This window comes from Gymnoscopelus microlampas, assembly GCF_963454915.1.
Source record: "Gymnoscopelus microlampas genome assembly, chromosome: 18".
Taxonomy (NCBI): Eukaryota; Metazoa; Chordata; class Actinopteri; order Myctophiformes; family Myctophidae; genus Gymnoscopelus; species Gymnoscopelus microlampas.
Window position 1 is genome coordinate 5,778,268 of NC_139955.1, and position 125,829 is coordinate 5,904,096.

Below are 125,829 nucleotides of genomic sequence, written 5' to 3' on the forward strand. Positions count from 1 at the left end.
CTCCAGTGAAGGTGTGTGAGGTAAGGAGTGGACGACATGCAGAGCTCTGCCTGGGCATGTTCCTGTGAGCAGAGCCGCTGAACAACCTGTGGTGACATCACCTCTCTCACAGCTCAGGAATGCAGCGAGGGGTTCCCAGTAGTGGAAAGTAACTAAGTACTGTACATTTACTCAAGTGCTGTATTTAACTTATTAAGACCTGGGGCTTATACAAATGCCTTCTAAATCAGTGGTTGTCAAACTTTTTCGTGCCAAGGACCCCCAAAATGTATGTACTTAACTTACGTTAACCAAGTATATTTATACTTCCGAAAGCGCTGTAGATCCGCTATTTTTGGAAAAGGTTTGAAAACTTTTGCATACATTTTTGTTTTTTTTCTTTGGTACTATAAGTATATTTTGATGCCAATATTTTGTACTTTTTACTCAATACAGGCTTTTTAACTTGTTACAGAGTATTTTATTATTGTGGTTTTGCTACTTTTACTTGAGTAACACATTGGAGTACTTCTTCCACCAGTGCTGTGATCAGCCACATCACACACATAGATCTTTATTGGTTTGCTCAGTGCTAATTAAACATACGTAGCGCTGTTTATCCTGTAAATAGACGCTCCCACCGGTAACCATGTTGTTTACTGAGCCACTGTGCCCACACACGCACACGCACACGCACACGCACACGCACACGCACACGCACACGCACACACACACACACACACACAGGTTTGTAAAACTATACTTATGAGGACATCAACATTTTAGGTGATTTATGAATGCTATATTTACAATTTTATTTTGTTATTTTTGACCCTTTAACTAAAGCCAAAAATAGCTGATCTACAAGATCACAACACATCGCAGCACTTCACACTCGCAATCAAATGAATAGTGCCACACACTGTCTAACCCCCCCCCCCCCCACACACACACACACGTACAGTGCCACAAAGATAACAGCTATCTATCAACTGCACACACTTAATTTATAGCTGAGCTCCCTATTCCTGTCTGCTGAGCCACTGTTTGAAAACAGCGTCTGTTCAAAGATTTAAAAAAAAACCACACTACATCAGGTCTGACTCACAGTCACTAAAGTGTTAATTTATTTAACTCTGAGAGACATTTGTGGACCCCTTTGTACACTCATCAGAGTTACATTTTAGTGTGTGTGTGTGTGTGTGTGTGTGTGTGTGTGTGTGTGCGTGCGTGTGTGTGTGCGTGCGTGTGTGTGTGTTTGTTTTGGCACGCAAACACAAATTGGTTTGCTCACAGACCTGGCTTTAGGGTTAGGCTACTTTCCCTCCTTTCTTTTATTTGACTACAATGTGTAGAATTTGCATAAATAGTACATGGATGGATATGGGGGCCTTCGGCGTAGGAACTGCTTGGAGGATGCAGTTCTTTCAAGATGCAGTTCTTCCTATAGGAAGGGACCAAATTGTGACTTTCATCACCAAATAAATTCATTCATTCATGCCCGAAGGGGGTGCTTTTTTTCTTTCTAGTCCGGGGAAGTGGTGGTGTGGTATTGGCTGCAGGATAATGTGAGCAGACAGAGTAGAGCATTGTGTGGGTGAGTGTAGGGGAGCCATGCATGCGTATGGGTACAGTGAGTGTACATACGCAGCATTCCCCCAGACCCCTACTCCGTATTTAGAAGCCCCCCCCCCCGCTGCCAACCGTCCCTGCCACCACCCCCCCCCCCGCCAAACACGTACCCCACCCTCACCCACCACCACCACCACCGTGTGGATGATCATCCGACTCATGACCTCATCCTCCAGGAGGCTCGTGCATTCGCATGGTGCAGAGGGCAAGGGGTGTAAATTTAACATGATGTCATTAACCTACTACACACACACACACACACGCGCGCACACACATTTATCATTGCCCAGACCTGACCTCACATTTTGCCCCCCTCTGTGTTAAGCCGCATACAGTCATTCTGTAGCGATCCCGGGCCGTTGCAGGGCAATCATAAAGCGACTGCACGCTGACAATTCAATGGGTGATGACATCTTTTTTCAGCACTTATGAGAATAAACCACCTCGCCCATGGGGTCATTGTTTACCAGCAGGGAGGATGGGAGCGTGTGTGTGTGTGTGTGTGTGTGTGTGTGTGTGTGTGTGTGTGTGTGTGTGTGTGTGTGTGTGTGTGTGTGTGTGTGTGTGTGTGTGTGTGTGTGTGTGTGTGTGTGTGTGTGTGTGTGTGCACTTTTATTACTATACTTTAGAGGGCTGAATGTCCCCACGAGTGTAGGATTTGAGAAATAGACATATTGTGAGCCCAATTTTCCTGGTGCTCACAAGAGCAGTGGTTGTTTTATGGCTCAGAAAGTTTTGTGGCGTTAGGCTTACAATTAGAAAAGGTTTCATGTTGGGGTTAGGTATAGACATTAGGCATTCAGATGTGAGGTTTAGGGGTTAGGGTTGGAATCGTGAACTTGTAGATCGGCTATTTTCGGCTTCAGTTAAAAATGGGCTAAAAATTGCAAAACAAACTGTAAAAACGGTATTCATAAAATCGGCATCCTAAACTTTTTATGTCCTCACAAGTATAGCAATACAAACGTATGTGTGTGTGTGTGTGTGTGTGTGTGTGTGTGTGTGTGTGTGTGTGTGTGTGTGTGTGTGTGTGTGTGTGTGTGTGTGTGTGTGTTATTAATACTCCCGAGGCGGCCAGTTGGGGGGATTTGAGAGGCTTCTTTGGTTTCAGTGCTTTCTGAGCTCACAGTACAAATGTCCCTACATGGCACGTCGGTGCTCCAGTCCCAACGTGCTAACGACTGTGTCCCATCACTGGAAATGTCACTCCATCATGACATGTCGACCCCCCAACCCCCCACCCACTCCATCTGCAATGCAAGGCTGCTGTCTATATAGCATGCTGCTTGCTGCTCAGCCTCTGAAGGTGCAGGCTGTGTGTGTATAATAACATTGTATGTATATGCACACAAACTACACAAACATATCTATGCATAGCGCTCGGGTGGCGCAATGGTAAAGTGCCTGCCCACCAGCGCAGAGGTTGTGGGTTCGAATCCACCGTGGTGTGTCCGGCTTTGTCGAGCATCTAAGCGAACACAATTGGCCCGCGTTCGGGGGAGGGATGGTGATGATAGGCTCTATGCACAGCAGCCATATCATCACTTCCTTCCCAGGTGTTACCAATGATACTAATGAAGGCTCTGTTCCATTTAGTCTAGCACAGTGGTTTCCACGACCCCCATAACTCTGAGAGTGTACAAATGGAACCAAATGGACCCTTACGGGTCCAAAACAGAGTGTTTCCAGTGAGTCAACATGCACAACACCAGCACCCTGACTCTGTTTGACCAGAATGGAACAGAGCCTTCATTAGTATCATTGGTAACACCTGTGAATGTCTTCATAATATGGCTGCTGTGAATAGAGCCTATTGTCACTGCACGTAATCATTACGGGCTGCATGCGGCGGCACCTGTCAATTGGGGAGAAAAAGGGGGTAAAAAGCACAAAAAAAAGAGAGAAAAACGTGAATATGCATGCAAAAGTGCTTCTCTCTCAAACATTTTTATGTAAAGGGACTTCTTGCCAGGGACCCCATGCAAGATTTAAGAAAATGTTTCAAAAATATTCTATTTTTGGGGGATTTTTCTACAAGCTCACACACTTGTAGATCTGCTAAGATAGAGGTAAAAGGGGTTAAACTGATTGATGCTATATTGATCCATTTTGTTGGGGAGCTCCTGGAAGCCCCTCAAGGCCCCCTGGGGTTCCCCAGACCCCTCTATAAGAACCACTGCCTTATCACGTTCTATATGGACTCCTACAGTCATGTTTCATGTTTGTAATCTCCACATTCACTAAAATGACTATATATACACCATATAAACTATACTTGCAGTAGAGAATATGTTTGTCCACGGCACCAAAACCACGAATGCTTTACCGTTTGGCAGTGCCAGCCAGGCAGAAAGACCAGTCGCAACAATGACTCCGCATGTCTCTCTCTCTCTCTCTCTCATTCTCGGACCTTGTATGTACAGTATGTATGTCTGTCCCTCCGTCCCTCTGGCTGTGTGTGTGTGTGTGTGTGTGTGTGTGTGTGTGTGTGTGTGTGTGTGTGTGTGTGTGTGTGTGTGTGTGTGTGTGTGTGTGTGTCTGTCCCTCTGTGTGTGTGTGTGTGTGTGTCTGTCTGTCTGTCTGTCTGTCTGTCTGTCTGTCTGTCTGTCTGTCTGTCTGTCTGTCCGTCCATCTATTTGCAGTGCCGCTCAGCCTCTCCGGTGTCTGTCTGAGAGGTGATGTGAGTGATGTCACCAAGGTGCAGTGTGCCAGCGCCATCGAGGAGGAGGAGGCAGCGAGGACAGAGATGTCACGAGATGTCACGGTCCCAAGATGCATCGTCTTTCTTCCCCTGCCGCTCTTGTCTGTCACCGGACACGCCACAGTCTGGCCGTAAACAAGTCACACAAGTGCACACACGCACACGCACACGCACGCGCGCACGCGCGCACACACACACACACACACACACACACACACACACACACACACACACACACACACACACACACACACACACACACACACACACACACACACACACACACACACACACACACACACACACACACACATATATATGCATGCTCTAAGTAGTATGCATATTGACATGCACACACCTAACACGTGCATGTATGTGTGCATACGTGAAGGCATGCAAACATACTGTATTAGGGCTGCAACTATCGATTATCTTCTTACCGAGAATAACCGAGAAGTGCATTTTTATGATTTTATGAATATGATTAACCATTTAAGCCCTATTTTATAATGTGTTGCATATTGATGTCAGAATAGTGGAAAGTTACAACAGATCTATAAGCTCACGCACAAGCTTGTAGATCTGCTATTTCTACTATTTTTCGAGGATTTCTTAATTTCTTTTCAAAATAAAAAAAACACCCCCAAAATTGGTACCTGTATTAAATGATTGATTATCGAATTCCTTTAAATAATCCATTAAATCGATTAGTTCCATTACCCTTTACACCCCTAAAAGACATGTGTGCAGTCGGGCTGGGTGTGACGATGAGACAGATGTGTGACACTCCACTGTGCCGTAGGTCATTGGTCATTGGGTCAGGGGTCCTTCGAGGGGTTCAAGGGGTTCCTCAGCATTTTAACCGCTTTATCCATGTATATGTCGAATATTCAAAAAATAGCAGATCTACAAGATCTACAAGATCTACAAGCTCGTTCATCTGCTATTGGGGGTCCTTTGCGCAAGAAAGTTTGAGGACCAGTGCCGTAGGTCCAGCGGTTGGCAGAAGGGTGACCCGTGTGACGTCGTGGTCGCGGTTCGAGGCAGTGAAGCCATTTAAATAAGCTGCGTGGGCCACGGGGATTTGGACCCTGATGACTGATGGCCCACACTTTCCCTTCCTCACTTCTGTGCAGTGTTTCTGCGCTGCGATGATGGATGCCCAGCCCTTCTGTAAATATAGACCTGCCCCGGCTAGTTAGCATGGCTGGAATGACCCGGGCGAGCGCTCATGAGTTATATATACCTCCCAAAATAAATACTTCCAGATTCAACTCTTCAACTGTTGTTTAGACAGGGCCTTAGAGGAAATCTCGATGAGGAGGAGGATGAAACAAAAAATAGTTTTTAGAGAGCCATTTGTTGTTTGTTTGATGCAAGAGCCCTTGGCTAAGAATTTACAGAATTTGAGTGTTGCGAAATCCTACGGTGGGTGAGCCATTCTTGTAAGAGATGGAGAGGGAAAGGCTGTGGGCAGTAGGGGAAGAAGTACTCTGATTTCTTGTACTTAAGTAAAAGTAGCAATACCACGATATAAAAAATACTCTGTAAACGGCCTGTATTCACATAGTAAGTATTAGCATAAAAATAAATGTACTTGTAGTAGTACCAAAGTAAAAGTAGTCAAATGTTTCAAAATGTGTCGAACCTTTTCGGAAATCGCAGATCTAGAAGCTCACAAGAGCGTGTCGAAACAGACAAAGTACAACATAGGGCTTAATAATTGTAGTGGAGCGGCGGAAAAAGACCAACGTTTGCCTCTGAGATCACGATGTAGTGGGGCAAAAGTATAAATCATCGAAGATCTACAATTTTGACGCATTTGTGTGACACTGTAGTATGAAACGAAAAAAAAACACAAAAAGTTAGAATATGGTTTTCTGCCCGACAGCAACGATATATGTACTTAGTTACTTTCCAGCGCTGGCTGTGGGCTGGGCAGGCAGGCTGGCTGCTGGCTTCGGTGAGGAGCTGTTGGCCAGCACTCCGGCTCCGCTGTGGTCGGTGTGGTGGACGAGTCACTGCAGCGGGAACGACTCATTGCCATGGTTTCCGTCCCAAAACTCAGATTTGTGTGTTCGCAATGCGTCCCACACTGATACTGTGGAATGAATGGGTTCTGTGGGTGGGGATGTGTATGGGCTGACCAGAGGAAGTGACGCACGTTCGACGGGATGTGATGGTCGACGAAACGTGCATTATTAGGCTATGGGACCAACCCCCCCCCCCCCCAGGGGGTCAGTAACAGGTCTGTAACTCTCTTAGAGTTACAGACCTGTTAAGGGTCCATCTTTTTCTTAACTATCAATGATTTAGCTGGGGACCCGCTGGAACCCCCTCAAGGAACCCCTGGTGGTCTCCTTTCCGGGTCTATTTTGTTCCATGTGTACATGCTCGGAGTCACAGGCCTGTAGGGGTCCATCTGGTCCTTAACTATCAATGATTTAGCTGGGGGACCCCCTGGAACCCCCTCAAGGAACCCCTCGGGAGGGTCTTCCGACCCCACTTTGAGAACCACTGGTTTTAAATGGCTCGGGTCAGGTGTGATTGCGCCAGACTAAAGGCCTTCTCTCCATGCAGTGCAAACAGGCTACCTGTTAAGTCACAACAAACCGCATGCCAGGTCGACGACAATAGAGCAACACAGTGCTTCAAATATCTGCCTGTATGGTAGGTAACCTGTCAACGGTGACAAGTCATCCGATAAGATACGGATCAAAACACCCACAGGATTCAACCAACCTGAGACAATGCTCTGTCACAGTTCCCTTCTGTAAACTGTTCGAGGAGCTTTTCTCTTGTGAATGGGTCATTGAAACGCTCTGAAGGGGGAAATCGTTTTGATCTGAGGGACAACGGAGCCTTTCACGGCGGCTTTCCAAGGAGCTTATCGGGCCCTTGCAGTCCCACAGTCTCCATGACCGCACTAGGAGGATGGAATCTTGCAGCGTGAGAGCTTCCATTCTCTAAAGCAACAATAGAAGGCCTTCTGTTGCCTGTCCTTCCACCCCTCCTGCCTCTCAGTATTAGAATAACCCAAATACCTCACTGGGTCTGGATAGCCCCCCTCACCCCCCTCCCTTCTCCTGCTACCATTTCCACCAATACATGAATGCCAGTAATATCCTCACCTGGCTAAGATAGACCACTCGTGTCGATATTTTCCAAAACCTTTCTTTGTTTTCCCCCCCTGAATGCTGTTGTCTGTTTTCACACCTGCTTGAAATGCTCCGGCAGCTACGCAGCTATTATGTACCAAACACTTTCAAACACCTACTACTGTAGCGCAGCCTTTTGACTGAGTAACATTTTCCAAAGCATGTCATCTTTGATACACGCCACACACACACAGATTGAACGAAAACACTTGCTTGTCCCCGCTGGGTGACAAGCTGACAAGTTAACGTGCCAGGTTGTTACTTGTTCATGTCCCTCATATCGCAAAAATGCTGTGCCTGAGCTGTGTCACTGTTTAGTGTGACAGACAGACAGAGCTGCCAAAGGGAAGGTATGACTTAAGGACCATTAGTCTGTTATCGCAGGGTGCCTCCTCCCAGGCGCAGGCGCACATAGAACAAGCTCTGTGGAAAGGGTGCCTCAAGGCCTCGTTCGGGCATCTGCTTTTCTTTCCCTGCATCCCATCATGAGTAATTACCGGGGAAATCAATGGTGACCTCAAATGAGAGGCTATGACCTAACTTAATGAGTAAAATATAAGTGAAAAAAACACAAACGCACCGCACTTCTGGTTCTCTCTCCTCTCTCATGTTGTGTGTTGCGGTCGAGCTGACAGAAAGTACGTCACCATGGTACAGGGAGGGGAAAAACACATGGAAAATCATGCATAATGCTGGTGTGCAACTTATCTTTCACCCAGGCACTGCTAGCAAACGCACAACCACAGCCGTAAAGACAGACTGTTCAAGTCAACAGGACTGCTAAATTGAGTTTGACTGCATGGATTGTTTGCCTGCTTCTCCCCCTGCGTCGTTGTTGTGCTGTTTTGTCTTGTTTACCCCATAGTTACCTGGAATGTGTATAGTCAGATATTTACTGTTGTCTGGTTGTCATGCCCATGTTACGAGACCACGGGCCACGGCTATCGTTTATGGCGAGTAGTCACACATAGCCAGATTGTAAAATCATAATCTTGAGGCGCGTGATTACAAGCACGGGTTGATTTACGGGCAGGATGAAAGGTGAAGGCTCACTGACAATGCCTTCACTTTGACAAGGGTCTTGGCGCCGCCCTGTCGTCAACCTGTGGTACTACCCCTCAGTTTCCTGCATTGTTGCTGTGCTCCAAGAATCTCAAGTCCTCTCCAGCATTCCAGGGATTGTAGAGGGAAGGCCCAAGATTCTGCACATTCCTATAGGTGACAAAGCCAGAAATAGACAGATGACACATTGAGAATAGGAGGAGACACAAGAGGGTTTGGTGGTGGAAAGATTGAAGCTGCAATGCATACGTGTTCTACACGGGAGACCAAACATCTACCGCTCATCCAAACAGCAATCCCTGTTTGGCATGGGGAGATATATTTCACTTATGAGTTCAGGCAGTACTACTTGTCACTTTTGCAAGTGGTGGACGTGGACAATAACAAAGTCAATTTACCTGAGGCATGTACGATTCACTCAACTCAAGATACGATTCAAATCACGATACTAGGTTCACGATACGATTTTTTCACGATTTTTTAAACACATTTATTTCCAGACAAATGACTGAAAATACATATTTTTTCTCTTACACAAATCCAGTGATTTCTCTTTTATTTATTTTTACAATACTGTGTTTTCTCGTATGCTCTTTTCAATAATTTTAGAAAATGTATTTAAATTGTCACCAGTTTTAATTGATTTTAGTCGATTTACGATAAATCGTTACATGCCTACTGAGTACTTAAGTATATGTTTTGAGTATCTGTGTACTTGAGTATTTGTATTTTTGGATACTTCACTCCACTATATTTCAAAGACAAATATTGTACTTTTGACTCGACTACATTTCTAGGAACTTTCACTTGAAGTTGAGCAATATTGGACCAACAGTATCTATACTTTGACTCAAGTACTGTCTGGAGTTGAATACTTTGTCCACCAACAGACTTTCAGGTTCATGTGTTTTTGTGTCTAATGGCTGTATTAATAGATTGTGTGATGTCTTAAGGTCTGTGTGTGAGAGCGACCGGGGGCCACCCTCTCTCTCCAATGAGTCACTGCTTTACCTCATGCTTGGAGAATCCGGTGACCCGTATGCGCCGCAGCCCAGCGGACCCGACCACGGAACCAGACCGAAGGCCTGCAGGAGATTCCCTCATGTTAATATTAGTCTGAGCCCTTCAGTCTTTAGAGCTGGCTGCGGACCATGTGGTTTCTGGGAGCCGTTCCCACTCAATATGCAGTGCTTGGGGGTTTGCTACACTGTAAAATACTGAGTGTTCATTTTAACCCGTAGACCTGAGGCCGATTCTATATGCCTTCTAAAGCAGTGGCTCGCAAACCTTTTCGTGCCAGGGACACCCGAACACTTTCAAGATTTTTCTAAAATGGTCCAAAAATGTACAAGCTTGTACATCTGCTATTTTTGAATAGTCAAAGCAAAAAAAATGACACAGATGCTTTCCCGGTTTTAATGGGTTAACTCACAGAGTGTACAAAATAGACACTTTATGGCAGTGATACTCACAATGAGGCCAGCGGACACAATAATATTCATTATTACATTAATAATATCCTTCAGCAGAACCGCAAGTCACAAGACTCTCAAGAGCCAAAAAACGTCACTATAACCCCAAATGGACAGATGTTTTGCCTGTCTTTTTTACCATCTCATCATGTCAATCATTTAGCTCTGTGTTTGATTTGTCAAAATACAGCGTCACCATCACGACCGCAATTCTATCAACTGGCCCCTTGCCATGCATCTTCCTAACGTGGCCTGGCCTACACTCTCATAGTTACACAGCCGTAATGGTCCGTGTTCCAGTTTGTAGACTATCAGAGTTAAATGAACACTGAGGATTTTTATTGTGTTACAGGAAATAGCTGACATAGAGTTCCATCAAGGAGAAATGAGACGTTTCATCAGCCCTGAGTGATTCAGGTTGGAAGCACCCTGCTTCTGTCTGTCTGTAAGCTCTCTTTCCCTCTCTCTCTCTCTCTTTCCCTTTCTCTCTCTCTCTCTCTCTCTCTCTCTCTCTCTCTGTTTCTGTTTCGGTCTCTCTCTCCCTCTCTCTCTCTCTCTCATTCCTTCCATACCTCATTGATCTGCCATCCATGCAGGAGCGTGAGCAGGGTGGGGGGTGGTGGGAAGAAAGCGATCAGGCTATGACATCACTTTTCGGTGATCTCATTCCTCATCCTCTATGCGTGTGTGTGTGTGTGTGTGTGTGTGTGTGTGTGTGTGTGTGTGTGTGTGTGTGTGTGTGTGTGTGTGTGTGTGTGTGTGTGTGTGTGTGTGTGTGTGTGTGTGTGTGTGTGTGTGTGTGTGTGTGTGTGTGTGTGTGTCCTCCTGTCTTGGAGACAATGTTAGACACATAAGTAACGGTTTCCTGGACCAGAAGAGGGGCACTGGGTTGTAAGAGAGACCAGACTATAGTCTAGACAAACCATTTCCATTTCCAAAACGACAACATATCATCTCATCTCATCCCTTCTGTTTTGTGTTCTCCCCCCCCCAGCCCGGCTGTTTTTTTGCAAATTCCAAACATGAAGATGTAGAAGGCTATTCAGAGGGCGTCATTTGGACATCCAGGGGATGGTAATTGCCAACTCCCCTATAGCTTTCGCATTTAACCCATTAAAACCGGGAAAGCAGTGTCATTTTAGATCTTTGCGTTGGCTATTTGAAAATAGCAGATATACAAGCTCACAGCGCGTCACTTTGTGCTGTGCTGCGAGCTTGTACATCTACTATTCTTCAGCTATTTTGAACACAAATCTTCTCTTCTAGGGGTCTCTGGCACAAAACATTTTCAGATACATATATACATATCAATTTGGAGGTCCGTGGCGCAAAAACTACTGCTTTAGAAGGCATTTGTAGAATCGGCCTCAGGTTTTAATGGGTTCACCTCAAAATCCAGGTCTTGTATTCCATATCTCCTCCACCTGCTTTGATCAGATCTAAAATCTGATTATCAACACTTACAGACACTTGTTGTCTTTCTGCAACAGCAATAACAATGATTCATTAATCACTTTAAAACTGGCCTCCTATTTTGGGTATGTCATTACAGATAAATCTTTTTTTTTAAAGTCCTTTTTCCTAAAAAGCATCCAACAGGCTCACATATGCGATGCGTTGTGAGCTTGTAGATCAGCTATTTTTGCTATTTTTTTTTAAATCGGGCTCGAATGGTCATCTTTTGCCACCCTCAGTGAAATGACGCCTCTGTGTAGTATTATTTAAAAAAAAAAAATCGGTAGCCTCCGGCGAGGGTTTTTCCGCACCATCGCCCCCACACAGAGGACATGTCGGCCAAAAAACAGTAATTTGAAAGAAAGGGTGTGGTTATTGCACAGGTGAGTCATCATCCTATCCAGGCTGCTGCAGGGATAACTTTGTGGCCTGGCGGATGTGGATGTAATCGTAGGGTTCAAGGGAGGAGGAGGAGGAGGAGGAGGGGGGGGGGGGTGAGGCAACCGCTGCAAACTATGTGAAATCCTTCCCAGGAATTGACAGGTAGACACCACGCATAGATGGCACCTGGTGTGAGAGAGGCATGCAAGACATGGCATGATGTGTGCACACGCGGAAACACACAATAGGCTCTATGCACAGCAGCCATATTATCACTTCCTTCAGAGGTGTTACCAATGATACTAATGAAGGCTCTGTTCCATTTAGTGTAGCACAGTGGTTTCCACGACCCCCATGTACAAATGGAACCAAATGGACCCGTAAGGGTCCATTTGGTTCCATTTGTACACTCTCAGAGTTACACACCTGTAAGGGGCCATTTGGAAGCCCATGAGGGTCCCTGGACCCCAACTGTAGACCCACTGGTGTAACAGAGTGTTTCCAGTGAGCCAACATGCACAATATCAGCACCCTGACTCTGTTTGACCAGAATGGAACAGAGCCTTCATTAGTATCATTGGTAACACCTGTGAATGTCTTCACAATATGGCTGCTGTGAATAGAGGCTCTTGTGAGGACATTTAGGATGCTGATTTTATGAATGCCATTTTTATGCCCTAACCGGATATAGCTGATCTACAAGCTGAGCTTGTAAATCCGCTATTTTCAGTGTGTGAGAACTAACTGTAAATCAGGCATAACTCCAATCCTACCCCTAAACCTCAACCTTTAAAAGTTCTAACCCTAACCCCAACCTGAATATTTTTTCTAAGCCTTACTCCCCAAATCTGTTCTCACCATAAAACAACCATTTCTCCTGTGAGGACCAGGAAAATGGTCCTCACAATCTCTATTTCTCTAATTGTACTATAGCCTACTTGTGGGGACATTCGGACCTCACAACACTGCAAGAAAAGAGGCATTAATGGGCATTTTTGGGCATTTACAGTTGCTCAGTAAACCTGCAGTTTGCTGGTGTTTTTGTACGTAATTGGAAATTTACAGTTGAAAATGTTTACTGTGAAATACGTCTATATACTTTGGAAATCAGTGATTTACCGTTCCTCTGCCAGACAAAGACCCAGCAGGAGACTGGCCATTTCCTTTGACATCCAAATTCACTCTTTGTTTAAAGAGGGGGTCTCTCTCTCCCTCTCCCCATTACCAAAGCAAAAATGGAACAAAACAAAACTATACTTTTCAATGTTTTTGTTAAGGGCTTAAAAAAGGGCTTCATTTGTTAATCTTTTTTTTATATATAATCTAAGTGAATAAGAATATTTCCCATATCTGTTCACCGAATAGGTGACTGACTTGGTGTGTGTGTGTGTGTGTGTGTGTGTGTGTGTGTGTGTGTGTGTGTGTGTGTGTGTGTGTTTGTGTGTGTGTGTGTGTGTGTGTGTGTGTGTGTGTGTGTGTGTGTGTGTGTGTGTCTGTGTGTGAAATGGCAGATCTACAAGCTATTACCCATAAAACAGTATAGCATTATGTCATGGAACATTTCTCATATATTTCAGTTGATTGGAGGGGTTAACTTTTCATTTACCTATAACACAGTCCAACATCCGGAATCACTCACAGACTGTGTGACACTGTTCATGGCTGAACCCTCTGTATAAATTGGATGTTTATTGTTTCTAGAATGTGGGAGGAATCGAGGATTGATCTGTTTTAATTGTGAAATGTAAAATGTTGTGTTGTTTTTAAGGAAAGGTGCCTGGAGCATTTTTTTCATGTAAAAAACGTCTCTCTCTCTCTCTCTCTCTCTCTCTCTCTCTCTCTTTCTCTCTCTCTCTCTCTCTCTCTCTCTCTCCATATGAGCTTAATCGGCAATAAAACACAGGTTTGGCAGGTTTACGTTACAAAAATGGAACAAAACAATATATACTTTTTTCAATATCTTTGTTAATCTATGTTTTTTAAATCAGTGGTTCTCAAACTTTTTCATGCCAGGGACCCCCAAATTGACACTCATTAGCCCGCGGACCCCCATTTGAAAAGATATGCCAGGGACCCCCATAAGAGAAGATTTTTTATGGCTCTAGCATTGATTCTCAACCATTTTAATTTCAAGGACCCCCAGTTTGACATGCATTAGCCTACGGACCCCCATTTAATGGCATTTATATCTCTGGGACCCCAATTCATATTGTAAAATCAATGTTAATTTAACTCTGAGAGTGTACAAATGACTAACCATCATTTAGCTGGGGACCCCCTGGAACCCACTCAAGTACCCCTGGGGGTCCCCGGACCCCACTTTGAGAACCAATGTTTTAAATAATCTAAAAAGTAATTTAACTCATCTAAATCTTAACTATGGTCTTTTGACAAAAATCACATTGCAATGCTTTGTATAATGTAGGGCTTAATTTGTTAATCTATGTTTTTTTTATGTATACTCTAATCTAAATCTAAGTACCTTAACTAAAGTTTTTAATTAATTACATTGTAGTAAAAAGTGCAATAGTTGCCTCTGAGATGTAGAGTATAACAACATTTCCCATTCCAGACAGCTTTGACCAAAGTTGCTAATTATCATGTGAATGCTGCAGTGTCTCTCCACAGCACAGCCATTCACAACCAATGACTTTCCTTCTCAGTTTGGCCAATCAGGTTATCTAATTTTTTAAATCTTAACTGCCATCCACTGCAGCCAGATGAAAATCAGTTGACTTGACTGGCTGACTGACTCAACATACTTGAATTAAGGTAAGCTTCAAGCCTACATGACGTATTTATAAATTGTTAGTAGGATACATTATATTGTATTGCACTAGTATCACAAGAGCATAATATTATATGCCATGGATTACTGTAGCAGGAAACCTGGAACACTTTATGTCGTAATTGTGAAATTTGTTTGTTTTTGCAAACTAACTGAATTTGCATTTATCAATTACATGTCTGCAGAGTTGTCAGAAAGAAATAATCCTCTGTTACATTAAGTTTACAGTTTCCCCTTTGTTATATTTGAGTTAATACATACAAGGAGAGAAGGCCTTTATGCTTTTATAGTCCAACTAACTTTGTGAATCTTTCTGTTTGCAGGAGGCGGTGAGACGTCTACACAACTCTGAAAACAATGCCATGAGACTTGATCCAAAAGAAAGGTACGTTTTTTTTTTTGTTGTATCACTGTGTAATTTACCCCAGCTAAGTAATAACAATATACATAACATTTATATAGCGATTTTCTTAGTACCCAAAGTTGCTTTACAACAAAACAACAACTTTATTAGGAGATAAATACTTCTAAAAAGGAACCAGTAAGCTAAGGCAGAAACAGAGGTTTGAATTAGGGGGGAGGGGAAGGTGGGTTTTGATGCAGGCTTTGAATAGGGTGGGTTGGAGGTGTGAGCTTCGAATGGAGGGGGTTGGAGTCTGGAACTGGCTTAGACTTTTACAGGGGCCAGTTAAAAATTGCAGTCACATGTAGGTTCTCTTTTAGAGCAGTGTAGATGTGGAATTGTGTTGTTTGTGTAGATAAACAACTAAATAGATCCTAATTGTGTTTTCCTTGTATTTCAGCGGCTTGCAGGACACACTTTGAGTCTCTGAGAAGAAGCCATCGCCTGGACCAGCCAGAGAATGCTGACCAGAAAAAGCTGAATGCCTCAATGAAGACCCGACAGAGAAGATTGAGGGTAAGTTATATGGAACTGTTTGTAAGATGTTTTTTTGTTTTACATTCTGTGTTCCTGTAATAATGGTAATGTAATACATAATTTAATTGCTATTCTATGTTTTACAGTTGATGACCACCAGGACTGCATATCTGGAGTCTGATGGAGAAAGGGCCGTGTGGGCATGCAGTTCCTGAACTAATGTCAGATGAAGAGGACGGCATCGTAGATGGACGGGCGGTGTGGATTGTTTCATCTCCACCCGAGAGAGATGAGGAGCTTTCTGCTTTATGCCAGGTGCTTCAGGAGAGGAAAGACAACAGAAGAGACCCGCGTTCCCTTCATCACCACCGCGTGCGGCGAGACACACCGGCACAGAACAGCTCATTTTTATCTCTCTTACACAGTAACTGTTAAGTTGTCCAGTTTGGTGGAGGGACTCCAAAGAGAAAGAGAAGCAGAGGCCGTTCGTTCAGCAAGACACTGCATGAGAGACAGAACTACATTTTTTTTTTATTATTGTCCCCTTTGTGGGAGTTTTTTACAACTTCTGGGGGTCCCTGGAAAAAACATTTGGGGATGGGGAGATGGGGATTTTTTTTTTTACTGTTTTAGAAGATATTTTTGAATAGCCAAAGTATACTGTATACTGTTTTTTTTTAAATCAATAAACACAATTTACCTGACTGAGATTGTTGCCTATTTGTTGTGTGTGTGTGTGTGTGTGTGTGTGTGTGTGTGTGTATATAACTAAATAAATACATACAAATATACATGAATAAATATATATATATACATAAAAAAAAAAAAAAAATATATATATATATATATATATATATATATATATAAAATAAGGGAATAAGGGGGGGGGGGACCCCCCCCCAGATCCCTAGGGGGGGGGCACCACCCCCCAGGTCCCTAGGAGGGGGGTCACCTTGTGAGCCCCCCCCCCCCCCACACCCCCCCACACACAATGTGACCCCCAAAATAAGGGAGGGATGCCAACCTACGTCACAGCCAATCATAGGTGGCTTATTGCACATGCTCAGTAGCATTGCTCGAGATAGGGAGGAGGGAGGGGGGATCTCCCCCCTCCCAAATTGTGGAAATCCAGGTTAGGGCTGAAGGTGTGATTTTCTGGCAGCAACCCCAGCAGGGGGTCACGCATACTTAATTTGGTACCATACAGGAGTTTACCGACCTACAAAACTTTGAGTTTTCCGAGTGGAAAACTCTTGTAAATTCTTGTAAATTCTCTGAGTTTACATCTCATATTCATCGGTTTTCATAGCCGGAAACCTTGTTTTTTTTGCAGTGCAAGTATAGTAATACAAATAGAAGTACACGCACGCACACCCACACGCACACGCACGCACGCACGCACGCACGCACGCACGCACGCACGCACGCACGCACGCACGCACGCACACACACACACACACACACACACACACACACACACACACACACACACACACACACACACACACACACACACACACACACACACACACACACACACACACACACACACCAGAGGGGGACTTTACAACATTGGACTTGTTTGTAATGCTGGGCTGTTGTTGTTGCTAGGAAACGAAACGCAGTGCATACCGGAAGGTGGGGTTTCAGGTAACCGGCTCACTCCGTCACCCCTCCCCCTTTCTCTTATCTGCGTCCTCAGTGAACAGCTGTCACACACACACACACACACACACACACACACACACACACACACACACACACACACACACACACACACACACACACACACACACACACACACACACACAGGTAACACGTACACACACGTCACACAGGTAACACACACACACACACACACACACACACACACACACACACACACACACACACACACACACACACACACACACACACACACACACACACACACACACACACACACACACACACACACACACACACTCACATGCCAACTTTTGCAATCGCCTTAATTCCTCAGGAAGTAGGCCTTATAAGGGCATTTCCTCAGGCTAACAGGTAAAGCAATGATTCTCACCCGTTTACACCCCCCCCCAGTTTGATATGCATTAGGGTCACGGACGGACCCCCCGATTTGAAACATGTTTTATCTCTGGGACCCCCAATCTACACTGTAAAATCCTCTGTGTACATTTTAAGTGTGCAAATAGAACCAAAAAGCCCCTCTCAGAGTTACAGGCCTGTAACTCCTCAAGGACCCCTGTGGGGGTCCCCAGAACCACTGAGGTAAAGCAACACAACAATAAACTCTCTGCTTTAACCCTAAACACACGTTGTGAGCTTATAGATATGCTATAACAGTTTTTTGAAAAAAATATAAAAAATATGTTTTCACGATTTTTCAAAAATAGCAGATCTACAAGCTCGTAGCGCGGCACTCGGTGCCGTGCTATGAGCTTGTAGATCTGCTATTTTTGAATAGCCAAAGACATCTAAAGTGACACAGATGCGTTCCAGGTCTTAATGGGTTCATTCGGGAGTCCTTGACATGAAAAAGTTTGAGCACCGCTTGTTGCAGACAGACTATGTATTTCAGTCGTTATGGAGCTATAAACAATAGAAGGTCAGTGACTAGGCGAATGGCTCAGTTTTTACTAATAGCAGACGCCAGACGAGGCCAAGACTCACCTTATGACCTGAGTGACTCGCCTTATGACCTGACTCACCTTGTGACCTGTCATTTTCCCCTTCTGATCAATACACTACACATTGCAGAGTCATGGACAAACTGACCAATGCCCTATAAGTCATACAATACAACCACCTAGAGTAGGTCCCATACAGCAGTGGTTCTCAAACTTTTTCATGTCAAGGACCCCCAAATTGACTGATTAGCCCGCGGACCCCCATTTGAAAAGATAAGCCAGGGACCCCCCATAAGAGAAGATTTTTACCGCTCTAGCAGTGATTCTCAACCATTTTCATTTCAAGGACCCCCAGTTTGACATGCATTAGGCTACGGACCCCCATTTAATGGCATCTCTATCTCTGGGACCCCAAATCATATTGTAAAATTAATGTTAATTTAACTCTGAGAGTGTACAAATGGAACCAAATGGACCCGTTATGCCATACAGTACATACAGTATAGTCTCAGTGCTGGACAGTAACTAAGTACATTTACTTGAGTACTGTACTTAAGTAAAACTTTTTGAGTTTCTGTACTTTACTTGAGTATTTGTATTTTTGGATACTTATGACTGTCACCCCCCTACATCTCAAAGACAAATATTGTACTTTTGACTCCACTATAGGAAGGGAAAAAGTAAATTAACCACTTGAATGAACACTATTTCAAATACAGTGAAAATAGAAGATCTACAGTACAAGCCCCGTCTTGACACGTTGTGTAAAAAGTAACATGTGCTTTACCTTTGAATACTAAATCAAGTACCCCAGTACTTTAACTCCAGTACAAACTTCACTGAGCAACTTTCACTTGTAGTTGAATCATATTTGACCGCAGGAGTATCTTTACTTTGACTCAAGTAAGAGTTGAGTACTTTGTCCACCACCGGTCATCATTTGCTGGGAGAAGCCCACGTTTTAAAGCAGACACCTCCAGTCTGTCTCTAACAGACGAGACATGCTGGAAAATATTGCAACAAAAACAAAAACAAGTTAGGCTTTAGCAGAAGAGAGGAACGATGGAGCAACACGGACAATTTAGGCCTTTTTATTTGGTGCGGTGCAAGTAAACAAAAAATAGACTGACGTTTCGGTCTTGCGACCTTCCTCAGAGTCAGGCTTTCAAGTTAGGCTTTCTTTTTAACTCCAAAAACAGCTCTCTTTATCATGACTTAAAACCGCACTACTTATCAGGTGGCCCGTCCCATTCCACCCACTCTGGGGGGTTTGACCCGCTGTTTGCCACGTTCCTGATACCACTAAGACAATGCAGAGAGGACTTTTCCATACACCAATCACCCCCACGGTGGGTCGTCTACATACATCACACACGGCTAGGAAGTCAAACCCACTCACCCTTGGGTGCGGCCCAGGCGATGGGGGAATACACGTGGGTGGATGCGAGTGTGTGTGTGGCCGGCCGCGTTCCTTGTGTGTGTGTGTATGTGTGTGCACTTTGATGATCAACAGCTTGTGGTGTAGAAAGTGGTATGAAAGAATCATAACAATAACAGACCCGGTGGAAAGAGTCCAGCTGCTCCCCTAACGCGCTCTATGATGTCATGCCGTCTTGCTTTGTGTGTAGGTGCAGTAGGAATTTGGTGTAGTCACACATGAGGAGATTGGATTCCTTCTTGAGAGATGCATGTTAAGAACATAGACTACCGTGATGAATGATCTGTAATGACACACTGCTTCAAAGGACAAAATTGTCATGTTTTTGGTGTTTGTCAGCACGGGCAGACAACCTGGGAGGTTTGTCTCCGGCTCTGTGGGCTGAGAGGTTAGCCCACAGAGCTTCCATTACAGGCCTTAATGTGTTTGATTCAGAGGTCACCTTGAGATTTTTTAAATCTTTTTCAAGGCATATTATGGAGTGGCAGCATCGGAAAAAACAGACATTTCACAGGATCAACGTAAAAACAATGCACGTCTAGTTAAAACACAATAATCCAATAAAAATTGCCTAGTGGGTTGATGGTGGGTAAACGGCGGGTCAACGGCGGGTTGATGGTTGGGTAGACAGTGGGTCGAAGTCACAAACGTAACATCCGGACTTGCGAATCCCACGGTTGCTCCGATCCGCACCAAACGTGGCACCAACACTGTTCAGGGGTCTGCCATGACAATGGAAACACCGGGGGTCACGTGTGACCCCCAGGGGCCCCAAGGGGCCACAGGCGCACCAATGCGCCAATCCACACCCAGCACTGTTCAGGCCATAACTCCCTTCAAATGGCCATAACTCGGTGACCATTGCTCTGATCAGTGCAATATGAAGGCTCCATAACGAGTTGAAAATCTAGTTATAAAAAAGTTTTGTTTTGTTTGAAAAGGGGTCAAGATAATGTCAGTCTACGCAGGAAAATAAATAAAAGATAAAAAATGAAAAACTCTGTGGGGGGTCCAGGGTGGTCCGCCCATTGACAGGGGGACTGTGTAACTCATGTTGGCTGACAGACAGACTCCAGTCTCGTCTGGCTCTGAAGTTGCGCAACGTTTCAGTGTGACCATCCTGTGTGTGGCCTACATGTGTGTGCCTGCAGTCTGCGCGCAGTAAACGTACTGTGTACAAGTACGGCACTCGCGTGCTATAGGTGTGCCAAGAGATTTACACAGATTACGGTTTGTATTCCAAAGGTGTGCTGTGATTATCTGTGATTTATTAGATTGAAGTTAATTTCATAAGGTTGCGTTGCTGTACAAGTACAACTGAACACTGGATGTTCATTATATTGTATCTATGGCAGATTAGCGTTATATAGTGCTATGTCACCACCCAGATGAGAAGTTTACATTGTCTGCGTTTGACTGAAAGTCTTATCCAGAGGTATTTAGATTGAGTCAGGAGGTTAAGTGTCTTGCTCAAGGACAAATGGTTGTTGGTGGGTATGTTGACTTGACATCAGTGATCAAACCTGTGGCATTTGGCTACGAGACAGTCCCTATATAAACACCTTGTTATGCTGCCAGCAAGCCCTTATATACTGACAGGCAGAGGGTGCAGGAATGAAATGACTCTCTTATTGTCATTGTGAAAAAGAATGCCTTTCTCCAGGTGTTTCACCATCTTAATCACTTCCAGGTGTCAGTGATGAAACACAGGCAGGCAGGCAGGCACGCACGCGCGCGCACACGCACGCACGCACGCACGCACGCACGCACGCACGCACGCACGCACGCACGCACGCACGCACGCACACACACACACACACACACACACACACACACACACACACACACACACAGCTTCTGGCCCCTCATTAGTTTTATTGCCATGCACATCAAAGAGAAGAAATAGGTCTTTGGGTCCTTCTGGACGTTATTGGGCTTTGGCCCGGGTTCAGTTAACAGTTAACAAAGTCACGTTTTGATAAGGAAGTCATTAACATGTTCTGTATTGTTGACCAGTGGTGTAAAGTAACTCAGTACATTTACTCAAGTACTGTACTTAAGTACAATTTTTAGGAATTTAAATATTATACTTTTACTCTACTACAATTATTTGAAAACTTTAGTTACTAGTTACTTTGTAGGTTTTGATTAACCACTTCAGTTCTGTATACATTCCAGCCATTTGAAAATAGCCGATCTACAAGCTCACAATGCGTTTTTTAAACATTTAACTTGTGAAATGGGACATTCTGTACAATGAGTACTTTTACTTTTGGTACTTTAAGTACTTTTGATACCAATACTTTTGCACTTTTACTCAGGTACATTTTGAATTCCAGACTTTTACTTGAGTATTTCTACATTGCAGTATTGATACTTTTACTTAAGTAAAACATTTGAAAACTTTTTCCACCACTGATCACTAACATGTTTTGTAGGATTGACTGTGTCTTATCATCATTAGACACAGGAGAGACTCTCAGGCACTTGGAAAGTCCCTTATAGTGACTGAACTTTTAGTTGCGGTGTGTGGCGCCCTCAAGTGGTGGCAGGCAGAATGAGTTTGTCACATCACAGTGCAGTGGATTTCTGAGAAGAGGACAGAGGTAGAATGAGTGAGAGCAAATGGAAAGAGAAGGAAAGCAGGTTGGATAGAACAAATAAAAGATATATAGCCTAACAGATAGCACTATATGAAAGCAGGTAGGCTATACAGTATATAATGGGTGCTCATAAATCAGGATAAACATTATTTTAGTTTTGGCATATTGGTGACAAAACAATATAGTCATCAGATGTTTAAAGGAGAAGTTCACCCAAAATAAATAAATATTTTCCATCAATTACACACCCCATGAAGCCTTGGGTTCACTAGCGTCAACTTGTATCTCATGTGTGGATGGACCCATAGAGACTCCTTTGAGTCTCCTACCAGATACATTGGCATCTTTCCGTCGGATATCAAATTATATAGGCTTAGGAATGCAACAAAAACATCTCCATGAATTCAAGGCTTCATGGGGTGTTGAATTGATAGAAAATAAGTATTTTTGAGCTGAACTACTCCTTTAAGTGAACCTTAATGATTGGGCTAGTTGTTGCCAGCTTATATCAGTGTAATAATTTGATTCCACAGCACTGTAGGCCTAGCACACTGGTTCTGGCCAGTTTTAATTTCAAGGACCCCAGTCAGGTATATGGATGTGGTCCATTTGGAGTTGCAGACCTGTATGGGTGCATTTGGTTCACAACTAGAGCTGGGGAGCCCCTGGAACCCCTGCCAAGGACCCCTGGGGGTCCCTGGACCCAACTTTGAGAACCTCTGGCGTAAGCAGAGCAGGTGCGTAAACATGGTGGCTTCCTGGAGTGATGTCATGGTTTTCTTCTCGGACCATTTTGCAGCACAAAGCCCACACACAGGCAGCATTTCCTTCCCCTCTCCTCTCCTTCTCAGTCGGAACTGCTATAATTAGAATATGAACACTTTACACTCATGGGCAGTGGTGGAAAAAGTACTCAGATATTTTACTTAAGTAAAAGTATCAATACTGCAATATAGAAATACTATAGAAATAAAAGTCTGGAATTCAAAATGTACTTGGGTAAAAGTACAAAAGTATTGGTATCAAAATGTACTAAAATGTTTGAAAATAGCAGATCTACAAGCTCACAAGGCGTCGCGTTGTGAGCTTGTAGATCGGCTATTTTCAAATAGCCTAAGTATAAAATAGGGCTAAAGTGGTTAATGTATGTTTTATAATATAATCATTGATAATTGCAAAGTAACTAGCAACTAAAGTTTTCAAATAATTGTAGTGGAGTAAAAGTACAACCTGCCTCTGAGATATAGTGGAGAAGTAAAAGTAGGCCTACTGCAAATTGGAAATACTCCAGGAAAAGTAAAATTACCTCAAAATTGTACTTAAATACAGTATTTGAGTACATGTACTTAGTTACTTTACACCACTGCATATGTGTCACATCGAAAAAGAAAGACTAGCCCAGGAAGGCTACCGGAAGCACTCAAATAGTCATGTGGTTCTGTGAGATTTTATTTTATTTTATTATGATTTCTTTATTCATTCATCTTTCACATGTACTCCCTGTCCATGACACTAGATGGGTGTCTGGTGCCAGGACTGGGGAGAAGCAGCTCGCAAAATCACATATTGTTCACTCCATACCAATATTCAGTTGTTGTTGTTTTAATCTAGGCTAAGTAAAAGTAACAATACCACAATGTAGAAATAGCCTACAAGTAAAAGTCCTGCATTCAAAACATCTACTTATGTAAAAGTTCAAAATACACTTAAAGTACCAACAGCAAGTAGGTAGCAAGTACAAAAATGTCACAATCCTTTTCAAAGTTTGTCAAAGTCTTTCCAAAAATGGCAGATCTAGAAGCTCACAATGAGTCAAAGGACACAGAATAAAAAAGAAATTGTGATGTAATTTAGGCATATACCGTATATATTCAAGACTTGTTCAGCCACTTTGAATTAGGGTAAATCTGCAAATCTACAAAGAGATTTTCTAGTCAGTAATTTGTGTTGTAGTTATGGAAAATTACACTCACAAATATTCTCTCACTTCTACGCTGCTGCAACTTTTCTTGAAAAAGAGCTGAATCTAGTCTGCTTCACCCAAACATTTTAAGGCGCATACTGTATATTTACAGACAAATTAAAATAAACTAATGCTAATTCATTTTGAGAGTATGGAACCACAGTTGAAAGGATGGAAGTGGTGGAAGAAGTACTCTGACTTTCTAAGTGAAAGTAGCAATACCACAATGTAAATGTAATGTTACAGTACAAGTAAAAGTCCTGTATTTAAAATTGTACTTGAGTAAAAGTACAAAAGTATTGGCAAAATATAGCTTACTGATCTACAAGTTCACGCGACGCATGAGTTTGTAGATAAGCTATTCTCACTATTTTTGAAGGTTTTTGACATTTCTTTTTGACTTTTCAATGACATGCCCCATTAGGGATCGATTATCAATCTATTTATTAAATGATCAATGATCGATTCATTTTAATATTTGATTAAATCGACTAGTTCGAATAACTGTTGCGTCCCTAAACTATTTAACCTTGAGCTCACTGCCAAGATTCACACATATTTTTTACCAATATTAAATGGGATGCTATGCTGTCACATATGTCACGACTAAAATAACCGGATTGAGGGATGGCTACTAATTTTAGCTGGTAGGCTACAAGACTAGCCAGCTACTGCAAAGCAAACTCTGCCTATATTTCTCAAATGCAATTAAGTGTGTATACAGTAAGTCAATGCATTTCATTTTCACATGTTTAAAAGTGGGATTGATGCTGATGTAACCTATACCATATCTCCCCCAGCAGTCAGCAACAGTGATGCTCATGCTGCAACTTTTTGAAGAAAACAATACCACATAGGGAAAGTGTGTGTGTGTGTGTGTGTGTGTGTGTGTGTGTGTGTGTGTGTGTGTGTGTGTGTGTGTGTGTGTGTGTGTGTGTGTGTGTGTGTGTGTGTGTGTGTGTGTGTGTGTGTGTGTTTTTAGGTATGTTCTATGACATCATTAAGAATTAGACTCATAATATAAAATTATTATAACTGCTTATTATAAAATGTGTATCGTCGCTGTCAGGCAGAAACCATCTCCACATTAATGGTCAAAAACCTCCTAACTCCACTTGAGCTGTATTTGGGTAGAGTGGTGATAATATAAGGAAACATTAAATTATCTGACAATGTATAAAGTCACCATACCAACTTTGATGAGGATCATGTTTATTTTTTTCATTTCCTGAAAAGTTAATATTTTGGACATAGCTGGTTCCTGCCCGACAGCAGAGATATATATATATCCCATGATGCCAAGAGTGCACTGCTCTAGCATTTAAACTACCTCCGGTTAAAGTTCAGTTTACAAAATGTGTACAGTGGGTGTGACAAAAAAAGCCACCACAGGCCGATACATTCATGTGACATCATTTATTGACATTGTTTGTGTGCACTGTCACTCAAACTCACCCAGTATTAAACAGAAACATTAAATAAATAAATACGAGGTTCTTCTTGAGACATCATTTTCAAGTTTGTAGGAGATAATTGTTGAAGCACACATATTAATCAATTCATATCTATTGATTTGTATTACTCATGTATGATTAGTATATGATGTGGTTATATGTACACACAGTTTTAGATCCACATTTCTTGGCTTTAGGCATCACATAGTTCAAAGAACACATCATAGAAAAGGGTAACTTCAAAACCATTAAGCTTACAATAATAACATCCATATAATCTACCAAAAACAGCACATACTGTATAATAAAATAGAAGCAGCAAGGGGGGGAAACAACAACGACAACAACAACAACCAAAGAATCACTGTCTTCAGTCGCTGTGTGAAAACTCCAATAACATTTACAGGCTAACATTAGACAAGCCTATAATATACTGTGTATTTAAAACCCAACAGGCTCCAGGACGGCGGCCTCTAACCTCTATTTCAGGACCTCTTCCCCCCTGCGTTAGGCTGGCCGGGGGCATGTTTGTGATAGCAGTCTGTGGGGTTGGGGCTTGCATTCATCCCTGTAGGCACATAATACATGCTCTCCAGGTAGCTCTGGTCCAGCGGTGGATGGCCCTGGGGCTCTGGCTTGGACCCCTGACCAGATGGGTTCCCATAGCCGGTTCCAGGCCCGCTCTGGTGCATTGCCGCTGGGGCAGAGGCCTCGGGGTGGCGGGGGGGCTGGGGCTGAGCCTGGGGGTGCGGCTGGGGCTGTGGAGCTCCGTAGGGCAGGTACTGCGGGGCAGTGGCATACATGTTGGGGTTGTGGAGGGAGGGATAGGGGGCTGCAGAGGGAGGATAGAGACCTGAGTGGGACATAGCCTGCTGGGGGATAAGCACCTCCACGTACTGGCCTGTCTCTGGGTCGAACAGCATCTTCCTCAGCGGCTGCACGGGCACCTCGATGTAGAAGTACTTCCCTGTCTCAGGATCCATGAGCACCCTGCGGGGCGTCTGCCCGTAGCTGCTCTCTGAGTACAGACTGGAGTTATCACCCCCGTAGTCCGAGCCATAGGATGGACCCAGGCTCTGAGGGCCACACAGGTACTGGGCATCCATTGGGGGAAGGTTAGGGGAGTGGCTGTGGCTGTGGCTATGACTATGGTCACTGTAAGGGCCCCCGGCCACGCCGGGCGGCTGCTGCTGTGGAGACCGATGAACAGGAGGGCGCCGGGGGTCGATCTGCTGGGACGGGGGCTGCATGAGGGAGGGGTGAGGAGGGCAGGCAGGAGGCTGATGAAGCGACTGGTACATGGCCGGTGGTGGCTGGCTAGGGCCCATGGGGCTCGATTTAGGAGAACTGGGCTGGTAGCTCATGGGCAGGGGATCGGATCTGCAGTGGTGGGCACGAGGGTGGGGCTGGGCCATGGGGTAAGGCAGCGCATGGCCTGGTGAGTGCGAGGGCGCAGGAGGGGTGAGGTTGCGGGGGCTGTGGTGGTGGTGGTGGGGAGGGGTGAGACCGGGGTGAGAGGGGCAGCCTGAGGCGCAGGAGCACGGCGGAGGGCGGGAGGAGGGGTGGTAGCGATGTGGCTTCCTGGCGGTCAGGTCAGGAAGCATTAAGGGGCTGAAACTCTCCCTTTCGTCATAGCTGGGGGGGTCGTCAGAGGCATAGAAACGCAGGTCATCCATCCTCTGGGAGTGCTCGTTGGACAGGGATCTGTGGTACTGCTGGCGTGGTGCATGTGTGTATACCGGCACTTGTGTTGTGGACACAGCAGCGGATTGTTTTGTACTGTTGGAAGTAACTGTCATTGCTTGCTCTTGTGTGTATGTCGTCCTGCGATGCTGTGGTTGGCTGTTTAGATCCATAACAGCTGGCTGGTTTGACTGGCTGGGTACAGCTGAGGCAGGGCCAGGGAAAGTGGAAGGTCCAGGGACTTGGTTCCCGGCCAGGGCAGGAATTGGGCCTGGAGCTGAGGTCACACCTGGGCCTGCGGCTGAAATCGGAGCTGTAGCTAAGGTTGTTGGTCTTTGTGTATGTCTGGAACTCTGAGGTGAAGTCCCTGGCTGCTGCTGCTGCTGAACTCTGTCATCTGATGCCTCTGTCTCGGAGAGTGCTGTAGACCGGCTCGGCGTGCCAGGAATGGCGGCTGTCGTTTTGCCTGGGGGAGGTTTGTAGCTGGAGACTGCAGACACTGCTAGTTTTCGTGTATAGTTGGATGCTGATGTAGTCTCATTTGAGAGCTTTCTGTAGATCGTCGGTGAGGACACAACTATTGTTTGATGCCTCTCCTCTGCCAGTAGTTTTACACCTGATGTGGCCTCTGTTGGTTTTGGCGTTTCGTTCGGCTGCGGCCCAAGATCGGCTGGTTTAAATTTGTAGTTCGGTTTAGGGGGCACCACTGGCTTTTGAGAATTATTATTAGCGATAGACTTGACCTCTATTGTTTGAGGCCTGCTGCTTGGCAGGTTACTTCCAGGCACCTCTGGTTGCTGTGGTTCTTTAGACGTTGACTTCACTTCGATGGGCTGAGGTCTGAATCTCCTCGGAGCAGGTGATTTTGGCGGAAACGTTGGATCCTGTCGCTTCACTGCTTCGAAATCGAACGGCTCCTTCTGCTTGGTCTGAGATGGTGTCTGATGTTGCTGCATATGTCTGACAGTAGACACACCGTTTTGATTCGTTGCATCTTTAGATGTGGATTTAACACTGTTCCCATCCTCTTCACTGACCTTTGAAGGGGTTTCCCCACGGTCAGATGACGCCGGGGGACCAGATTTGGTGGATGAGGAGGAGAAGGTTCTTTCCCTCCGTGGCTCGGCCTGACATCCATCTGAGGGCGTGTTGGTCTGCAGCGGGATCTCCAGGCGGTTCACATGCTTTTGGGGGACCCCTTTGGGTCCAGAGGTAGGCTGACCCTCACCCACTACTGCCCCGATGTCTGCTTGATAGCCCTTCTCTTTCAATATCATGGAAACGGAGTGTCCGCCACTGCCTGGGCTGAGACTGGACGTAGGGCGTGAAGGCGACACAGACTGTGTGCGTAACGGGCTTTGAATGTCATCCTGGGCTGGTGATGGAGATCTCCTGGTCTTGCTGGAGCCATCCCTTATGAGCACAACAGCAGTGGACACCTCTCTGTCCTTGCTGGGAACTTTGGGGAGGCTCCCCAACATGGGAGGCTTCCTGTCTCGTCTGACCACCTCGCTTTTCACCTCGTCGGCTGTTGTTTTGTGACCTTTCACCTCAACGCTTTGTGCTTCCTTCTCTGCATCGGGGCGGGGTCGAGTTGGTCCAGGTTTCGCTTCCTCTACCGTCATGTGACTCTCCTGTGGCACGTCAGCGGGTGGCAGAGGCGAGGCCTGCAGTTTTTGTTGTGTTTTCTCAGATTCCGCCTTGCTGGGAGTCATTTTGTTTTTGTCCTCTTTCCAGCAAACAGCTTTGCATTCGATCTGCATTGGCTGCTGCGGGCGCGACAGAGGTGTTGCCTTTCGCTGCAGAGATGGAGAGAATGGTGGCAGCTTCACCTCCGCCTTCCTTCCCACCTTCCTCTCCTCCCTGAGCTCTTCCCCCCGTTCCTCCACCCTTTGCTCTGCCATCTCCTCCCTCATCTCCTCGGTCCTCAGTTCTTTCCTCGCCTCCCTCCTTTCCTTGATCTTCTCCTCCTTCCTTTCCTCTTTTATTTCTTCCCTCCTCTCCTCCTTTGCCTCCCGTTTTTCATTGTCATTCCCGAATGACGGCAGCACGGGACTGGTCGCTTTAAATGACAGATTGTAAGTATTTTTCACAAGTTTCCTAACATCCCGCACTTTGTGCATGGGGGCCTTCACTCTGTTGTTCCCGTTCTCTTCCACCTCCTCCGATTTCTCTGCTCTGCCCTCTAACCTTTCTTTATAAGGCACATCTGGTGATGGAGCATCGCGGTGAAGCTCGGGTCTATTTTCCAGGTCAGGTGAGAGAGAGACATTGAGTGAGGTTTTCTTCTTATTTTCCGGGGCGGGACTGGCTTTGAAGGTAATCTCTGGCGTGTATGACATGTAGGTGCTGTTATCATATTGCTGCAGTTGTCTGTGGTCTTCTGTGCCAGGGCCCTCGCATTCCTGCTCGCTGTCTGTTGTCTTGGCTTCGGCACTGCAGGCTCTGGCGGCCAAACGGGGGCCTGAGATTCCGGTTGTGGCATTTGCTGAGTCACCAGCCTGCCTTTCCTCCCACCCTTTACCGTCATCTCCTCGCTCCCCTCCAATTCCAGGGATTATGTTTTCGGGGGTGGATGTTTTACCGTCAAATGGCACTGTGAATTCTGATCTCATTTCAGGTGTTCCCGAGGAGGTCGCCTGTCTGCGTTGAGAATCAGACCACTCTCTGTCACTCTCTGACAAGGTGAAATTGGTGTTGTTATTATTTGGACTTGGCCTGTTGCTGAATTTCCCAGCAAAGTTCTTCTGTTGTCTGCCTTCACCATGTGGGCTTGAGTCTCTTCTCAGGGGAAGTTCTTCAGACGAGAGGCTATGGTCTGAGCGAAGACTTGGACTCAGATGGTGCGCATCACTTTTTGGTGACTCTCTGAGCGGTGCTACTGCACACTGAGGTGGCGGGGTTTTGTCTTCAGAGGCGGGGCTGACCCCTGGCGTCTCCCGGTCTTCGGTTTGTTTATCGACGCTTCGCATCTTCTTGGACAAAACACTTTTAATGAGGCAGGTAGCCATCGTGGTCTTGCTGGTGCATGTTTCATCCAGAGATGCAGACTTCTGGAGTTTAGATTTTCTCTCGTTCTTCTTAATAGGCTCGGGGCTGGGCTCGGGGCGGTAGGACTCTTCCATGGCTGCTGGAGTGCTGTGTTGTCTCACAAAGGTGTCTTTGGAGCACCGCTGTAGCGAGGGACTGTCTGTGATGAGAGGACTGCTGTTCTCGCTGCTCTCATCCTGCATCATTTCAGCTGCTGTCTTTCTCTTCAGCTGGATCTGCCTCTTTGGCACGCATCTCTTCCCCTTCCTAGGCTCCTCTCTCTCCACAGCCACATCCACACACTCAAAGCTACCCATCTCGGACCGCCTTGACGGGTCCAGGCCATCGGAGTAGTACGCACCAGGCTGCTGGAACAGGAAATCCTCATTGTCCAGCCGTGGGGCGGAGCCCTTGAATTCGGCATAGGCCAGCCAGGCAGCGTTCGCTGCTGCTGGGCTGTCCTGGGTGGAGGGCTGGGAGGCGTTGGTGGACGAGCGGTGGCTGCTATTGTACATGTCCAGGTAATCCACCTCGGGGCTCGACAGGCTGCTGAAGGCCAGGTCACTGAACCACTGCACCTCATTGTCCGCATCGTCCAGCTCACTCCCCATGCTGGAGCTGGAGCTCTGGCTGGGCCTGTTGGCAGCCGCGCGTCTGGGAGCAGCTATCTTACTCTGGGGCGGAGCGGGGTACTGCCTCCTGATGGGACCACCGCCCCTGCTGTCTTGCTGGGAAGTTTGGATCAGGCTCTGTTGTTGTTGTTGTTGTATGTGTCTAGCAGCGAACAGGTTCTCTGAATAGGAGCGTGCTGTTGGCACTCTCTGTCGAGTCTCTCTGCTTGTGGGAGCTCCAGCGGGGCCTTTTCTATTCCTGGCACTGAATGACAGCTCAACCTGTTCCCCTCTGTAACTGCTGTCCCCCCGCCTCCCCTCCCCCTGCTCAGACAACAGCTCCTCCCTCTTTCTCTCTCTCTCCATCTCCCTCCTCCTACGCTTTTGCCTCTCCCTCTCTCTCTCCCTTTCTCTCTCCTCCTCCTCCTCCTCCTCCTCCTCCTCCTCCTCCCGCTCCATCTCCATTTCCCTTTCCAGTCTGACCCAGTGGGCTTGGCTATTACTGTCACCGGGGGCAACTTTGGGGTTTCCCCTGGTTATCACCTGTTTCTTTACATTACCAGCTGGCGGGGATGCTAAAACCTGAGGAGGACTATGGTTTCTGTTCTGCCAGTGTCGGTATGGTTTCTCAGGAGCTATTATGTGCACAGGGGTGAACCTGGTTAGTGGAGGAGAAGGCGTTCTCCTCCTGTTTACACGGTGGGCCATGTCTTCAGTGAGCCTCTCTCTAGTTCCACCGCAGGCTTTAGGATGTGACTGCTCTCTCCCTGTGTGTTCAGGTGGATGAATGTTGTTTTCTCTATTTGCAGGGGTCAGGGAGTGAGTCGGGTATGTGAGGTGCAGGTCCTCTGCTCTCTGTATGGGTGACTTAGTTGTGGCCTTGTGGGCAGGTGAGTTATTTGGACTCCTGCCTCCAAGGGAGACTGAGCGATTAGGGGAGGGAGTCTTTAGTTTTGTTGGAGAGTTGTCGTTCCTGACTTCAGGTGATAAATTATATGAGTCTTCCTTATGGACAACAGTAGGGCCGATCTCAGAATTTGGATTATACCGCTGGTATATTTCATTCAGTGTTATGTCCCTGTCAATGCTTTGTTCTAACCCTCTCGCTTTATCTGAAAAAGGCAAGTCACAAACCTCAATTAACTGGATAGGACTTTTCAAAGCAGATGACCCGTTTTCAATATCAGCCACAGCAGACAACTCTTTTTCTGAGTGGGGGCTATGTTTGTCAAATGAAGAGACACTCTCTTCAACTTCAGGTATATCTTTTAGAGGAAGAGAGAGATGTGTATACTGATGGTCAGCTTTAATATAAGGACAGAATGGTGGGAGAATATTACAACTAGGTTCAGGTGATATAGCAACTGGTGATTGCTGATTAAACCCACGTTCAGTTGAGGGGGCAACAGGTGACAGTTGACTAGACCTAGGTTCAGGTGATACAGCAACTGGTGATTGCTGACTAAACCCACGTTCAGTTGAGGGGGCAACAGGTGACAGTTGACTAGACCTAGGTTCAGGTGATAGAGCAACAGGAGACTGCTTACTAAATCTATGTTCGAGTGAGGGGGCAACAGGTGACAGTTGGTTAGACCTAGGTTCAGGTGATAGAGCAACAGGGAACTGCTGACTATATCTACGTTCGGGTGAGAAGGCAACAGGTGACAGTTGGATAGACCTAGGTTCAGGTGATAGAGCAACAGGGAACTGCTGACTAAATCTACCTTCGGGTGAGGGGGCAACAGGTGACAGTTGGTTAGACCTAGGTTCAGGTGATAGAGCAACAGGGAACTGCTGACTAAATCTATGTTCAGTTAAAGAGGCAACAGGTGACAGTTGACTAGACCTAGGTTCAGGTGATAGAGAAATAGGAGACTGCTGACTAATCCTACTTTCAGGTGAGGGGGCAACAGGTGAAGACTCTTGTTTTCTGGGTTGAGGTGAAGGAGATTTACACCTGTCAGATGAAGTGGTTGGATGCCTTAGCTCAGGTGAAGGACTATTCGGCTTTGGCTCAGGTGATGGAGTTTGATGGTTTGGCTCAGGTGAAGGTGTTTTGTACCTTGGTTGAGATGAGAGAGCTGTTTCAGGGTTCTCACGCTGAAGGACAGTACACGTGACGCCTGCTATCTGCGGTGAACCCCCTGGTGTACCAGAAGACTCTGTACTGCTCTGTATGCTGTCTCTGCTCGGTGCGGTGCTCCACGGGGCAGGTGGCTGATTTATTTGACTGCACTCAGGAGTGGAGTGACGGGACAGTTCAGGAAATGGGGCTGAGTCTATGTCCTCGGGTTGAACAATAGAATAACAAATTCCTGTTATATGAGGAGATGAATTCAGGCTTCTGGCACCAGGAGAGATGGAGTCACGGTGATGATCCAAGTTTGATGTCTCCTTCGCTTCAGAAGACTGCTCTCTCCTTCTGGCCTCGGGTGAGGATGCGGTGATCCTGATCTCAGGTGAAGCAGCAGTATGTCTGCGTTCTACTGGAGAGTAGTTTGACCCAGCTTCAGACGATGGGGCTGATTTGTAATCTACTAAAGGTGAGGAGCCTTGTAGTCTGGATTCAGGAGCGGGAGGAGTTAATATTATTTCAGGTGAGAGAGCAGGGGACAGGCTTCTGGTTTGATTCTCTGATGAAAAAGCGGCACTGAGAAATACAGGTGACGGAGTGGTGTGCTTAGATTCAGGTGAAACCCTGTGCTGCCTAAGTTCAGGTGTGGAGGTTTGAGATATGAGGGGTGGGGGAGGTGTGTAGTGAGGAGTAGATACAGTGCTGCCAGGTTCAGCTGATAACCTGCTGTTTTGGGGCTCGGATGCTGGTGTCGTGTCTCTTCCTGCAGGGGAGTGGTAATGAGTCGGCTCAGGTGTACAGGGAGAGTGCTCTATGTCCGGCGTGGAGCCTCTGCTAAAGAGGTCTGGTAGGGAAACCCTCCCTCTTAGCTCCGGATAAGGAGATGAGGCCTGCGTATCCGGGGAGTAGGACCTATTCTTTCCGTCGGGGGAGACTGATGTCTCTCTCGACTGGGGTGATATTCCTGTGCTGCTAAGTGATGGAGAATGGGAGGAAATAAGGACCCTGGGTTCAAAGGCCGATGATACCAAATCTGGTGAATAACTCCTTGATGTGAGTTCTGGTGAGGAGCTCCTCTCTCGATTACGAGAGTTTCTCCTTGGCTCTGGTGAGATCGCTGCTCCTCTAGATTCAGACGAAGAGGGGGGAAGTTCAGAGGAAGATGAGGAGTTGGCTCTGTTTCTGAGTTCAGGGGATGGGCTAAGAGTTGAAGATTGATAAGAAAAGCTGCTATGTCTATCTTGGGATCTAGGCGTGATGCTCCGTGATTCAGCTTCCAAGTAATTTTGTTTTGGGTTACACGATGAGAAGGAACTTTTCGTATCAACTGAAGATGTGGATAAGGATGACACTCTTCCTTCTGGGCTGAGTGTATGTGAGCTGTTAGGTCCAGGAGATGGGGTTCTAGCACTACAAATAGGGCTGTGGGCCTCGGCTGATGTATTAACAGTATTTGGATTCACTGAGCTCACACCCTGGCCTTCTGAATGGTTTCTCTGCGGTGTCGGGCTGTGGAACTTCTCTGTAGAATCCTCAAACAATTCCTCTCCTTCAATGGAACCAGGAGCAGTGTGGTAGGAGCCCGAGGAGTCGTTCAGGTCATCCGCCAGGGGCGATACGGCAGCTCTCCCATCCGCCTCCTTCTGTGAAGGGACAAGAGACCCCGAAGCGGGGCTGCTGGAGAGGGACGGTGTCTCGCAGTCGTCCCCGAATATATCACACAGGCAGGTGGTCTCGGAGATGGCACTGCGATGGCTATGGATGTTGGTGATGTCAAAGATTTCCACGTGATTAGGGGTACCGTCACGGTGGCGCAGGGAGAAGGTGCGGGGCGCGCTGCGCAGGAAAGAGTAACTGTCCCCCTGGAGAGTCCAGCTGTCCATTGCTAGACCAAGAGCTCCAGAGTCTCACAGTGGCCAGTCCAGTCTTCTCCTGTAGTCTGCTCTGGACTCTACCTGGACTGGGACAGAGAAAGGGTCAGTTTGATGTGTCTATTCATTATGTAGTTCATTCATTATCCTTCTCATATTTTAGGAAGTATTTGTTTGATTTAGATAGGATAGCAGAAAGGGGTACTGAGGGAATGCAGGGAAAGAAATGTAACAGAGGTCTCCAGCGCAAATCAAAACCGTTAGTTGCCATTATGTGATCATCACTCTATCTATCTACCTGCACACACATTGATGTAGTTCATTTATTTCCATCATATGTGGACATAGCCTAAGCTTATTTAGTGCAAATTTGGTTGTGTTGTTTGCCTGTCTACAGCAAAGTCATTTAATTCTCTTCTGAATTATTGACCCTTTTTCACCTCTCTAAAGCTGTGGGAGTTTGCTTCTTGGTTTTAAAAGGGGTTACAACATAAAAATAGATAGGTTAATTTGGGCCTGTTGCCACATGCACCATTCAAATTGGTAACGAACACAACAGCATAAATAAGTGTGCTAATGTGCTTACTCTTAGCATACAATATATTTCATGTTTAAAAGAATGCTAAACAGTAGCTTTCATGTAATAATTACAGATAATAAATCAAACTATTTGTTTGCACACTGATGGGCTGCATTGCAGACAGGATTTCAAGAATTTCAGATTATCCACGATCCTCTGTGCATCATTTTGCAAACTTATTTTACTTTACAAAGCTTTAAACTGAGCTCTGGAGCTCAGATATAGCCTACATTACATTTGACAGTAGATTTAATTTGGCTCAGCCGTTACATACCATTTATCTGTCCTTAACACACTGCCTTGCCTCGGAGCTGCAGAGAGGATGAACCCATGCCCACCCACGGTGTGAGTGGGTGCAATGGGAAAGACGGCAAGCGTTTCTACTGTACCTTTTGGCTGAACGCTAGGGTTCTCCTGAAGGGCATCGGGTTCCTCTGTGTTGCAATAGGTCCTCTTCATCCAATCCACTGTCCCTCAGATCCTCAGAGCCGTCCAACACTGCAGAAACACTATACATGTCCCTGACCCCGGGGGCCAGCATTGACCAGCGTTCAGCACAGCTCAGCCAGGGCTGAGCCGCTGTCTAGACGACTACAGAAACACATCCGTGCTGCCTGCCATATGAAAAGACACTGTTGAAGGAAAGGAGGACATCTCACTTGTAGGACCTACACTTTAGTTCCTTCTAAACTAATCTATTCTCCCCTCTTTCTCCCTCTCTCTCCTTCTCTCTCTCTCTCTCTCTCTCTCTCTGCCCCTCCCCTCTAAGCTGGCTCCAGGAAAAAGGGCCGGCTGAGTCGAACCTGGGTCTTATTTTCTCTTCTCCAGGCTGAGGTTTGGTTTGGCAGTGAGTTCCCTGTCTGAGTTGGGCTGGTTTTTCTGTGTGGGCGGGGTGGTGGGTTTATAGTTAGCAGCAGGTGCTGATCCGGCCAGGATGGATGTATGCCCCTGGAATCTGACACTCGGAGCCAGCTCAGTCACAGGGACCCACTATATATAGACCCATGCTATCAAGGCCAGATAGCCATAGCTTTAGCAGTTTGCCTGGGCGCACAATCATGAAAAGACAGAGGAGAGATATGGGTACGCAGAACAACCCACACTTTGCCCACTTGACTGATACACAGGTTTCCATGGGAGTAGCTACTACTGTGTGTGTGTGTGTGTGTGTGTGTGTGTGTGTGTGTGTGTGTGTGTGTGTGTGTGTGTGTGTGTGTGTGTGTGTGTGTGTGTGTGTGTGTGTGTGTGAGTGTACATGCTAGGGGCCTACTGGGGGGACATCAGGTTAAAGGTGAAGGAGTAGACCATGCTACAGTGACAGCTCACATGCAGAACTCGACCCACTTGTGAGCGTGTGCGTTACAGTATGTGTGAGTTGCCCCTGCTTAACCACACTATACTCACACTTCATTTTGGTGACTGCATTTGAGGAAGAGGCCGTCTGGTCATGTTCTATAATAGTGGGGGGTGGAGGTGGAGTGGGGTCTGATTTCTGTCACTAACCTAATAGGTCTGGAGATTATCGTTAATTCTGAGCCATTAGGTGCCTCAGTGGGTCAATGGAAACTTTCAGCATATAGCTCCCATATGAGGTTGCATAAGGCGATGATTGAAGGCACACTGGGCCTCATGCAATGTTCTTCATTTGTATCAGGAAAGTCACGATCAGATCCCATTTTAAATACTGTAAAAAAACTCTTCCTCCTTTAATTTGGGATATAATGGACAATATGCATCGTTATTTCTCTTCTTATCTTAAGATATTCTAAGGAGAGTAGTTGCTGTGGTTAATTTAGCTCTCCTAGACGTAGGCTACTGGCCGACATTATCTTATGATGTGTTATAAATACACACACACATATCACCAGGCAAACCTACTGTAAACAAATCTAGCGCGCAATTTTGGAGAATAGTGAAGACAGCTAGGTAGAAGGTAGAAGACAGCTAGGATAATAATTATGTGTCTGTGTTCTTATGTGTGTGTTTGTGTGTGTAATTGTATCTTCTTGTGTGTCTGTGTATCATTCAGCAGTGGAAAAAGCACTAAGATTTTTTACTTACAAAGTATCAATACTGCCATGCACAAAGACTCTGTTACAAGTAAAAGTCCAGTAATCAAAATTTGCTTGAGTAAAAGTACAAAAGTATTGGCATCAAAATGTACTTAAGGTACGAAAGTAAAAGTACTCATAATGCAGAATGCCCCGTTTCACAAGGTATCATATTGTATAAAATGTATTTGAATATTTTGAAAATAGCAGATCTACAAGCTCACAACAGCGTGTCGTGTTGCGAGCTGTGAGCTTGTAGATCTGCTATTTTCAAAGTTTAAATAGGGCTGAAGTGGTATGTTTTGTTATAATAATTCAAATCTACAAAGTAACAAATAATTGTAGTGGAGTAGGTTAAAAGTACAATATTTGCCTCTGAGATGTAGCGGAGTAGAAGTAAAAATATTGAGAATTGGAAATACTCCAGTAAAGTAAAAAATACATCAAAATGGTACTTAAGTACAGTACTTTAGTAAATATAATTAGTTACTTTCCACCACTGATATCATTATAGCTTATACAGAGTGCCATGTGCCAATTTGAACTCTGTGTAAGGGGTTACAGTGGAACAGCACGACAGCAGCGGAGAACTCAAAGGGAAAGAATGATGAACGCCCCTGCAATGGCAAGCTTTAGTCCAGATCACTCCTAGATTAGTCACACCGACCCCCTCGATTCCAAAGGTCTCGCCCACTCCACGCTAAGCCCTACCCAACCACAAAGCTGGGCATCTGTCTGCCAGGATGCCAACAGACTCACAAGTCAGTCTGGCAACGCGAGACTAGGATGCCAATAACCTCATGCCTCATAAGAGACATACAGTAGTAGACAAACATACAGCAACCTTTTGCCTCGTGCGGTTTACACACACTTAGGCTTAGGCTACACCTAACCATTAAGCTCTATATACTTTGTTGACCAGGGTCCCCCTGGGCTTTATAATAGGTCTGCTCCATTCTTTCCCTCTATACATCAAATCTCTGATCTACAAGCTCAAGCTTGTAGATCTGCTATTTTCTCTGAATGTTTGCCCCAGAATAGCAACAGCTTCATGGACCACAATGGAAATAAGCTGTCAAGCTTTTTGTGTTTTATCTTTCTGACAGATGTGTACAAATGCTACATGTATAAAGTATTGGCAAAGAAAAGATCAATCAATCAATCAATGTACTTGTTAGAGATTTGAATATTCTGGGTCAGAGATCGTTTCTGGCCACAGGCAGCATACATTCTTATTCTTGGCTTATTTTTTTTGATGAAGTCCTATCTTTGGGATGTGAGGCTAAACTACGGTCCCGTCTCTTGACAGGGTCTTCAAAAGCAATAGCTACTGTAAATATAATAGATCACATATCAAATCTGTCATTTCTGAACCGACCTAATTACCCGTTTTGGGATGTGATTGTACATCTTTCAATCTCTATGAAGAGAATATTTGAGACACATTTGGGATGTGTGTGGTTATTGTCATAAACACATGGTAGTTGGTTATTGTTAAATGGCAATCAAAACATCTCACACAGGAAGATGTGTTGATTCCAGGCGTGTTATGGTATTAAATATATTTTATTCTTATTGCATTGCAATAAGACAACTATGTAAAAAAAAAAAAGTTAATCTTTGAAAAGATTGACCAAAATTTCAACCTGGTTTCTCTTCTTGGAATCAGAAGCTATGTTTTGTCATGTACTGTATGACAAGAATGATGCCAACCCTAGAGGGAGGCGTTCGGAGCATTGCTCGAAATTCTGGGCAAGAGCCTAGACCTCGTTAAAAGATTGAATAAAGACCCTTAACCTGACTCCTCAGCCATGCATTTCTCCTGGGCTATAAAGGGATCTTCATTAGGTATGTCTCACTATTAACAACGGACTCTGCATGCTTGCAGACTAATTAATATGGGAAATTGTTTGAACCTAAACTACTTATGCTGTCACCTCTGAGTTCTACTTCAACGTTGGAATTGTCATCATATATAAAGGAATTTCTTGGTATAATTACCTGCTGACCCAGCTCAGCTGCAATAAGCCATTGTGATGACTAGATGATATATACAGTATGTACTATACAGTATGTACTATACAGTGTGTGTGTGTGTGTGTGTGTGTGTGTGTGTGTGTGTGTGTGTGTGTGTGTGTGTGTGTGTGTGTGTGTGTGTGTGTGTGTGTGTGTGTGTGTGTGTGTATAGTTATTTACACTTTCTCTCTTTTCTTGCCTTTATTGATAGTTAAAAGTGTAGAGAGACAGGAAACAGGATTCAAACCAGCGACTTGCTGACAGGCATCACTGCCTATATATGGTATGCGCCTTAACCACTTTCGTTGCCCCATGACTTGATGATAGATTTGACATTTTCTGAAAATGCATTCAAAGTGGGGTCCCCAGCAAAAGTAGTTAACAAAGCATCACAATCATCTTAACCACTTTATCCGTGTATATGTTGGCTATTCAAAAATAGCAAGTGACGTGCTGTGAGGTTGTATCAGCTATTTTTGAAAATATTTGAAAAATATCAAAAATGTTTGGAAAATTTTGAATACTTTAGAATTTATTTGAACACAAATCTTCTCTTCTGGGGGTCCCTGGCGCATAACATTTTCAAAAGGGGGTCCGCGGCCAAATATTTATACATTTGAGGGTCCTTCACACGAAAAGATTTGAGAACTACCGGCCCAGTCTACATGAACATGATTGGCTCTGTGGTTGTACTACATTGGGAGTCCCCTTGGAAAGGTGCCAGTCAAAGTAGATCAGAGAGTGCATGGTTCACCTACGCTACGCCAGTGGTTCTCAAACGTTTTCATGTCAAGGACCCCCCAATAGGCTCTATTCACAGCAGCCATATTATGAAGAAATGCACAGGTGTTACTAATGATACTAATGAAGGCTCTGTTCCATTCTGGTCAAACAGAGTCAAGTTGCTGATGTTGCGCATGTTGGCTCACTGCTGGAAACACTCTGCTACACCAGTGGGTCTAAAGTTGGGGTCCAGGGACCCTCATGGGCTTCCAAATGGCCCCTTACGGGTGTGTAACTCTGAGAGTGTACAAATGGAACCGTAAGGGTCCAGTTGGTTCCATTTGTACACTCTCAGAGTTATGGGGGTGGTGGAAACCACTGTGCTACACTAAATGGAACAGAGCCTTCATTAGTATCATTGGTAACACCTGTGAAGGAAGTGATAATATGGCTGCTGTGCATAGAGCCTATAGACCGGGGTGCTCCTTCCATTCCGACATCTCGCCACTTCGACTAGTGGCTTCCGCGTGCGGTTAGGGTTAGGTATATAGGGTTCATTAACGTCGGAAAGGCGACATGTCGGAAAGGCGAAATGCACCCATACCATATTCACACGGCGGCCATATTGGAATTTAACATTGAAAGTGTCGCCACCCGGGGTGGCAACTTTCATTGACTTCATAGAAACATGGCCGCCGTGTGAATATGGTCTATAGATATGTATTCGGCAAATAAATAAATCTACAAGTTCACAACACGTCGCAACCTGTTGTGAGCTTTTAGATTTGCAGATGTATATAGGGTTGAACTGATTCTGATACTATATTAACCCATTTTTCTGGGGACTCCCTGGAACCCCCTCAAGGATCCCTGGGGGTCCCCGGACATCACTTTGAGAACCACTGTCCTATCAGTCTAACAGCAATGTTATTTGGATTCTATTGTAACCTAAATAATTTGTAGAAAGAAATAATGACAATTGTGAGACTGTCAAATACAAATCCAGTGCTATGTGAGATTTAAAAGCGCCAAACTTTGTTGTATTATATTCAGTGGTGTAAAGACAAGTAACTAAATACATTTACTCAAGTACTGTACTTACTTTACTGGAGTATTTCCAATGTTCAGTACTTTTACTTCTACTCCATTTTTACTCCACAACAAATATTTGAAAACTTTAGTTACTACTTTATAATTTTGATTATTATTAGAAAATAAAAAGTGTGTGAAAAGGGATAGGCAAAATAAGCCATTGGCTTCAGCCTACACCTTTTTGGTCTAAACCATGTATGATGATATGTTGAATATATTGAATTTATCCTGCTAAGACCAAAATAAAATACCACTACTACTACTACTACTACTACTACTACTACTAAAGAAAACATACATTAACCACTTCAGCCCTATACACATCTACACAATCACAATGAGATAATACATTTTATGTAATACATTTAATTCTTCTGCCAAAACATAAGTCATGTCCTAGTATGAGCGGGGAAGGGGATAAAACTCGGATGAGCGTCTCAAAGAATATGATTATTGGCAGAATCGCGAGGTTTAGAAATATTTGGCGGTCCCGTTTTCATTTTTCACAAGATTGGTGGTTGTTGCAATGACCTGCACTACAATACTTCACCATATGTTGCGCCATCTGTGCGAAATAAATCCACAAAATGTAACAATGTATAGGCTCTGTAATGCAACAGGCTCTATGCACAGCAGCCATATTAGGAATGAATTGGGCCCCTTCCTTACTTCCTTCACAGGTGTTACCAATAATACTAATTAAGGCTCTGTTGCATTTAGTTTAGCACACTGGTGGTTATTTTCAAGGACCCCCATAACTCTGAGAGTACTCTCAAGAGTTACACACCCACCATAAGGGGCCATTTGGGAACCAAAATGGAGTGTTTCTAGTGAGCCAACATGCACGATATCAGCACCCTGACCAGAATGGAACAGAGCCTTCATTTGTATCATTGGTAACACCTGTGAAGGAAAAGGAGGCCCGATTTCTTTCCAATGTGGCTGCTGTGCATAGAGCTTATTTTTAACTCTATGGCATAGAGCCTATTCCTGTGTTGTTTCACCCGCCCGTGAAAGAATGGCAGATTCGCCCACGCCCCGAAATACCCGTATGTGTGTCTCGAAGATTTAGCATAATGAGTACTTTCTACATTTGATACTTCAAGTACATTTTGATGCCAATACTTTCGTACTTTTACTCAAGTACATTTTCTGTTCCGGACTTACATAACAAATGTGAGTACTTTTTCCACCACTGGCTAAAATACAAACAAAAACATCTTATTTTGAAATTCTCCCTCACAGGGCAGAATGCGACAGCGGAAGTTCCGCCTCCAGCCTGGCGGTGAGTCGCTGTCATAGCAGGCAAGTGGCTAACGCTAACGCTTAGCTAAGTGGCTAGCAAAACAAGGTAAGTGTTGGTTATTTAAACGTTTCGGTGTTGAATTGACAAGTCGGACAGCCGAATATATGTCAAATATATGGCGAAACACACCGTGAGGACAACAACACGGTTGTCATTGTGCCTTTTGTAGTCATTTTCGGCCCTGTCATTCAGCAGCTGAGGTAACGTTACCATTAACTGTTTAGCTGCTAGCTAAACAAGCTAGCTTTTGTGGTCAATTCTTATGTTTGTTTACGTTTGCGAAATTCTAGCTTTTGTTTGTATTCTAGTTATTTATTTATTTTTAAATAGAACGCTGCCATACATTTAACACACGTCCCGTGCGTTAAATGTATGGCGGCGTTTTATTTTAATTCAAATAGACGTGTAGGTTCCACTGAAAACCCACCTAAAACGTTGATGTTACACAACGCTAGCTGGTTGTGGCAAAGATTCCATGTTTACAGTGATGACCATTGATTGAATAATACTATAATAAAAATAATCAACTTTATTTGTAAAGCACCTTTCATGACATCAGATGCCGCCCAAAGTGCTTTACTTAAAAATATCAACAAAAGTAAAATAACACAATATTAAACTAGATAAACAATAAGATCAAAAACACGACCAAGAACACATTAAAAGGAGGCTAGATCGAAATTAAAACAATACAAGAAAATAGCAAGAACAAAAGATCACATCACTTTAGAAGGATTACAGACTCTATAGACCTATGACTGAAGGGGCTGATGATTGTGTTACATTATGTCCCTTTAACATCGAATAATGACATTTTTGTTTCTAGTTTAATAACGTATCATTTAACCTCATCACCACAGGCAAGTAATCGATCAAGCACACTTTGTGATCAAGAAGACAGAGATTTTGCTGTGCTCTATATTTCTCCTCATGGTCGGATAAACACAAGTGCCATGACTTATCATAGTTTGGTCATCATAGTTTGGTCATTGTTAGAACACAACAGCAGATGGGTCGATTGGTTGGAAAGACAGCTGTTTGTTCTCGTTGTTGTTATAAAACCCCTAGGTTGGGTTGCCAGGTTTTTCCAGAAAAGTGTAAACAATTGGTAGGTGACATGGAAGTAGCCTAATGCAGTGAGCCACTTGCTTATAATTAGTGTTGTTGTCACGAAAGTCTTAGCTTGAAATCGATCCATCAAAATTATAGACAATCAAATTGAATCCATGACCTTAATGTCAAAAGTCAGATTGCTATAAACCTTGAATGGCTTCTGTTTGGAGTGAAGAGTGCTCAGTGCAGTTAAGAGAAGAGCCACTGCATGGCAGTACTTAAACAACTCGAGTTTCCCTCATCTGCAAGAAGCCCCCTGTCTTCTTATTTTGACAGTGTGAATTAATCAGATCGAATTGTGTGTTTGGAGAATCGTGACTTATTCAAGCAATAGGGTTGTTTGCAAATCCAATCAAATTTGCAAACACATTTCGATTTTTTTCCCCTTTTTCTTTTTTGAATTGGAAGAGGCATTGGAGGCTGTTAAGTTGTCTGTCTCTGTGTTGTGGTTATTTATATTGTATATTTTATTAATATTTTTTGAGTAATTCCATTGTTGATTTCGCTGTAAAATCAAAGGCAAACTTCCACGTGGTGTTTAGTCTCCTTTTCATTAAGAGACTTCAAACTTCAACATTTACTACCACATGAGTGCAAAATATTTTTATGACTAATGTACAGTACAACTCATGGCACCTCGTGGAGCAGTTATGGTTCAGCCACATGTTGACCTCACATTAAATCGCTCACCAGGCCTTCCACATAGAGCCTGGTTTTCATTCTGAATTAACCAGTGTGATGTGGTCTACAGTCCACCCGTTTTGTGTAATCTGCGCAAAAACACATGCATGCACGCACCGTATCCTCTCCAGACCCAGACTGGAACATCAACCTTCAAAGTGACTTGATCGCAGGCTAGTCAGTGTCTTGCACACTTGCCACACAAGTCAGGAGTAGCTGGGGCTCGAACTCAGGGCCTTCTGGTTCCCAGACAGCTCTTCTACCTGAGCGACTGCAGCCCTAGCTGAACATGAATCATAATTGTTTGTTGTGAGGTGGACATGTGAAAATCACCCAATACTCTGTATATTCTGTGTCTTGAGAGTGCATTCTCTCTCTTGCCGGCAGCCTACGTAAAATGACACTGAATGCATCAGCAAGTGCTATGACTGATTTTCACATGTCCAATAATAGAATATAATAATTTGCCCCTTTAATATAAACATTAATATTCACAATAATCCATGTGATGTTGTTTTGTTTTGGAACAAGGTGGTTGTGGTGTGTGTGCGAGTGTCCCAGTCTGCAGCTATGGAGCAGTGTGCGTGTGTGGAGCGGGAGCTGGAGAAGGTTCTCCATCGTTTTGTCATGTACGGCCACCAGTCTGAGGAGAGGCTAGACGAGCTGCTGCGAAACGTCTGCGAACTGAGGGGGCAGCTAGTCGCCTTCGGTAAGAAAGAAACGCCAAAACAATCATTATTATCCCACAGATGCATAGCGTTGCTGTCGGGTGGAAACCTTGTATTTCCAAAACGGTTACTTTTCAGGAATGTTTGTGTGTGTGTGTGTGTGTGTGGTAATAGGGAATACATTTACCAAAAAACGTAATTGTAATATAGAGATACAAGGCTTCTGTCAGATGGTGACAATAACCTTAAGTAGGGGTCGGGGACTCTGTAAATCACACAGATTACTGCACTGACACTAATGACTGTAATTTACCATTAGTCAGCATCTAGTGACACACAATAACATATGATGAGATGAGTATTTCTAGCAATCCATAAGAAAAGGTTTAAGTCCAGAATCAGTTCACAAATTTGATCTTAGTATTTTGTACACTATGAAAATATAAAAGGTAAAATTAAGATTGTTTTCAGCCATAGCCTAAGATTCATAAACAAACTCAACAGGTTTGAACAATCCAGACCAAAATAATAGGACTGAATTTCAAGAGTTGCCATAATTAAAAACACAGTTTTGCCCTAGGAGGTGCTTTGATGAGCCACAGTTCTTCCCCCCTGTTTTGACAGCGGAAACCTTGTCCTTTTCTCTCCTGCAGGGGTGCAAGATGCAGATTTATCAGTCTTGTCTCAAACAATGGCACAGTGTTGTAAGAATATCAAGGAGACGGTACAGATGCTCGCCTCTCGACATAAGGACATCCACGGCAGTGTGTCGAAAGTGGGCAAAGCCATCGACAGGGTAAGGACACGGACAACAATTCCCAGCAGTAATTTACACAGGCTGTCATACATATATTTAATAACCCTGCCTGCGTGGCAGGGTAGTGTATTTAGAGATGTCCTGATGAGTAGGGGTGTGCCGATATATCGTCCTGCGATATATCGCAATACGTTTTTGTGATGATATGTATCGTTTTGGGGGAAAAAAAATGTTTTCAATAATAATGCAAAAACAGAAGTATTTGTTTGCATTTGCTTTTTTCCCCCCCATATATTTTCATAAGCTTTTCTTCCCCCCCATATATTTTCATATTAAAAAGTGTCATATATCGTATCGATGTTGTGAGCCCAATATCGTATCGTATCGTATCGTGAAATTAGTCGGCACACCCCTACTGATCAGATCTCATAAAGCCATATTTTAACTGATTGGTATTGATCAGGATCTGCCTGATCCGATTTCTATTCTTTGTATATTTTACCCCATTGCTCTGGTCAGCTGTCATATAAATGGATATTATCTACAACCTGTGGCAGAAAGGTGTGTTGACAGTTTAGCAGCAGCTATAAATGTCACTGGACCAAAATTTCCTATCTTTTCCAACCATAGTGTCAGGTCTGCCCAAAACATAGTACAACAATGTCTTAAAATATGTTAATTACAAGCATAGAAGTATCAGTGCTTTTTAGTCTGTACTCAGTTATTTTGGTTCCACCTTAAAATCATGTTTTTTTTTGTGTGTCTGTCTCCGAGCTAATCTCTCAAACCACTGGACCGATCAGTGCCAATTCATTTTTATTAACGTTAATGTCCCACTGGCAACTCTACTTCCAGTGAAAAAGCTGTCCTAAAAAAAAGTACAAGGAAATGAGGATAATATAGTTTTGTGACAGCTGGAAAGTCGGGGAGAAAATGGCAGTCTGCCGAAAACCTGACACAGGCCTTATGACATAACACAGACAGACAGTGCACATAAACTCTCAGAGTAAAACACACACACACACACACACACACACACACACACACACACACACACACACACACACACACACACACACACACACACACACACACACACACACATACAATACCGTGCCATGATTTGGGGGATTTAGGGATTTAAAATAAAAGCAGGTCGACAATGTCAGTGATTTAAGAGCCATCAAGCATATATTACCTACGGTATTGCCAACTTTAATTTACATGTGTATACTGTGCAGCTGTATTATCTATACAATTAATTAAATATTATGAAAAGAAAAAAGTTGGATAGTAAAAATAGCACATGTACAAGCTCACAATGTGTCATGATGTGACGCGTTGTGAGCTTGTAGATCTATTAGAACATTTCATGTCAATTTGTTGATATATAAGACATTTTAAAAACAACAAGTTTGTTATTGGTGTAAAATAGCGGTTTTGATATCTTTTCGGTTAATTGCCCAGCCCTAACCAAGGTGTTGTATGACCAGGTGCATTTTTTAAAATTCCTTCTAAGCTTTTGGCCTTTTATTTTCCTGCAGAATTTCGACGCAGAGGTCAGTGCTGTGGTGGCAGAGACAGTGTGGGACTCCCCAGAAAGACAGAAATATCTGAGCGAGACCATCGTGGAGCACCTGTACAGACAAGGAATGTTGAATGTAGCAGAGGACCTGTGCCAGGTGAACAATCATGATCCACTGCATCGCACAGTGCTGTTTGGAATAGCCATTTGTTAAAATATTGTATGTGTATTATATTTTGATTTGGTTGCAATTATGTTGCATAATCGTTAGAATCGTTTCCAATCATCTGGTATCAATTCTTCTGTTGACAAATATTGATACATTTTCACAATTGTTTTTTATTGCTGCTATTGGTCATTGTCAGTCATTTGCTTGTATAGTTATTAAGTTATTGTGACATAGTATCTGCCTTGTGATTGTGATGTAATTTTGATTTATATGTTCCAAATGTCAATGCCAAAGAACACAAGAAAATCATTAAGCGCAATTATTTGTACGAAAATGTATGGTCAACAAAAAATGTTATGATAGTGACATTCGTGTGTGTGTGTGTGTGTGTGTGTGTGTGTTCACATCCCAGGAGTCTGGAGTCGTCATAGACATGAGTATGAAGCAGCCTTTCTTGGAGTTGAACCGGATCTTGGAGGCTCTGAGAATGCAGGACCTCAGACCAGCATTAGAGTAGGTCTTCTCTTTTCACCCTATAGAGCACTGGTTCTCAAAGTGGGGTCCGGGGACCCCCAGGCGACGTTGAGGGGGTCTCCAGCCAATTGAGTAATATAGAAGCGAAATCAGTTGAACCACGTTAACTCTTATTTTATAAAAAAAAAAGTGGGGTTCCTTGACATGTAATTGTTTGAGAACTACTGCTATAGAGCTAAACGGAAGTAAAAAAATACTTAGTTTTCTGCATAGATGTCTGCAAGATGTATTACCAGCTATAATGTAGTAAAAATCTGATGTAGATTTACCATGAGTGACCTGGTTGTAAAAACGGTGCTGTCTGCTCCTGTAGAAGACTCCTGTATGCAGTCAGTCAATCTAGTTTGAAGAAAAAATCTTTCATTTGCGAAGTCATGGAAAAACACTTCACTACCCACGTCCCACAATCCTAAAGTGTTGCTCCAAAGTGTGCTCATATGGCACCATGAATAACCGTGTTGTTCCTAGGTGGGCAGTGACGAATCGCCAGCGTCTTCTGGACCTGAACAGCACTCTGGAGTTCAAGCTGCACCGGCTCTACTTCATCAGCCTGCTGAACGGAGGCATCAGCAACCAGCTGGAGGCACTGCAGTACGCCAGACACTTCCAGCCCTTCGCCTCCCAGCACCAGAGAGGTACAGTAGGCACGGCAGGGTGCCAAGGTGGCAGTTTGTCTGTAAGGTGTAACCCCTTAAAGACCCCATGACATGGCCAGAAATCATGATATTTGATTCTTTAGTTTGCGTTGTCACTGCTGTTGTATCTTAATGGCTCACCTACAAGTGAGGAGCCCCCACCGGGAGGACGTAGAGCCCAAGGTTTCCGTTAGGCGGTATATACCGGCCATTGACCGATAACATTTTTAATTGGCCGTTAACTCTTTGACTGCCAGAGTAATAGTGTAATAGTGTGCCACTGCTATTATTAATATTATTATTTGTATAAATTATCACAAAATTGCAATAAATAGTTTACAACCATTAAAACAAAACAAAAATCATAATCATTTAAAGTTTTTATCATGATCTTAATATCAGTGTGGGTAACTCCCGACAGCCTGCTGTGCGCGGAAGTTATCCGATAGATCAGCCTATTCGTCGTACGATGGTGTTGCACGTTGAAAATATCAGACCTACAAGCTCACAACTCGCCACGTTGCGTTATGAGCTTGTATGTCTGCTATTTTAGACGCGCAATACCATCATGTGGCGAAGCCCCTGATCAGTGATGAGTCCGTGTCTTCTTGGTTCGCCCGGGTGTTATGATAAACAGACCGGGGGAGGGGGTAATAGAATCTGAACCAACCAGGACCCAATTGACGATGATAAAACAGTGACCCGAACGTGTATGGGTTGTGGATATTATACAAGCAAGCACAGTAACTGCAGAAAGTGGTGACACATTGCAGGCAAGTAGTCAACCTTCCTTGTGCCATCATGAAATAACATTAACAAAACAAAACAAAAGCTTTAGGTGTAAAGCACCTCGTGAATTCAAACCCCTAGACTCTGATTCTACATCTGGCCGGGAACACTTTCAAACTTTTCAAGTGGACCCTGATCCAGAAACTGTTTTGGAACCGCTGCCCTAAGGGGGTGTCTTCTCTCTTTCTCTGTCTGTCCGTCTCTCTCTCTGTCCGTCTCTCTCTCTGTCTTTCTCACTGTCTGCCTGTCTCTCCAGACATCCAGATCCTAATGGGCAGTCTGGTATATCTGCGTCACGGCATCGATAACTCTCCGTACCGCAGCCTGCTGGAGACCAACCAGTGGGCTGAGATCTGTAACATCTTCACCAGGGACGCTTGTGCTCTGCTGGGCCTGTCCGTAGAGTCGCCCCTCAGCGTTAGGTGAGACACACATCAACACACTACAGTACACAGCAACATCATCAGTGGTGTTTTTTGTTTTGTTTTGTTTTTTAGAACTTTTTTCCCTCCCCAATATAGTCCTTAATCCAGTTAATTCCTCCCCATTCACATTTCTGGTGGACTCCTTAGCTTACTTTTTCCAATTAGAGCCTGTTTTTAGATATAAAAGTGTTGATGTCTAAGTTAAAGTGTTGCATGGTACTGTATGTATGTTGTTTCTCCTTAGCTTTGCATCAGGCTGTATGGCGTTACCGGTGCTGATGAACATCAAGCAGGTGATAGAACAGAGACAATGCAGTGGCGTGTGGACACACAAGGACGAGCTGCCTGTAAGTTTATGCTCTATAACGGTGGTTCTGAATCTTTGTTTAATTTCAACGACCGACCATAAATCTGAGAGGGTACAAATATAACCAAATGGAGTTTTTTTTTTGTTCACACCTTGTCTTTGTGTTGGCATGTAGATCGAAATTGACCTGGGGAAGAAGTGCTGGTATCACTCGGTGTTCGCCTGCCCCATCCTCCGGCAGCAGACCTCAGAGAGTAATCCGCCTATGAAGCTTATCTGTGGCCACGTCATATCCAGAGACGCCCTCAACAAACTCACTAATGCTGGGAAGTAAGTGAAGAACACAACTTTTCTTGCCTTTATTAACAGTGACAGTGAAGAGAGACAGGAAATGTGGAGATAGAGAGTTGGTGGATGACATTCAGTAAATGGTCCGTCCGTCAGGGAATCGAACCAGGGACTTGCCTATCAGAGCATTGCGTCCAGGTTGCTCAGTCGGTAGAGCACTCACCTTTGGACCACAAAGTTCTGGTTTTGATCCTGGGGCACCGCCAACTCTGCGTATGAATAGCACGGCTTTGGTGCTCATGAGTATTTCCTGGTGCCATGGTTCTGTTTCGGGATGACATGCCCTTTGTGGCGTGAGCTGTGACTGGTCTATTTTTGAGACAAACAGACAGTCTGTCTAGCTAAATCTGTTTAGCTAAACCTTAAATATTTAAAGAAACACACCTTAAAGCAGTAGTTAAAGTAAAGTAGTTTCGGGTATCAGTGGCCACTTTGGACCACTTTGGACACAAATAACATGGCAGCCAACGTCTTTGCCTTCATTACCCCAAATTCTCTCTGCATCCCTGCTCAGTCGCGCAAGTGACGTGACACTCTATCTTTGACTCTTTTATCTGGATGGGCGTGACTTTGCAGCCTGTCAGCTTGTGCACTGCGCAGTGCGCTCCTGTCATGCGTTTTACACACACACGTGGGTCATGTTTATACATGATAGAAGGTGAGTTGTTTGTTTCAAGGGCAGTGATGGAATTTTCTAACTGGGGCCTTCTCGAGCCTTCTCGGCTGATACTGACGAAAAACATCACTTGTTGCACCCCCTTTAATTCAACTCTGAGAGTGTACAAATGTAGCCAAATGGACCTGTGTCTTGCGCCCGACACAAGACACGCAAACGTCTTACAATGTTTCAGCATGGCTGTTTACCCCCTCTGATTACGCTTGTGTGGGCTTGAAATTGACCATGAAAGGCATCGTTTATATGGTAGTTTTTCTTACCCATTATACACACACACTGCCATTATAATAACGTGTCAGTCGTCTTACCATTGAAGATTGTCAATGTAGGCCACTGCATCTTCATTATATGGACTCCACTGCTGAATATTTGTTTTCAATAGATTCTAAAAGTTCCCAAAGACAAATTTAGTTTCACCCTGCGTCACACTAGTCTGTTTACATCTAACTGTAAGCAAGTGTGGCCGGCGATGACGCGCGTGATTGGCCAGTCGACGCTTTGATTGGAAGTTCTGCCTTCGTGTGACCAACTTGATTAAGTAGGAAGGGGCGGTTCCCTTCCTGAATTCAGCCAATCAGCTAGGGGCAGTGCTAGAATAATTAGCAGATGTACAAGCTCAAATCGCAGCGCTACGCGTTGTGTGCTTGTAGGTCTGCTATTTTTGCTGCGCACACAGTGTGTAACTGACACAAAATTTAAGGGACGGGTGGTCCCCAACAGTCGATAAATGGGGAATCTTCTCTTGCGGGTTTGACGTCTCTACCTGTGCGACACTAGAGCTCGAATGCCTGTATGAAACCCATCGTCTCCCCTATACATAGAAATACACTAAAGCCCCAAGCAGGGACCCCCCTGAGTCTTATACATTTATGGAAATATGTTTGTTATTGCTTAAAAATTGTGCTTTATAATTTTATGGGACATAATATGCTATATAGTTGTTAAAAATTTACATAGTGTGGCTTTAGTTCTCACATCCTTCCCTCTTGTCTCTCCTCAGGCTGAAATGCCCGTATTGCCCCATGGAGCAGAATCCGTCAGATGCCAAGCAGATCTACTTTTGATAGCGTTTGCTCTCCTCGCGTGTAAAAAGGCTGAAGTTTCCCTGGAGGCCTCCAGGACCGTTTTGCTCCCTCCCTCCCTCTGTCCGCTCTTGGCTCTTGGCCCCTGGCCTGTTATTGTGCGCATCCAGGTTGTATCGCAGTGCTCCCCCCGCCCCCCGGAGAGCCTTTTGGCCCCATGGCAATTTCCCCTCCACCCTGGACCCCAACCCCACCCCCTTCCATGTGCTCCTGGTGTACAGAGACGAGTAGGGACGGCCCAGCTCCAACCTGAAGTGAAGTGAGGAGTCCGTCTTTTAATGAGAGGAGTGCCTCCGAAAAAAGGATTGTTCATTGAAACTACATTTTTGCAAATGCCCGGCAAAGGTTCTCTAGGCTTTTTACTTTTAAAGTATATGTACTGCATCATGTTTGTTTTCTTGGTTTTATCAACAGTTTGAGTTGGCTTAAGAACAACCGCGCCTGTTTATTTTTTGTTTTTCTTTTCTTTTTTTAAACCCTTTCTAGTTTTCTGACCGAATGGGCTGAATGATTATGAATGGTGTAGAGTGGATACATGGTATGGGTTAGGCAGTTTCAGGATAGTATTTAACTTTTATTATAACAGAGGAAGTCCAGAGAAGACTCTTGAGAAAGTATATTCACATATAAATTGTATTGAAGGGTTATTGTTTGCTGGTGGAGGGAACCATTAGGGCTCTGAGTTGGGATTGAACACTTTTTGATTGTGAAATGTGAAGCATTTGTCCTCCTGGTGACAATAAAGGCCTCGTGTAGTTTTGAAGTCACGGGCGGCGGGCTGGCTGGTGTTTGGGGGTGTAATCGGTCGGACGCTAAACGAGACGGTTGGCGAAAACGCAGCTCGCCTTGTGACCGACTGCACCAGCAGCAAGTTGTGTCCTCATCATGGAAGCCATGTGTCTTGTTTCCGTATATGTATTTAACAAAATACCACAAAAAAAAAGACAACAAAAATATACTACTGTGAAATGTGCTTTGTTTCTATTCTTCATTGCTAGAGCTGAGACGACTTGTAAGATAGTAAGTTAATGTAAACAATGCCCGTAACTGACAATACAGCATAACCTTCAATACTAACAACCTCCGACAGGATTCTTTTCTCAGTTTGTTACCATTTGCCTCGCTAGCTACGCAGTCCTGCCTCGTGTATCCTCGGTTTTGCACACAGTGTGATTTGGAGACGTGTAGTTAAAAAATGTGATGATAGCCATCTAGGTCTATCTTGCAGTGGCTGTAGGCTTGTGATTTAGCTTTACTCGTTACGGGTGGGGGAGGTCCTCTGAACATTGTGGCGCTCATTTTTCAATATATATACATAGAAAACTTCTCTGCTACTGCTGCTGCATAATGTTTGGCTTTGATTTCAGGTTGAGTCAGAATAGAAACATTGAAAAATCCATACATCTCCTCAGGGCTCATTGTACACATGGTGACAAATATACTACTTTAATGCAGATTTAATCCCAGTTTTAATAGGGAGTGGAACCCTCTAAACTAAAGACACGTTCTGGTGCTATTAAAAACATGCCATCACATTTGCGGTGAAGCACACTATTTGTCTGCTTTAGTGCACATGTAATGTCATTTTTTAATAGGCAGGCTAAGATGATCACATTTGGCGAACAGTTTTCGACGTTAATGCCAATGGCTAACTAATTTGGTGGTTTTGCCCTCTTATTCAACCAAAACAAAGTTTCAGATTACACCTGGGGGTCCAAGCCAGGATGTACTATAGTTTGTGTAGATATTCCACACTGAATCAATAACCCTATATATATCGTTGCTGTCGGTTGGAAACCTCCTTATGTCCAAAACTGTTACTATTCTGGATTCAAATTAAAATACAGCAGACCTACAAGCTCAAAACGTGTCGTCGATGAGGCGTGTTTTGAGCTTCTAGAGCTGCTATTTTTGACACTCTAGTATGATCAAGTAGGGCATTCATTTTACGGAAACAACATAAAAAGTTAAAATATGGAGATAAGAGGTTTACGTCCGATATCGTTGATATAGACTGTGTGTGTGTATATATGTCAAAGTATGATTGGAAAATTAGTCGGATTGAAAAAGGTGCACTCGTTTTCACAGACGGAGGCGCGCCGTCTGAAGGTGACGTGGTGAGCCACGAGAGGCACCGCCGGCGAGCGAGTCGCCGTGCCGAGCGTTGCGAAGTCACCTTCAGCCGACTGAGCGCCGTCCGAGTTATGTCCCAGGGACAGATTTGGGAATCATTGTCCCCCCTAGTCATTTCTTTTCTTGACGGGGGGGGCCGCCCCGCAGGGGGGAGCGCAGGAGGTGAACTCAAAGAAAATGAGCACTCCTTTCTCAATCTGACTGGTTTTCCAATCGTACTGCAACATATATACACGTACACCCCCTTCAAATGGTGATGTCACCTCACAGGAGTGAGGCTTATTTGTTCGGCAAGCGCTGTACCAGCATAAACACTCACTGACGATGCAACAAAACGTTGCTGTCGGGTGGAAACCTTTGTATGTCCAAAACTGTTACTTTTCAGTAAATGGGGAGAACCCAGGGATTAAAGTTCTCAGTCCTGGGGACTGATTTCAGTCTTGAGGATTCCATGTGCCATGTTTAAAAATCAAAAATCACATATTGGGACATGGTCTGAAAATAATTTTCAGTCTTGGGATTCTTTTTTGCTTTAACCCCTGAGAACCAATGGATCGGATCCAATGTAGTTCATGTTTAGTCATAAGCTCTTGTTAATACTTTTCATTGGTTCAATATTTATAAAACCCACAGACACACTTTCACATATAATTTCAGAATTCAAATGTAGCGACATTATTTTCGCTACTTTTGTGCGACACTGTTATACATGACAAAGTAGGGCATTCATTTACGTGGAAAAACAAAACGAAACAAAAAAAGTTGAAATGTGGACAGAGATACAAGGATTCTCCCTGACGGCAACGATAACATCCCTCATCACTGGTTTTAAGCTACAATTTAAGATGAACTATAGTGTCTTTTTTTCTCCTTCTTTCTGAACTTTCTGTTTATTTGGTTTGAGGAAAAGCACACATTTTGTGTGATTTCTGTTCACTTGAGTTGGCGTTATTTTATTTCTCTTCTTTGGTTGACAATCACTCATTGCTTCATCTCTCTTCACATAGACTGCTAGCCTTTCTGTACTGTTCTTCTTCTGTTGGATAACTTTTGTTCAATGTTTGCATTTTCCTGCTATTGTTTGTTAATGCAAGTTTAATTGTAAATATTTATCCTCTAACATGTTTCATAATACTTGCATCTGAAAATAAAATAATAACTTTATACTCCAAAGACAAGGTTTTTGAGTGCTCTTTTGGCTTTTAGTGAATTGTTGTTACATTCCTTTTAATACCACTTGGTGGAGCTATTGCATTATATCTATTTTAGTAACTGTATGACACAAACCTTACTCCCTCAAATAAAGGACAGACTTACCTGTTTTATCAGACAAGTGTGCTTTTAGCAGTGGTTTGTCTTAATGTCAATGGTCTGCAAAGGCACTGTCACCTTTAGTTTTTAGCCCTGTTATTATTATTATGGTAAAGTATGTTAATACAATCTAACTAGTACATCTGTATGGTAGAGCAGGGGTCTTCAACAGAGGGTCCGGGACCCCTATGGGGTCCTCAGAGTTACTACAGGGGGTCCGCCAAATCTTTGTGGGCGTTGTGAGCTTGTAGATCTGCTATTTTTTGGCAAAGAGGTATAGGTGTAGAGGGAAAAAAAGAGCAGACCACGTAAACAAAAAATGTTGAATCTGAAACACAATTTTATACAATATAGAGGGGGTCCCTGCTTCATCTTGTCTCTCAGCTAGGGGGTCCTTGGCCTGAAAACGTTGAAGACCCCTGTGGTAGAGTATGTTAATACAATATAACTAGTGCATGGGTATGGTAGAGTATGTCAATACAATATAGTAGATCTGTATGGCACAACATATTTTCAGATGGGGTCCGCAGGCCAAATTCATATTAATTTGGGGGTCCTTGACATGAACATGTTTGAGAACCCCTGCTCTAGTCTAGTGGATGGTCTGTGGCCTGAAGCCATGATTTGAGCCATGCAGTTATATTGAGCTCAGGTTTATTATATTGTTATTATATAACAGATGAGATGGAGAGGTAAAGGACCCCGGTGAGTCACACGCTGCTCACAAATCTTCATGTTATGACCCTGAATTAAAAATAAACCTGTGCGTGGATTCATACTTTATATGCATTCACATACCCACCCCCCCTTTTCCATATGCACAGCTACAGACACACACACACACACACACACACACACACACACACACACACACACACACACACACACACACACACACACACACACACACACACATACAAGCTCATATCACGACATAACTTGTAACTAAAGGCACTGCATTGCCATGCGTTGTGAGCTTATAGATTGGCTATTTGTGTAGAGTGAAAAAAAGTGTACTATAGTAGGCCTACAGTTGCAACTTGCAACTCAGGTCTGTTTGACTAAGAATAGAGGGGTTAAGCGGTTAAATTCTGGTACTTTCCAGCACTCAACTCCCACAACTTGTTTTTTGTTAAATATAGGCTACCTGTCACTTTCTGGTAGCTTTTATCTTTGAGGGTTTCCATGGAAACGTTGTGTTCCTTGAGCAAACAAAGACCCTCCTATGACTGCATCTCAGCCAACCTTTCACCCCTCAAGCATACAGCGCATTCAAGATCGGCTATTTTCGAAAAGGCTAAGTATAGAGTAGGACTTAAGTGGTTAATAATCAATAATCATAGTTCAACAACATGGTAATATGATTCTGAAATGGCCATTCTGCACAATGAACACTTACCTTTGCTGCTTTAAGTATATTATGATGCTAATACTTTTGTACTTTGACTTAAAAGTATTTTGAATAAAGGACATTTGCTTGTTAACAGTATAGGCCTAAGTATTTCTACATCGTGGTATTGATCCTTTTACTTATGCAAAATCTGAGTCTGCCTTCCAACTCTGTCTGTAAGGTAGGTGCTATACGTGAGGGTTACGTAGGCCTACTCAAGTAAAGTAAAAGCACCAACGGGCCGACTGGGCCCAGGCCCAGGGGCCCCTGAGCTAGGGGGGCCCCTGAGCTTGAGCTTTTTTTCTTCTTTTTTTTTTATTAAAACTTTTTTTTTTATGTTAAAAAAAAAAAAAAAAAAAAGATATCAAACTGTTTGGTGCTACTAAATGTTTATGAATTGAATACCAAGGACCTCAATGGAAACAACTGTACTTGTGCTGTTATTTACATTTCTGCCTAATAAAATATATATATATATATATATATATATATATATATATATATATATATATATATATATATATATATATATATAGTTGACGCTTTGAAGCAGTGGTTTTCAACCTTTTGACCCCCCAAAATAATCATAATTTTGAACTGGGGACCCCCCCACCCACCTGACAAGCACTTGGAATGTAGGAGTTGAGGCATTACATTTTGTTTGACTCGGTTCCACACATAAATGTTGTGAAAATAGCAGATCTACAAGCTCACAACGCCTCACGTTGCAAGGCATTGTAAGCTTGTAGATCTGCTAAGTTCACAATTTTTGCTTCTTATGGTATTTGATGATTTGGCCAATGTTTGATCGTTTTTTATAGTATAGTTGGTTAGATACTTGTGATTCAGTAATGGTCTTTCCCCCCTTTTATTTAGGTATTAATAAGGTCTTAAAAGTCCTTAAATTGTCACTTCACTGTGATCTGGGGAATTCCCCAAAATCATGTCGGGTCCGGGTCCCGACCCACAGGTTGAGAACCACAAGCATGGCCATGACGCGAACGGCCTTTTCCTATGTTGTTGAAGCACAAGGGGGCGGGTGGGGAGAGAGTCAGCGCACTGAAGTCAAGGCACAGACTACTGTTGTTGACGGACAACGGATGCATGCTTATAAGAAACAACAAAAATACAACCTGGCAAAACAGTTGCGTGCATTATCGCAAGATGGAGGATAAAGGAAACATTCAGTCTAAATGTCCAGTAATTCACAACTACTACTACTACTTTTGTATTTGAAACTTTAAATTTCTCTAAATATTATAAACTTTCAGGACAGCCTAAGTACAAATTTAATTTATGAAAAGGCTACTATAGGCTACAGTGAAGTCGGTGTGAATAATGACTGAAACGTTTTTTTCCTTTTTTTACTCTCTTGGTGTGGGGATTATCTGGCACAGTAGTTGTGAATAAGCAAACAGGACATTTAGACTGAATGTTTCCTTTAGCCTCCATCTTGCGCTAATGAACGCAACTGTTTTGCCAGGTTTTATTGTTGTTGTTTCTCATAAGCGTGCATCCATTGCCCGTCAACAACACAGTAGTCTGTGCCTTGACTACAGCGCGGCGACTGTCTCCCCACCCGCCCCCTTGCGCTTCATCAACATAGTAAAAGGCTGTTCGCCTGACATATATGGGCATGGCTTCCTGCTCTGAAACCCTCTCTGCGCATCTCAACCAATCAAAGCGACTTTGTGACGTCAACCAATGAAGCTATTGAAAACACCGCGGTGGCTTGAAAAACAGGATAACTGATACAGGCTTCTAAATAACCAAATTAAACCGTTAATTAAAAACGGCTAGATTAGAGTACATCTAGTGTCATTAGCAACACAAAGGAATATAAGGCAACGCTTGGCACAAGGTAAGACATGGCTTTTTTTTTTTTTTTTACTCTGCACTGCCTTTTATTATGTTGTTAATAGAAGTGGCTTAAACGTATTTGTGGGTGAATTTGGTTAAATGTGTGCTGTTGGCTTTAATAGCCTGTAGATCCTGTGTAGTGGAAATACTGTGCCAGTCAGTTGACAGGCTGGAAGAGTGTGTTGATACTGTTGTCCCCAGATTGCTGGTTTTATTGTTGTTTGAGTTATAGTTAAAACATGCATTATTTGTTTACCAACATTGAGACTGGACGCACAGGTGATTGTTTCACGCAATCAATTCTCAACCTGTTGTTTCGGGGTGCGCTGGTTTCAGCACACCCCAACCCCCTCTTGTGTGTTGGCTAGTTGGAAAGACTGGTGATGCGAGGTTAGTTGGCTAGTGAGGCGCGTCCTAGCGAGACCTGACAGAATGGGTTTCATTGCGCGCATACTGGTTGCACGCATACTGGTTCTTATCAGTGTGACGTCGTCTGTTAAGGGGTCTTAGCCTATCTGCCGCCGTGCAGAGACGTTTTTAACCGAAAAAAACCCCTATTAATTTCCCTTAATAACCGCATTTTAACCGCATTTTTTTTTACATGGTTTGTACATGCACGTGCACGCACGGAAGGGGGGGGGGGGGGGGGGGGGGCTTTTGTGTGTCTCGGCCCAGGGGCCCGTTTCCTCCTAATCCGCCTAAGAAAGCACCCGAAATTATTCTTAAGTACAGTACTTGAGTAAACGTACTTAATTACGTTCCCACCACTGGCTAATAAGGACCCCAAGGCCAAGCCTCTAAAAAGCTTATTAGCCCTGCTGCAAGCCGCCTCCTCTTTCTGGTTAGTGTTGTCATAAAGCCCCCATCTCTGGCTGTTTTATTGGTGCACTCAGGGACTTTATGCCCTGTTGAAATGTAGACGTTTATTCCATTAAGACTGTGTCATTTTAAGATTTCTCTGGCTATTAAAAAAAAAATAGCAGATATACAAACTCATAGCACGGCACCAAGTGCTTGTAGATCCGAAATCTTGTAGACCTGCTATTTTTTGAAAAATCTTGCAAATGTGTGCAAATCTTTGAATATATATATATATATATATATATATATATATATATATATATATATATATATATATATATATATATATATATATTCCTTTATTTACCCAGGGTAGTAGCCAACAATGGGTTATAATAACAGCTTTATCAGTTTGCCAAGTGGTTTCGCCAGTTGATATTGGCTCGACCTGAAGTTCAGTAGATGATCAGGTGTATGTGCATGGAGGTATATATCGTTGCTGTCCAGGCAGAAACCTCATATCTCCACATTTATTTATTTTTGTACATGAATGCTCTACTTTGATCATACTACAGCGTCATGCAAAAGCATCAACAGTAGCAGATCCACAAGCTCGATCTGCTACTTTTGATGCTTTGGAAATTTGAATCCTGAAAAGTAACAGTTTTGGACAGGTTTCCACCCGACCAACGATATTAGCCCTGCTGCAGCCCTGTTTTATTGGTGCACGCAGGGACAGCTTTTATGCTCTGTGGATGTTGCAGAAGTTATAAGAAACAGCTTTATCCGTGATTTTTCCAGTTTGGCTCGGCCCAAAGTTCAGTAGATGATCGGGTGTATGTACATAGAGGTATGTATGTTATATACATGCGTATATATATATACAGTACGTATCACTGGTTCTCAAACTTTTAAATTTCATTTTAACTGACAGTGTACAAATGTTTTTTTTTTTTTACCCTTTTTTTTTACCCCAATTTAGTCGTTATCCTATACTGGCTCACCTGCCAGTGAGGAGCCCCCACCTGGAGGATGTAGAGACAGGTGCCGCCCCAGCCCGTGCGAAGTGACAAATATCACCATCCCTGCCCGGCTTCCGTTCCCCGAACACAGGTCAATTGTGTTCGTATGGACGCTCGACAAAGCCGGATGCACCGCTGTGGATTCGAACCCCTATAGAGCGTGCCAACGCGGCGTCACCACGGGGGGGGCGTTGGCATTGGGCGTGGCATTGGGCAATGTTAAGTCAACCTGGTTTTTACCCCTCAAAGATGTCCGCCGCTACCAAAAGACACTTGTTGACGCCCCTTTCAGGAATTTTGGCACGCTCTATAGACTTTGCGGTGGTGGGCAGATACTTTACCACTGTGTCACCCGAGCTCCTTAAATGTTACATTTCTACAGACCTACAAGAGTACATTTGGTTCCAAACTATTTAGCTCGGGACCCACTGGAACCCCGCAAGGACCCCATGTTGAGAACCAGTGGTAGGCTATATATCATATCGTATTGTTATATATCTGACTCTGATGATTTTCAACGCCACAATAAAATGTTTATTATAAATTCAGAACAAACATAATATAACATCCATACTGTACATAAACGTGGTTTCAAAACAAGAAAGGTCGAAAGTCAAGGTCAAAACAGAGCTGGTGTTAGAATTTTCATGAATCTTTTATGTACGTGTACAATGTTCAACGTTAGCTCTCATCTGGCAGGTCTCCGGCACAATTCTATTCTGAAGGCCAAATCAGACCGCTTGCGACGCAGTATCGACGCCCATAGCACCAACTGGAAGCGCCACACAATCTTTATTCACCGTGCGGTGATGCCTGAACAGTAGCATATTGGAACTCAGGGCGGACAGCGCACATTGACGGAGTAGGTACATAAGACTGTTCTGATGCGCGCCATTCACAGCCAGTGTGTAATGAATGGCCTTAACAAGCAGGATCGATCGTATCCTCTAACTCTCAGACCATTTGAATGATGTAAAAGGAGGCCTGTTTATACGAGTGAGTACAGTAAAAACATAAAAATTCCAATGACAAGTTATGTACGTGCACAGCTGATTATGTGGCATAAATTGGAGTGTAAAAAAAAACATCAAAAAATATAAAATTACCTTTTGTAATACATTTAGATTTCTTAATGGCAAAATATAATTAGTACCTTGGCATCAGATCGCTCTAATCCTAGATACTTAACCCCAGCAGTAAAGCTAGCCTGCCAGATCCAAGGTCGTACCCTGAATCCAAAGAACATTAAGTACAGCAGTGGTTGCCAAACTTTTTCCCTTGGAGCCCCCCCCCTTCTTACATGTGACAAAAGCTGAGACCACCCACGTGTGTGTGTGTGTGTGTGTGTGTGTGTGTGTGTGTGTGTGTGTGTGTGTGTGTGTGTGTGTGTGTGTGTGTGTGTGTGTGTGTGTGTGTGTGTGTGTGTGTGTGTGTGTGTGTGTGCGCGCGCGCGCGCGCGCGCACACACACTATATAGTTCTCCTATGATGAATAGTGAAAATAGCTGATCTACAAGCTCACAATGCATCACATGGTGATGTGTTAGAACATTTCTTGACTATTTTGACAAGATGACATACCCAAAATAGCGTTGCCAGGTTCAAATGGATGAAAGCAAGTTATGCTTTTGTGCAACACGTTTTAAACATTTCGACCACCTACAGCAGTGGTTCTCAACCTTTTCAGGCCGTGACCCCCCACAATAATCATATTTGAACTGGGGACCCCCCACCCTGACAAGCACTTGTATGTATGTGTATTGTGAAAACATTTTCACAATTTTTGCCTCTTATATTATTTGACAATTTGGCCAATGTTTGACCAGTTTTTAAAGTATACGATAGTTTGTTGATTACTTTTGATGCAGAAAAAATCATTTAATTTTGATTTTTTTACATTGTCACTTTACTGTCATCTGGGGACCCCCAAAGTCATATGGGGACACCTCGGGGGGTCCCGACCCACAGGTTGAGAGCCACTGACCTAAAGCTACAAATAGACAAGGCCTCACTCACTCCACCCCCTCTGATCTTTGCCCCCCCCCCCTCTCCCTTTGCATCCTCCTCGGCTTTACAGTCAAAACTATACAGCAGTCCCAACCAAGTGTGACCACACATAATAGCAATCAACAAATTCATGTGTTCATTTACAGTAATAGATTACAGGTTATTATCATTGGGACAAAGTCAGAGTGGGTACATTATTGAAGCTTATACAGATGATACTGTTCTTTTTGTCATAGATGGATAGAATGTTTTGATGGTGTATATTTATAATTATGTAGCATTACTTAGTACCAGTGTGTGTGTGTGTGTGTGTGTGTGTGTGTGTGTGTGTGTGTGTGTGTGTGTGTGTGTGTGTGTGTGTGTGTGTGTGTGTGTGTGTGTGTGTGTGTGTGTGTGTGTGTGATAAAGGTGCAACAGTTAATCAAACTAATTGATTTAATTAGAAAATGATCAATTTAATAAAATAATAGATTTTGGTGGAAAAAAACTTTTCTGAAATACAATTTAAAGACGATCTACAAGCTCACAACTCACCGCATCGGTTATTTTCTGTATTTTTGCGTGACATCGTTGTACGACTAAGTATAAAGTAGGGCTTATTCGGTTGATCGATTTAGTGATGTCGATTATAAGAAAATCTATTCGAAATGTTTCATGTAGATTCGTTGATATATAATAAATATATAAAGAAAATAATGGATATCCCTAATAGTGTGTAACATTCCAGTCTTTGCAGGACGAGGGCATAGACCCGTGGATCAGGTTCATGGCATATAGAGGGTAGCATATAGGTGGATGTAGTAGACCAATGTTTACCAACCTTTTCCGGATCTGGGGCCCACTAGAAAATATTGAAAGCGTTTGCAGCCCACCCATACTGTGCATGGGTGGGCCGCGTGCATTTTTAGAGCATGTTTATGTTTTTATAATCAATCTATTGTGTTCCCGGCTTGGATCAACGGAACCAATGTAGTATACTTTAAGTTCCTATTTATTGGCATCACAATGAAAACTGAACAACAACAACAACAAAAAACATTATTATTCTTTTTTTCATATTAATGTTATAATTATCATTAGAATCTTAGTGTTTTACCAATTAATTTGGGGGCCCACTTGCAATACCCTCGTGGCCCACCAGTTCATCAGGTCCATAAAGAGCCATGCACAAGGATAGTATACAGTATTATGGAATAATGAGCATGAGTGAGGACCAGTTATATGAAGATGAGGTTGAAAATGGTGTGCTCCTTCACACTGAAATCATGCCTATTCTGGGGGGAGTGAACATTCGCCGAAAAAAAATAAATAGCAGATCTACAAGCTCACAACGTGTCGCAATGCGACACCTTGTGAGCTTGAAGATCGTCTATTTTGGGCAAAGCCATTTGGCGTGTAGACGGAAGAATTCAGTCAAAGTACAGAGTCCAGTTCTCTAAGACGACGTTCTCTAAGTTCTCTAAGTGGTTCAAAAAGGTTGAGAGCCAGTGGAATCCAGTATATCATGGAGTGCATGATGTCCACCGTCAGATCTCAGAAGATTCGATCCTCTCGATCCACGGTAGACCCGAGGAAGGTCTCTCCTCCTCCTCGCTGCCTCCCGCGCTCTCCTTCCTCCTCCTCTCTGGATATTCCCTCTCCAGCGTCCCGTTCCTGCTGTCCATTCTTCCTCCTCCTCCTCCTCCTGCTCCTTCCTCGCGCTCCCTCCCGCCGTGGAGGAGGTGCAGTTCCCTCTCCAGAGCCTCGTTGCGGTGGAACATCTCCAGGTAGCTGGCCTGCAGCTCCTTCTGGTAGCGGATCACCTTGTCCTTCTCCGTCTGCCACGTGCGCCTCTCCTCCTCGAAGGCCGTGGCCTGGGCCTCGCTCTGGCGCCGCTCCAGCAGGAGCTCCGCGCGCAGACGGTCCTCCGTGGAGCCCCCGCACCCTCCTGCAATCCATTCAATTAAAGGTAGGGTAAGTCAGTGTTTCCCAAACAGTGGGCCGGGACCCTTTTCATTTCAAAGGATAAAAAAAAACGACATTTTTCAGAAATAAAAAAGCTATTTTTCACAAGAATTTGATACATTTAAAAACAAACAAAATACATTCTAAGAAATTCCATCCTTATATTAAAATTGGCTTAAGGGAGGACATCCCTGACATCTCCATACATGGACTTAAAAGGGACACAGACAGGCGGGTACAACGGGTACTCCGACAAAGATGACAGATCGGTTCTTAAAAAAACTTAAGAAGTAGTGAAAATAGCAAATCTACAAGCTAACGTCGCATCGCTCAATCGGCTATTTTCACTAGTTTGGATCCCCGGGTGACATCCAATTTATTTATTAAAGTGATCTTTTTTTTGGTTAACATGTTAAAGCACAATATTCTGATAGTAATCATTGCTACAGAGTGTTTGTTCAGTAACATGGCTCTCCCTGTTACTGAAAAAAGTGTGCCAGTAACAGCGTGTGTGCCAGTAACAGTTCCAATTTTGTCTGTTCATTTTCTTATGTCATCACTTCCAATTTCACTTGTTTATCCTGTATGAGTTCTCGCTCCTGATTGGATAAAATGTTTATCCCAACCTGAAAATGTTTTAGTTTTTTACTGAAGAGCTGGAGAGACGGGGAGACCCCTGTTACTGAACAAATACTCTTATGATTACTATCAGAATAAAGAGCTATTGTAACACGTATTCCCAGTCACACAGTGACATTCTGTTGTGACCAGAATCTCTGCACAGGAAGATGCTGTATTGGGGGAGCAGCCTGTTGAAGCCTAGCTGTGTAGTTTGTGTGATTGGTGATTGAGGGGTGCCTGTCCTGTTAGCTGATTGATTAGAACATGGGTTGTATATTGGGTGGATTGCTATTATACTTTGTTATAGCTTTGTTATAGCTTTGCTAGTTGGTTGTTTGGTAAGGGTGGAGTCTGCAGAGTATATAAGGGACACGGCTCCGTAAAAGTGTATTCTGTCTCTGCCATGGGCAGAGGTTGTCACTCTGCCTCCCCCATTAAATGTTAGATTTTTTAGTTGTATTTTTTCAATTATACATTTATGCAATTTATTTTGTCCTGGCCTGGATCAAATTAGAACCTTTATGGTTTTTCTGCAAGCTCGACTGAGTCACCTCCTGTTCCATTTTTGAATTTTCACAGTTTTTACTGACTTGGTGCCCATTCACACTCTCATTTTGTGACAAATAAAGACATAAAACAGAGTGATGAGGGTATTACAGGGTAGTGTAAAGAATAGAATGGAATGATAGTGGGGAAGGGATCTTGTGTTAGGCTCATAAAGCTACATGCACCTGTTTCCCGTTAACACCTCGTTAACTCCCCTCATTAACACAATTGTTTTTATGATTCTGTCTTCATGGGAGTGGGGAGAGGAGGAGGACACACAATGTCAGATGGGGTAATGGGACATCCACATTGAGCACTATTACTGTAAAGTTACAATGTAAAAGTAACAAAATTGTTCTAAGTGGATGGCAGAGTCCACACCACTACAACAATGACAGGAGTTAATGTTAATTAGTATAAGTGAACTTTCCAAAAACAGAATGAATTAGAGACTTTAGGATGAGTTCTATCCAAGTTCATAATATAAATGGTTGTGCACTGTATTTAATTGACGTAACTAGTCCAATTGGTGAGATTTCTTGCTCCAATGATTAGAAATGTGTAATCCAAAAGCAATGATAGTCTAGACTTACATTGCACAGTGAAAGAGCTCTCAACGTCACTCTTACAGCACATAACAAACGCAAACAAAGCATATTCTGACAAAACCCAGCACAGCATTTTTTTTAAATAAATTAAAAATGTCAACTTCCTGTTGATTTTAGATTTGAAGACCTGGATCCAAATCCGTGGATCCAGTCCGGTTCTTCTCCCTAATACAAATAGCTAAATCCACTTCAAGTTTACATTTTTCTTTTTTTAAATTACTGGGTTTTGTGATGCTAAATATTGGCAGCATTAGCTTTGTTTGCGTTCGTTTATGTGCTAAAAGAGTGACTTTGAGAGCTGTTTTAACTGACGAGATTATTTTTGGATGATCAATTTCTAATCAATGGAGCAACGGAGCAAGAAATCTCACCAATTGGACTAGTTACATCATGACGAGTTAACTACACAACCAAAACCTCTACCAAAGTGTCACAGCGCTTTAAATCATTAGTACAGTATATTAATACTGAATAAAGGAATTACTAAATACTTATATATTATAAGTGTGCTTGGTGTCTGCTGGATGGACAGTTGTGAAGTGAAACATGAAAAGCTATGGTTCTCAAACTTTTTAATTTCAAGGTCCCCCATAACTAAATGGAAAACCCGTAAGGGTCCATTTGGTTCCATCTGTACACTCTCAGAGTTACAGACCTGTAAGGGACCACAATGGAAACAAGTCCCCAAGACTTTTTTGTGTTTTTTTTAGCCTTAATGTCTTACTGTACCACGTGCTGTTTACATTTCTGACTAATAAAGTATTCAATCAATCAATCAATCAATAAGGGTCCATTTGGAACCCCCTCGAGGAACACTGAGGGTCCCTGGACCCCACTTTGAAGAACCACCGGTGAAAAGTAAGACGGCAAAAACCTCAGCATCCCCCACATAAACAACACCGGCTGCTGTTCTTCCTCCACTCACCTGCTGTACTCTCCTCGGCCGCCGCTCTGCCCTCGTCGTGCGCGCTGTTGTTGTTGTGCGCGGCGGGGGTTTGCCTGCGCCTCGGCTGCGTTCCCTGCAGGGCCTGCTGCAGCGTGTCTATGTGCGCGTCGCGGCCGCGCAGCTCGGCGCGCACCTCCCGGAGCTGCGTCTTCACCTGGAACAGCTCGCTGAGCTTCTGGGTCACCTCGGCCTGGGAGTCCCGCAGCTGCTGCTTCAACAGGGAGATCTCGCCCGACTTCTGGCACACCTGGGAACCCCGACGGCAAAGGAGAACACCCACGATATGAGAACACTTAACCGAAAAATAACATCGAAACTGATATTTAGAACCAATAGCAGACTTAATCTTGCTCGTGTAGGTTAATTGGATAATCGAGAAGCTTATCTTACATATTTAATATGTATCTTATGTATCAATAAATCGACATAATAACATTCTAATAGATTTTTATAATTGACTACATCAATGTATTAGTCTAATTAACCACTTAACCCTGAATTATACAGTACACACATTGTAAAATATAAATAAATAATTAAATAAATAAATAGCTGATAGGGACGCCATTTTGAAAGTAGAAATATGACATTTCTGTCCACTTCATCCGTCCGTTTTTATACAGACGAGCGGAAAGGAAAATAATTATAAATAAAATAGTTGCGATTTCATTAATAGCTCCAAATAATTGTGATCGGACGATTATCGGACGATTGCGACAGGCTTGGTGGTACCTGCCACTGGGTCTCCTCCAGGGTGGGGGAGGTGACCTTCACCCTGGTGGCCCCTCCTTCCTCCTCCTCCTCCCGCTCCTCTTGGCGGCTCCTCTCCATCCTCAGAGCGTCCATGTCCTCCTGCAGCCGCCTCTTCTCCTGCTGGGCCTTGTACAGCTGCAGCTGCATGCTGCGCTGCGAGCGCTGAGCATGCTGGGAGACCTGCCGCAGCTTGGCGGCGTACAGCCGCTTCAGCTCGTCCACCTCCTTCTCCCACAGACGCTGTTTCCCCTCGAACACCTGCAGTTAGAGCAAAAGGGTTCCCAAACTTTTCAGTGCCAGGACGGACCCCCCCAAACCACCGGAGTGCAGAGGTCACATACAGACAGACAGACAGACAGACGAGAAGAGATTTGAGCCCTTATTTGGACCTTTTTGACGTCGGTAACCGCAATAGGCTCTATTCACAGCAGCCATATTATGAAGACATTCACAGGTGTTACCAATGATACTAATGAAGGCTCTGTTCCATTCATGGTCAAACAGAGTCAGGGTGCTGATATTGTGCATGTTGACTCACTGGAAACACTCTGCTACACCAGTGGGTCTAAAGTTGGGGTCCAGGGACCCTCATGGGCTTCCAAATGGCCCCTTGCGGGTGTGTAACTCTGAGAGTTATGGGGGTCGTGGAAACCACTGTGCTACACTAAATGGAACAGAGCCTTCATTAGTATCATTGGTAACACCTGTGAAGGAAGTGATAATATAGCTGCTGTGCATAGAGCCTATCATGAATCCGATGTGTGACAATCACTATAGGTACCAACGTTCAAATATTTTCTAAACATTTATTTGTGTTTATTAAAAATATACATTATGTTCCGAAACTTTAATCGAATGATCTATGCTTTTTCAAACCGATCTGGCATCGGTCAGACTCTAGAGATCTGACTCCCTCAGTTCTGACAGACGGATGGATGAGAGATGAATGGAAAAAGGAGCATCATCATCATAACCTTTATTTAACCTCGGAGTACGGTTGAGGGGCAGGCCCTCTTTTTCAGGTAGCCGAGGTAACAATCCACAGAACACAATACTCAACAGGTAGAGTCTTATATACAGCCATAATAATAAAATAATAATAATAAAACAAATACAATTTAAAATAGATAAAGGAAGTGAACTGATTTTAAGGACTTCGGACACTTCCAAGCAGATGGAGCGCTGACAGAAAATGCTGCCTTGCGTCGCTCTGTCTGAGCAAGAGGAACCGCGAGCGTCAGGAAGTCACTCGAGCGGGTCTGGTAGGGACTAGGGTTCTGAGTCAACATAGAACAAATACAAAGGGGGAAGCATTCCTGAAATGGCGTTAAAAATTAACAGATACCAGTGCTTTATCACGCCTCTCTGACAGAGAGGATAAGCCTGCAGTGACAGGCTGACAGTGTGACTCACCTGAGCGATGGCTCCCTCGCTCTCATCCAGGTTCCTCTTCATCTGTTTCAGCTCGTGTTCTTTCTCCACCAGCCGCTCCTCCAGGTCACGCACCTGAACGGAGAACAAAACGCAGTGGATCTGTAATCAAACGCCTCCGTCCATCAGGGCTGTCATCACATCTTGTCTTTGGAAACTTTGGAACCCTAAAACTAGAGACTGACACTGATATTTTTAAGAGATCATGTTGTCTTTTTTCATTACAACTCAATCGAATCGGTCTTTTCCGGTACTAACCATTTCTTCCACAGAGACGGAGAGGGCCAGCTCGTAAGGGGGCGGAGCCTCTCCGCCGTAGGGCGCCAGGCGCGTCAGCGTGGCCATGCTCCGACACGTCATGTGTGCCATCTCCGCCATGACCACGCCCCCCGAGCCCCCCACGGCCTTCTGGGACAGACACGCCCGGTCCAAGGAGCCGATGGTGTTGATGTGACCCATGGAGGCACTGGAGGAGGAGAGGAGAGGAGAGGAGAGGAGAGGAGAGGGGAGGAGAGGGGAGGGGAGGGGAGGGAAATTGCAGTCTCCATTTAGTCTCCTGCTGGAGACTACGCCGGTCATCAAATTATTGGCTTAGGAATGCAACAAAAAAATAAAACATCCACAAATTCAAAGCTTCATGAGGTGTATAATTGATAGTAAATAAGTAATTTTTTGGGTGAATTACTCCTTTAAGTACAGTACTTAAATGAATGCACTCTAAGTTACTTTACATCACAGCGTACCAGCTGAATGCAAAAGGGAAATAAGTGGGTACCTGATGTGAGCGAGGTGTGGGCGGAAGGGCGGTCGGTATGGAGGCAGGCTGTTCATGGAGTTATGACCTGAATCAGAGAGATTGTCATCGTCCTGGGTCGTCCCACGCACTGATGACAGGGCCTGCACACGGTGACAATTAAGGCAGCTGTTCGTCATCACGCCAACAACAAGCTTAATAATAGCAACGCCATGTGACTCACAAACACCGGCCATGGTGGAGCTATTCCACCTATGCACTGACTCAGAGCTGTAGACATCGATACGCAGGCCCCAGCCTGCTTCTCATCGATGACAGAAGAACAGAACGCCGCTGTCGGGTGGAAACCATGTATGTCTAAACCCGCCGCTTTTCAGGAAATAGGGAAAAAAAGAACCTGTGTTCCAATGGATACAATGTAATTATTAATTACTTTTAAAAAAAGTTAAGAAAAACGAAAAACATAACCAATTTGAAATATGGTTTCTGCTCGACAGCGCACAGACTCAGTGTTCTAAACATTGGTAAGCAGGCCGGGGCAAGATAGAAATTAAAGGCATAGTTCACACTCAAAACACTTCTATCGATTAGTCACCCCATGGAGCCTTTAATTCATGGATATTTTTTTGTTTGTTGCCAATAATTAGCCAATAATTTGATGACCGGCGGCGGCTCCGGTAGGAGACTCAAAGTGTCAACTTTGAGTCTCCTGCCGTAGACATTAGCATCTTTCCGCAAGTCATCAAATAGGAATGCGACAAAAACAAAACAATGTCCATGAATTCAAGGCTTCATGGGGTGTGTAATTGATAGAAAACAAGTAATTATTTGGGCGAACTAGCCCTTTAAGACACGTAAGTGCCAGGCATGTGTTAGTTAGGGGCACCTTGTTGCCTCCGGTTGTGGGTCCTCCTCCGTGGCGGGAGGGCGAGGAGGAGGAGGAGGAGGTGGAGACAGCCTTGGGGGCGTGAGCGTACGCCCGGTGCAGCCCGTTGGAGACGCCGTGGTCCGCGTCGTCCATCTTGGACGAAGGGTACAGGTTCTGCATGGAGCTGAAGTTTTTGGGAGTGACGGGCTTGAAGGCCGAAGGCCTCAGACGAGACTAGTAGGAGAGGAGGAAACAAAGAGCAACAGTTGACAAGAGCTACAGGCTTCTTTTAGCCAGAAAGGTCAACAAGCGCACATACAGTAGCCAGTGATGTAGTGCAGACTGCAGTGGTTTTCAACAACGCCTAGCAACTTCTATTTTCACAATATCTACCTGTGGAACCGAGTCAAACTAAATGTAATGCCTCAACTCCTACATTCCAAGTGCTTGTCAGGGTGGGGGGGGGGTCCCCCAGTTCAACTATGATTATTTTGGAGGGTCACGGCCTGAAAAGGTTGAGAACCACTGGTGTGGTGCTTGCTTCACGCGCCACCAATGCGTTCCCTCATTCTTTTGAGCAGGAGCACGCGCACCCGCGAGACTGTGCTCCCATACTACAGTCAGTCACACTGCTACATGTAGCCTATGATGGCTGTATAGTAGTAGCGTAGCATGCAGATTAGTTGTAGTAGGCTGTACTGTAGATATCCAGCAGTTAAAGGCACTTCACATCCCCATCAGATGCACAACCCAACCCCCATCTAGTCTCTCCATTCAGTAGAATGCGTTGGCCTAGCCAGTCCAAGATCAAACGCATTTCACAAGCCATAGTCAGGAATCAGGATAGCCTAAAATCTTATCAGCGCCCATCTTCGTTTTTCCACCATCACAGGTTGATAGCCTAAATGCATTTTATTATCCTACTTTTCTTTCTAAATCAAAGCAGTCCTTGGAAGTTAGAACGACCTAAACTAAATAAAAACTAAACAAAAAATTGTGAATTTCTACTTATGCACACGTAAACCTAACTAAATGTAATAAAAAGATTCATATTTCATAATGCTGGTCAAGCGTGTCTGTGTGCATTTGCGAGCGTGCGTGTGCATGCGTGTGACGTCATAAAAAATTGCATCCCCACCCAGTTAAAAAATCACCACTGCACCACTCCGCATAGCCAATATACGACAAAAAAATTGAGACCGCACACTTGATGAAGCTCCCAGATAAATTATTTGAATAAGTTACGACCACTGTTTTGAGCATGCCACGCTATTTAATTGTTATACATTTTTTATGCTCAGGCTTGGATCAATGGAACTAACGTACGGTAGTATACTTTAATAAGTTCCAATTTATCGGTGTCACAATGAAAACACATTTTCAAAGTAAAAAGAAAAAAATACAATCTAAATATTTTTGTACATTAATTGTTTCATATTAATGTTATTCTTTCTATGAATGTTATCATTAAAGTCCTAGTGGTTTTGGGGGGCCCAAGGAGCAGCATGGCCTCTAGGGGCTGCTCGTGGGGCTTTTAGACTCTGTAGTCTTGTTAGGAGATGAGAGATGGATGGGGAACGGCTCACTTGAGAGGAAAGGGGGCGAAGAGAGACGATGAAGTTTGAGACGGCTAGAGCTGAGTCAGGGAAGCTCCACGCTGGGTCACATAAATCACAGTGTTTCTGTTTGAATCAATACTGTTGTTCCAGCCTGTGCTGCGTTCTGTGTTCTTACTGTAGCTCTGATCAATTCAGGCGAGACCGCCTGAGACTTCCATTGCTGTGATGAAGTCACAGCATACCATAGTAAGCGCTAGATTTTCAATCTGTTGTGCTAACAGTTAAACTACAGGGGAAACTAAAGCCGACAGTGAATGTCCTTTCACTGCTGTGCAGTGTTAATTTTGACAGCAAATTTGAAGTAGTTTTAGTCACAGTCTTCTGAATAAAATTCCATGAAATTCCATTCCGATCTACAAGCTCAAGCTTGGAGATCGACTATTTTGGAAGTGTGACACCCATGTGCAGCCAAGCATAAAATGACTTGTCTTAGTTCTACTGGATCTCTTCTCCACTAGTCCCTCCGTAACGTTTTAGTCTACCGGCAGTTTTTATTTGTTGAGAAATTGTCAACATATTTAGTCATAGTTTTAGTCATTATTGCTTAGTTTTCATTTAGTTTTCGTCAGTGGAAAAAAGGTAGTCGGCGAACATTTTTCGTCATAGTTTCAGTCGACAAAAAAATGAACACCGCTGCCGTGTAACTGCTGCAAACCAAACCATGGCTCACCTTTTCGTACTTGCCACCAATAGGCAGTGAGTTGTTTTCTGTGCCGTCTTTCTGGTAGACCTTGGTGTAGATGTCGTCGTCCTCGTCAGCATGCTCCCTCTTCACAGAGGTCACGCCAGAGGTCACGCCAGGGACACTGTCCTTCGCTTTGGGCTCCCTCCTGATTGGGAAAAGCACGGCAGAGCCACAGAGAACCATGTCACCTTTTAACCTCTTTAAGCCCTGCTGGCCTGTAAACTTGGGACGTTTTCTTGGTGTGTGTTTTGTTAGAATGGTGTTCCATCCCTCCAGTAGAGTTCCAGTAGAGACCCTACAGCAGGGGTCTTCAACAGGGGGTCCGGGACCCCTAGGGGGTCCTCAGAGTTACGACAGGGGGTCCGCCAAATCTTTGTGTGATATGATTTTTAGCGGCGCTAGCCGCTCTATACCTGACTTTGTCCGTGTGCGTACGTCAACGTGGTGATTGGTCAGGTGCGTACGTCAATTTTAGTGCGTACGTCAACAAAGTGATTGGTCAAGCTTCACGTGACACGTGGCTATAAACACATTATAAACACATATCGATGACAAAATGTACCAAAGGCGCCGCTACCTTCACACAGGGTGTGATTTTTTTTTTACATTAAGCACTTAACCCTAGCATCCTTTTTCTGAGAACTTTAGCCAAAAATAGCAGATCTACAAGCTCACAACGCCTCGCGCTGCGAGGCGTTGTGAGCTTGTAGATCGGCTATTTTTGGCAAAGAGTTATAGGTGTGTAGAGGGAAAAAAGAGCAGCAAAAGTTTATCTGAATTGTACAATATAGAGGGGGTCCCTGCTTCATCTCTCTCTCAGCTAGGGGGTCCTTGGCCTGAAAACGTTGAAGACCCCTGCCCTACAGGATAAAAGGTTATCTATCAAAACGTTACTTGTCTGCTTTTAAGTTAAATGTTTTCAAATAAGAAACTCTAAAGTAAAAAAAAGTAAAAAGTAAAAAAAGAAGAAATCTGTTAAAACATTAGTAATCGGTCATTCTAGGACAGTGGTTCTCAACCTTTTCAGGCCGGGACCCCCCAAAATAATCATATTTGAACTGGGGACCCCCCACACTGATAAGCACTGGAGTTGAGGCATTACATTTTGTTTGACTCGGTTCCACAGATAAATATTGTGAAAATAGCAGATCTACAAGCTTGTAGATCTGCTGTTTTCACAATTGCTGCCTCTTTCTTATATTATTTGACAACTTGGCTCAGTTGTTTTTAGTTTAGTTTGTTGATTACTTTTGATGCAGTAATGGTCCTTTTCTTTGCTTTCTTTAGGTATTCAAAAGGTTACTTAACCCATTAAGACCTGGAACACATCTCTGTCACTTTAGATGTCTTTGGCTATTCAAAAATAGTAGATCTGCTATTTTTGTAAAATCTTTAAAAATCTTTCTTTATTTTTTCCCAAAAACTGCTAGGATTTAGATTTTTTTAAAGAATCGCCTCAGGTCTTAATGGGTTAAATTGTCACTTCACTGTCATCTGGGGACCCCCCCAAAATCATGTGGGGACCCCCCTGGAACCCCCTTGAGGGGATTCTAGGGTGTTTCCAGCTAAATGTGTTAATATAGCGTCACAATGATTTTAGCCACTTTAACCATATTTTATACTTTGGCTATGCAAAAATCGCAGATGTACAAGCATGTAGATCTGCTATTTCTTTCTTTGAACATATATATATTTTTTAAACATACATTTTAAACTCAAATCTTTGCTTCCGGAGGTCCTTGGCACAACATATTTTCAGATGAGGGTCCGCAGCCAAATACATATAATTCTGGGGGGTCCATGACATAAAAAGGTTTGAGAACCACTGGTCTAGGACTCTCCAAAGTTGGGATCGGCATCAGATCCACAAATCTTTGGTTTCGTTGGCGGGGCTGTAGCCTACATGTGAGACGTCGTCTAGCGCAGGACCCCCCAAGGATCCCCCGAGACCCCCCAGTATACCTGCTGATGTTGAGGTAGTTGAGCAGCTCTCTCTGGTTGAAGCCCTTCTTCAGGAGGCTGTGGTTCTGCTGCTGCCGGGGTCTCACCTGGGGATGGGACGATAATCGTTATTATCGTTTATCGAGCCCACTCACAGCTTCCAACAAAAAGAACAATCAAATACTGCCATTGTGATTTGCATATCAAAAACTCAAGGAACTGGCAAATGAATATGAATCCCTAAACTCTCACCTGGGGCACGGCGCGGTTGGCTCTGGTCGAAGACACGTCTGGCCTCTCCACCAGGCTGCCTACACTTCCCATGCCGCACCGGGACGACAGGGGCGGCGGCGGTCCGACCGGGAAGGCGTCGCGGAAGCTTCTGCCGGGGTCACGCGTCAGAGGAAGAGTCTGGACCGACGTTGCCATTGGTCAAAAGACGGGGCGGGCGTGAGACGAGCTCTGTGGCGGGTTAGAGAGAGAAGAAGAGGCGTTGACCACTTGTAACCTGACGCCATTTTCAGAATGTTTAGAAAATATAATGGAAATAGCCGATCCACAAGCTCACAATGCGTCACGATTACAGGTCTACTTCTAACAGGATGTGTCATTTCCTTTGTTGTTTGCATTTGTTTGTTTGTGCTCTGTGATGCCCTGTGTGTGTGTGTGTGTGTGTGTGTGTGTGTGTGTGTGTGTGTGTGTGTGTGTGTGTGTGTGTGTGTGTGTGTGTGTGTGTGTGTGTGTGTGTGTGTGTGTGTGTGTGTGTGTGTGCGCGAGAGAGAGAGAGTTCATGTGAGCTGACAGATGTGTCTGTGCACGTGGGTTCAGACAGCTGTCTCCCAGCATGCACCACTGACATGCCAACACAATCAGATCACAGCAAGGTCGACCGCAAAACTCTCTGCTCCAATATACTGCACACACACACACACACACACACACACACACACACACACACACACACACACACACACACACACACACACACACACACACACACACACACACACACACACACACACACACACACACACACACACACACACACTCTTCCACATTTCCACATCTACTGTATTAGCAGAGCAGCACTGTATATGAAATGACACTTTTCTGTTAATTAAAGCCATAAAAGCCCTGCTACTCTGAATCCAGTCTTCGCACGCACACGCACACGCACACGCACACGTGCACGCGCACACACACACGCACACGCACACACACGCACACACACACACACACACGCAGCTTCTCTGTTTGAATGATGCCGTCTTCACACACAGAAGCAACAACAACAACAACAAGGACCCAGCATGATTGTGAGGATGCATCAGAAGCAGAATGCACACCAGCCCACATCCCATCCCAGGCAGGCGAGAGAGAACCCAAAACACAAGCCTGAGGAAGCGTTTGAAACACAAAACCCTGGGAGGCCGTCACTGCTGTGCTGTGGGGAGAGAGGCAGCATAATGCCAATGTTTGTCGGGCAGGAAAACGTGTATGTCCACAAGTGTTGCTTTTCAGTAAATGGAATAAGAAGAACCTGTGTTCCAATGCAGTTCTCAATGTCAAGGATCCCCAGATGTATATGTCTGTTGACTGCGGACCCCATCTGAAAATGTTTTGTGCCAGGGACCGCCCAGAAGAGAAGATGTTTATGTTCAAAATGATTCAATTTTTTCAATATTTAAAAAAAAAAATGCTAAAATGGCTGATCTATAAGCTCACAACGTGGCGTGACGTGAGGCTTGTAGATCGGCTATTCTTGCTACTTTTGTGCGACACTGTAGTATGACAGAGAAGGCCATTCACTTACAGGAAAAAAAACATGACAAGTTGAAACAAGGAGATAGGAGGTTTCGGCCCCAACAGCAAAGATATGCAGTATCACAAGCCTCTTACATAACGTGCACCCAACTAGGTTACAACAGCCCCCACTCAGTTCCCCGGAAAACAAAACAAAAATGTACAATATAGTGGCAGAAGTGCTTTTGGTGAACATCACACACGGTTCTAATCAAGTGCAGCGCTTTACTTCGCTTTGCGTCTCTTGAATGTCACGTGTATCCAATTTACACACACACACACACACACACACACACACACACACACACAATAATATGCCTCACATGGAGGTAAATCTACCATACTGTAAATAGTAAGGTTGGCTTATGTTCCTAACAGTGGAGGCATGCACCGCTTGGGTGGAAATAATACTAAGGTTATGTAACGGCACTGTCTTTTTTTTCTACAAACATTATGAGACTTAAAAACTGCACACTGTATCTTCCATGGGAGATTCGATCCCCGAGTACCAATGCGCAAGTGCTGAAATTCTTAGCACTGAGCAAATAGAGCATAAAACTTGGGTTCTTGGCAGAGATTTGTCTTTTTGACTTTCGGGCAGTACCACTTGTTAACCAGCGGTGGTGGTGCTACTACCAGACAACAGGATCGAAATTTCTCAATAGAAATGCAGGGAGACCAAATACAACCACCACAGTTGTGGTAGTTGTGTTGTATTAACCTACTCTACCATAGAGATTGGTAAAAAACTCCATCATCCATATTATGGGGTTGGAACATTAGCCCAAAATAGCTGATCTACAAGCTTACAACGTGACGCGATGTAAGCTTGGCGAAGAGATTCGGTGTTGATGGAAAAAAGTGGAAAAAAGCACAGAGGCAAATCAGGCCCTGTTTACTAAGTGTAGAGGGTTTAAGTGGTTAAGTAATCTGTCCGTTGTCCTTCATTTTCTTCAGTGCCATGCTGAACTCCCTTGTGGACATATCCTGACTGCAGAGTATTTTAGTTTATTGCCCCATTCATCTTCCAGGACTCGATTCCCGTCCTTGGCAGGCGGTCCAGTCTTTCCACGAGGTGAAAGAGGACAACGTTCTGAGGGGTGGACGTGTTTTGTCTCGACTATCTCCATAGCCAGACTGATATTTCGCTTTGGCCGATATCGGCGATTATACGTTTTTGGATGACATGGGTGTTTTTAACCACTTTCATCCTGGCGTCCCTGTTTTGGGCATGAAACGATGACAGGTGAACATTTTCACAAGTTTAAAAAGAAAGTCAAATGCTCACAACGCATCACAATGTTTTGAAAACTTTTGAATAGGGCTTAATGGACGACTTCACCCATTTTCAACCTATCTTCAGATAATTGTTCACAGCCCTCCTCTGAGAACATCATGAACATTAGCGAGGACCAATTATACAAAGATAGGTTGAAAATGGGTGAAGTCGACCTTTAAGTGGTTACATAAAATAAATGTTAATTTCACATTGCCATTATTCAAATGTGTACCTGAATGTTCTGAAACAGAAACTTTAATCAAAGTTTTTCAACTTGATTCGAAAATGACGTCAAAAGAAAACATGGGTCATTTCTAACCTTAAGCCTCTACCCCCAATAAACCTTTATCCATCCATCCATCCATCCATCCATCCCCTCTGTGATTCATTCAGACAGCCTCATTAAGGGTCTATATAGGTAGGCTAATGATCAGACTCACAGCACAGAGATTGCATGTTCAAATTCCAGTCCTCCTATAGTTTAATGCTGGAGTGTTTCAAATGTACTAACTGAAGGCTAACATACAAAAGACCACTTCAACAGTACTAAGACACCTACATAGAGTGAGTGATGGTGTAGAGGTCTAATGATCAGACTACTAAGACACCTATGTAGAGTGTCTTAGTGTCAGGATCTGCATTTCTGTGTCTTGTTTTGAAGTGTTTCTGGTTCTTATTTTGTAGTATCGTTCCTATTGTTTCCTGTCCGCCCCTGTAGTTCTGTACCTGTCTTGTCTAACCTGTCTTGTGATTGTCTGTGTTTCCACCTGTGTCCTCTTAGTCCTCGAAGCCTATCCCAGTGTTGATTGTCAGTTGAGTTCACCTGTGTCCTGTTATCCCTGTGTCTATTTAAACCCTGTGTTTGAATGTGGTAGTTCCTCATATGTCTACCATGTGTGTTCAGCGTTATTTGCCTGCCTCGTTTTTGAGTTTATTAATAAATTGCTGGATTTGACCTGCCGCCTTCAGTGTCTGCATTTGGGTCCTCGTTCAACACTTAACCCTGACACTGAGTGATGGTGTAGAGGTCTAATGATTGGACTCTTAATACAGAGGTTCTATGTTTATGTCCCATTCCTCCTATAATTCAATGCTGGAGCACTTTGACATTTTCAAGAATAAAATACAAAAGAACAAATCAAAAGCACTAGAACACATTGCTGAGGGCCCAAAGGTGCCTTGGCACAATGGTGTGGTGTGCTTGATCGGTTGCCTCTGCTACAGACTGTTCGCACGCACGCACACACACAGAGCGACTTCCTTATTTTAGACCATAAAGTAACAACCAGTTAACTAGCAGGCATGCAGGCTATTTGGAGGATCTATAGGCTATAGCGTGGGCCTTCCAACCCTCTGATTTAGAGAGTGGCTATAAGAATATCCCTGTCAAAAGAATTACCATAAAATACTCCATACCCCTCCTGTATCCATTACAGTCTGTTTTTAAATGCAATGCTGTTCTGTGTCTCCTATGTCTATCATAAGGGTCAATGTCAGATGCCTTAATGCAGTGGTGCAATGTCAAGGACCCTCTAAACTAATGTGTTTGGCCGCGGACCCCCCATCTGAAATGTATTGTACATTTTTCACAAATGTAGAATACATTTCAGATGGGGGGTCCGCCCCATCCCAAAAATGCAGAGAAACATACAAGATTGACCCCCAGGGGTACTTGGGGGTCAATCTTGTATGTTTCTCTGCATTTTTTGGTTCTATTTCATCCCGGGTGTGAGCGTGACATATATATTTCTTTAACCCTTTAAGGCCGGGAAGGAAACGCATGTGTGTCATTTTAAGGTTTCTTTGGGCTATTCAAAAATAGCAGATATACAAGCTCATAGTGCGGCACCGAGTGCCGCGCTATGAGCTTGTATATCTGCTATTTTTTAGAAAAATCGTGTCCCTGGAACAAAATATTTTTAGATGGGAGGGGACAAATACATATTATTTTGGGGGTCCTTGACACAAAACGTTTGAAAACCACTGATAATAATAATGAGCAACATGAGTAAAAAGAAATTATGAAAAAAAACTTTAGGAAAAAAACCCTCAACTTTTTTGAGTGAATTTGTAAAAAGATGAGTTAAAAACTTGAGTTAAAAAAGAAATAGCAGATCTACAAGCTCATAGCGCGGCACCTGTATATCTGCTATTTTTATATCGCCAAAGAAATCTTAAAATGACACACAGATGCGTTCCCGGTCTTAAAGGGTTAATCAAATTGGGGCGTGTGGCCTAATGCATATCACCCTGGGACTCTTTAAAATGAAAAAGGCCGAGAATCAATGTCCGTATCGCTGCTAACACACAGTCCACATTTATCAAGTGCTTGGCACCGCTGCCCTTGACGAAGCTTCAGCAATCACGTAAATGGTTCAAAGGGGATGGAACTATAGGACTGTGTGTGACAGGGCTGTCAGCCATCCAGAGATCACAGACCACTCTGTTCATGGTTTTATTCATGATGAAAGACACCCGCCCCCCCCCCCCCCCGCCCGTGTCAAACTGTCCACTAAAGCAATCCGGAAAATAATAATATCCACGTCAATGCTTCTCAAAGTGGAGTACGCTGAGAGACGTCTGCAGCCGCAGAGACGTCCCCAGATACATGACTGATAGTTAGGAACCAAATAGAGCCGTACAGGGGTACATTTTGGTTTGTGAGTGTACATTTTGGTTCCATTTGTGCGCTCTCACAGTTATGTGTACAGCGTTGCAGTCATGGGAACACTCAAATAAATGTACTCAAATAAATGTGCATTTCCATCACTGGTAATGGGGTCACTCTGTTGTTGGTACTGTGGGGTCATTGACCGGTGTTTGGTTTAAACTTGACCTTTGTAAAGGTGTTTTCAACAGTCAGTGTATCAGCCAAGGTTCTACTCCGCTGTGGGACGGTCAGGGTGCTCCGTCCTGCCGAGTCTCTGTCGGGCAGAAAACTTGTATCTCCATATTTCGACTTTTTATGTTTTTGTATGCAAAAATAGCAAATGTGCAAGCTCTATTGTAATAGAAATTTTAGAGTGCCAATCTGTTCAAAATCATTTCTAATCTCTCTATATATATATACTATCTACTCGTATTTGGACCATAGAGTTTTAGCTTCACAGCAGGGGTCTTTTCAAAGCTCCTGTTGCTGTCGTTCAACAACCGTTCCTAAGTCTATTTCTACAACACTATTCTCCTTTGACTGATCCAGCAATACCAATGATGGTGTCCATAAGTGTAACCAGCCTGTACATCTTAATATGGACGCTCTTAACTTAAAGGGGCCACACCATGAATTCCATTTTTTTTGGGGGGGGGGGTATTTTTTGGGCTCCCCAGTGTCTCTTGTACCCCAATTTTGTTTTTGTTTTTAACATTCAGTCATTCATTCTCATTTCAGAGATTTTCAGAATGGGCGTGTCTGAACAGGCCATTTCAGAATGGCAATGCAAGTGACATCACTTGCATTGCCATTGCATTGATGATGGCCAGACAGAATTGCTCAGTAGCACCCCTCTGCCCAAAAGGACGTTTTGGTATTGCAGCTGAAAAAGCTTGGAATGACAGACAGTCAGATTGTGAGAAAACATATCTGGATGTTTTTTAGGCTTACAACCTGTTTAAAACGTATTAGGGGGCAATATTTATATATAAAATATTTTTTTTAAATTCATGGTGTGGCCCCTTTAACCAGTCAGAATTTTTGTGCTGTCACTTAGCAATGACCATTTAGGATAACATCTCGGACGGTGTATAAGGAGTTTCTTTTTTGTTATGTTGTTATGTTATTTTTGTTATGTTATGTTTTTTTTCTGCCTGAATCTTCCTCAATAAATTGTCATCACTTCAACCTGACTGATTATTAATATTTTCCATAATACTATACTTTTGTACTCTAGTTAAAGTTTGAAAGTTTTATGTTTTTTCTTTCATAAATTAATGCCCTACTGAGCTTGTAGATCAGCAATTTTAGCTATTTCTGAATTATTCTGAAAGTGAAAGTGGTAAAGTCTGTCTGTGGGGTTTATAAATATTGAATGTAAAAAGTATTAATAACAAGCTTGTGACTAAAATAATAACTACATTGGAACAGTTTTGGACATACAAGGTTTCCACCCGACAGTGACGTTATGTGATTGCTATGACTCATGGCTCGTGAATGTGTTGTGTTTGTGTACGCGTCTCTCAAACCCGATGAATAAATCATGAGCGTGTCAAACCTAAGGGCCGTGGGTCATGTTTTTTAGATGTTTGTTCTGGTATCTGTCAAAGACGAGGATCAATAAGCAACAGGAAGCTCAGAGCGAGAACATTGCTCAGGAACTATGGAAAGGCCACTCGCTGAAAACGTCGATAATACCATGCTGTCGGGAGGACAACCTTGTATGTCCAAAACCTGTACCTTTTTATTATGATTTTAAAAGCGTTTTAAAAATAGTGACACTCTTGTATGCTGAAGTAGGGCATTCATTTATGAAAAAAAAGACATACAACTTTCAAACTTAAACTAGAGTACAAAGTACAAGTAATTCATTATCTTCAAAATTTGTCAAAATCGTAAAAAAATAGCAGATCTAGAAGCTGATGTGACGCGTTGTGAGCGTGCCTTGTAGATCGGCTATTTTTGAATAGCCCAAGTATAACATAGGGCTTAAGTATAGGGGTTAAATATATGTTTTGTAATAATAATTTAAATCTGCAAAGTATATAAATCATTTAAGCTGTCAAATAACTGTAGTGGAGTAAAAAGTAGAATATTTGCCTCTGAGATGTAGTGGTAGAGTAGAAGCATTAAGTATTTCAAAATGGACATACTGCAGTAAAGTAAAAGTACCTCAGAATTGTACTTAAGTCCTGTACTGGAGTAAATTTACCTAGTTACGTTCCACCACTGGTTCAGAGGGCATGTCAGAGAGTGGGGGGTGGGGGGGGGGACTGGCTGGAGGTTGAAGGATAAAAAGCCTTTTAAGCTGCGACCGCAAATCTTACAGGACTGAAAAAATCTTGCGTCCAGTTGTTTTCCATAATTGCCTTGTGGTTTATGGGCCCCGGGTAAGGAGAGAGATTTACAACTCAGCCCTGACTAGCCAAGGCAGGGTTGCTGACACGCACACACACACACACACACACACACACACACACACACACACACACACACACACACACACACACACACACACACACACACACACACACACACACACACACACACACACACACACACACACACACACAGGTCAAAGCAGGTCTTTCTACCATTCTACCTCAGAAAGGTGGACTAATTGAAACGTGTGCTGCTCTTGATTGATGCTCCACTGTGATGTGCTTTTTTTGTTAATCCGTTTAGACCTGAGGCCGATTCTAAATACGCCTTCTAAACCCTGACACAAGTTTTCTGAAAAACATTATGTTGCTATATATATACGGTATAGCAACAGCTAATGTGACACAGAGGTGTTCCTGGCTTGAAAGGTCTAACAACGTATAGGTGTTAAAGGAAAAGCTGTACCTAAAGATACTGCCTTTGATCAAGCTTAAAATTAGGGTTCACATTTTACCATTATCTGATCTGGTTATATATTTCTAGCTGAACTGAAATATCTTCATTGAGATTAATTTGAATAATGTCATCTTTAACTACCGTAACTTTTTAAAGTAACCTGCCCTGGTCCTCAGATTAGATCAGCCTAAAATATTGTTTCAAATCTGACAGATTGTATTTTTTTGTCAGTATGTTTTTTTGTATTATATTTGAGTCCACTTGTATTATCATTCCTCTAGCAATAATGCTATTTGCAAACAAACAAACAAACAAAAGAAATCCAATATGATTTCGTCAGTACCTTATTAGCTTTAAACAGACAAATAATGGGATCTGAGATCTGCAACCTTGCTTGATTCTTCTGTGAAGTGACCTGAATACGTCTGGCTTGGAGTTCTCCCAGACCAAAGGTCTAACTCACTAGAAAACCATATCGTCGCTGTCGGGCAGCAACCTTGTATCTCCATATTTCAACATTATTTTGTCATACAACAGTGTGTAAAAGTAGAGAAAATAGCAGATCTACAAGATCAGGTCAGCAATTGTTGCTATTCTTGAAGTTTTGAAAGTTTAAGTTAAAGTGGTTAAGTGTGTCTTTGGCTTTTATAAATATTGAACCAATTGAACCAGCAAGAACTTCTTTTAGTCCACTTCTTGAAAAGTTACGGTTTTGGACATACAAGGTTTCCACTAAGACAGTGACCATATAATGGTTGCTTGACAACTGTCACGGAGAAGACAAAACGGTCCGGCCTGGGCTATAGTCTGAGAGAGACCAGCTCTCCAAGGACACTCTCTTAAAATATTCAGCTCAGCTCTCAAACAATGCATTCACTGGAGCCCTTGAAGCCCTGAGAGGGGGGGGGGGCATTTCAACCTCCACAAGCCCCCCAACCCCATCCCCCCCACACACACACCCAGAGACAAACGGATAGCCGCTCTGTATGTGTGAGGCGGAGAGGGTAGCCAAATTCCACAGATGCTTTTCAAAAAACACAAGTTTGAGCTCGTCCTCTTTTATTTATTTATTTGATCCACACAACGCTCACTCCCCTTGAATGCACACTCACAGTCGGATGAGTGGGCAGTGGGCAGTGCCCTGAAACCCCCTCCCGCAAAATAAGAGCCATGTTGCACAGATGAGCTAGGGCCGGGCAATTATTATAACCGAAAATATACCGAAACCAATGTTTAGAGCCAATAACCGACTTACTCTTGCTCATGTAGGTTAATTGAATAATCGAGAAGCAGGTTTTTCTGATTAATAAAATAATAATAATAATAATAGTAAAAAATAATAATAATAGTAATAATAATAATAGGGGTAATGATAATAATAATAATAAAATAAATCATGTATTATTAATGAATCGTCACAAATAAAATCAAATAATGTTTTATAATCGCCAAAATCGATTAGTCTGATGAACAACTTAACCCTGTGTTATACTTCGTTGTACAATATGGTTGGCATACAAAAATAGCGAAAGTAGCCGTTCTACGAGAGCCATCGTAACAGATAAGCGCATACCTGCCGAGCTCAAGTACCTTGCCCTTTGCCCCTGAAGAGAGCATCCTCTTCTCTGCTGCTCTGCGATCAAAGTTTGTTTACATTCATGTGGGGGGGGAAGGGGGTGGGCGGGGTACGTTGCGGGTCTCATCTGAAACTCCCACACGGCGTGATGCACCCTCAGAGCCGTTATGTAAGCTCTGTGGAAAGCTGCACTGGCTGCGATGCGGTGCTGTGCACCACACTTATGATTTCAGTTTATGCATGAAACTCAGTTTGAAGAAAGATAGCTAAGTAGGCTACTGGTATAATTTATTCTATTTGGCAGAGAGCCACTGTAATGCATTCAATTCCTAGTCCCTCTCTCTCTCTCTCTCTCTCTCTCTCTCTCTCTCTCTGTCTCTGTCTCTGTCTCTGTCTCTCTCTCTCTCTCTCTCTCTCTCTGTCTCTCTCTCTGTCTCTCTCTCTCTGACAGCCTGTGTCAGTGGGTAGCCGTCAGCAGCTGTCCCAGCGCTGCGGCGGAGGGACGTCTTCAGGTTTGCGGGGATTTGACTCAGCATCATGAGAGACACCGACAGGAGCGATCCTAGTGTCGGCTGACACTTTTCAACCAGACCAATTATGCCAGGAGAGAGACTGTGTGATTAATGTCAAGCGCTGATGGTTCGGGTCTGTCAGCACTACAGGGGGCGCGGGCGGGGGGGGGGCACAGAATCACTTTGAGAGATCCGGAAGAGCCGGGACTAAGTAGGCCCCACCAGACTCCATGCAGTGGATATAAGACGATCAATAGCTGCACTATTACGACTCCATCCACTGCATTAGCGCAGCTCCATGCGTACATTATAGTGCAGTGGTTCTCAAGCTTTTCTGGATCGGGGCCCACTTGGAAAAACTCTATAAAGTGTTCGCGGCCCACCCATCTGACCACTTAAGTTAAGTGGTCAGATGGGTGGGCCGCGTGCATTTTCAGAGCAATGTATTTTTTAATATCAGTCAATTGTGTACCTATTTATATGTATCACAATGAAGGTATAAAGAAAAAATGCCATGACATTTTTTTGTATTTTCTCAATTATTTGGGAATCGCTGCATTAGTGCACTGTTTCTCAACATGGGGTCCAGGGTCCACCTCAGCGGTCCTTGAGGGCATTCCAGGGGGTCTCCATCTTAATGATTGATAGTTAACAAAAATGTACACTTATAGGTCTGTAACTCTGACAGTGTGCAAATGGAACACTGTGCACACTGCCAAAGTTATGGATGTCCGTGGCCTAATTCATACCAAACTGTGGGGGTCCTTGAAATTTAAAAGTTTGAGAATCATTGCATTAGGGCAATGGTTCTCAACCTGTCCGTCAGGGCCCACAGGTTTTTTTTTTTTTACTGTCCCCTGATGACAGTAAAGTGACGATGTAAGTACTCTTAATTTCAATACCTAAATTAAATAAAAAAGACCATTACTGCATCAAAAGTAATCAACAAACTATACAATAAAAACTGGTCAAACATTGGCCAAATTGTCAAATAATATAAGAAAGATCCAAACATTGTGAAAATAGCTGATCTACAAGCTCACAACTCGACCATTAGATAGGGTGGTGCGGAGGTGTATCAAGCTTCCTTATTAGGTGCGTGCGCTCAGATGGGGACGCGGCGTCAGCGTCAGCTGGGAGAGAAATGAGCTAGACGAGAAACGCAGCACCACAGCTATAGACTGTTTGATGCTGTGTGGAGTAATGAGTGAGCGAGGGAGCGAGCGAGCCGCTCTTGCTCGGGGGCACGTCGGCAGCACAGCCAGCCCTCTAATTGTCAGCAGGTTATTCATTATGGATGCCAGACAGACATACGGACAGACCTCCTTCCTGCCCCATGGACCCTAAGGCCATTCCGAGGAGAGAACGTGTTGAACAAGGAAGGCCATAAATTATCCCTCTCCCTTCCAGAAACGCTATAGGAAGAGAGCTTGGTGTCATCGGGTCATGTAGTAAGTAGGCCTATACCACCCAAGTGTCACGCACTTTGTGACATCTGACGTCCAGTCAGATGTCACGGATGTGTGACACTTTGTACTCATCACACGCTACATTACATACACGTCACAGACACAGAATACAGGCTACTCTGAAGTTTGGTCAAAGCCGGCGTCTGGCTGAATTGCCTCGAGGCGGTTTCTTTTCTCGTTCTCCTCTGAATGACAGCCCCTATATTTGCCACATGCTCCGTCATAGTAGTGGACATGTTTACGGCTCTTTCTGTGAGACACGATGCATAGCCTTGCTCTGTGGCGGTCAGACATGAGTGACCCCCAAAAGCTGAAGGCCCCAGTGTTTATCCTCTCTGGCTCACACTGTCTCCATTGATGACCACTGCTGGAGCATTGGAGGAGGCCATATAGGTCCCATTGGATCATAGTTATTAGGATACAGGGCCCTATTGAGACTGACACACAGACATGCGAGGGAGCGGACGAGCTGACAACACTGGCTTTATTCCAAGGGTCTTGATGAGGTGGCCCTGCCCAATTAGGGAAAATGCCTCCAATTTGGGGCAGCTCTTGCTGCTCAGAGAAGTTGGTGTGTCGAAAAAAAGAGTGAAAAACGCGACTGAGTCTTAGTCGGTACAGAAATGCACACACGCCACGCACTGTAGCTTCAATTCTCATAGGTTAGTATTAACCTACTGTTTAACCCCCTAAGGTTGCACATACTTTTCTCCGACTCAGCACAGAATGTTTGGCAGCAGTGAAAGAACATCAAATAACTAGTGTGCAGCTCTGGGCCCCCTGGTGCTATAAGGAGGCTGTGATGTCGGTCCGTCTGTCTGCCTGTCCGTCCGTCAGCTTTGCCTTGTGGCCCAGCTCTCTCTTTTCATCACAACAGTGCAGCTCTTGCTGCTCCGATTCTCCAGCTGATCTCCCGCTCCGTCCTCACTCGTGAACAAGACCCAGAGATACTTGAATTCCTTCACTTGGCACAAGACCTTATTCTCTACCCGGACGCATGAACAATCCACTGGTTTCCTGCTGAGAAACATGGCCTCATATTTGGAGCCACTTCACACTCTGCCGCAAACCGATCCAGTGAGAGCTGGAGGTCACGGACCGATGGTGCCATCAGGACCACATCATCTGCATAAAGCAGTGATACAATCCTCCGCCAACCGGACCGCATACTCTCTCTTCCACAACTGCGTCTTGAGATATTGTCCATGAATGTCACAAACAAGATAGGTGACAATCCGCAGCCCTGGCGGTAGGCCAACCCCCACCGAGAACGAATCCAAATCACAACAGGCATAAATTAGGCCATACCGCCGAAAACCTGGACACAGCTCTCACTTTGGGAGTACAAGGATTGGATGGCTCTTAACAGGGTCCACCTCACCTCATACTCCCGCAGGACGGAATCTGCATTGTTCCTCCTGGATCTGAGATTTGACTATGGGCCGGACCCTCCTTTCTGGTGCCTTAGTGTAGCCTTTCCCAGGGAGGCTGAGTAGTCGTGTGACACTTCTATAATTGGTCCCCGTTTTTGAAACGTGAGACCACCATCCCAGTCTGCCAATCCTTCGGTACTGTCCCAGAGTTCCATGTGTCAACCACGACAGCCCCTCAACACCCAGAGCATTTCTGGACAGATCTCATCAATCCCGGGGGGTTTGCCTCTGTGAAGCTGTTTAACTACATCAGTGACTTCCTCCTGGGAAACTGATGTCTGTCCCCCATCACCCTTGGTGCTGTCATCTCTCTGCCGACAGACAGGATGGGTTTATCGGGTTTAAGAGTTTCTCAAAGTGTTCCTCCCACCACCGCCCGACAACTTCCTTGTTCCGAGGTCGACAGTGTCCCATCCTTGCTATACACAGCTTTGAACGATCAAACAGGGGTCCGTGGCCTAATGCATATTAAACACGGGGTCCTTGAAATTCAAAAGGTTGAGAATCACTGCTTGGCCCTGAGCCGCCACACCGTAAAAAAATACTTATGTAAGACTTCCAACTGTGAGAGACCAAAAACAGGCTACATCAAACGCCCGAGTCCTGACAATTTGCCAATAGAGCATTTGGACTGATTAAACAATCTGTGGCCCTGTCTGGACTGCACATTCTGGCCTTTATTGACATTGCTGACTGTACAGTATTGTTGCATCTCTGCAACAGAATCGAATTACCGGCCGTCAACCACAGTAGCAGCGCTGAGGTTATCTTGGGTGAGCGGTTCCATTGGTCCGTATTGATTCCGGTCTGACTGATGTTACATAAACCACATTTCCAGTGTGAAAGACAACACACAGGGGAACAGCAAAGCCATTGGGTTAAAGGTTGCATTACTGTCTTCCATTTACAGTGGAAATCATCCTTCATACTATTATGTAATGTATAGGACAATACCACGGTTTAAAAACCTAGGTCTTGTGCTGTAGAATAGGAGAGTTTTCAGCACACGCACAGGGTCGACATGGGTTTGTTTGTGTGGGGCTTTGTTACAGTGATTCTGACTGGACGGTTTTGCGACTGACACTTCTGATGTGTTCAGCGACAGATTCGGTGGGTTTATGGGTAACAGGTATACGACAAAGTATATACATAGGCCTTAAGTGGTTCAAACCAAACAAGCGGCTCTTTCAAGTCAATATGGACGTTTCTAAACGTGAGCTTTGGTTAAACAAGGTTCCCTGTTCTGTTTACCGCTCTGTCACAGCAGGTCTGTTCTTAAACATTACCTGCATTCCCAAAACTAGTATAAATGACAGGCAGCAATTTGTTCTCACACAGCTGGGTTTGGAATTTTTGTGAGAGAGCAAACATTATAGTCATATATGATTGATTTACCGGTAATCCTGGAACTGGTCCAAGTTCTCTATTTACATCTCCTCCACCTGATAAGCAAGCAGAACTTGGATTAAGTTGGGTAGACCATGCGCGCATTTGCCTGGTATTTGCTATGATCAGTGGTGGAAAGTAACTAAGTACATTTACTCAAGTACTGTACTATTTTGAGGTTACATTTTTATACTTTATAATTCTACTCCACTACATCTCAGAGACATATATTGTACTTTTTACTCACTGCAGTTATTTGAAAACTTTAGTTACTAGTTACTTTGCAGATTTACATTATTATTATAAAACATAGATACCAATTAAGCCCTATTTTATACTTTTCTCGCGGAGCTGCTACTTTTGAGTGACGCTAGTATGTACGTAGTATGATCAAGTAGCACGTTAATTTACGGGAGAAAAAAACCACAAGTTAGAATATGTACTGTAGATAGGAGGTTTCTGCCCGAAAGTACTTCTTTTAGCCCTATGAGGTATCAGCACATCTAGAGAGAGAGAGAGAGAGAGAGAGAGAGAGAGAGAGAGAGAGAGAGAGAGAGAGAGAGAGAGAGAGAGAGAGAGAGAGAGAGAAGAGAGAGAGAGAGAGAAGAGAGAGAGAGAGAGAGAGAGAGAGAGAGAGAGAGAAACAGAGAGAGAGAGAGAGAGAGAGAGAAACAGAGAGAGAGAGAGAGAGAGAGAGAGAGAGAGCAGAGGTCCAGGGAACAGAATGTGTGAGGCAGGGGGAGAGAGACGAGGAGGAATGTGGAGGAAAGGAAAGGCACATTCCGAGCATTTCTTGCCAGGTATTATTAATGTGCCGTCACATAACTGGTGCAGAGCCAAGGTGGGCGATGTGTGATGGATCCATACATACCGACCGCTGTGAGGAGGCATGCAGCGCCAAGGCAAACGTGAGCCTTCTGGTGCACATGACCTCAATTCTCTCTCTCTTTTTTTTACCTGGCCTGTTATCTCTGCAGAGAAGAGACACTACGGCAGCAGTCATGACAAAACGGACGAGTTTCGGCTGCTCACGGCCTTCATCAGCGTTTACTTCAAGTCAATATCCCGATTTATTTCAAACGTTTGCCTCGATTGGGATTAACGAACGATTGTTCAAAACAAAATGAACACCGTGAAAATGGCAGATCTACAGATCTTGTGAGCTTGTAGAGCTGCTATTTTCGTTATTTTTGTACACCATCATTGTACAACGCAGTATGAGCTTAAGTGGTTAATCAGACTTTTTCGGGTCGATTCGTTGATACTTTTTGTTAGCAGTATGTACACAGTTCATGAAAACTCAAAAATAATAAAGGGATCAAAGTGTTCCCTACATTTCTTTGAGCAGTAATAAGCAGCTTCTCAATTATTCGGTTATAAGTCGGTTATTGGTTCCAAATATCGGTTTAGGTATGTTTTCGGTCCTTAGCGCATGGCAGACGAGCTTTTCTGTTGCACCTGACCTGGATATCTTTACCTGGGCGGTTATTTCTGCAGCCCCCCCCTCCCTGCAGCCTGTACCCTAAAATTACAGCCTCCAAGGAGAAGCCAGTGTGGGTAATATTGGACACATAATGACTGATGATTCTGGGTCATAATAATACTCTGGATAGGGGTGGGGGGGGGCAGGTATTAGCTACAGGCTGAGTCTGGCTAATAAAGACAGAAAGCATGACGGAGCAAGCTTCTAATTAATTTCATTACATAAAGAGCAGAGGGAAGATTAACTTGAACAGAGGTACAGTAGTCTCCCCCCCCCCCCCCCTCTCTCTCTCTCTCTCTCTCTCTCTCTCTCTCTTTCTCTCCCCATATACAGTATATCTCTCTCCCTCTCCCTCTTTCTCTCTCCCTCTCGCTCTCTGTTTCTAAAAAAGGCCCCATTGTTCCTGGAACAGTTCACACAGGAGTCACCATTCTGTGATTACAGACGGCGATAGAAATCAAGAGTAGTTCCCACGTTAGCAGCAGCCCACACCTGAGCTGCTTTCTCTTAACAGCTTGTAGTACACGTAGCGTACAGTGTGTGTATGTGTGTGTGTGTGTGTGTGTGTGTGTGTGTGTGTGTGTGTGTGTGTGTGTGTGTGTGTGTGTGTGTGTGTGTGTGTGTGTGTGTGTGTGTGTGTGCGCGTGCGTGTGTGTGTGTGTGTGTGTGAGAGAGAGAGAGAGAGAGAGAGAGAGAGGGGCACACACCAGTGGTATGAGCATGCACACACTCCGTTTTGGTAAATATATGGACTGCACAGTGAGCTAATCTCACTAAACCACTAAGCCCTATTTTGTACTTCGCCGTACGGCGGTGCCGCGCAGCGAACAGCTTGTCGATTCTATCTAGCTACTTTCGAAAATGTTTGAAGCTTTTTCGCCTGTAATGCCATGCCCAAAACAGGGACGCCGGGTTGAAAGTTGTTAATGGGATGGCTGATTGTGATTTAAGAGGTCTGCACTGCTGTGCAATGTTGAACCACTTTAACCCCAGGGTCCATATTCCAGGGAGGGAACATTAGACAAAAAAATGCCGATCTACAAGCTCACAACGCCGTGCCACAACGCTTCACAACGTGGTGCGTTTTTGGCGAAGAGATTTGGTGTGAAGACGGAAAAGGTGGATGAAATTCAATTTAGCCACATAAACACTAACAGAGACTACTAGTTTCTCCAGTATTGTGGCACCTGCATTGCAACAGCAGGTTGATGACTGATGAGGCACCATGTGGGCATGTAGTAAACACTGCCACTGACGTAGCCTGATGCCAAGTCCAGTTCAGTTTGAATCAGCACTTTTTGTTTCTCACTCAGTTGGGGTGTAAATAAAAGAACGTTGCAGAGAAACAAAGGGAAGACGAGCCGGAACGGCCCCCATGTGTATTGAAACGTTGTACAGGGAGAGATAACACACACACACACACACACACACACACACACAAAATGATGCTAAAAATATAGTGCTGCGGAATATTGCAGACGTAAATGGAGAACATTTCTGCAGCACGTGGTTGTGGTTCCGTTGCTCGGGGTACAAAGTCGATGCTCGAAAACTAAAATGTGTTTTCTTTACTGTCAGATAAAGGTTAGGCTGCAGAAATCTTTTAGCTGTAAGCTTGGCTGAAACAGCCAGCACAGCACTGAAGGATATCTGGGGATTTCCAAAGCAAAGAATAAAGCCCCTATCACCAGCGGCTGTAAACAAACAAAGGCCACAATAGGAGGGAGGTTTGTAATGGAATCTTTCCTTTCCATTACAAACTTTATTTGCTTTCAATATTATTTATTATTTCCAATAAGTGCAACATTTTCAATCACTCTGAAAAAACGTATATCTTGTATTAAACCACTTAAAACCTGGCATCCCTAAATGTCATCAAACAAGTCAAATAATGGCTGATATATTGGCCAGACCAGTAGTACCAGCCTGGCTCTAATCCCGGTGTGGCTCTGCTGCTGAGGGACACTGAAACATGTCTGCCATGTATTCATCTACATACGTATCTGCTCAGACCTGTTAGTGAATTGGGATGCTTGCTGGGACTGGACTGGCAGTCCAAGGTGACATCATCAACAAGGGGTAAAAGATTAAGCTTAATAAACAGTGAGCTCATTTCAATTCATCTCTATCAGTGTTGCCATGTCCGCTTATTAAAAGCAACCTTTGGGCTTGTTTTTCCGTAAAGTCGCTTGTAAATATCGGTAGTTGCGGGTTGCGTTTTTTGGGCTTGTTTCTAAAGTGTAGTTGCTTATTTGGGCTTGTTTCCTATTTCCCAGTGGTTCTCAAACATTTTCATGTCAAGGACCCCCAAATGAATATGTATTTATCCACGGTCACGGACCTCCATCTAAAATCATTTTGTGACCCCTGTACCAGATTGGTGTTGTTAAAATGCTACTTTCACGAAATCTGGCAACACTGATCTCCGTTGCAAATGAGTTTCCCCTACAGCCAAAGTCATTAACCAACAGGGTCCTCCTGCCTCCCCTTCCCATCCTACAAATGAAGAATACTTTCTTTAGACTGGCTTTAGCAGCAAGATCTGAGAGAATTCTGAGCTTGTCAGTGGCTTGGGAAACAAGTAAAACTAAAGGCATTCATTAATGCAATGCTGGTTCACCCCCCTTTGATCTGAATGTCATTATCATATGCTGCATAGCTCAAATGCTTTAGGTAAAACATTACTTCAGCAAAGTTACTGAAGACAGAGAATGGCCCAAAACCACTGCTGGGAAAGAGTGAACTTTCAGATTCAGAGTTAACCTCTTTCAACACATGAGCATCTAGCTAACCACTTTCAACCCAGCATTTTTTGGGCACGTTATTATGGGTGTAGATGTTAAAAAAAACAGCAGATCTACGAGCTCACTCACAATGCTATCAAGATGTGACACGTTGTGAGCGTGTAGATAGGCAATTGTCACTAGTATCCGCCGTACAACAAGGTATATACACAACAGGGCTTAAGTGCCATTATTGATATGAATAAACAAATCACAGAGAAATAATTACCAGCCTGTTAATCCACTTCTTCTTCTAGCTCTCTCCTCTTAATCCCACACACACACACACACACACTCTCTCTCTCTCTCTCTCTCTCTCTCTCTCTCTCTCTCTCTCTCTCTCTCTCTCTCTCTCTCTCTCTCTCTCTCTCTCTCTCTCTCTCTCTCTCTCTCTCTCTCTCTCTCCTTTGCCACCTGACTTCCTGCTGGTTTAGAGAGCTCAGACTCAGGTTGCAGGGAGCAGAGAGAAGTGTGGATGGGAGGAGGCAGCTGTTAGCTATTCTGTCAATCTTCTTCTAACTATAATAGTCTCCCCCCTGTGAAGCTGCAGGATGACATCGTACAATGGACTGTAGGGAGCTACTGTAGAATGTTTAGGATGTTGTCACACTCGTCTTGGGAGCTACTTAGGAGACGGTCAAAGCTGGCCCCTGGCCTGTGCCTGTAGGCCATGCGAGGACGGCGTTACGCGGGTCTAGGCGGTGCCATAGTAAGGTTAACCCATTAAGACCTGGAAAGCCTATATGTGTTCTTATGCCCTTCAATCCGGGAACGCATCTGTCTAATTAATTTTTGTTAACGACCCCCAAATTGATATATATATACATATTGACCGCGGACAATGGACATCTGACAATGTTTTGTTCCAGGGACCCCTGAAGATGCATCGATTATTCAAACTTTTCCCCCAATTTCTTTTAAAATAGCAGATATACAAGCTTGCAGCGCGCTGCGAGCTAGTATATATGCTATTTTTGAATAGCCAACGTGTACATTTTTTGAATAACAATTTCAAGTTTTTCAGAACACTTTAGGTTAGGATTTAAAAGGCGTTTTTAACTCATTCAGTGCCTGACTTATTTCTGGCAGTTTGGCTCTGAGTGCCAGAGCCAAAAATACATTGTAAAAAAAAAAGTGCTTAGGAAGCGAGATACAGACTTTTTCAGTAAGATGTTAAACAAGAAGTGAATGGAGCAGCAAATCTTCAAATCATGATATCTTGGGTTCCGAACTTTTTTTTTTCAAAACGTCGGCGACGTCATTGGCACTCTGGGCTTATAAAAACGTGACGTCGGCGACGTCAATGGCACTGAATGAGTTAATGGGTTAAGCTGATCCCTGGCCTGTGTGCCCGCCTGGGGGTCCGTTTCTATTGAGAAAGCTCTTTATAACCTGCCTGAGGTAACATCACCGGTGGAAGATCTACTATGACAACTGTGTGTGTGTGTGTGAGAGCGGATTTGGGAACGTGAGAAGAACAACAACAACAACAACAGCTCTTTTTAACCCTTGTGACCTGCGGTATAGCCTCGTTCGTGGTGATTCCCAGAGAACCCCGGCGCTTCATTCAACATTCAAACTCCTGTTGTCACTCCTCGTCTCGACTGTTTTTCTCCTTCAATCCCTTCCTCCTTTTGCTCGTCTCTTTGTGTGTGGACGCACGCACGCACGCACACACACGCACAGACACGGACACACGCACACACGCACACAGATCATTAACCCATTGAGAACAGGGACGCATCGGTGTCATTTTTTGATTCGAGCTAAAAAGCATTATTTACACTTTGGCTGTTCAAAAATAGCAGATGTACAAGCTCGTAGCGCGGCACCGAGTGTCGCGCTACGAGCTTGTAGATCTGCTATTTTTGAAAAATCGAGAAAATGGGTGCAAATTAATACATTTATATTCTTTAAAGCGAACATTTGTAACTCAAATCTTTGCTTCTGGGGGGTCCCTGGAACAACATATTTTGAGACGGGTGTCCGCGGCCAAATACATATACATTTTGGGGTCCTTGACATGAAAAAGATTGAGAACCACTGACGTAGTAACATACGTTTTTTCAAAAAACAGTTAAGATTTAGAAGACACTTGGTAGAATCAGCCTCAGGTCTTAATGGGTTTAAACAAAAACTCTAAGGGGGCCAGTGTGGTTGGACCAGTTCCCCTGGTTCCTGGGACACAAAGGGACCAGGATGTGAAGCAGGTCTGAGGCGGTCAATCCAGACCTGCCTCCTCTCTGATATGACATCCGAGAGCCAGTTTCAGCCACATCAACCATGGTTCAGTGTGTGCTGTTTGCTCAGGGATAATCACACCCATAACAAGGAGGATTGGACCTGCGTCGCCTCGAGAGTCAGACAGCAGGGAAACAGAGAGACAGAGAGAGAGAGAGAGAGAGAGAGAGAGGGAGAGAGAGAGAGAGAGAGAGAGAGAGGGGGGGGGGGGGGGGGGAGGGAGAGGGGAGAGAGAGAGGGAGGGAGAAAGGTCAGAGGAATGACAAACTAAAGATGGACACAGAGGAGTAATGAGGAAATAAATAGTGTGTGGGTCTGTGTGTGTGTGTGTGTGTGTGTGTGTGTGTGTGTGTGTGTGTGTGTGTGTGTGTGTGTGTGTGTGTGTGTGTGTGTGTGTGTGTGTGTGTGTGTGTGTGTGTGTGTGTGTGTGTGTGTGTGTGTGTGTGTGTGTGTGTGTGCGCAGTGGTGGAAAAAGTACTCAAATGTTCTACTTAAGTAAAAGTATCAATACTGCAATGTATACATGTAGTTACAAGTAAAAGTCAGGAATTCTACATGTAAAAGTACAAAAGTATTGGTATCAAAATGTGCTTAAAGTACCAAAAGTAAAAGTACAAAAATGTTTGAAAATAGCAGATCTACAAGCTCACAACGCGTTGCGATGCCATTTTTTAATAGCCTATGTATAAAATAGGGCTGAGTGGTGGTTAATGCATGTTTCATAATAGCCTAATTTATATCTGAAAAGTAACTAGCACCTAAAGCTGTCAAATAATTGTAGTGGAGTAAAAGTACTATATTTGCCTTTGAGATATAGTGGAGTAGAAGTAAAAGTATTGGATATTGGAAATACTCAAGTAAAGTACAATTACCGTAACATTTTCAATAGTACACTACTTAAGTAAATGTACTTGGTTACTTTCCACAACTGTGAGTGTGTGTGTGTGTGTGTGTGTGTGTGAGTGTGTGTGTGTGCGTGTGTGTGTGTGTGTGTGTGTGTGTGTGTGTGTGCGCACGCGCGTGTGTGCGCGTGCGTGTGTGTGTGTGTGTGCGTGGACTGTTTGGACAATGGACAGAGTGTCTCTCTGAGGCTGTTGGACGGGTTCCGCCAGGCTGCTATCGGGTTACAAAACGCGAGAGACGGCGAGACGCTCACATCAGAGCTGAGGGACAAAGTAGAGATCATTGTTCTGCCTTTCTTCTCCCACACAGGAAAAAGAGTGACTCCTTCCTTTCTTTCTCCTTTCTTCCCCCGTTCAAACATGTGATCAGGGGCCCAGGAGCTGATCTGGGTGCCAGGCAGAGAGGGGAAGGGGTGAGGAGGACTCTAGGATTCCTGAAGTTGGCACCGACAGAGGGGGCGTGAACAGTGGAATAATAAGTAATGATACTAGTTAGGACAGGGGTCTTCAACGTTTTCTGGCCAAGGACCCCCTAGCTGAGAGAGAGATGAAGCAGGGACCCCCTCTATATTGTATTTTTTTTTTTTACTTAAGTCTGTTCTTTTTTCCCTCTACACCTGTAGTCTCTTTGCCAAAAATAGCCGATCTACAAGCTCTCAACGCCTCGCAGCGCGAGGCGTTGAGAGCTTGTAGATCGGCTATTTTCGGCTAATGTTCCCCTCAGAAAAGGAATTCTAGGGTTCAAGTGGTTAACGTAAAAAACGAAATCCTATCACACATAGATTTGGCAGACCCCCTGTAGTAGCTCTGAGGACCCCCTAGGGGTCCCGGACCCCCTGTTGAAGACCCCTGAGTTAGGACCATAACTTGGCATCGACAGAGTACCGAGAATCAACCAGTAGAGGCCTTCCAGAAACAACAATGGAATGTCTGGCCAAACACTACAATAAAAAACAATCAAATCAACTAGCACTTATTCTCACTTTAAAACACTTCTGGGGTCATTTTAACGTCTACTCTGGCTTTTGTGTGCAACCCAGACAGTTTTTTAAGTAGCTTGATTCAATATTTATTTCGATATTTGATGATTCATTTTATCAGACAGGCCCCACCTCCTACATGAGCCCATTTGAACTTCAAACTCCATTTTAGCCGTGTTAGACTAATTGAAAACACACGTGCCAGGTTCTGGTGACTGATATTGTCCTTCTAGTGTGCGAGGAGGCTGTGTTTTTTCACAAACAACCCTTTAAGCGTTTTATTCCTTTTTTTATTTTTTTTATAAAAAAATCTAATCAAATCAAAAAAGTAATCAATATAATAATCGTTACGAAAATAATCAATAGTTGCAGCCCTAGTCCTCATTAGAGCTGTATTGCACATTGTCCGGTTCACAAACTTTTCTGGACCCCCAAAATAATATGTATTTTGCCACAGACAGACCCCCATCTGAAAATGAAAAAAAAAGCATGAAGTACTAATAGCCAACATATAAATGGATAAAGTGGTTACAATTATTGTGACGCTTTATTAACTACTTTTAGCTGGGGACCCCCTGGAACCCCCCAAGGACCCCTGGGGGTCCCCCGACCCCACTTTGAGAACCACTGGTGTAATGAGTGAACACAGCTGAGCAGGTGCCACTGTATCCTTGTCATTAGGCCCTGGCCCCCCAGGGCCCCCCCGGCCCCCCCAGGCATATCCAATCACACACAGATTTCACAGATTCTAAGTAGTAACTCTCCCAGCTGGTCTACAGAGTTCTTACAACCAAAGGAAGTCTGTATCCCTGTGCGAGCTCTCTGCGTGTGTGCGTGTGCGTGTGTGTGCGTGTGTGTGTGTGTGTGTGTGTGTGTGTGTGTGTGTGTGTGGTAGGAGATGGATATAAAAATAGTATGAGGGTGTAAGAGAAGAACAGAATGCGAAAGAACCAGTGTTTGTCTCTGTGTGCGCGTCAGTGTGCGTGTCACTGTGTGTGTTCGTCTATTTGTGTGCGTGTGTGTATCAGTGTGTGTGTGTGTCAGTGTGTCTATTTGTGAATGTGTGTGATGTGTGATGTGTGCGTGTGCGCGCGCGTAATGCAATAATACGAGAGAGCAATGTTGACAGAGACAGAAAACAGGGAAGAGTGAGACGGGTCGGGGCCAACCAGACCAGAGAGACAGACAAACAGGGGAGAGTGAGACTGTTTTACCTGTCTGACCGCTGGACTCAACCAGACCAGACAACTATTTAGACACAGACTCATTTCCTCCTCACTAAGCTCCACAGGACCATAACATGACGACAGAACGCTCATAAAACCATCCGGCTGCATGGGGCCAACGGACCAACCGACCGCTCTGTCGGGCAGAAACCTCTTATCTCCATATAGGCTCTATTCACAGCAGCCATATTATGAAGACATTCACAGGTGTTACCAATGATACACTAATGAAGGCTCTGTTCCATTCTGGTCAAACAGAGTCAGGGTGTTGATATTGTTGCATGTTGGCCCACTGGAAACACTCTGTTACACCAGTGGGTCTAAAGTTGGGGTCCAGGGACCCTCATGGGCTTCCAAATGGCCCCTTACGGGTGTGTAACTCTGAGAGTGTACAAATGGAACCAAATGGACCCGTAAGGGTCCATTTGGTTCCATTTGTACACTCTCAGAGTTATAGGGGTTGTGGAAACCACTGTGCTACACTAAATGGAACAGAGCCTTCATTAGTATCATTGGTAACACCTGTGAAGGAAGTGATGATATGGCTGCTGTGCATAGAGCCTATTCTAACTGTTTGTGTTTTTTCCTAAATTAACACCCTAATTGATCATACTACAGCGTCACACGACAGCACCAAAAGTAGCAGATCCACAAGCTGGAAATGTGTCGCGTTTCGAGTTTGTAGATCAGCTACTTTTGTTACTTTTGAATTTGAATCCTGAAAAAGTAACAGTTTTGGACATAATGAGGTTTGCACCCGGCAGAGGCGATATGTATTTGGTCCGCAGACCCCCATCTGAAAAGATTTTGTGCCAGGCAGGGACCCCCCATATAAGATTTGCGTTGTCAAAATTTGTTTCTAAAAGATTCCATATTTTTCTTTTCCTTACGTTTTCTTTGAAAATAGCAGAAGTATATAGGGTTAAAGCGGCTATTTAAAGCGATTCTGATGATCTATTAACTGATAACGTGATATGACACTAGATATCGTCGGCAGAATTGCGCGAGTAGTACAGTAGCGATTAGTGTCCATCAGATACAATTAAAGTTTACAATTTAAGCATTTAGCAGACACTCTTATCCAGAGCGACTTACAGTACAAGTGCGAGAATAAGCAGAGTAAGCATGCATGCGCTCTAGTCCATAAAAAACAACAAGGTAAATAGTCAATTTACAATTCAGGCATTTAGCAAGACGCTCTTATCCAGAGCGATTAACAATAAGCAAAACACAAGGTAATACATCAAATGCATAGAAATTGTAATCTAGAGACCAACAGGGCCAGTAAATTAGGGATGCACAGCTAGTAGTGAGGCGTAGGCACTTACTCCATGCTAACTCTGATCTCATCTGATGGAGGAGCAATCATCAGGTCATGGCCGTGACTGTAAACCTTTAAATCCACATTATTGATTTTATGTAAAAGAACTGAACCCAGGCAACCGGCCAAAAATCCTGTTATAGGAAGGAACGGTACTCTGGCAGCGAGGGGGGGGGTGGCGCTACTTGAGCCCGGCGATTATAAATAAACGGTACGCAGTTATAGAGACGAGGCCCTTGGCCTTTTGTTCTACAATGCTACAACTCACACACTAAACAGATAACAGCTAAAGTGTTCTCTGCACATTATGCCTTATGCAAACAAACACAGTGTAGAGCCTGACACCCAATGCCAGATTTTTGGACCCGATGCCGATCCCGATTTTGGTGAGTCCTAGACCTAGACCACCGATTATCGATGTTTTGACCAAACTTTTGTCAATCAATTTGAAAAACTTTGATTTGATACAAGTTTCTATTTGGGAACATTTAACTAAAGCGTTTAACTAAAGCGGCACTACTGTATGTCACTCTTTTAATGAATAAAATGTGTTTTTTTCCAATCTGTACGGTAGAGTATGTTTATACAATATAACTTATACAATTGGGGTGGAGGTTGTATTTTGTCTCCCTGTTCTTCTATTGATCCTGCTGTGTCTAGGTGGAACATGACCTTTGACACGATCCTGTTTCTGGCTTGACACAAATTTTGATGAAGGTCAAGATTCAATTCATCCCCTGATCAAGCAGGCAGGCTCTATTAGCGAAATGGTAATATAATAATTAATATAGGTAATATTTCAGCACTTTCGCAGGAGATCCGGGTTCAAATGCGGGGCAGAAGAGGAAAGTTACATAGCTCAGCTTTAACCACTTAAGCCCTATTCAAAAATAGCCGATCTACAAGCTCACAACGTGTCACGTTGCGGCGCATTATGAGCTGCTATTTTTTTTAAACACTTAACACTTATACACTTATATTCCTATAATGACGTGTATGCCCAAAAAGGGACGCAAGGTTGAAAGTGGTAAAAAAAAAAAATAATACAGACACATTGGCTGCATAATTGCTGATAGCGAAGTTGTTAAAAAGGTCAAATAATGGCTGATATATATCTGCCCGACCCATATTATCTGGCTCTAAAACATACAACACAGAGAATCCATTTGTGGCTGGTATCTAAACAGAGGTTGCTGGTGGGGGAGCAGTAGCGGGAGATAAGCAGCGTGATGATCAATGAAAACACAAGGAGACGATAACCCTGGTGTGCCGAGCGAGGTGAAGGCATGGTGGATGAGTGCACCTCTATCACAGGGAAAGCCATGTATGTTGGAGGTAGTCCAACATTTTAAACAAGTTGCACAAAATCATAACTTACTCCCACATGTGTAACGTCATTGTGGAGCACACCAACATTTTTAAGCGGTTAAAATGTCAAGTGCGTGCGCATGTGTGGGGGGGTCTCAGCTTTGTCAGATGTAAGAAGGGGGGCTCCAGGGAAAAAAAGGTTGTGCAGCCACTGTTCTTCTAGACAATAGTTCCAGGACAAGGCGTTGTCACTCTTCAGCAGCAGCACATCCGTCCTCCCTCTGAGCCGGTGACATTTACAGACAAAGGCCTCGGTACGGGGTCTATAGTACGACCTTTACCAAGCGAAGGTCACACAGGGTCCTGCTTGTCCCCGCGAGGATAAAACCACTGTTTGTCTGCGGACCACCACATGGCTTCTGGTCTTGATACAATGGCAGGTTTGAGAGCCAGAGACTTGAAGAAATGACCTGAGATTCTTCTAAGCTGTAAATAATATGGCTGTCGGGGGGAAAACCTTGTATGTCCAAACTTTTCAGGAAATGGAAAACAAAAATAACCTGCGTTCCAACGGATCCAATGTAGTTATTATTTAGTCACACACTCTTGTTGATACTTTTCATTGATTGAATATTTACAAAACCCATAGACACACTTACTGTAACCACTTTAACTTTCAAAATGTTTCAAAAATAGCAAGCCGATCTACAAGCTCATAACACGTTGCATTGCGACACAATGTGAGCTCGTCTATGTTTCTCCTTTTTCGTGACACTCTTGTATGGGGAAGTAGGACATTGATTTATGGAGAAACATACAACATTGAAACATGGAGATACAAGGTTTCTGGCCGACAGCAACGATATGCAACCAGATCCAGGCAACATATTGGCAGAATTGATTTGAATACTACAAAAAACACAAATGGATGAGAAGCTCTTAATTTATCCTACCTTGACTGGTAAAGGTCTCTCAGCACAATCAATGAAAGAACCACAAGTATGTCGGATATTTGGAAATGAAAATCCATATTATTTAGGTCAGTGGGCTAATAAATGTTTGATTCATTCTGCCATTGTCACTCTGCACACTCAACACACTTTCGAACACATTTGCCTTTTGAAACACCTAACAGTTGGACCTAATGATTAACTAGGGCGTGTTCTGTTCAGTTTTCCACCAAAGACGAAGCTGCCTGGAATAAGGACATAAATCTGTTCAAACCTACTGATCTGGCAGTTGTTGATTTATTTTAAATTTTTCAATGCAAGAAAACGTGCAAAAATACAGATACATATATTTATTGTGACATTTCAGTGCCAGTAGTTTGTGACAATGATTGAAAAGCCATCTTAAACAGGGTGTGACTGCAAGCCTGCAATCAGTTACAATCCCCATGTGCAATATACCATAAAAACATAAATACCAAACATCAGTTATCTACTGCACTGGTTCTCAAACCATTTTATGTTTCATTATTTGGTTGCAGGTCCCCATTTTAAAATATCTGTGCAAGGGACCACATACAAGATTTGGGTTGTTAAAATGTTCTACAAGCAAGCGTGTAGATCTGCGATTTTCAAATAGCCAATGTATATAGAGTTAGTGGTTAAACTGATATGAACTCAATTTACTGGGGACCCCCTGGAAAACTTGGGGGGTCCCCAGACCCCATTTTGAGAACCACTGATCGACTGTTTATGACATACATTGCATACACTCTGCATAGTGACAATCATAAATGTACCCCCCGAAAAATCTATATGGGTACCAAATATACATTCCCAGATTGTTCAGGTTACATTTGTGGATGAACTTGGCAATGTGCGCAAACCGCAACAATCAACCAACAGACCCTATAACTCGGTCCTTTATTTATGTTTTTTAGGGAACTTTTTGAGACCCTGTTGTATTTATTATGAAGGGTTCCATTTGCTGTTTGTTCACATGCCATGTAAATGTATCCCTATACTGTAGGTTCATCTACTCATATGACTTGAAATATTTGTGAATAGCATTTAAAGGTACAATTTGGAACTTATTTGAAAGAATAGAACATTATTTTAACCAATCTGTATGATATAGTATTTTACACAACTAGGACATTATGCAATTAACATAATCTGCAATACAGATTGGTTAAATAACATTGTATTCATTCAAATAAGTCCTGGATACATTTTATTGTAAGTTTTGGGGGGTACACTTATGATTGTCAATATGTTTAACTTTTCTTACTCCATGCATGAGTCATATACTGTAGTAAACTGATGTTTGGTATTCATAATCTACTGCATATTGCACAAGGGGATTTTAATTGATTGCAGGCTTGCGGCCGGCCACTCCCTATTTAATTGTCACAAACTATGAATGGATGAAGTTCTAGCGCCGAAATGCATTGGCATTGTTCGCAGTAAATATACCATTGTGCAGGTGTGTGCAGGATTTTTTATTTATTTAATTATTATCAATTTGTCTCTCTCCTACACACCTGTCTCAAGGAATAGATGTGCCAAATTGCTCTTCTGTTCTAAATGAATCAACACAACTTTGAGTCTCTTGTCTTGAGCTTTCCTCAGTGGCAAAGCACATAATTACACATTCAGTGCAGAGGACTCCCTAATGAATTCCTTCTGTCAGATACAGTAACTGATCATCGGTTACATTGTAGCTACAGTACTTACACAGACAGAGATGTCTTCTGCTCTGACTGCTGTCATGCTAACATGATGGTCGCTCGGCTTGTTCAATAGTCTAATTAGCTCTGTAGCAGTGGTGGTAAAAGTACTAATCTTTTTTCATGTATCAATACTGCAATGTAGGAATACTCTGTTACACGTAGAAGTCCCTTATTCAAAATGTACTTGCGTAAAAGTACAAAATCGGCATCAAAATATACTCAAAGTACCAAAAGTAAAAGTACTCATTGTGCAGAATGCAGAACTTCAAAAAGTATAAAAAATCTTTTGAAAATACATGATCTACAAGCTCACAATGTGTCGTGTCGTGAAGCATTGTGAGCTTGTAGATCTGCTATTTTCAAATGGCCGAAATATACATAGGGCTGAAGTGGTTAGTGTATTTTGTAATAATAATCAAAATCTACAAAGTAACTAGTAACTAAAGTTTTCATATAATTGTAGTTGAGTAAAAGTACAATATTTTGAGCTAGAAGTAAAAGTACTGAAAATGGTAAATACTGAAGAAAGTAAAAATACCTAAAAATGTACTTACTGTAAGTACAAGGTTTGTTGAGGGTGGTGTATACTGTTGATTATTTGGTGGTGCTCTTTTTTTGTGTGATGACTGTTTGTGACCTGTTTCTATAGTATATTCTTTATAGCCCTGTAACTGTATCTTAACTCCTGTGCTGCCTTTGGTGACTGAATTTCCCACGCGGGATCAATGAAGGTCTTATCTTATCTTATGACGGCAGCTATTTCCAGCCATTACCATCTGATGATGAAACGGTCAGGTATGTGGCTTTGACCTCCTGGACTGGATGACCTTACAGTATGTCCAGGAGGGGTGTGGGAAAAAAACGATTCAAAAACGAATCGCGATTCTCATGTTGGACGATTCAGAATCGATTCTAAAAATATATAATAATTTGAGAAGTGCCAAGTTCTGGGCTGAATCGGGGAAAAACGTTTTTTAATCAAGAATCGTTTGTTTTGAAAAAAATCTGAATCGTGACCCCCAGAATCGGAATTGAATCGTGAGATAGCAGAAGATTCACAGCCCTAATGTCCAGTGGTTGTCATATCTGTACATATTGCCCTGTGATAAAGGCAGAGTCCCACTGTAAATGTTGTTGCCAATGAGAGGCTTTAATGGCAGGGCCAGGAGGCTCAGAGAGTAGATTGAGCCAGCCACGGCAGAAAGTGGAAATCCCAACTAGAGCATGACACTCTCCCCTCAGAGCAATAATCAGATACCCTAGTACAGTGGTTCTCAAACTTTTTCAAGTCAAGGAGCCCCAAACCGATATGTGTTTGGCTGCGGACCCTCATCTGAAAATGTTTCCAAGGACCCCCAGAAGAGAATACTTATATAAAAGAAAATTCTAAATTATTACAATTTCCCCGAAAATTGAGAGAAAAAGAGAGAAGAGGCCAACAGGATAAGCCTTCCTTGACAGCCTTGAGTTAAAGGAGTAGTTCACCAAAAAATAAATCGTATTTTCTATAAATTACACACCCCATGAAGCCTTGAATTCATGGAGATTTTTTAGTTTTTGTCGCATTCCTGAGCCATAATTTGATGACCGGTGGAGTCTCCAATTGAGTCTCCTACCGACTCTCCTGCTGACCGATGATCTGGTCATCGAATTATTGGTTTGGGAATGTGACAAAAACAAAAAAATCTCCATGAATTCAAGGCTTCATGGGGTGTGTAATTGATAGAAAATAAGTACTTTTTTTGGGCGAACTACTCCTTTAAGGAGTAAACACTGAAGAGAGGGACATAGTAGAGGAAAGAAAAACGGAGTTGAGGACCAAAGGTGGGCCCGAATCCAGTCAGTGGAAGACAGGGGTGATTAGTGCTTGATTAGCTGGCTGGCTGGCTGGCTGGCCTCAGGCGAATCTCGTCAAGCAACACACAGACAGACACCACTATAACAGACTGTGCTCTCTACGCTGTACCATCTGTGCTACGCCTGACTGACCTCCCATCCACTCATAAGTCATGCACTCCTACAGAGAAAAAGATGAATTATTAATTGCGGAGGTTTATCCTTAGTTTTGAAACAAACAAACAAACAAACACAAACTAAACTTGCACAATCCAATATTTCTTCTGCAGATGTGTCTGAGAGGAGCTTAAATAAGATTTCGACACGCTGCTCTTGCGGTCAAAACAATAATTTGTTGAATCTGACATTTCAGGAATGTTTCCATCGTTTAACCCATTAAAACTGGGAAAGCATCATGTGTCATTTTAGATTTTAGGCCAAATACATATAATTTTGGGGGTCCTTGACATGAAAAGGTTTGTGCACCACTGATATAGCAACATACCTTTTTCAGAATTTGTAGAACACAAATACAGTCCACAGCTAATTATACTCTGTCAAGATGCTGTGATTTTGATCCTTGCCTTTAGAATGACTTCTTTCTGATGTACGTACATACACATGATCCAAGTCTATACTAGTCTATGTACAGCGTATGTAAGTGAAAGGGGAATCCTGTTCGCTGTGTGATGGCATTTTCTTGTGGGAGGGTGAGAGAGATTCACATGAAGTATAAGTAAATTACTTGTAGCGTAGCTTGACATATGGATGTCATTCTATACGGGCGGCTGTGCTCCGGTTCAGATATGGGACATCATGTTTCTAAGTCATTCCGCACTTACACTGCTGGGCTAAGCGGAGCTGAGCAAATGGCCGGCAGACATCTAATGGTCAGCACAATTACTGTTTCATCAGCTGCCAGCGCTTTCAAGTGCCACACATATGCACAGTCACACACACACACGAACACGCGCGCGCGCACACACACACACACACACACACACACACACACACACACACACACACACACACACACACACACACACACACACACACACACACGCATGCCTGCCAGGGGAGTGTCAACCCCCTGGGAACTTAGACAGCTGAATGAAGACATCACTACATCAGCTGTCTGGCTGCCACATTGTGCTGAGAGCAGAGGAGAGCAGAGAGAGAATGAGGCAGCACTGCTAATAGGCTGGACTCAGAGAATGAGGCAGCACTGTTAATAGGCTGGGCTCAAAGAATGAGGCAGCACTGTTAATAGGCTGGGCTCAGAGAATCTCTCTAAACCCAGTTAAATGAGGTATAGGGGTGTAACAGTTCAACTAACAAAATAATACATATATATTTTTACGCATAACTTCCCTCTATATCAGCAGTTATTATCAGCTACTGGAGCAGTGTGGTGGTGTTTACCTGCAGAAACACATTGCCCTCTCACTGTATTTTGGCGTTGTCGCAGTTTGTTTTGGTCGGCGAGGATTTTTTCGGGTTACCAAAACAAACAGTCAAAACCAAAATGTAGTTATTTAGATGTATTGTTTTGTTATGTTATGTCAATAATAAAAGAATACACCCGCACACTGCCGAACTGCACGGTACAGTAGTGGATTTATTGAAGGAGAGGCAACGTTTCTGATGAGCTTCTTCCTGACCTTCCTGAAGAAGGTCATCAGTGACCGAAACGTTGCCTCTCCTTCAATAAATCCACTCCTGCACCGTGCAGTTCGGCAGTGTGCGGGCGTATTCTTTTATTATTGATGTGCACTTGTTTGCCTACGCACCTGCTCTTAAGCCTTTAATCTAGGTGTGCGAAGGTTTTTCTCAACAGTTGTTGTGTTATGTAAAACATAACATGTGAGAAATGTAAGAAACACGTTTAGAAAATATATATATTTTTTTATATTGAGAAAAAGTCACTTCTTGACTATTCGATTCATCAAAATAGTAATCGATACAATCATCGCTAAGGATATATTCGACGGTTGCAGCCCTAATTTGGGGCAGTAAGAAAAAAAGGTGCTCAGAATGGTATGTATTATCTGTTGGCCAGAGCTCTCCCTTCATTCATGCCTCTGACAGAAGAAAGGAGGAGGCTGGAATGAGATAACAACACCTCTCCTCTCCGTCCTGGAAATGCATTTTTGCGGGGTGATGATAACCTAACACAGCATGCTCTCTGACTGTCTGGAAGAAGGATCTGTCATGTTGAGCTCCCAACATCGCTGTTGACAGTGAGCGTTTGCAGCAGTCAACTCAACGCCCTCAGCCAGTGGCGTTGTGCCCATTCAATCTACTTAATGACTTTACGTCACATGTCTGTGAATTTCTGAATTTTAACCTTACTCTTACGAAGAGTGTATACCAGCTGGTATGCTCATGCACCTGATAATACCTCATGTACATACTGTTCGGATGGATATGCTATGTGTATGTTGTCTTTCTTTGATTCCTTTCTTTTTTGAAACAATCAAAAACTAATTTCACCCACTGTTTTACACCTGTAAACCAGTGATGTAACCACAAAGATTCTGACAAAGTTAATAAAATATGTTATTCTGGGGGAAAAGTGCCCCTACCACCCACCCAAATCATCAAATGGACTCCATAATTGTCCATTTGGTTCCATTTGTAGATTTTGTACACTCTCTGAGTCATGGGGGTCCTTGAAAGTTTGAAAACCATGTGTATACAGTATACCCTGAATATATACTGAGAGAGCTAAGCACACAAAAACAGGACGTTCTAATAAGAAGATGAGTTTTACTTGACAACTGTGACATCCTTTATGCTTGGGCCTGCAGTGTCTTTGATAAAGTAGAGCGCATGGTGTCACAAGCATATCTACATATCTAATCACAAAGCTCAAGACTGATGATTAAGCATAGCAGATACTGTACAGATACAGGGGTGTGTGTCACACATAAAATAAGTGTACAATATGTGAGAATCACGTGCCAGTTCACCACTACAACATTCTAAGCCAGGGGTGGGCAACCTTTTAAGATATAAGATCACTTAGCCGTTTTCTAAGGCTGGCGTGATCAACCAGTGCAAGACAGTGAAAACTGCCATTGCTTTTATGTCTTGATAAAGGCTGCTAATTAGAATAATACAAGCATATAATAGAACCTAATAAAGAATGAGTCATTACTTTAATATGAATATTAAAGGTATAGATACATGTTGAGTTGACTATCTGAAGACAAAAGTCGTATGCACACACAAACAATGACAATAGCGGTTAATAGATTGGAGCCCCGGAGTAGAGAGATGGTATCAAACGGGGGTCCGTGGCCTGATGCATATCAGACCGGGGGTCCTTGAAATTAAAAACGCTCAGAATCAATGAGGTAAGGTCTCCTTGTTTCCCACTGAAATAAGTCAAGTGTTGATAACTCAGTGCAGTAGGGAATGGATGGGTGCCATACACTTGGATAAAGAGCCCCTGTCAAACAACCAGGTGGGGGGGGAGGGACCAACCCGTCCCTCCCTTCCGTCACACCCCGAGAAACGCCAGGTCAAAGGTCACCTTTGGCCCCTGGTCTCCACGACAACAGCCTGACAGTCTGAAAGACTGTGCTAGTGCCTCTCCCCCCCCCACACACACACACACACACACACTGCCTTTTGTCTCAAAGCTCCTCCTGGGTATCAAAGGAGACAGGGGTGCGAGCAGCTCCAACCCAAACATTTACAACAGGCCAAACACATTTCGACACACCGCAGTGGGAGACAGACAGACAGACAGACAGACAGACAGACAGACAGACAGACAGACAGACAGACAGACAGACAGACAGACAGAGGACCACATTGGAAACAAGCCCTTAGGACTTTTTGTGTTATCCTTTTAGCATCATTGTATAATTGTACCACCACTGCACTATTTATTCAATCAACAATCAATCAATCAATCAATCAATCAATCAATCAATCAATCAAAGACAGACAGACAGACAGACAGACAGACAGACAGACATGGAGGGGGGCTAAAACTTGGCACTGTCCACTCACTGTGTCCAGAGACCACCAAAGTTGACAGGATTGTGTAAAACAAAAACTGTAGTGCTCTCTCTCTCTCTCTCTCTCTCTCTCTCTCTCTCTCTCTCTCTCTCTCTCTCTCTCTCTCTCTCTCTCTCTCTCTCCCTCACACACACACACACACACACACACACACACACACACACACACACACACACACACACACACACACACACACACACACAGAGGGACCCGAAAGCCTTTCTCTTCGGAAATGCAAACATTATAACAATGTAATAGGTTACTCAATAGTAATAAGCAAGTGATGCAGAAAGGACCGACTACTGTACCTGATTATTAGGATTATAATTTTCTTTCTCCTTCTTTTTTTTTGCCTCAAACACGGTGGCGTCCAACGCAACCCAAACCCAACAATCTGCAATGAATGAATGATGATGGTTCCAGAAATATAAGAATTCGATCCGATCTACTTCATGTAAAGTTTTCCAACAGGGGCATGCTGCTCGTCATGCTCATGCCAAGTTAGCCATGCATCAGATCAAACATCACAATCCGGCTGCAATACCGCGGATTGCAACAGAAATACCAGTATAAAACGGACGCTGCTCACCATATTGTGCATGGTAGATACACCTCAACCTACTTTCTGTATGGACGACGATGTGGCTGGTTAGATAGCAGGCAGCAGGTTGGCTTTGGACTGGAAGATTGTTTACTTCCAGATTCTTCAGCGGACGGTCCGACGCAGAGCGAGGAGCGGAGAGACACTGGCTCAGGCTGCTGCTCGTTTCCCTCTCGGAGATTTGAAGAGGGAGTCTATGATCGGGACTGTGGGAGGCTGAGGGAGAGACGCATGTGCTCCTTGTCCCATGTTTAGATAGCTGGGGGGGGCGGTATAACTGTGTTATGTCGCCATCCAGCGTCCGGAACAGTTCGTTTCCAAATAGGAGACATCATGTTGTTGCTTGGTGTCCTACTGTATGTCAGTCAGTGGTGTAAAGTAACTAAGTAAGTACACATACTTAAGTACTGTACTTAAGTACAATTTTGAGGTATTTGTACTTTACTTGAGTATTTCCAATTTCCAATACTTTTACTTCTACTCCACTACATCTCGGAGGCAAATATTGTACTTTTACTCAACTACAATTATTTGAAAACTTTAGTTACTAGTTACTTTACAGATATAAATGATTACATTATAAAACATACATTAACCACTTCAGCCCTATATACATTTCGGCCATTTGAAACATTTTCAAACATTTTAGTACTTTTACTTTTGGTACTTTAAGTACATTTTGATACCAATACTTTTGTACTTTTACTCAAGTCAATTTTGAATTCCGGACTTTTACTTGTAACAGAGTACTTCTACAATGCAGTATTGATACTTTTACTTTTTCATGTCAAGGACCCCCAAAATGATATATATTTGGCCGCGGACCCCCATCGAAATATTTTGTTCCAGGGACTCATAAGCTTGTATATCTGCTATTTTTGAATAGCCAAAGTATAAAAGGTTAAAGTGGTCAAAATGATTGTGATGCTATATTAACACATTTAGCCCCCCCCCCCCACACACACACACACACACACACACACACACACACACACACACACACACACACACACACTTTGAGAACCAACGTCCTACGTTATTAGCCCTGATTACATGACTGTCATATCATGAAAGTTGCTGTAAATCCAGTAGTGTAAAGTAACTAAGTACATTTACACAAGTGCTGTACTTATAAGTACTTGATAGCAAGTCTAATAAGTGAGGTTTTATGAAGTGATATAAACACCATTGAGCCAGCCTAAGCTCCTCCAGCAAGTCAAGGTCAGAAAGAGATTTGGTGTACAAGAAAAAAAGGAGGGGGCCATCTACAAGCTCTCAATGCGTCAAGCTCGACTCATATTCATGACCCTCTTGAGAGAGATCCAGAGGAGGTATCAAGAAGACTCACCCCAAAACCAACTCACCCCAGAGGTAGGAAAACTCACCCCGGAAGACTCACCCCAGAGGTAGGAAAACTCACCCCCAAGATTTTCGGGGGTAGGAACACTCACCCCAGGACCTGAGAAAACTCACCCCGGAAGACTCACCCCAACTTTGTGGAAAACTCACCCCAATGTTTAAAAAAAGGTAAATCTACCGGCTTGTGAGCTTTCCATTTTCACAGAATGCTTTCATAATGTGAGCTTTCCATTTTCACAGAATGCTTTCATAATGATGTTTAATCCATATCTGGATTTCCACCCTCTGAGTCTTATAGACCCACAGAGTGGTCCATTAGCAGAAGGACCCTTAATATACATATGCATAATGCATATGCATTAATAATATGTTGAACTTAAAGGTAGGGTAGGAGATTTGCTTTGGTTAAAATAAGTGTTAAATAGATCTATATTCTGATAGTACTCATTACTATAGAGTGTTTGTTCAGTAAAAGGAGTCTCCTTGTCTCTCCAGCTCTTTATAAAACAGAAAATGCATTTTCGTTTCAGTTTCAGTTTCATTTCCAATTTTATCCAACCAGGATAGAGAACTCAATCAGGATATAGATTAAACAAATGAAATTGGAAGTGATGACACTAAGAAATGAGCAGACAAAATTGGAACTGGAACACTATACAAATTAAGCTTAACAATGGGTACTTTCTCCTGATTGGCTGAGATTTTGACACCTACCGAAAAATGTATTTTCTGTTTACTGAAGAGCTGGAGAGACAGGGAGACATCTGTTACTGAACAAACACTCTATAGCAATGATTACTATCAGAATATAGTGTTTTAACCTTTTAACAAAATTGTTTTTGTTTTAACCAAAAAATGTCACTTACCCTACCTTTAACCATACCAGAACTGAGGGAGTTCCAGGGGACACCCAGCTAAGCGATTGATACTTGGAAACCACCCAGGATCCAAATGGATCCTGGGTGGGTTTGAAACTCCAGCAGTGCACAAATGCAACCAAATGGACCAATTGTACACTCTGTTGGAGGTCCATCGTCTAATGCATACCAAACTGGGGGTTCTTGAAATGAATCAAATCAATAGGCTAATCACAAATCATGCACAACACATTCTAAATTGATGGTTAAGAAGTTAATTTGAGTTTGTCTTAGGACAAATTGTGAAACTGTCTTGTCTGTTATGTTAACCACAGACTTTATTTTCTGTATAATCCTATGGGGAGAAAGCAGTAGAAATCTGGGGACCGTGTGAACTCACTTTGGGTTTTACACAGTGAAACATATTATGGACATGTTACTATGTACTTGCATAGTTATCCCTCTACAATGAACCTGTTTGAAACTCAGCCACAACAACTGCAAACATGTCAACGTTGTGAAATTCTACATGCCAACGATTTCAACAATAACAGTTTTTCTTCTGCATATTTTTGTGCAGTAACATTTGTCTGAAGGGCAGTTTAGTGAAGTATAAATGAAGCTTAAACATGTCCTGATGTGAGTCAGTATATACACTTACTGTGTATGATAGTCTTTATTATAAATGTCAATTTAAGCACTTTTATGTAAGTGTCACCAGATGTAAGCATTATTTTCCCTTAGAAAAATCCACCAGATGCACCTCCAGCCAGAAGACAACTAAACTGTCATCAGTAAAGAAGCAGTTGGACTTACAACATAAAATACCAATACTGTTGACTTTTTTTGACAAGTTTTATTTCATTCACTTTAATTTGAGTTATTTGTTATTTGTTTATATGGTCATGTTATGCATTATTGATGCATCAACTGTCACGTTTACATTGTTTTGCTTTAAAGATAATCATAGCCTATTCATTGTCTCCGCCAGGCCGTAAGGCATGGCGAGAGAGTATGTTTTACCCTCCGTCCGTGTGTCCGTGTGTCCGTGTGTTACCACCAAATCTCCGGCACCGTTGGCCCGGTCGCTGCGAAACTGTGCACACACACTCCCTGGATGCCAATTCAGAACCTCTGCCTCAAATTTTTCACATGGGCCTGTTATAGCGCCACCAGGAGGCCGATTTGTGCAAAACCCATTTTTTCACATTATTCCTACAGTTTTTAACCAAACGTCATGCAAATCGGTACACAGTATCTCTATAGTCATGTGATCAAGCCTGATCTGTCCGATTTTCCATATTCCATCCTTATTGGTTAAGGTTGCCATCCAAAGTTTGCAGGATTGGTCCGTTTTGAACAAACTGCCTCAAACCATGAACGCAGCGTGCGATTTCCATGAAATTTCACACGCACATTCCCACTAGGCCGAGGAAGAAATGCCACCCTTTTCACATTGGCCTGTTATAGCGCCACCAGCAGGTCTAATTTAGCAAAACACATTTTTGGAACAAAATGCTTCAAATCATGAATGCAGTGTCCGATTGCCGTGAACGACCTAAGAATAAATGGCACCCTTTTCACATTGGCCTATTATAGCGCCACCAGGAGGCCACAATAACGTATCTGACCTGGCGGAGACCTGTGCTCCGAGGAGCACTTTATCTAGTTGAATCTAGTTCGTTGTATTAGTGTATCGCTTATTATGACTTTTATTTTGAACTGCCAAGAAACAGGAAGAGTGTGTTGTAGATCCGGTCTGTAAACTATTGCACGATTCGTACACGCTGTAAACAACGTCACGAGACGCATCCATGATCCATGTACCTACAAACACGTTTTTATTTTTGTTTAAACACCTGGCTAAGAGCACAAGGTACGTGTTCATTCTACAGTATGTTGTGTTCTATGTTGTCACCAAGTTAATAGGCTACTTTGATTATAGCCATGGTTCACATGACGCTCGTCTCTCCCAAGTGTCATGGCGGACCTTCAACCTGGTTTTGAAACTTTCTCCATTTACAACCTGTACATATACATAAACGTTCAGATTTCAATTATAAAGTGCTGACCACGTGGCCACAGATGTAACACGTTGAAACGAATGGGTCTAAGTACCCGTATCTTCCGTATTATTCAATACAAAGTATTGTAATCCGGCCATTTTCTCAGTTTTTCGCCATATGCTGTCACCTACGGCTACGCGATCCTATCGGTTGGGAGGTGTATTGCACTCTGACACATTTAACTCTATGAGAAAATGGCCACCGATCGTATTAAAATGCTTTTTTATTGAACAACACAGAAGATACGGGTACTTAGACCCACCCGTTTCAACTTGTTACATCTGTGGCCATGGGTTAAGCACTTTATATTTGAAAGTTTATGTAGATATACGGGTTGTAAATGGAGAAAGTTTCAAAACCAGGTTGAAGTTCCGCCATGACTCATGATCTGACAGTCATGTTTCAGGGCTACTTTGATCAGAGTCCAGGGCGTAGCAAAACATTCTAAAGGGGGCTTCAACATGTCACTTGGTAGCGGTGGCCCCCGCACATGTTAGGATTTTTGGTTGATGGTCAGAGAGTACATAACGAAACTTCTACACATTGAAAATACTCTGTTACAAGTAAAAGGCCTGTGTAAAAGTACAAAAGTAAAAGTACAAAAGTATTGGTATCAAAATGTACTTCAAGTACCAAAAGTAAAAGTACTAAAATGTTTGAAAATAGCAGATTAAGTTCACACGTTGTGAGCTTGTAGATTGGCTATTATAATAAATAGCCTGGTATAAGATATAGTGGAGTAGAAGTAAAAGTATTAAAAATTGGAAATATTCCAGTAAAGTAAAAAAATACCTCAAAATTGTACTTAAGTGAAGTACTTGAGTAAATGTACTTAGTTACTTTACACCACTGGTTAAATATGTGAGTGAGTGAAACTCACATATACTAGGCCTAATAAGGGAATTACTAATACACTAACTTAAATATATATATATAATACACTAACATAATACACTAACTTAAATGGTATAGATAGACGATTCTTTCTTTTTCTTTTTCATTTTAATTTCACTGTCAAGCTAAATATAACTGTTGAAAGGAAAGTATGCCTATAATTTACAATTAATAATGTTTTTTTCTGTATTATAAAGTACTGAGACATGATAATTATTATATTATGAAGGACAGGGTGAAACAAAAACAAAAAAGAACAAAAAATAGAAACAACTAAGAATCCTAAGCAGCTGCTCAAAATGTTACTTGCATAGCCAAGTGTTTTGATGTGTGTATGTATGTGTGCTTCTTGGGACGTGTTTGCCACTGCTGCTAAATATATACAGTATAATGCCTTTTTCTCTTGCACACATTTGACACTGCTGCTAAAAGATATTGTACCTGTCTAAAGAGGTTTATCATATTGTTGTCTGTGTATCATTAATTTTATGTTTATCTTTTGATAGCACAGTCTCTGCGGAATATGTCACTCAACAGGTCACTGCTTGCATCGATAGGACAAATAAAACCTTATTGATTCTCCTTGACTATACATTAATGTGCGTATTTAGGTTAGGAATTTTGACCACATCATATTGTCATCGACCGTCACTCTCTAGTGTAAAACGTGTCTTTATGTACTCTCTGACCCAAAACATGGCTGCGGCTATTACGCCAAGCCTTAAGGTGTGTTTTGGAATAAACTTTTCATAGCCATCAGTTTGAGAGACCATCCTCGATCAGCTTGGGATGCTTACAGTTATGGGGATGTTTGTGTGTGAGGACTAAAACAGGACCAGGTGGGATTTTGACACATGGGATGTAGCCAACATGTTCCTGTTTGGTTGGAGTTTGCAGACTTAACTCTCTATTGTATTCTGGTCTTTCCACAGCTACAGGAGGGAATATTGACCCAGACCACTTGAATCTGCTGCTGAATGGACTTGAACAAGAACCAGGTTTCACAGTGAAAGTAAACTTCAGGGAACATTCTACTAGAAGGAGGTTCTCAGAGTTTCATTCAGACTAAATGGCTTCCACATCATCTTTTTCAGAACAGGATTTTTCCTGCGCTGTGTGTCGTGACATCTTTAAATATCCTGTTGTCCTGGCATGTAGCCACAGCTTCTGCAAAGACTGTCTGCAGGAATGGTGGAAACATAAGGGAACAAATGAATGTCCAGTTTGTAAGAAAATAAACAAAAGAAAATCTCCACCCTGTAACCTGGCTCTGAAGAACTTGTGCGAGACCTTCATACAGGAGAGACATCAGAGACCTTCAAAACGTCAGAGAACTTCATCTGGGCCTGAGGATCTCTGCAGTCTGCACGCTGAGAAACACAAGCTCTTCTGTCTGGAATGTCAGCAGCCAGCGTGTGTTGTGTGTCGAGATTCTAAAAAACACACCAACCACAGTTTCAGACCCATCGATGAAGCTGCACTGGACCACAAGGAGGAAGTCCAGAAATCACTGAAGCCTTTACAGGAGAAACTGAAGGTATTTAATAAAGATAAAACTTCATTAGAGCTAAGAGCAAAACACATCAAGGCCCAGCTCCAGTCAACAGAGATTAAGATCAAGGAACAGTTTAAAAAGCTCCATCAGTTTCTACAAGAGGAAGAGGAGGCTGGGATCACTGCACTGAGAGAGGAAGAGCAGCAGAAGAGTCAGGTGATGAAGGAGAATATTGATGCTCTGAACAGAGACCTATCAACCCTTTCACACACAATCAGAGCTATAGAGGAGGATCTGAAAGCTGAAGACGTCTCATTCCTGCAGAACTACCAGACCACAGTGGAAAGAGCCCAGCTCACACTGCAGGACCCACACGTCCCACAGTTGGTCTCAGGAACAGTGATAGATGTGGCCAAACACCTGGGAAACCTGACCTTCAGAGTCTGGGACAAAATGAAGGACATTGTCTCTTACACTCCTGTCATTCTGGACCCCAACCATATTAGCTCCAAATGCATCCTGTCTGATAATCTGACCAGTTTAAGACGTAGAGAAGAACTGCAGCTTACTGACAACCAATGCTCTTTTGCCTCTATCCGGGGTTCTGAGGGCTTTAACTCAGGGACTCCCAGCTGGGATGTTGAGGTTGGAGACAATACACACTGGCTCATGGGAGTGATGGAAATGTCTGCCAAAACCTATTGGTTTATAAAGTTACAGAATGGTATATACAGTAGTATACAAAACAGGGGGTCCTTCATTCAGGTATTGAAGCAGAAACCCCAGAGGATCAGAGTGCAGCTGGACTGGAATAAAGGAAAGCTGTCCTTCTTTGATCCTGATACTAACACACATATACACACCTTCACACACACTTTCACTGAGGCACTCTTACCATACTTTCGCACTGAAACTCTCCCTCTGAAGATCTTACCAAGGAAGGTCAGTGTAACCCTGGAGTAACATCATGATTGATAATGATGTTGATTGATGATTATGACAATACTGTACTGATCGGATACTGTATTTTTTTTTCTTACTGTATATTGTGTGGATACTGTATTGTCCTTGATCTAATTGGCGGTTATCTGCATTAGTTGCCGTCCTAACGTCCATTTTCATGACAATACTGTGCTGAATGCTGTATTCTTTTTTGTTTTGTTGTGATACTGTATATTTTACTGCATTGACTCTTCTACTGTACATACATATAGTCCATGTGTGAAGGGCCAGGCAGGTTGTTTTTTTGTTCTGTAGTAACATGGTATCTGGTACTCTATAGTCCCAGTATGTTGATACCTGCTGACCTTCTTTTTTTCTCTTTTTTGTACCTTTCCATTTTTATTACTACTAGTATTGTTGTTGCTACCCATAGCTTTATCTCCCTTTTCTGTATCAGCCTTGTATCTCTTACTGCTGTACATCTGTTGGCAAGTGAAATAAATGTCTAAATATCTATTATGTTATTGACATTGAGTTTTTAATATTACTCAGTTTTATAGAATGGAGATGATTTGAGTTGTGGTCTTCGTAGGAGGTATCAAGAAGACTCACCCCAAAACCAACTCACCCCAGAGGTAGGAAAACTCACCCCGGAAGACTCACACCAGAGGTAGGAAAACTCACCCCCAAGATTTTCGGGGGTAGGAACACTCACCCCAGGACCTGAGAAAACTCACCCCGGAAGACTCACCCCAACTTTGTGGAAAACTCACCCCAATGTTTAAAAAAAGGTAGATCTACCGGCTTGTGAGCGTTCCATTTTCACAGAATGCTTTCATAATGTGAGCTTTCCATTTTCACAGAATGCTTTCATAATGATGTTTAATCCATATCTGGATTAAATTCTTTCTTTGAAGGTATAGAATTACCAAATTATGTTGTTCAATTACATTTAGCCAATTAAAGTGCTTTAAATACAAGGTAGATTTCATCAGAAAAGTGAACAAGGAATGCAAATAGCAAATAGCATGGTCATTTGCTATGTGTCTCCAGCTCCACACCTTGCCCCATCCACCGATTAGATATCAAACAATGAATCATTAAGTGGAATGGGATATTAGTGTTAAGTGGTCAACCCCCCTCCTCCCCTTCACTCCTGTGCCCCCCATCAAACAAACAAACAAAGGTAGGAACCCAGAGAAATGAACATTCCAATGTCAAATTATGTTGTTAAATTACATTTAGCTAATTAAAGTGCTTTAAATACAAGGTAGATTTCATCAGAAAAGTGAACAAGGAATGCAAATAGCATGGTCATTTGCTATGTGTCTCCAGCTCCACACCTTGCCCCATCCACCTATTAGATATCAAACAATGAATCATTAAGTGGAATGGGATATTAGTGTTAAGTGGTCAACCCCCCTCCTCCCCTTCACTCCTGTGCCCCCCATCAAACAAATTTCAGTGCGTGAATGGCCAGGTAGGAACCCAGAGAAGTGAACATTCCAATGTCCAAAATAAACTGATCTATTCCTACATTTGACCTCTTGTGTTGTGTTATGGTGAACAGCAACTTGTAGCTTATGTGTAAACCTGATATTTAGAGCAGTGTTTCTACAAGTTTTGGGCTTTTCTGCTGAAATCAATATAATCTTGCCTCCTGTCTACATGGACAATGATGACAATATTTTAAACACAAAAATATCATTGAACAACATAATTTGGTAATTCTATACCTTCAAAGACAGAATTTAATCCAGTATGGATTAAACGTGTCTCATTATGAAAGCATTCTGTGAAAAAGGAAAGCTCACAAGCCGGTAGATGTGCCTTTTTTAAACATACAGACTTGGTGTAGAGGGGAAAGGTTAAACCCACCCACAAAACAAAAACTCACTGTACTTTACACCATTGAGTTTTTCTGGGGTGAGTTTTCCTACCCCCGGGGTGAGTTTTCCTACCCCCGGGGTGAGTGTTCCGGGGTGAGTTTTCTCAGGTCCTGGGGTGAGTTTACCCACCCCCCAGGGTGAGTGTTCCTACCCCCGGGGTGAGTTTTCCTTTTTCAGTTGGGGTGAGTTTGTCTTGGGGTGAGTCTTCTTGTATTCGAGGAGGAGACAGACCTGCTGTCTTCTACCAACCTCCACTCAGCTTTCCATTAGGTTTCCAACTTTAGGTTTTTACCTTGCTTTCCATCCACACACCCTGCACTTGATTGATTGATTGATTGATTGATTGATGTACTTTATTTAGTAAGACATGGGAACAACAGTACATGGAAGTACAAGTTCACAATAAAAGTTCTACTCAACTGGGAGACTCATTAAGCACTGAGCTTGTTTAAGATGAGATCCCCATGCACACAAAAATCATGATGACATATAAGAGACAGACAGATATACACACTACTATACAGAACGTCATACAATCAGCTTACAGGTTACTGGTATGAAGAGTGAAAAATATGTACAAGAGAAAAAAAAAACAGGGAGGGGGGTTGGGGGGGGTAGGTTAAGACTTTAGACAGGGGCCATTTTCGAATTGCAGCCTCCTGAAGGTGTATCTTTACGGCAGTTTTGAAAGTGAGTAGGGTTTTACACTGCTTTACTCCTTTTGGTAGGGCATTCCACATTTTGGTTGAATAGCATGAGACCGAGTTTATTCCCTTTGTTGAGACAAATCTGGGTTGAACATGATTCGTGGAGCTGCCTCTGGTGTTATGATCGTGGACTTCATTAACGTTTTGGAAGTATTTTGACAAATACAGGGGGATACCAATGTTGTGGTGTATCTTGAAGACCTGCAGGCCCATTGTATGTTGCTGTACTCTGTCCTCAACCATAAGCCATCCAATCCTAGCAAAATGAGCAGGGGTTAGATGGGTTTTGTGATTGAGGCCAAGAAGTAGCCTTACTAGTTTGTTTTGGGATGTTTGGAGCCTTGTTTTTAAGGCCTTGGTGGTGTTGTGATACCATGAGGAGCATGCATAATCGTAATAACCTTGTATGAGGGCCCCTGCAAGAATCTTCAGAGTATTCTTACTGACTAGACGGCCAATCCTATACAAAAAGCGTGTTCTTTGGTTGACCTTTTTGACACTCTTTCACTACACCATGTTCCACTCATGCATACACTTACACACTACTGACGTGTGACTCCACACCACATTGCATCCTTAGCCCTATCATGCTTTGTTTGCACATTCATTTAAGCTTTAATTGCTTTTTGTTAGTCTGATTAGTTAATAAACGTTATTTGTTACACTTTTACCTGGGTCTCCCTTCCCCTTTATTTGCCATAGCAAGAGCCAGCTTTGACATTCAACTCTAATAATTTAGAGCTATTTTACTCTTATTTTAACGAAACAACTGCACCTTCAATACTATACACTTGCAGTGGTTGGAGGTGATCTCCCAACTCCTCCGTTCAGATATTTAGACCCTGGCGTCAGGTAGGAGACCTATCAGTTGACAAGTAACACTGCCTTGAGCTATATCTCCCCTGGGCCCTGGACATGAGGGAATTCTGTCTTGACAGGGCAGTAGAATGTTGGTCTATCACATAGACCAGGGTTAAAATCCTGGGTAGAACATGAAAGTTACGGATCGCAGCTTTAAGCGAGACCCCTTAAACACTAAACTCACTTACTGCAAGCTGTTGTGGACATTAGTACCAAAAACATTTTTATTTCACTCAAGTAATGTAATGAAATATAATGTTGAGTGCTGCCATCTACTGGTAGACCAATGGCAAGGACTGCATGATTCAACAGGTTGGAAAACTACAGCTTTATCTCAAACACACAAGACATCAATTCAGACATATACCATTACCGTATACTTTCCACATATTCATCAAGTCAGCATGAGAGACGGCCTCATGATGCCGTTGAATACAGGTGCATTGGAAATAAAGACCATTTATAGAATGTCATACCATTTATACAAATGCAGACCAGTTACAGAAAAGCAGACCAGTTATATAATTGCAGACCAGTTGCAGAAATGCAGAACATTTGCCTGTGAAAACAGAGTAATCAGTTCAATGTGTCTGAATAGAAAGAAAGGCACTCTATAAATGTCTCAGTATATACAATTACCACTCGTTAAGTCAGCAGAATCCAAGGCTCAGTTGTGCATAAGACGCTAACCTCTTAAAAGTAGGTGATCTGCTTTAATCACATACTACGTACACATGAAAGCCCATTTCCACCACTGAATAGAAATAATAATAAATACTAATCTGTATGATAGGCAATTGCAAGAAAAAGACTGAATGTCTGAATAAAGGGGGGAAAATTGAAGAATTCGGATTTTACTCAGTGGAAACAGGCTTCTATAATACTGGGATAACTCCAGATGCTGAAAACAAAAACAACTGTGTGGGTTGTTTACTAAATAACCGCAATTGCAATGTGAATCCCAATGGTGTGAACACAGCTTTTTCTAAATATTACTTCATATGCACTCCAAAAAGTTCATAAACAATGATTCAAAATGTGCCCAGTTTGAGACGCCGCTGCATTCGTTGGCCTGAGTTTCTGCGGCACCGCGGCACAATAATTAGCCTTAGTCTGTAACAATCACAGCCTCTTGCAATTTGCAAATACATACAAGTCAGTGATGCAATTTTCAATATTTCTTGGCAATTTGTAGTGAGCCCTTGACCAAAAAGAGACAGATGGGAGTGCTCCTTGAACCAAGCTCTCCTTCGTCACCTTCCTGACTCATACACGCATGCACACGCACACGCACACACACGCACACACACACACACACACACACACACACACACACACACACACACACACACACACACACACACACACACACACACACACACACACACACACAGGAACTTAGGTCAAGGCAGCATGTGGTTGGTTTTGAGATTTCACATTTTCGATTATCTTCTTAGCGATTATCCCATCGATTACCATTTATTATTACTTTATACTTAATAATACAATGGCGGCACTCACAAATACCAAAAATAGCTGATATACAGTAAGCTCACAACGTGTTGTGAGCTTGCAGATCTTCTATTTTGAGTCTTTTTTTAGTTTATTATTTTGTTCAAATTATTATTATTGTCAATTATTGTTTTATAATTGATAAAATCTTCTTCTTCTCTTCATCTTCAACTACTTCTCTTCATCTTCATCTCCTTGTTCCCTCTTCTCTTCTTCATTTTCATCTCATTTCCTCATTTACAACATTTACAATACAGATAATACCAGTAAAACACCATTATGATACAGATTAAACACAGATAAAAGAAACAATGAAAATTAACAATAAGGATTAAACCAGTAAAACTCCAATATGATACACATTAAAGTCATATAAATAGGAGTAGTGAACATTTACAATACAGATTTAAACAGTAAAGCAAACACATAAAGATACAGATTAAAAACCATACAAAATAAATGAACATTTACAATATTATGTAGGAAACAGCTCCTGGATGCACTGGGAAAGGGGAAATGTTTTCATACTTACCCTGTTAATACTTACGTAAAAAACAAGCACGCATACAACCTCCTCTTCATGGTAAATGGTGCATTTATATAGCGCTTTTATCCAAAGCGCTTTACATACATCTACTCACACACACACACACACACACACACACACACACACACACACACACACACACACACACACACACACACACACACACACACACACACACACACACACACACACACACACACACACACACACACACACACACATACACATACATACACCGATGGCGGTGGAAACCATGCAAGGCACCAACATGCTTGCTCATCGGGAGCAATAGAGGGTATGCGTGTGACATCATCATCAAACCCGGAAGTTATGCAGGAATGCCTACTGAGTGTCAAAAAAATACTTTCTGGCCTTGACAGCCCATGCATCCAAACAGAAAAGTCATATCTGATTGCATTAAACAACATTAAACAATGTTAAACTCACTTTGCATGTTGCTTTGCCACTCGCTTTGCCACTCGATGTGAGATTCAATTTAAGCATGTGCATACCTTCTATTAGGGGTTCAGTGTCTTGCTCAAGGACACTTCCACACTAAGTGGACGCTCTACCGGCCAATCTACCCCTGACTGAGCCACTGCCGCACCTTCATCTTTGAATTCTCTTCATTTTATCCCTCTTCATCTTCGCAGCCTAACTAGGAGGCCGATGTGAGACGCCATACCGCCACCTGACTCAGAAATCGATTTGAGACGCCATATTGCCACCTGATTCCGAGAGCGATTTGAGACGCCATATCGCCACCTGACTCAGAAATCGATT

At 43.3% G+C, this 125,829-nt stretch overlaps 4 protein-coding genes across 7 annotated transcripts; 2 read left to right on the top strand and 2 right to left on the bottom strand.

Annotated features, from left to right (window-relative positions):
- Nucleotides 1-25,536: 25,536 nt before the first annotated feature.
- Nucleotides 25,537-35,964, bottom strand: LOC311033471 (uncharacterized protein). The gene is made up of 3 exons (XM_084040982.1): nucleotides 35,832-35,964; nucleotides 31,350-34,946; nucleotides 25,537-31,241 (listed from the first exon to the last, which is right to left on the bottom strand). Exons 2-3 carry the CDS (start codon nucleotides 34,872-34,874, stop codon nucleotides 26,079-26,081), a joined length of 8,688 nt encoding a protein of 2,895 aa, XP_083897108.1. The 5' UTR covers nucleotides 34,875-34,946; nucleotides 35,832-35,964; the 3' UTR covers nucleotides 25,537-26,078.
- Nucleotides 35,965-36,210: 246 nt separating this feature from the next.
- Nucleotides 36,211-53,106, top strand: rmnd5b (required for meiotic nuclear division 5 homolog B). Its single transcript, XM_084041492.1, has 11 exons — nucleotides 36,211-36,289; nucleotides 42,570-42,675; nucleotides 44,956-45,133; nucleotides 45,746-45,888; nucleotides 47,394-47,531; nucleotides 47,956-48,056; nucleotides 48,546-48,712; nucleotides 49,758-49,923; nucleotides 50,171-50,273; nucleotides 50,409-50,563; nucleotides 52,258-53,106. The coding sequence occupies exons 3-11, from the start codon at nucleotides 44,995-44,997 to the stop codon at nucleotides 52,319-52,321; spliced, it is 1,176 nt and encodes a 391-aa protein (XP_083897618.1). The 5' UTR covers nucleotides 36,211-36,289; nucleotides 42,570-42,675; nucleotides 44,956-44,994; the 3' UTR covers nucleotides 52,322-53,106.
- A 10,049-nt stretch (nucleotides 53,107-63,155) lies between these two features.
- On the bottom strand, nucleotides 63,156-112,083 carry n4bp3 (NEDD4 binding protein 3). Of its 4 annotated transcripts, none has more exons than XM_084086018.1 (11): nucleotides 111,939-112,083; nucleotides 75,831-76,040; nucleotides 75,600-75,685; nucleotides 73,623-73,782; nucleotides 71,352-71,567; nucleotides 70,487-70,608; nucleotides 69,970-70,177; nucleotides 69,694-69,786; nucleotides 68,260-68,538; nucleotides 67,507-67,774; nucleotides 63,156-64,789 (listed from the first exon to the last, which is right to left on the bottom strand). In XM_084086018.1, the coding sequence occupies exons 2-11, from the start codon at nucleotides 76,005-76,007 to the stop codon at nucleotides 64,389-64,391; spliced, it is 2,010 nt and encodes a 669-aa protein (XP_083942144.1). In that variant the 5' UTR covers nucleotides 76,008-76,040; nucleotides 111,939-112,083; the 3' UTR covers nucleotides 63,156-64,388. The 4 variants fall into 4 exon arrangements, with proteins under 4 accessions (XP_083942144.1, XP_083942143.1, XP_083942145.1 ...); XM_084086017.1 differs by having other exon boundaries at nucleotides 111,906-112,083; XM_084086019.1 differs by lacking the exon at nucleotides 111,939-112,083 and adding an exon at nucleotides 111,625-111,723.
- A 3,811-nt stretch (nucleotides 112,084-115,894) lies between these two features.
- LOC311065509 (E3 ubiquitin-protein ligase TRIM39-like) lies at nucleotides 115,895-120,009 on the top strand. Its single transcript, XM_084085891.1, has 2 exons — nucleotides 115,895-116,009; nucleotides 118,026-120,009. Exon 2 carries the CDS (start codon nucleotides 118,163-118,165, stop codon nucleotides 119,549-119,551), a length of 1,389 nt encoding a protein of 462 aa, XP_083942017.1. The 5' UTR covers nucleotides 115,895-116,009; nucleotides 118,026-118,162; the 3' UTR covers nucleotides 119,552-120,009.
- Nucleotides 120,010-125,829: the final 5,820 nt, after the last annotated feature.

Coding starts and splice junctions, on each gene's coding strand:
- rmnd5b (XM_084041492.1), top strand. CDS start 44,995: ATGGAGCAGTGTGCGTGTGTGGAGCGGGAGCTGGAGAAGGTTCTCCAT. Junction 47,532..47,955: donor TAGCAGAGGACCTGTGCCAG/GTGAACAATCAT, acceptor TTCACATCCCAG/GAGTCTGGAGTCGTCATAGA. Junction 50,564..52,257: donor AAACTCACTAATGCTGGGAA/GTAAGTGAAGAA, acceptor GTCTCTCCTCAG/GCTGAAATGCCCGTATTGCC.
- LOC311033471 (XM_084040982.1), bottom strand. CDS start 34,874: ATGGACAGCTGGACTCTCCAGGGGGACAGTTACTCTTTCCTGCGCAGC. Junction 31,242..31,349: donor GGGAGGAGGAGGAGGAGGAG/GAGGAGGAGGAG, acceptor TTGTCTGAGCAG/GGGGAGGGGAGGCGGGGGGA.
- n4bp3 (XM_084086018.1), bottom strand. CDS start 76,007: ATGGCAACGTCGGTCCAGACTCTTCCTCTGACGCGTGACCCCGGCAGA. Junction 75,686..75,830: donor CCAACCGCGCCGTGCCCCAG/GTGAGAGTTTAG, acceptor TCCCATCCCCAG/GTGAGACCCCGGCAGCAGCA. Junction 68,539..69,693: donor GCGAGGGAGCCATCGCTCAG/GTGAGTCACACT, acceptor CTCTAACTGCAG/GTGTTCGAGGGGAAACAGCG.
- LOC311065509 (XM_084085891.1), top strand. CDS start 118,163: ATGGCTTCCACATCATCTTTTTCAGAACAGGATTTTTCCTGCGCTGTG.